This window comes from Oryctolagus cuniculus, chromosome 3, assembly GCF_051225735.1.
Source record: "Oryctolagus cuniculus isolate XC-2025 breed Fujian yellow rabbit chromosome 3, ASM5122573v1, whole genome shotgun sequence".
NCBI classification, from domain to species: Eukaryota; Metazoa; Chordata; class Mammalia; order Lagomorpha; family Leporidae; genus Oryctolagus; species Oryctolagus cuniculus.
In genome coordinates, this window is record NC_142869.1 from 1,233,580 (window position 1) to 1,372,967 (window position 139,388).

A 139,388-nucleotide genomic window follows, 5' to 3' on the forward strand; every position below is an offset into this window, starting at 1 on the left:
CATTTCAGAGAGTTCTGTGAGCACGCAGACGCCCATGCGTTCCCTTGTAGAGGGTCTAAGCTTCTCCTGAGGAAGCATCTGTTACAAAGATTCGCATCAGCCTAGCTTTGGCCATAGCGTCCATTTGGGACTAGGCCAGAGGATGGAAGACCTCTGTCTCTTGCTCTCTTTCTCTCTGTAACTCTGCCTTTCAAATAAATTTTTAAAAAATATATAAAAAGCAAAAACATTCACATATCTAAAGTGAGCCTAGTGTTTTAAGGCTTTTGAAATGTGGTTGGTTGTTTTTTTGTTTGCAAGTTGCTCCATGGTTCCTACAGCTGTGCTGGCCATGTGAGATGGGCTTGTAACACTCCTACTTCTGTTCACAAGATGATGTGGACTTGTGATTCTGCTGGATGTGTTTTCTGGGTCTGTGGGGAGCAACTCAGACTAGACTAAGTTACTGGAATTAAGACTTATTCTATGCATCTGCTCTCCCACAATATGGCGCTGGGAGAGGAGTAAACAGCTTCTACACAGCTGCCTCCAGTTCAACCAATAAACTGTAGGACCTGCTCCTGATTGGAGGAGAGCAGCGTACTTGGTGTGTGGGTAGCAGAGTTGGGATTGGTGGAAGAGGACTATAAAGGAGGAGAGAGACAACATGCACCAGGAACATCTATCTGAAGGAACATCTGAGCAGCCCCTGAGAGAGCCGGCCGGCAGTGTGCCGCTCCCCCGCGGAAGTGGGGAAAGTGGCAGGGGGAACCGCCCTTCCACGGAGGTGGAAGGGATGGCAGCCAACCCAGGAAGAACCAGCAGCAAACCCGGGGAGGGCCGAGCAGACAAAAGAACAGCGCAGGGTTTAGTGTCGTTCCTCCGCGAAGAGGGGGAGCGACATGGGTCTAGAATTTTTCCTTCTGTAACATTTATAATTTCAGATTCAGTGTCTTTACTCTCTGCCTCATCATTCAACTTTCTAACTCCCTTTTGTATTGGCTCTGGTAAGTTGTATCATTTCGCATCTTAGTTTTCAGTTGGCATAAAGTTGTTGCCTTGCTAATACCCGTAGTGTGGTGTCCCCTTTCTGTTTGTAATGTTGATTATTGGTGCATTTCTCCCTTGCTGATCCACGCCACCATGTGCTCATCACTTTTATGAATTTTCACAAGTTAACTTGGTTGACCCTCAATATTAGGTGTTTTTTCCTATTTCATTAATTCCCACTCTTATCATTATTTCTTTCCTTCCAATTTCTGTGTGCTATATTTACTTTTCTAATAAATTCTTGAGAAAACTTTCATTAATTTTATTGAAAACACAGTTGTGATTCTTATAAAAATGTAACATTTTTCTGTGGTTGCCTTTAGCGTTTACATTATAATATACCTATAATGTGCCCAGGTATAATTGTTTTATCTAAATACATATCCTACTCAAGGTTTTATCAATTTTGTAAAACTCTAATCTATTTCCTCCTCAAATATTACTTCAAGCTCTGTCCTTCACTCCTACATTCAAATACTTTATATACACTTTTGTTAAGCTATATAACCATTTCTCCTACTACATTTTAAGATTTTTTATTCTTTCTTCATGCTTAGGTATGGTTATTTCCTTTCTATAAGTATTCCAGTTTACTTATTCTCTCTCCAGCTATATCAAATTTGTTGTTAAAGCCATCTACTGAATTCTTGATTGCAATTACTTTATTTTGATCAATAATCTTAATTACTCGAACATACTTCTAATTGTTTGAACAAACTAATCATACTTATTTTTAAAGTCCATGTCTGATATCTTCTGTGGATCTGTTTCTAATGTCAACTTTTCATCTTTGTTTTTATTGGTTTTATGAATGACTGGTTAGTGTGATGTCATAGAGGTTACTGTACTTTCAAAGGATGGACGATTTGTGGTTCTGGCTAATGAGGATTTATTTTTGCTCATGTCAGCATCCTGACAGAACTTCCTGAAACTGAGGTTTGGATCTGGGAGACAGAGTGAAGCCTTGTGAAACCTGGTCTACTTCTGGGACGCCACCTTTCAGCTTCTCCAAGTGTTAATTTTGTCCCCCAGCCCCATGAGTGTCCATCACTTGTCCACATCTCAGTATCCGCATTCATAGTTGGCACTTACCTCGAGGGAAAAGCCCCACACAGCTTAATCTCATCTGTCTTTGCTTCACATATCCCCATCTTAGTCCCTAAATCCTTGCTGCTCTAGTTGCTGTCTGGTGGTTTCAGTTGTAAAAGTGTTTTTACAATATTTCATATTTCAGAAACATAATTTATTTGGGCCAGCGCTGTGGTGTAGCCAGCATCCCATATAGGCACTGGGTCGTGTCCCAGCTGCTCCACTTCTGATCCAGCTCCCTGCTAATGCTCCTGGGAAAGCAGTGGAAGATGGTCCAAGTGCTTGGGCCCCTGTGCCCACATGGGAGACCTGGGAGAAGCTCCTGGCTCCTGGCTTCAGATCGGCACAGCTCCAGGTGTTGCAGCCATTTCGGGAGTGAACCAGTGGATGGAAGACCGATCTCTCTCTCTCTCTCCCCCTCTCTCTGTCTATAACTCTGCCTTTCAAATAAATAAATCTTTAAAAAAAGAAATTATAAGATCTGTAAGTGTAAACATATCAACAAGCATAACAAAGATAAATATAATAAATTAACTTATTCAGAGAAAATAGCTCTCAGAATGATAAGAAAAAAATTACATTTTAAAAATGCTTTTAACACATGAGACACATTTAAACAAAATGACACAGGAAGCTCATGAAGAAAAGACTGGACAATGATACAACCAGAATTCTGTTTATGGCAAAGGGGGACTATTTTATTTTTTTTAAAGATTTATTTATTTATTTGAAAGTCAAAGTTACAGAGAGAGAATGAAAGGCAGAGAGAGAGAGAGAGAGAGAGAGAGAGGTCTTCAATCTGCTGGTTCATTCCCCAATCAGCCACAACGGCCGGAGCTGCGCCAATCTGAAGCCAGGAGCCGGGAGCCAGGGGCCAGGAGCTTCTTTCCCAGGTCATATAATTTCTAATATTTTACTTTGATCTTTTTAAAACTTTTTCTTACTGAATTTTTATACAAATAATTGAATTTTTCCTCCTCTGTGTACTCTCAGCCCTTGTACATCCACTCCTAGTCTTCCATTAACTCACTTGGTAAACACACGTGTGAAGCTCATATTTTGTATTGGTGTTGAGTCAGTCAGAGTCTCATTTTTCGAGAATTTGAGCGCATTCGCCTGCTCTTCTCATTGGCCCTGTACCCTGCATTCACATTATCCAACATTTTAGAAATAGATTTGATTTGAAATAATAAACTCTGCATTACACTCTGGGTCAACAATCATGGGACTTAAAGTACATTTTTCTGCCTTATTTCACCCTGGTTTATTTTATCATTTGTCTTCCTCTTTTGAGAACCACTAATTTTTAAAACTAGATCCTGCACAGCCATTTTATGATGTATTTGAGAACCGAGATGTACAGAGACTGCCTTCTGCAGTCTGTGGCTACTCACAGGAGGCCAAGTGCTTCTGGCCTCATTTCCTGTGAACCACAGTGAGCCTGAGGGCCATGGTCTCTAATGCACCGTGATAAACTGGACACTCGCTGGTCTGGTTGCTCCCAAAGTGTCTCCCATGTTAACCACATGGCCAGAGCTCCGAGTCCCTTTCTGCTTCTTGCATCTGTCCACGCCGCTGCCCACACCACCTTCCACGGAAGCCGTCGTCTGTTTATCTTGATTGGCACTGTGTGGACAGCATTTGTTGATTGGCACGTGTTCATTACTACACAGGGCTTCTCCTTTCTGAAGAATTCTTTTTTGCTTTTCCAAATTATTGTGAATTTATTACATTTTACAAGCTATTGTTTTTATCATTTTTTTTACAGGCAGAGTTAGACAGTGAGAGAGAGCGAGAGAGAGAGAGAGAAAGTGTGGGGAGCAACTCGGACTAGACTAAGTTACTGGAATTAAGACTTATTCTATGCATCTGCTCTCCCACAATATGGCGCTGGGAGAGGAGTAAACAGCTTCTACACAGCTGCCTCCAGTTCGACCAATAACCTGCAGGAGCTGATCCTGCTCCTGATTGGAGGAGAGCAGCGTACTCGGCGTGTGGGTAGCAGAGTTGGGATTGGTGAAGAGGACTATAAAGGAGGAGAGAGACAACATGCACCAGGAACATCTAAGGGGAACATCCGGATAACATCTGAGCAGCCCCCGAGAGAGCCGGCCGGCAGTGTGCCGCTCCCCCGCGGAAGTGGGGAAAGTGGCAGGGGGAGCCGCCCCTCCACGGAGGTGGAGGGATCGGCAGCCAACCCGGGAAGGACCAGCAGCAAACCCGGGAAGGGCCGAGCAGACAAAAGAACAGCGCAGGGTTTAGTGTCGTTCCTCCACGAAGAGGGGGAGCGACAGAAAGGTCTTCCTTTTTCCGTTGGTTCACTCCCAAAGTAGCCACTACGGCTGGTGCGTTGTGGCTGGCACGCTGCGCCGATCCAGAGCCAGGTGCTTCCTCTTGGTCTCCCATGCGGGTGCAGGGCCCAAGCACCTGGGCCATCCTCCACTGCACTCCCGGGCCACAGCAGAGAGCTGGCCTGGAAGAGGAGCAACCGGGACAGAATCTGGCGCCTCGAGTGGGACTAGAACCCGGGATGCCGGCGCTGCAGGTGGAGGATTAGCCTAGTGATTTAATGGGATCTGGGTTGGGATAGGAAAGATAAAAGTGCCCGAACTTTAATTCGTGTAACAAATGGCACCCATGTCACTCAAGTATTTGGATATTTATTTTGAATGCTCATTAACTTTATAAATCTTATTCAATAAATTCCCTTTATTCAATTCAATAAAGGGAGAGGGAGGGAGGGAGGGAGGGAGAGAGAGAGAGAGAGAGAGAGAGAGAGAGAGAGAGAGAGAGAGAGAGAAAGGTCTTCCATTTGCTGGTTCACTCCCCAAATAGCCGCAATGGTTGGAGCTGCTCTGATCAGGAGCCAGGAGCTTCCTCCGGGTCTCCCATGTGGGTGCAGGGGCCCAAGTGCTTGGGCCATCTTCTACTGCTTTCCAGGCCATAGCAGAGAGCTGGATCAGAGGAGGAGCAGCTGGGACATGAAGCAGTGCCCATATGGGATGCCGGCACTGCAGGCAGAGGCTTTTACCCGCTATGCCACAGCGCGGGCCCCAGTCAAGGCACTGTCTTCAAATTCATATTCCAAAGAAAAAATGATAATTTATTTTCTCTTACACTGTACTGTGTAGCTACTAATGCACTCACTTGTTTACTTAAAGTCATTCTGATGCTGAGACGATGTCCATGTGCAGTGGTCAGGGTCTTGAGAGAGCCCAGTGCTGGCGACTCACGCCCTCGCAGTCTGAATGCGAATCCAGCGCGTCTGCGCCTGGATGGCTCACTGATGAGACACGAGCTCATTTCCCACTCCTGAAGCCGCACAGTCCCCTGGGCCCACCCGCACACTAAGGGCTGCCAACAGGCCCAAGCCACCGGCCTCATTAAGGAGTTTCTAACGAGCTCATCAAGTGTGAATGGGCTTTGGCCAAGGACAGGCCCCTGGAGAATCTGGACTCTGAGGCAGGAGCAGAGGGACGTCAGCCCAGAGCCTGGGGACCCGGGAGCCCTAATGAGCCGGGCCTGGCCTGCGCCCAGCTCCCCATCAGACCGAGGGTAATGAGCTTGGACTGGGGCCCGGCCTCCGGTGAGCCCGCTCGGCAGGCTGCGTCTTCCAAGGCACTCATGCTGCAAACCAGCTGAGCTCCAGGTCCCCACGCCCTTGCCGGCACGAGGGCTCCCGGCTGTCTCAGCCGTGAAACACACGGGGTCCTGCATCGCTCAGCGCCTCGCGAAACACCCGCAGCTTCAGTTACCAAATCCCCACGACCACATGAGGCCCAGGCTGGGATGTGACGGATGGGTACATTCCAGTCAATCAGCAAGGGGAAAGTATGAAAACGACGAACTACGAAAAAGAACAGTGACAGGGTTTCTTTCTTTTTTTTTTTTTACAACCAGAAGTTAGCATTTATTTTAAAAGTAACGGCATCTGGAACTGTCGAGTCCCTGAGGAAATCCTCATTCCCTCTGCAGTCCGGCTGGCGGCACAGCCCCTGTCCGGGGCCTGAGCGGAGCCTGGGTCTCGGCCCTCACTTGGTGCAGTTGCGATGAGCGAGGCCACGGCGGGTCGTCTGGGAAAGTTTCCTGTGTCAGACTCGCTGCTTAGAAAGACCAAGGGTTACCCCAACACCCCTTCCTGTCCACAGTGCGGCCGGGTCGCCGCCGTCGCTGGCCACAAGATCGCCCTCTGCTGGAGGGCCGTGGCCATTGCCGCCATCCGGTTAGGGTCGGCACCAGGGCGTCCCAGAGCCCCGCTCTGCTCCCTTCCTCTAGCCAAGACGTCACCCTCTTGGACCCCAACTTCTGGTTCCACTGAGATGCAACAGAAAGGCAGAAAGAACTAAGTGCCTTCCACGCGCCAGCCCTGCGCCACCTGCTGGGACGTCGTGCACGAATAAGTGCGCTTTTCTCTCTCTTTTTTTTTTTTTTTTTTTTGACAGGCAGAGTGGACAGTGAGAGAGAGAGACAGAGAGAAAGGTCTTCCTTTGCCGTTGGTTCACCCTCCAATGGCCGCCGCAGCCAGCGCGCTGCGGCCGGCGCACCGCGCTGATCCGATGGCAGGAGCCAGGTGCTTCTCCTGGTCTCCCATTAGGTGCAGGGCCCAAGCACCTGGGCCATCCTCCACTGCACTCCCGGGCCACAGCAGAGAGCTGGACTGGAAGAGGGGCAACCGGGACTAGAACCCGGTGCCCATATGGGATGCTGGCGCCGCAGGCGGAGGATTAACCAAGTGAGCCACGGCGCCGGCCCCAAGAATCAGTTTCTTAAAAACAGACCCAATTAACGTGTGGTTTGTATGATGCACATGGTTTGAAAACAAAGGTTTTCATAAAACATATAAACAGAGAGCTGAATTAGCTACAGTAATACCAAACGAAATAAGTTTAAAACCCTTTCAGTAAGACACAGGGCATTGATATTGATAGATAGGCCAGTTCAGCAGGAAGATATAATTATCAACAAATATGTCTCTTACAGTTGAGCCCCAAAATACATGAAGGGGAGCATGACAGCCCGGACGAGAGACAGGAAACCCGCGGGAGGAGTTGGAGTCCTCGCGCTCAGCGACTGCTGGAACGTGCAGGCGAAAGCAGCAAAGCCGGGGGCGCCTGCACTGGCCGTCAGGCAGCTCGTCCTAGCGGCCGGCTACAGAACACCCTCCCGACAGCAGCACAGTGCGGATTATTCTCTCAACACAGTTCCGTTCTCCAGGGCAGACCAAAGGCTGCACGAAAAACAAGTCTCAATAATGCAAAGTAAGTTTTCTCATCACAGTGTAAATAAATTGGAAGTCAGCAATATTTGGATGTTTACAAATACTTGGAAATTCACAGCATGAATAACCATAACCCCTGTGTCAAAAAAGAATCGCAGTGGAAATTCAAAGGTATTTTAACTCAATGAAAATGAAAATGCAGCATAAAGAATGTAAGGGATAAATCAAAGCATTGTTTACATGGGGACTTACAGCCTTTAATACCTATGTTAAAAAGGAAGAAATATTTAGAATAAATAATTTTATGCTTTTACATTGAAAATCTCGGGGAGGAGGAAAAACTGAAACAAAGGTGGGCAGAGGAGGGAGACCGCGTGGAGATCAATGGACCAGCGAGCGCAGCCCCAGAACTCAGTTACCCGAGGTTGGTTCTTGATAAACAGCAGCAGCATTTCCCGACTTTTAGCTCGACCAGCACAAACAGAGAGAAGGAGCAGGCCCTGGCACGAGGCTGTGCTTGAGACGGGCGTTGCCACGAGCCCGGCAGGCACCCCGAGGCCAACGAAACTGACAACCGAGAGAAAACAGAAAACCCTGGAAGGGCACAGCTGCCAAATTAACTCAAGGAAATAGGACAGCCAGACAGATCCCCAGCTGCTGAACACGGGGAATTAGTAACTGAACATATTACAGAGACAAATCCCACAGGACGGCACCGCCAGTCGATTCTAACACTAAGGACAAAGAGGTATGCCAACTTCGGACAAATACGAGGCGGAATCCGAGGCTGGGAGCTTATCCTTTTCAACAGATCGAGGGGCGAATCCAATCTTCACAGGCAAAACAAGCAGCAGTGCATCCCCACAGCAGAGCCCCAGCCCGCACGTAAAGACGTAAAGACGGATCTTGCCACACGGCGGAAACTGTGTTGTTTCTTACAACTCACGTAAGTATCTCAACACAAAAGAATTAGTTTGAGAAACTCTTTAGCGATCTGAATATAAAACAATCCAAATGAACTGAGCTCTAGAAGTGCCACACCTGTCACCATGTTTACACAAAGCCCGGGGCACTATTGAGGAGACGGAACCCCACAGAGGGGAGAGGAGGAGGGGGTGGGGGCTTCAATGGGTGTCCTCCTGGGGGCTCAGCGGGTGTCCTGAGGGCTCCTCTCCCTTTGCGCCCGTCTGCAGTGTGCAGAACAAGGTCTCCGTTGTGCGAGTGGAGCCGGGTCAGCCTGGTCTTCGAGGCGGCCTTAGGCCCGATCATCTGACCAGCGGCCTCAGGCATTTTGAAGGGAGCACCACTCGGCCTCTGCCCCTGGAGGATCTGATCGCCTTTATCCTCAGAGAATGTTCTGGCTTTAGAGTCTGAGCTTCGCTTTGCCACACAGGCCATCGCAAGCGCGGTTGGCTGAGCCACGTGGCCCTGGCCGCTCCGCTCAGTGACCTCCTGACCCCTGCTGCATGGAAGCGGCCATCTCACGCTGGCCCTCTCCTGGGGTTGGCGGTCACGCCCTCAGGCCAGGGCCTGGCACAGGGACTTGGCTTGCGATGCCCCAGGGCTGCTAGATGTGGCAAAGGTCTTCACAGGGGTTTCTTCGGCCAGGCCATAGACTGGAGAAAGGGAGACATCTTTCCCACGACTCCTGAAGGTGACTGGAGCTGCACTAAATCCAGCCGCCAAGACGACATGCTCAGACGCGTACAGGTGCATCTTCCCAAAGCTGAAGCAGGCATGGCGAAGCCCTCAACAGCTGGGCTGGCGTCGGCGCCGTGGGCTAGGCCGGCATGCAGACAGCCGCGTCCCACACTGGGCGCCTGGTGCAAGCCCTGGCTCTGGTGTCCACGCCAGCGTCCTGCTGGTGTGCACGTGGCTGGGTTCCTGCCACCTGTGGGGGCCCACCTTGAGTTCCCGCTCCTGGCGGGGCCTCCTGGCCATGGCGGTCTGCAGAGTGAGGCAGAGGGTGGAGGCTCTGTCTCTCTCTCTCCCCCATCTGTCTCTTTGCCTTTCAAATAAATAAGTAAATAAATAATATTTTTTTAAAAAGACTAATTTGTTAAAAGGAAGTTGCAACACTAGGCATCTACTCAATAAACGGAATTTGTAAACAAAATCTTGCGGAGAAAGTTCCAGACCCATGTGGTTTTGCAGTCAAGAATCGAATGCAGAATAATCCCGATCTTAGAGGAACCTTCCCAGAAAACGGATTTAAAATGAAGACTTTTCCAACTTCAGGGGAGGTCGTGAGACACTTCTAGGGGAATGCAAAGAAGATGCTACAGGAAAAAGGGCCGGCAGGCCAGGCCCGGGGAGCGGCGCCAAGCGCCCCAAGTTCAGCAGATGCAGACCCGTAGAAGCCGGGGTTCAGGTTAGCGCGTATTCGGGCTGAGTCACCGTGACTGTGTTAGGGGAGTAGAACGGTGCGGGTTCGAGTGCCCGCTCCTCCGCCCAGGCCGGGACGGCAGCAGCGATGGCGCCCGCGCGCAGCCCATCCACGCCGGGAGACCGCGTCGCCCGCTCGGCCTGACTGGCCCTGGCGGCTGCGGACATCGGCGGGTGAACCACGGCTGGACGCCCGCTCGCTTCCTCTCTTTCAAACAACATGGAAATACGTTGAAAATAAAAAAGATGCGTGTCGGTAAGCAGAGCAGCCATGCTCACCTCAGCCGCGCCGAGGGCCCTCAGCGCTGCGCGGCGTCCGCCCGAACCCCTCGGCCTGGCGCAGGCCGGGAGGTGACAGGGCTGGGGCGCAGCTGCCCGCCCTGTGGGCATCGGTGGGCGCTGATCCAGGAGCTTCAGTCTGTGCCGGCATCGACGCCGCGGCAGAGGTGAACTCGCGGCTCCCGACAGGCGGGAAACCGGACACGCACACGGCAGGCACCTGCAGGCCGCGTCCCTGACCTCGCTGGGACGGCTGATTCCAGCAGGGAGGGTGCCGGCCCTCCACCCTCAGACCCGGCTGGCGAGGGGGAACAGCGGCCGCCGTCGGCCCGGGTCTGGTGTGGCCATCATTGGCACAGGTCTGGTGTGGCCACCATTGGCACAGGTCTGGTGCCACCGGGAGGATGCTGCTCGCCACGCCCGCGTTCCGCGTCGGCGCAGTGAGGCCCAGGCAGCTCCACGTGGGAGACAGGCGTGGAGCTCCTGGACCCCGGCCTTGGCCTGGCCCAGCTGCTGTGGGCACTGAGGAGTGCACCAGCAGGTGGGAGCCCCCCCCTTCTACCTCTCAAATAAATAAAGATAATTAAATGTTGTTTCTTACATAGCTCAGAATAGATTTTTCTATATCACCCAGAAAATCACACTTCTTTATGTAACATAAATAAATAACTCTCTGTAGGCACAAAGATACATACACAAATATTCCTACTAATTTTTTTTTATCAATAATAGCCAAAACGCACAGCTAGCCTAACAGACAGACAGATATTTGGTGGATACCACCTGCAACAAGGAGGGGCCGATTACGGGCGCACACGTGACACAGATGAATCTCAAAGCCCGGGGGCAGCCATGCCGCGTGGATCTGGGTATGCAGAGCTGAGAGCCGCCCGGAACCCGACGCACATCCGTAGCGTCCCCGGGCAGGGACAGAGGCCGCTTCCTTCCTGGGTGACGGAACATTCCATCCTGATGGCGATCATGCTCCCCAAGTGTGCGCACGTGGCCAAGTCCACGAACCTCCGCACTCCAATAAACTACAGCTCGAATACTTGTCTCAGAAGGAAAATCCCACTCAAAAACCTACAGGAAAAGCAAAACTCGGTTGAAGAGCGAAGTGCCCTCCACACACACAACTTCAGGGGAATCCTCCGTTGTTGAAAAGACCCTCGGGGTCCGGCGCTGTGGTGTAGAGGCTAAGCCTCCACTCGCAGTGCCGGCATCCCATGCGGGCACTGGTTCAAGTCCCGGCTGCTCCACTTCCGACCCAGCTCCCTGCTAATGCTCCTGGGAAAGCGGTGGAGGATGGCCCACGTGCTTGGGGCCCTGCACCCACAGGGGAGACCCGGACGAACCTTCTGGCTCCTGGCTTCTGCCTGGCCCAGCCCAGCCATTGTGACAATTTGGGGAATGAACCAACGGATGGAGCCATGTTCCTCCCTCTCTCTCTCTCTCTCTCTCTCTCTCTCTCTCTCCTCTCTCCCTCCCTCCCTCTCTCTGTTTCTCCTCTGTATCTCTGCCTTTCAAAAAATGGATCTAAAGATAAATGAGAGAGAATAGACCATCTTTCCCCCGTGACCTTGCACTTGTATAAAAACCCAGTGCACCATTTATGTGTGGGTTCCGGGCTCTGTTGAGCTGTGCATCCTTGGACCACGTCTGTCCTTGGGCCGATCTCTCCTCGACGCAACCGCTGTAGCCTGAGAGAAGCCGCGACATCAGCCAGCAGCGCTCGTCCTCAGAGTGTGGGCCCGGGGCCTCTGGCTGATGAGCTCACAAGGGCAGGAAGTGTGCTGCGTGGGAGGCAAGGTTCTCACTGCCACCACCAGGGCCCTGGGCCGATGCGTGGAGCTGGGCAGTGATGCCCGGGACCAGTGGACGGTGATCCCAGGACCAGTGGACGGTGATCCCGGGACCAGTGGACAGTGATCCTGGGACCAGTGGACGGTGACCCCGGGACCAGTGAACGGTGATCCCAGGACCAGTGGATGGTGATCCCAGGACCAGTGGATGGTGACCCTGGGACCAGTGGACGGTGACCCTGGGACCAGTGGACGGTGACCCTGGGACAAGCTTGAAGAAGGAGAAGGGAAGTCAGGCAGCCCCCGTCTTCTCGGCACGATTCTCACTGTAGGCCCCTCCTTCCCGAGCAAACCTGGGAGCAGGCGCTCAGCATCGGGGGCTTGTGTGCGTCTCGTCTTTATTGTGAACGTGCTGAGTCAGCGCATCAGCAGGCGAGCGTTCACATCCTGACAACGCTGAGTAGTTCTACCTGTGCCCACGTCACATGACCCATGCATACGCCACATGACCAGTACACATCACATGATCCGTGCACATACCACACATCCCATGCACACGCCACACGACCTGTGCCATGCCACACGACCCATGCACACACCACACAACCCGTGCCCAGGTCACACATCCATGCCCACGCCACATGACCTGTGCCCATGCCACACGACCTGTGCCCATGTCACACGACCAGTACACATCACACGATCCATGCACATACCACACATCCATGCCCACACCACACGACCCATGCCCGTGCCACATAACCGGTGCCCAGGTCACACATCCATGCCCACGCCACATGACCGGTGCCCACGCCATGTCTCTGTGCCCTACTGTGGGCATTCACCTTCCCTCAGGACCCCGCTGCAGCCCTCCGTCCTCTCGTCAGGACGAGGGCGGACCCGCGCCCGGCATGGGTGACACAGGCCGAGGGTGAGCGGGGACTTCCCCAGGCCGGCCTGATTTGGGAGCAGCGGTGTGGTTCCAAGACTCGTGGGCACACGAGGGCCGCGGCTGGACGGGGAGCCCGTGGTGCTGGGCTGAGGGTGAGGGGCTGGGCGCCTGTAGTGGGGGCTGAAGGGGCTCGGTGTGAAGTGGCCGCCATGCCTTAACCCCAACGTCGCCTCCAGGGGGCCCTTCCCACCTCTGCCACGTTTGATCGCTGTTAACCCGACACGGAACGGAAGCCTGGCGTGGCCTGAGTCTGAGCCCCTGTCCACGGGCAAGGTCACGACCTCGGCAGCAGCTTAGCAGGGGCTGTGCAGCAGTCCACGTGGCCACGTGTGGGCACGGCCGCTGCTGTGGACATGGGCGTGGCTTCTCCGAGCGGGACTCAGGCCTCAGCACGGTTTCAGCGGTGCAGGGGCACAGCAAGCCCAGGCACGTGTCCCTGAGTCACCTCCACTGCACTCACGTGCTCGCTGGTCAGAGCGGTGTAGATGGGCAGGTGCTGAGTGCGAGGAGGTGCAGATTTGCTGTCACAGGAGCAGCAGGACCCGAGGCCCCGGCCCGGCCTAAACGCGCCGCGGTGTGCACAACCGACCGAGGCTACACGGAAGGTCTCAGGCCAGTGAGGGCAGAAGCCCCCAGACGTTCCACAGGCGGCTGTGCACACACTGGCCTCACGGCCCAGCCCGGGACCCCAGGAAGCAGCGCCGAGCCGGGCAGGGCTGTGTGCTGGCTGTGGAGGTGCCGGCCACGTGGGGGTCATCGCTGGCTCCCACCCCAGACAGGGCTGGGTCTGCACGCAGAGAGCAGAAAGCAGCAGCTCCACCTGTGGCCTGGGGCCTGTGTCCACCTCACACGGGCCGGCGGGCGCTCATGACCGAAGCCCAGCAGTGCCCCCCAGTGGCAAACGCTGGAATTGAGACTGGAAATTCCCCAGAGGCCTCAGCCTGGCGCCTGGGATTCCGGTTCCTGGTAGCTACTGCACCTCAAAGCTGCCGCCCACGATTGACAGCACGACAGGAAAACTGCCCATAGCACCTGGGTGTTGTTGGAGAACACTCCCGAAGGTTCCAGAAGGATCCGGAACAAAATGGAAGTGGGTCACGCCAGACCACGCCGCCAGGGCATTTTGGAAATTCCTGTGAAAACAGCATTAACAGACAAATTTATTTTAGTGCAAAAATCTGCGATCCATGCATGATTTTTTTCAAAACTCCTACTTCCCCGTGAACTTTTTGAAGCGACTTCTTTCCCTCTGGGGCTGACTTCCTCCACCTGCGGAGCTGCCCGGTGCGTGGTGTCCGGTGAGTGGCTCCCAGCTGACCAACTCTGAGCAGACCCCAGGTGGACAGCCAGAATCTTGCTTAGAGAACCATAGCCCTGGGACCACCTGATGGGAAAATCCTGGGGGAGATGGTGGGAGCGAGCCAGCTCCGGGGCCGACGTGCCTGTGTCTCCGGGCGGCCACAGGGGAACAGGAGCCCCCACATTCCAGCACTGTTGATTCCTAGGCTCCTTGCACCACCTGTGGCAAATGTTTGCCAGGCAGGCCCACCGGGGCTGGGGCTGACCCCGGTGTCCGTGTCGGCCACCTGTGGACAACCACTCGCAGTCTCACGTCAGCAGCCTGGATTTCCCTGTGTCCGTGCGAGTGACAGCACCCCGGCCCCACTGCCCGGCATGGTCCTGGGAGCCCAGGCCGGAGAGGCAGCTTCCCTGGCCCCAGAGGCAGAGGGCAGCAGGAGTCACGTGGGGCCGGGGACCGAGCACACGGGGAGAGCCTGGACAGGCCTGGGTCTCAGCAGACACCGCCCAGCACGCGGGGCTCCTGCTAATTGGCGGCGGGGGCAGTTATGCCTCCACCACGGTAATTGGGCCCTGGAGGCCTCGAGCGTGTGCGCAGGGGAGGAAGCCCCGGCCCCGCCTGTCCCGGCTTCTTTTAACCGTCACTCACGACTCAGGGCCAGCCAGGCTGCGTGGGACGGGCCGCTCGGTGTGGCCAGTGGCAGAAGCGTGAGCCTCCGGGCTGCAGCAGGTGGAAGACGCAGGCGGAGGGCCGGGGGGCCCACAGAGCCCGCGGTGAGTCTCCTTGGTGCCCGCCCTACAGGGCTGTGTCCCTGTCTGGGTGGCCAGCCCTGGACCTGTTCCCTCATGGAAGGCGATCGGAGCAAGGCCAGGACTGGGACCCCCACCCCGAGGCCCACGCTCCCGCCAGCACCCTCCCCCACTGCAGGTGCGAGGCCCCCATCCCACCTTGTCCACCTCCTGCTTTGCCGGCCCCCATGAGGGAGCCCCTCAATGGCCGCTACAGAGAAACGGGAGAGACCCCGCAGAGCATGGGCTGGTCCAGGCACTCGGCGCCCTCCTTATCCCAGCTGGAGCAGGCAGGACCTGGCGCTGTGCCCCGCACACCTGGACACCGGGCCATGAGGGAGGCCATGGGTCAGAGCCGAGGGGCCCGAGCCCCCTGCCCTGCATGTGTCCCCTTCTCCCCTGCTTCTGTCTCTCATGTAAAGGTCCACTGAGAGAGCAGCCGGAGAAACCCTGAGGATTGCGTCCCTCCACCCGGCGCTGCAGCCCAGGGGCTGAGGGACCCGGCAGATGTCCGCTGGGGAGCAGGGCCGTCCTCCTGGCCCCGGCCTGGCTGGGTGACCCGTTTCTGCGCTGGCTCCTGCAGGGAGAGTTGGACCTGGACTAAAAGGAAACCCAGGTTCTGCTCAGGGACAAAAGCCCAGCTCCAGCCCGCACCGGTCATGGTAGAAACCCCCTCGGGGCCGGACCCCACGTAGGCCTGGGGTTCTCAGGAAGAGACACTGCCCTTGGCCCGCGTGTCCCCCTAGCTGCGGCCCTGGCGCGGGCTGGGCGTGGCTCCGGGCAGCGCCGGGGACCGCCTGCGGGCATCCTGGAGCAGTGGCATCTGTCCCAGATGGAACTGAGGTTCCTCAGCAAACCTGCGCACAGCCTCCGGGTTCTGTGACCTCTGTTTTTGTGGCCACCTCCATCCGTTTGAACAATCCCAAGCCTCCACCCAGCCCCAGTGGGCTCACCTGTTCTGTTGTCACTGCTCCACGGGAGGAGCCACAGCCTTGGCGCTCGAAGACCTGGGTCGGCGTCCCGCTGCTCCAGCACCGCGGGTGCACCCTGGTAGGTCCCTGACGCTGTCTCTGCGGCCTCACGGAGACGGGGGCTTCACTCCCCGGGGCAGTGCAGAGAACTCCCAGAGGTGGCTGTGCTGCGACGCTCGTGAGTGACAGGGCAAGGACACAGTCGCCCACTCGGTCTGGCACTGGGGACGAGCACACAACCTGTGCGTGTGAGCCCTTGTTTCCAGCCGTTCCCTCCCCATCCCTCACGCTTGTCCTGTGCTGCTGGGTGCCCGCCCCGGCCCCAGCTACAGAGCCTCCAGGACAAGGTCACTTCTTCCCTCCTGGCCCCGGCTGCCTTCTCCCTCCTGAGAAGCTCACACCCGAGACTGACCACTGCCCTGGTGCGCTGGGATTTGGTCACATAGCCCTGGTCCCCCAAGATCCCGGATCTCTGCTGGCCGCGCATTCCCATACAAAGCCAACTCTGAAACCAGGCAAAGTGTCAAATCCAAACGAATTGGAAAAAATATGTCAGACACCAGACAGTAAATCCAAATGCCACAGGCAGCCATGACAGTGATGGGTGCGAGTCGGTGCAGAGAGCTGCTGGTTGTCATTAGACTCCTGGGAGAATTCGGTTGTGAAAAATCATCCATAAAGTGGTCTCCACTTCATGAGCACCGCGGGATGCTTGCGCGAGGAGGTGTAGACAGGCTGCTCCAGGGACTCAGTCACAGGGACCCGGACCCACACCCCGGGTTAAATGGCACCGTGGAGATGTGGTGCTGTGCCCCCTGCTCCCAGGAGCGAGGTGTCCGACTGTGGGGCTGGTCCTCTCCTGGGCGTCAGCTCTGTGTCCTCTGCCCCTGCTCTCTCCCAGCCACGGAAGATGAGGGGGGAAGGCAGCCCCCACACCTGCCCCCTGCCATCTCCCATCTCCCAGCCACGGAAGATGAGGGGGGAAGGCAGCCCCCACACCTGCCCCTTGCTCTCTTCCAGCCACGGAAGATGAGGGGGGAGAATGTCACCACGGTCAGCACGTTCATCCTGCTGGGCTTCCCCACCGCCCCCCGGCTGCAGTACGCACTCTTCCTCCTCTTCCTGCTCACCTATCTCTTTGTCCTGGTGGAGAACCTGGCCATCATCTTCACCGTCTGGAGCAGCACCCCCCTCCACAGGCCCATGTACTACTTCCTGGGCTCCCTGTCTTTCCTGGAGGTCTGGTATGTATCCGACATCATCCCCAAGATGCTGGACGGCCTCCTGCTCCAGCGGAGACACATCTCCTTTGTGGGGTGCATGACACAGCTCTACTTCTTCAGCTCCCTGGTGTGCACCGAGTGTGTGCTCCTGGCCTCCATGGCCTATGACCGCTACGTGGCCATCTGCCACCCCTTGCGCTACCAAGTCATCATGACCACGGGGCTGTGCGTCCAGCTGGTGGCCTTCTCCTTTGCCAGCGGCTTCACCATCTCCGTCGTCAAGGTCTACTTCATCTCCAGCGCCACGTTCTGTGGCTCCAACGTCCTGAACCACTTCTTCTGTGACATCTCGCCCATCCTCAAGCTGGCCTGCACAGACTTCTCCAGGGCAGAGCTGGTGGACTTCGTCCTGGCCTTCCTCATCCTGGTGTTCCCGCTCCTGGCCACCGTCCTCTCTTACGGACACATCACCTTGGCTGTCCTGCGCATCCCCTCAGCCACCGGCCGCTGGAGAGCCTTCTCCACCTGCGCCTCCCACCTCACTGTCGTCACCGTCTTCTACGTGGCCATGATCTTCATGTATGTCCGGCCCCAGGCCATTGATACGCGGAGCTCCAACAAGCTCATCTCTGCAGTGTACACGGTGCTCACGCCCATGATGAACCCCTTGATCTACTGCCTGAGGAACAAAGAGTTCAAGGACGCCTTGAGAAAGGCTCTGGGCTTGGGTCAAGGTGCACGGTAGGTGGGGCCTCTGCTTCTGGAAGCCCCGCTGGTGAGACGCAGCCCCTCGGGGAGGCCTCTTGATTTGTCATAAAGGAAATTCTTTCCATTACTGTAGTATGACCTTTGTTGTAAAGCAGTGATGCCCACGTCTGTCCCCTACAGTTCACAGAGGAAGTGTCACGGGTATGTTGCTGGCATTGTAATACGGTCATTCTCTTCATTTTATCTGTGAGCAAAGCAGGATATTTTAAAAGTCTATTAAATTTCCCCACCTCTAAAACCGCCATGCACATTTCATAAAGAGAAAGCCTGAGGTCATCAGACTCGGACGTCGTAAACGTCAGCGTGTTAGCGTGCTGAAATCCCGAGCCGCGTGGTGAAGGGGGCTACAGTGCCCCCGAGGCACCACGTGTCCGGGAAATGGCCAGTGCCCCTGGGTTTCTGTCCTGGACACGGAGGCCCGGGGAGGACAGCAGTCCCACCCCGAGCCAGTCAGCTACTGAGGAACAAAGCCGTGTTCTTGCTGCGTGAGCTGGTTCTGGTTGGGCTGCAGTGTGGGCAGAAGCCCTGGGCGGCAGGACCCACGGCTGTCCTTCTCACTCTGGGATCCTTGAAGCCAGAGTGCTGCCTGGTGCCCCGTGGGCAACCGGGAGACAGACGCTGAGTACTGGACGGGTGGCGGATGGCACTGTGCTAAGTGGAAGGGCACCTGGTGCTCCCTGGAGCAAGAGGAGACACGGCACACCCAGAGGGCAGGGGCCAAGGAGAGCCACCGGGGGGCCAGGGTGCCTGTACCCCACGGCAGCCTGGGACGCAAACCACAGCAGGAGAACTGAACCATCGGCAGCCCCTGGGAGAGCCGAGCCTGCCCACGCACCGACGGTCAGCTTCCCTGAGGGCTGCCTACCTCCTGGAGAAACACGAGTGTGTGTCTCCCGAACTAAGCTTTGCGTGGCAAAGGGGAGGTGGGCGCGGCCTCTGTGCAGCGTGCAAGTCCCCACCCTGAGCAAATGGGGCCGTCGGCTAAACGGCGTTCCTTCAGTGGCTTGTTGGTTGTGTGGGAGGCTTTTTGAGAGAATGGGGGAGGTCTGGGTGGCTACAAAACTCAAGATTTCCCCCGGTTTATGGATCAGCGTCAAATTCCGTACCACCCACGCCCCACTGCTCGTAAGACTGAGCCCCCAAAGCCCACCGGAACCTTTCCTCCTTTTCTGGAACAAGAGAGTCCCGCTTGGCTGCACCCGTTTCGAGGTTTGTGCTAATTCCGGTCTTCGCACGGGCCTCTGGTCATGGCAGCTGCTACCCGGACTCTCTGGAAAGGTAGGAGTAAGCGGGTCAAACAGCAGGACCCGCCCAGAGAGGAGGCAGAACAGGGCACACACATCCTCTGCAGACCCAGTGTGGATCCCTGGGGGCTAGAAAAGAGGGACCCTTCGTGGTGTTTAAGCGGGAGTCAGCTGCCTGGTGGCTGACCAAGGCCCAGTGAGAAGCTCACGTTTTGGGGGTCGTTGGTTAGCATAAGAACACAGCCACACTGATGGGAAAGGACCCTACCGCGCTTAATCTGGTGACATCATCCAGGCAGCGACCTGGACCCACGCGTCCCGAGGTGCATGACGCCAGGAGGCACCACCTGCCTTTTCCAGGCGGCACCCTGCTGGGTTTTCTGTATTTGGTGGTGCCGGGTCATTAACTGGACATCGAGAGCGCCGTTCCTAGGAAGTCCAGGAAAGCACACAGCAGCGATGTCTGCAGTCAGGGCGGCCCACTGGGAGCGAGAGGCACAGGCACCAGCGTCCTGCCCCCTCGCAGTGTGGGCGTCAGCCCGCAAGCCCAGCCTTTGCTCTGACTTCCTAGCGCAGCGTCCGGGAAGCGTTCGGTTTTGCTCGGATGGATTTTCCTGAAGGGGGAGGGAAAGGCCTGGGGCAGAAGGGGGAGGTAAGACCACCGAGGTGGCAGAGGAGTCTTGATCCATGGCTGAGGGGAAGCTGTCCACACCCAGGATGTCCTCTGCGCCCAGGGAAGCTTCCCTGTCACCTTTGCCTGAAGGTCTCCACAGGTGGACAGTCCTGGAGTCTTGGGAGGAACACTTTGGAGCTGTGACATGTGGACTTCAGGTCCAGGGTCTTGACTCTGACTGCCACGTGGGTGGTGAGAACTTGCTAGCGTCCCTTCCAGCCCGGCTCCAGCACAGTCTTTCTCTGACGTCGCTCTCCAGTCTCTGGGTTCCACATCGTGAAAGCATTGCTGTGCTCAGTGGGTGGCCCTGGGAGACGTCCTTCACCTGGTGAGGACACACGTGGCCACAGTGCATTCAAGCCTGGCAAAGGTCCCGTCAACAGACAATATCCACTCTGGACCACCCACGGAGCATCGTGTCAACCAACCACAGAGCATCGTGTCAACCAACCACGGAGCATCGTGTCAACCAACCACGGAGCATCGTGTCAACCAACCACGGAGCATCATGTCAACCAACCACGGAGCATCGTGTCAACCAACCACAGAGCATCATGTCAACCAACCACGGAGCATCGTGTCAATCAACCACAGAGCATCATGTCAATCAACCACAGAGCATCATGTCAACCGACCACAGAGTATCATGTCAACCAACCACAGAGTATCATGTCAACCACCCATGGAGCATCGTGTCAATCAACCACGGAGCATCGTGTCAACCAACCACAGAGCATCATGTCAACCAACCACAGAGCATCATGTCAACCAACCACAGAGCATCGTGTCAATCAACCACAGAGCATCATGTCAATCAACCACAGAGCATCATGTCAACCGACCACAGAGTATCATGTCAACCAACCACAGAGTATCATGTCAACCACCCATGGAGCATCGTGTCAACCAACCACAGAGCATCATGTCAACCAACCACAGAGCATCATGTCAACCAACCACGGAGCATCGTGTCAACCAACCACAGAGTATCATGTCAACCACCCATGGAGCATCATGTCAACCAACCACGGAGCATCGTGTCAACCAACCACAGAGCATCATGTCAACCAACCACGGAGCATCATGTCAATCAACCACGGAGCATCATGTCAACCAACCACGGAGCATCGTGTCAATCAACCACGGAGCATTGTGTCAACCAACCATGGAGCATCATGTCAACCAACCATGGAGCATCGTGTCAACCAACCACGGAGCATCATGTCAACCGACCACAGAGCATCGTGTCAACCAACCACAGAGCATCATGTCAACCAACCACAGAGCATCCTGTCAACCAACCACGGAGCATCGTGTCAACCAACCACGGAGCATCGTGTCATTCATTCATTCAAAGATTTGTTGGCTTATTAAAGAGAGGTTTATGTCCAAGAACATGGCTCTGGGATCCTCTAAAATTGTGCAGGATTCCCCAGTTACTTCATCTTTGCTCACCCACACTTATTTAAGGCATCGCCAGGAACAATTTGCAGTAGGATCCCGTCAGAGACTCTTCCGTGTCGACCATCACCATGGGAGTAAAAACCCCGTGTCTCCCTTAGTGGGTGAACAGTGTGGACCAAAGAAGAGGCAGACTGCTGGACTGACGGAGGGTGGGCGGGCTCATCTCAGCGTCCTGGTTGTCTGTAACCAAGGCCAACAGTCAGGAAAGGCAAAGGCGTGGAACTGCGCCAGACTTCTTGGTTTTCACATTCTGGTGAACAAATAAAACTGCTGATCCCATGTCTGCTCAAACAGATGGATGACGGCTGCTTGTGAATTCCAGAGCCACCGTGAGGAAGCTGGCTGCAGCTGTGGAGTGACCCGGCCCTCCCTGGCCACCATGCCTGGAAATGCAAAGCAGTACCGGTGACTGAGGGCCTAAGCCGGGGCTCCAGGCCCAGTGGACGTCACCCTGACGCATAAAACTCACTGGGTCTCTGAGCACAATGTTCTATTCTGTCAGAGCTCAGCCAAATAATGGGTTGTGCTTCCTAGTTGCACTGAGCATCCAGCAACGTCCTCCTCGTGACAGAGCCCAGCCAGCGAGGAAGCTTCCCAGGGAACGGCTCTGACGTAGTCAGGGCACGTATGAGGCATCCGGCCTCAGCACCTGGCTGGCTCCACAGCCCAGCCTCCTTTGCAGCCTCCTTAAGAGCCCAAGGGGACAGCAGGTCTTAAGATGTCACCGGCCAATCCCTCACCTCTCAGCCGGTTAAACTTCCTCTTCCCCTCACCCTCAGCACCAGGGACAGGGACCGAGGCTTTGGTGCCAGCGAGCACTTCTGGTCTGGGGTGCACACTCTTGCAGGCATTGAGGGTTCTTTCTCCAGAGGCCTCCAAATGTCCAGCCAGGGCCACCGGTCAGTCATGTCTGGACTTCCCTCCTGGGGTGGGGCAGACTTCACTCACCCCGGAGCAGGGAAGACAGCTCAGTCCCTGCAGGAGACGCTCGTGCTGGCACAGACGGTGGTCCTGAACAGGCACAGCAGCCGCAACCTGGCCCTTCCGTTCTGCCCGCAAGAGTGAGTGATGAGCTGATGCATTCTGGGGGACGATCCTGGGAGCACTCCGCTCCTGCTGGCCCCCTTGTGGGGCTCTGAGGAGGGATCCTTCACACCCTCCCATGATTTTCCCATTCCGTGGCTGCCGTCCATTTGAAAGCTTTAACCAGGGCCCACCATTACCAATGAGTTGGCGAAGGTCATAAGAGCCTGGACTGCAGCTGCGGTGGCGATTCTAGGTCCCTGGCCTTTGTTTGGGGGCTTCCCTGCAGCTGGGGAAGTTCTTGGCAACAGCTGGGAGTTCGGTTTTAGATCGGGGGTGAAGGTGGCCGCAGGCCTGGCTGCCCAGAGGGTCCCCCTTTGTCTAACTTCCTTTTTCCACCCTCTTCAGAGTGAATCGGGTAAAGTGGGTATGAGCAGATTCGGAGACAGAGAGGACCACGTTAGGGGTAACTGAGTCAAGCCCTTTTTGTGTTAGCCCTCAGTGTGTTGTTGAAGCTGCCGCCTGCCTCTGGATGGAGTCCTGTAGGGATGAGGATGCGTCCTGTTTCCCTGGGGAGACAATGTTCTCTGTTCCCTTTGTGTCCAGCCAATAAAGACTTTTGTCTAAACTGGGATGCCGATTTGCTGCTATCTTAATTCTGTTGTTTCTCACGAGGTTAACCCATCTTTCCTGTAAACGCACAAGTTCTGGGCCCACACACGAAGTTCGCTGACTTCCCCCTGCGGAGCTGGTGGACTTCACCCTGGCCAAGGAAGGCAGCGCTGGCTGCTGCAGGGGGCCTCCGGCGTCCGACTGGACTCAGTGGGCAGCTAACGTTGCACCCACGGTCCTGCACCCCCTCGAGGCCCCTTCTCCCGCCCCCTGCCTTGCTCTGGCTCATGGAGGTGAGGTTTTCCACAGAAGCCTGGCCCTTCTACCTGCAGCACAGGCCCTCACATCACCTTTGCTGGGCACAGGGCCAAGGATGGCGTGGGGACAGCAGTCTCCACTCGGGAGGCGGCCACTGGGGTGGGCACCAGCTCCACGCTGCCAGGGCCCCTCAGAGGCCAGCCGTGCTAATTGGCAGTGTGGGCAGCTCCAGCAGCCGGCTGGTGTAATAGGGCCCTGGAGTTTCTGTGCTACAGCAGAAAAAGCCACGCCCGTTCCACCTGCCCTAGGCAGCCCACTTCTCCGGAATGTGCTCGGGTCTTGTCTGTTCACTGGGCCAGCCTGGAGTCACTGGGCACCCGCAGGAGCTGCTCATCACGTCCACCGGACACCACAGCTGTCCACTGTGAGGGCTCCAGGCTCCAGGTAGGACCCATGCTCTTGTCTCCTTTGCTGTGATTTGAGAGGTGGGGTATCTGTCATCGTGTACAGTATGGGTACAAGTGCGTGCCTGCTGCACACGGCCCTTCCACCCGCTTTGGGGCAGGGTTACCCGTTTACAGTCTCATCACCAGCACGCAGTACCATGGCTCATGGGTGCGCCACAAAAGGCCCTCGCCTCTATGGGTGCTGTGCCAAGGGTGGTCCCACATTACCCCCAGCCTTAGCCAGCGTCCTCACCATGTCTGACCTCACACTGGCTCCCTTCACAGCTAAGTTCCACCTTAGGGACTCTGCCCGATACCAGGAAAGGCAAGAGAGTCAATGGCTGCAGGCCATGGAAGGGGCAGAGCCACAGGGAAGCTGCTACAGCCCCTGAGCACACCCCAAATCATCCATTCTGGGGCGCAGAGACCTTCGGTCCTCTCGGGCTTCCTTAAGGCACCTGAGCAGGCAGGAGCTTTCCCCTGCAGCCCCTGGGAGAGCTCGCGGGACAACGTGAGTCCTGGGCTACCTCATCAGACAGGAGGGGTGACGGAGTTAAAATGCAAAGTACACGGGGACCTGGGACAAATAAATGCTCCAGAGGGAAACAGGTGCAGTGCGAGTGAGGGCTGGCGTTCACTGCGAGCAATGAGCCCTTGTCAACCCCGCACTCTGGCCAAGTGTCCTAGTTATGAATGCCACTGACCTCAGGGAACCCAAGAACTCTGCACCACCTTTGCAACTTTTCTGTAAGTCTGAAATTCTTCCAAAGTAGCTTCTTTAGGAGGAAATACAGCCGAGGCTGCAGCTCAGGTGGCGGAGAGCACCGTGCGTGTGTTGATGCCTGAATGCTGTATTTACCGCATCCGCTAGTCCGCTCACCAGCCATCAGGTCCCGACACCTTAGCAACCAGCCCAATCTGCATGTTCAGGAGCACAGCACCCAGAGGCCCCGGCAAAACCAGTCGGCAGGCGGGCACTGCCCCACCATGAGCCCCCGGAGCCCTTCCTGTGGGCTTCACAGCTCTCTGTGTGGGGCTGGCGCTATGGTGCCCAGGTTAAGCCACAGCCTGTGTTGCCGGCATCCCGTATAGGAGTGGCTGTTGACATCCTGGCTGCCCTGCTTCCGATCCGGTGCCCTGATACTGTTCCTGGGAAGGCAGTGGAGACGGCCCAAGTCCTTGGACCCCTGCAGCCATATGGGAGACCAGGATGGAGTTCCTGGCACTTGGCTTTGATGGCCATTTGCGAAGTGAACCAGTGGATGGAAGATCAGTGTGTGTGTGTGTGTGTGTGTGTGTCCCTCTCTATCATTCTTTCAAATAAATAAAATAAGCCATAAGAAATAAAGCCCTCCAGGACCACCCACCTGGGGAGAGGTGACAGTTACTCTGGACACCCAGGGGGCAGCGCTCAGCTGGACGTCAAGCCCCTCGGACGGCAGATGCTTCTGCTTTCATTGACGGTGGCCTTGCATGAACCCTGGAGCACCTTGGTCCTCACCCTGGGCATTTTAGGGCAGAGAATGGCAGCATGGCCCCCTGTGTGGCCTTGGGTCGCAGAGTGCTATCCTGGACAGTAGGAGTACTGATGCCTCCAGCTGACCCTGGGCAGTTCTAGAAATTTCTTTTGTCAGTTCTGAACTCTCCCATCAACTCCTGACTTGTCTACCCAACCCCTTCCACACAGCCTGCACCGCCCAGCACTTCCTCCAAGCAGAACTCCGGGTCACTGGACACCCACGGGGCCTCTTCCAGGACTCCCACCTACGGAAGGGGTCCTGAGCCACACACCTGGGCTCACCTGTTTCCTCGCTCTACCTCTCACCTCCCTGTTCCAGTGTCCTAGGCTGCTGCAACCAAGGACTACAAAGGGGCGGAGGGGGCTGAAGACAGTGGGCAGTTGCTCTCCGCTCTGGAACAGGGCTCTCGGAGCCGGAGGACCCTCCCTGACCTCCCGCTCCTGGGAGCTCTGGGTCTTCTCGGCACGGGGCTGCATTGCTCCAGCCTCTGACCTCAACTTCTTGTGTCTGTGTGTGCTCGTTTCTGTCTCGGGTGAGGACACTCTCACTGGGCTGAGGGCCCACCGGCAAGAAGGAGATCGGGAACAGGGTCAGGAAAGTCAGGCTGGCCTGCGAGACAGTCCACAGGGACAGAGCCCAGAAATCCCAGAGCCTGGGGCTCCCACATCTGTGCCTTCCTGGGGGCACCTTCACGTATCAGCAGAGTCTTGACCGGGTCCCTAGACATTCATGTAACACTGTTGTCCTGTGCAATCAGAATGCTAAGTTAAGAAGTCTACTAATGCCCACAGGGAACACTAAAAGACGCCGTAATGAGTGGGGTCCTTCCAGACCAGCACAGGTGTGGGTGGTGCTGGGCCCCTGGTCACGTAACCGCTCAGGTTGTTGGTCCAGAGCCAGCACACAGGTCATGCTCTAAGCACTCTGTAGCCACTTGGTCATCAGCCCGGTGGGCCTGCTCTTGTATCTGGGACAGACACGGTCCCCTGAACTTAAGTGACATCCGGGGACCGTGTAAGACTAGCAGCAGGCCCTGGGGTGGACACTGTGGCTCATGTGATGTTTGTGGGCATGTGGGCCTTAGGATGGAGGGCCAGGAGGTGGGCACAGCACCTCCCCGACCAGAGACCCACAGGCTGGGCACGTCCAGCATGGTGCCACCCCGACACCGGCTCTGTGAGCAGCCCCTGGCACAGCTTACTTTCCATGCCAGTGTTGGTCCTAGGGATTTACAGGAACATGTTCTCTGCTCCTGCCCCGCCCTCCCCTGGCCCCTGCAGCTGCTAGGCTCCTCCCAGGTCCTGCGCCCTCTTCCGGAACAGCAGCCAGCATGGGTGCCCCTCGCAAGCTGCCAGCTGGCCCCTTCTGCAGTCACCCCGGGCTACCCCATGGGAGAGGCCCTGGGTCCTGTCAGCCCTTTTCCTCCCAGAGCCTCCTCTGCACCAGTGTGCCGTCCAGTCCTGGTTGCCTGGTTGCATGGACCTCCCTCACGCTGAAGCCGCCGCCCTGGCTCGCAGGAACCTCCCAGGCCTGGGGCTCACGTGGCCCCTGTGCTCACGCCCCTGAGATCTGCCTTGACCGGCCTTGGACTGATGCCTCCTTGGACTGCCCCATCCCCTCCGTGTGGCCTGGACCCTGATTCTCCTCATGCTCCCTCTTCCTGGAGCGCCCAGGAGGTCACGTGGCTCCCCCTCTTATTTCTCGGCTTCTATGACAACATTTTCCTGGAGGGTGTTTTGAAGTCGGGGTACACACGTCATCCACTAGTTTCAGATTCACTCCTGTTTCCATTTTCAGGACCAGAAGTCAGCAGACTGGGTTCCCACCTTCCTCTCTGGATGGGGAGGATCTGGCGGGGAGGGTCCAAAACCCACGGCACAGGCCCACAGCTACACCTGACCCGTGCCATGGGCAGCTCCGTCCAGAGCTCTACTCACCTCACACAACAGCTCCCACCAGACACTGTGGCCCCCACTGAAACCACAGGGTGGTCTGTGCCCTGCCCCTCCCACCCCGTGCCCAGAACTCCCTATGCACCCCTTGGGCCTGCAGTTGTACCCACTGGGGACTTGTCCTCTGCTCCCCATGGCTCAGGCTCCCCAAGCTTGCCTGGAGTTGGCTTCACAGCCACCTGCATCCTTCCCCAGCCAGGAAAGCAGGTGACGTCTTCATGTGAGAATGACAGTGTGTGTCTGCACGTGTGTAAGCAAGTGTCAGCCTGTGTGAGTGGATGTGTATGCATCTGTACAGGTGAGAGTGTGTGCCTGTGTTAGCGTGTGTGTGAGTGGGTATGCGTGTGATAGTGTGTGCATCTATACAGGTGAGAGTGTGTGTGTGTGAGTGGATATGCGTGTGATAGTGTGTGCATCTGTACAGGTGAGAGTGTGTGTGTGTGTGAGTGATATGCGTGTGATAGTGTGTGCATCTGTACAGGTGAGAGTGTGTGTCTGTGTGTGTGCATGTGTGTGAGTGGATATGCGTGTGATAGTGTGTGCATCTGTACAGGTGGGAGTATGCATGTGTTAGCGTGTGTGTGAGTGGATATGCGTGTGATAGTGTGTGCATCTGTACAGGTGAGTGTGTCTGTGTGTGTGTGTGTGAGTGGATATGCGTGTGATAGTGTGTGCATCTGTACAGGTGGGAGTATGTGTGTGTTAGCGTGTGTGTGAGTGGATATGCGTGTGATAGTGTGTGCATCTGTACAGGTGTATGAGCGTGTGCATGTGTAGGCATGTGTGCATCAGTCAGCTTTCATTACTTTAAAATTCTCAAGAGGAGTCTCTTGGGCAGGCAAATGTTTGGCTCAGAGTTTGGAGGTCACTTCAGGATCTGGTGGCCCACCAGGCTGGTGTCTGATCACGGCTGGCCATGGTGGAGGTGGGAAAACAGTCACACGGTGAGCAGAGAGAGAAGCTAGGCCAAACTGAGCTCAAATAACAACCCAAGAACCACTTCCTGAAGGCAGCCCCCAACGCCCTGAACCTCCCACTGGGCCACCCCCATCGGCCATGATTAGACAGGTTTCCACCCTAACCCGTCAGCCATTAGCACCAATCGATTAACAAGTAATGGGAGACTGAGGTTTTAGCACCTGCATGATTTTGGGATCCAAGTCCTGTTCAGTCCACAGCAATATGTGGTGCACGCATGCATGTGGGTGTATGCACGCGTGTGGGTGTATGCATGCGTGTGGGTGTATGCACGCTTGTTATCTGTGTGTGTGTGTAATATGTGGTGCACACATGCGTGTGGGTGTATGCATGCTTTTCATCTGTGTGTGTGTAATATGTGGTGCACGCATGCGTGTGGGTGTATGCACACTTGTTATCTGTGTGTGTGTAATACGTGGTGCACACATGTGTGTGGGTGTATGCATGCTTGTTATCTGTGTGTGTGTGTAATACATGGTGCACACATGTGTGTGGGTGTATGCACGCTTGTTATCTGTGTGTGTAATACGTGGTGCACACATGCCTGTGGTGTATGCATGCTTGTTATCTGTGTGTGTGTGTAATACGTGGTGCACGCATGTGTGTGGTGTATGCATGCTTGTTATCTGTGTGTGTGTAATATGTGGTGCACACATGCGTGTGGTGTATGCATGCTTGTTATCTGTGTGTGTGTAATACGTGGTGCACGCACGCGTGTGGGTGTATGCACACTTGTTATCTGTGTGTGTAATACGTGGTGCACACATGCGTGTGGGTGTATGCACGCTTGTTATCTGTGTGTGTAATACGTGGTGCACACGTGTGTGTGGTGTATGCACGCTTGTTATCTGTGTGTGTAATACGTGGTGCACACATGTGTGTGGGTGTATGCACACTTGTTATCTGTGTGTGTAATACGTGGTGCACACATGCGTGTGGTGTACGCACGCTTGTTATCTCTGTGTGTAATACGTGGTGCACACATGCGTGTGGTGTACGCACGCTTGTTATCTGTGTGTGTAATACGTGGTGCACACATGCGTGTGGTGTATGCACGCTTGTTATCTGTGTGTGTAATACGTGGTGCACACATGCGTGTGGTTGTATGCATGCTTGTTATCTGTGTGTGTAATACGTGGTGCACACATGCGTGTGGTGTATGCACGCTTGTTATCTCTGTGTGTAATATGTGGTGTATGCACGCTTGTTATCTGTGTGTGTGTGTAATACGTGGTGCACACATGTGTGTGGGTACATGCACACTTGTCATCTGTGTAATACGTGGTGCATGCATGCACGTGGGTGTATACATGGTTTTTATCTGTATGAGTGTGTGTGTGTGTGTGTGTTTGTGTACACATTGGAATGGGGTGAGTGGGAGCAGTGGACCTCACAGACCAGACACTGGCAGGGCTCACGTGTTCACACGCAGCAGCATCGCAGGCCCAGGGGCCCCTCCAGGAAGGCGAGCATGGCGCAGGTCTACAGCCGTGACAGCAGCTCGCCTGCTCCATGGAGAAGGTCTGTGAGCTGACACGGCAGTCACGCCAGCCTCACCATCTCTCAGATACAAGGAGAGGAGCAAGTTACACAACTGGGGCTCCCCATGAGAGAGGTGGTACTGGGAGAGGAGGCTCAGGGCACCCGGAGAACCAAGGTGTTGCCTGATTAGAACACAGGCCCCAACACCCGTGGGGAAATCGATGCTGGTTCCCAGCTGGTCCTCCAACAGCTGGGCAGCTGTCACTGCCTCCTAACCCACCCCTTTCCACTCATTATTGTGGCTATACTGCAGCACACAGCACTTTCTCCACTTGAAAACTTGGCAGGTAAACACAGTTGTCCCCTGCTGCTGCCCCCAGGAGTGAAGTGGCCGACTGTGGGGCTGGTCCCTCTCCTGAGTGTCAGCTTTGTGTCCTCTGGCTCCTGCTCTCTCCCAGCCACGGAAGATGAGGGGGGAGAATGTCACCACGGTCAGCACGTTCATCCTGCTGGGCTTCCCCACCGCCCCCCGGCTGCAGTACGCACTCTTCCTCCTCTTCCTGCTCACCTATCTCTTTGTCCTGGTGGAGAACCTGGCCATCATCTTCACCGTCTGGAGCAGCACCCCCCTCCACAGGCCCATGTACTACTTCCTGGGCATCATGTCCACCTTGGAGATCTGGTATGTGTGTGACATCATCCCCAAGATGCTGGACGGCCTCCTGCTCCAGCGGAGACACATCTCCTTTGTGGGGTGCATGACGCAGCTCTACTTCTTCAGCTCCCTGGTGTGCACCGAGTGTGTGCTCCTGGCCTCCATGGCCTACGACCGCTACGTGGCCATCTGCCACCCCTTGCGCTACCAAGTCATCATGACCACGGGGCTGTGCGTCCAGCTGGTGGCCTTCTCCTTTGCCAGCGGCTTCACCGTCTCCGTCGTCAAGGTCTACTTCATCTCCAGCGCCACGTTCTGTGGCTCCAACGTCCTGAACCACTTCTTCTGTGACATCTCGCCCATCCTCAAGCTGGCCTGCATGGACTTCTCCAGGGCAGAGCTGGTGGACTTCGTCCTGGCCTTCCTCATCCTGGTGTTCCCGCTCCTGGCCACCGTCCTCTCCTACGGACACATCACCTTGGCTGTCCTGCGCATCCCCTCAGCCACCGGCCGCTGGAGAGCCTTCTCCACCTGCGCCTCCCACCTCACTGTCGTCACCATCTTCTATACGGCCTTGCTTTTCATGTATGTCCGGCCCCAGGCCATTGATACGCGGAGCTCCAACAAGCTCATCTCTGTCTTGTACACGGTGCTCACGCCCATCCTGAACCCCTTGATCTACTGCCTGAGGAACAAAGAGTTCAAGGACGCCTTGAGAAAGGCTCTGGGTTGGGCCTAGCACTACAGTAGGATAACTATGTGCTCTAGATTCTAATTGGTGGCAATAAAGTCATAATATATGGCACTTTTTGCTTTGATTTTTGAACTAAATTTAATGGGCCTGCAGAGCTGTGTGCAAGCAATGAACTTTCCTATGGATGTGGTTTCTCAGAAGAACCAGGCTCATGTCCCCTCAGACCCTCCCAGTCATTATTCTTCCTTCCCAGAGAACCATAGTCCTGACTTCTCTGCTAGATAAGATTCTGATTTGGGTGCTTTTTAGGGTCTTATGAATATAGTCATAAAGTATTTGCACTTTTATGTTTAGGTTCTTTCATTTTTTTTTTTTTGACAGGCAGAGTGGATAGTGAGAGAGAGAGAGAGAGAGAGAGAGAGAGGTCTTCCTTTTGCCGTTGGTTCACCCTCCAATGGCCGCCGCGGCCGGCATGCTGCGGCCGGCACGTCACACTGATATGATGGCAGGAGCCAGGTGCTTCTCCTGGTCTCCCATGGGGTGCAGGGCCCAAGCACCTGGGCCATCCTCCACTGTACTCCCTGGCCACAGCAGAGAGCTGGCCTGGAAGAGGGGCAACCGGGACAGAATCCGGCGCCCCGAATGGGACTAGAACCCAGTGTGCCAGCGCCGCAAGGTGGAGGATTAGCCTATTGAGCCGTGGCGCCGGCCTAGGTTCTTTCATTTAACATGACTGAAGAATCCTTGGTGCTTTTGCATTTGGCAGTATTTCAGGCATCCTCATTGTCATACAGCATTTATATGTAACTGTCTATGCATTTATGTTGATGGACTGTTCTGAATGGTGTTTGAGGGATGCTGCTATAAGCACTCTGGTTCATATTTTACTTTATATAAACAGCTACAGGCTATACCTATAATTGCTGCAATATTAAGGCATGTGTGTGGTCAGGCTTAGTAGAAACTGTAAAACTGTTTTCCTGAGTGTGCATACCAATTCTTTTTTAAAGATTTATTTGAAAGTCAGAGTTACACAGAGAAAGGAGAGGCAGAGAGATAGAGAGAGAGGTCTTCCACCTACTGGTTCACTTCCCAATTGGCCGCAATGGCCAAAGCTGCGCCAATCTGAAGCCAGGAGCTTCCTCTGGGCCTTCCCACATCTCCCACGTGGGTGTAGGGGCCCAAGGACTTCGACCTTCTTCTACTGCTTTCCCAGGCCACAGCAGAGCTGGATTGGAAGTGGAGCAGCTGGGACTTGAATCAGTGCCCACACAGGATGACAGCACTGCAGGTGGCAGCCTTACCCACAATGCCACAGCGCCAGCCTCATGCATACCAATTTTGACTTGCACTAGCAGGATATGAGAATTCCAGGAGCTCCATACCTTCACAAACACTTAGGATAAGTAGTTTTCAAGTTAGCTATTCCTTGGAGGTTATTTGTCATTCTCTCAATGACCAACGATGGTGAGCAACTCTTAACATTTAGATTATTGAACATTTTGGTTGCCCATTCTGAGGTTCCTGTTTAAATCTGCCCGTTTTTGTAAAGAGTCTCTTTTGGTTTTTACCTGTAAGAGTTCTTACCTATTCTGGATCCAGCTGGTTTATTTACTGCAAAAACCTTCTCCGAGTTTGAGCTTTCCTTTTCATCATCACAGTGTCTTCTGATGGAGAGCCATTCTGTAATTTTGATGTCCCTTTTCCCCTCCTTATAGCTTTATTTCCCATTTAGAAATGTTTGCCTCTCCCAAGGGCTTGAAGACAATCTATTTTGCTCCAGAAGCTTTACTGTTTTAAGTTTCAGGTTTAAATTTGAAATCCTTCTGAAACTGATTATTTATGAGAAGCAACGTTCATTGTTTGTATGGACAGGAGGCTGACAGCATCCCACCCAGTTAGAGCAGACCACACTACCCCTCTGCCTGTTTATCCACCACACATCTGAAACACACGGGTCATCTGTGTGTGGACTGTCTCCTCCCACTGTGTGTGTACTCCTGCACCACACCCTGCTGCTGTAGTTACTGTAGCTTCCCATACATCTTACTTCTCTGGTAGAACGTCCCCCATCCCTGTTCTTTCACTTCAAGATGGCCTTGGTCATTCTTAGCTCATCCAAAATAGGGGGCTACACATTTTAGAATCAGCTTGTCAATTTCAACTAAAGAAAAATCTTATTAGATCTTCCCTGGGATTATGCTGAATTCATAGATCAATTTAGAGATAAATATCTTCACAATGTTGAGGCTTTCACTTTAAGAACTAGACATATACTCACTTCATTTACAAATTCTTCAATGTCTCTACCCTGCTTCATGATTTTCAGTATAGAGGTCTTTCCCATCTTTCTGGGTATTTCAAGATTATAACAGAAATGAAGTCTTTTTAGATTTTAATTCTCTAACACCTTGTTGCTCGTACATAGGATACAATTTTTAATGCTTTCTTTTTGAAAAAAGAAATCAGATACTTATAGGAAGTAGCAAAAAAAAAAAAAAAAAACCATACAGAAAGGTCCAGAGTTCAGGTTCCCCCAGTGATACCATCGTGCATGACTACAGGACATACCAATCCCAGGAAATTATTTGGTGCAATCTCAGAATTTATTAAAAACTGTCCAGTTAAACATGCACTCACATGTAGCACACATGTAGTTCCATGAAATTTTATCACCCACGTCTGCAGCTTCACAGGCTACACCACACTCAAGACAGAATATTTCCATCACCCTTGCATTTTCTTCACAGCCACACACTTTTCTGGCCTCCAACAGCCATTAATTTGTTCCCCATTCCTATAACTTTGTTATTTCAAGGATTCTAGAAAAGTGGAGTCATACTGTATGTAACCTCTTGAGATAAACTTTTTTTCACTCAGCATACCTCCCTAGAGACCCATGTAAGCTGGTATGTACCCCAGTCATTTGCTATGGATATACCACACTTTGTTGATTCATTCGTGTGTTGAGGGACAGTAAGGTTCCAATTTCCTGTGAGCTAAGCTTTCACTTCCAGGGTAAATGGCAGCGCCACCCTGCTGGGTGGTACGAAGAATCCAGTTCGTTTCAAGGTGACTGTCGACGTCTCAGCAGAGTGGGGCTGTTCATGCCCTCACCAGCAGCATGCAAGGAAATGGCTTCTGTGCACCTGGTGTCTCCATGATTTTCAACTTTGTCTGATTTTTAGAATATTTCATCAGACCTAATCCATGCATCTGTAGTGGTGATGAAGTTGGACATGTGAAATGTCTGTTCATTGTGTCTTTTCCTAATTGGGTTACTTGCCTCCAAACACTCAGCTTGCGAAGTTCTTTACTCTGGAAAAGCCTTTGTCAGATGTGGTTTGCAGAGTTTCTCTCCGTCTGCAGCTTGACTTCTCATCTTCTTAAGAGGGTCTCTCAGAGTAAGCCCTTTTTTTTTTTTAAATTTTTAAGATTTATTTACTTGTAAGGCAGAGGGACATAGAGGGAGAGACAGAGTGAAAGGTCTTCCAACCAGTGTTCACTCCCCAAATGGCTGCAATTGCAGGGCTGGGCCAGAAGCCAGGAGCTCCATCCTGGTCTCCCAAGTGAGTGGCAGGGGCCCAAGCACTTGAGCCATCTTCCTCTGCCTTCCCACGTTCATTATCAGGGAGCTGGGGTGGAAGTAGAGCAGCTGGGACTCAAACTCTGATACGGGATGGCACCATCGCAAGCCCGTTGTGACATTGCAGGCCCACTGCTGGCCCAACATACTGTTTGTTTTCACTTTGGAGAAGTCCAATTTATCAAGTTTTTTTTTTTATGAATTGTGCTTATGATGTCAAGCCTAAGAATTCTTTCTCTAGTCCTAAGTCTGACATTTTCCTATTTTTTCCCCTAAAAGCTTTTAGATTTGTATTTTACATGTATCCATGGTCCATTTTAGGTTCGTTTTTCTGTGTGAAGCTCAGATTTCATTTATCTCCTGGACCTCCAATTGCTGCAGCACCATGCTTACTGAACTGCATCTGCACCACTGTCAAGTCTCAGTTCAGAGTGTCTGTGTTGGTTTAGTGTGGATCCTCTGTTCTGCTTCACCGATGTGCCTGTGACTACCAGTCGTGAGCAGTTCCACGAGGTCCTGATTAATGTCACTATATATAAACCTTAACAACCTGAGAGTGAGTCTTCCCACTGTATCCCGTTTCAAAATTACTGTGTCCATTCTAGGGCTTCTATGTTGTTCCCACACAAAGTTTATAAGCTTGTCCGTATTCACCAAAAACTAAAAAACCTTGCTAAGATTTTTATAGAATTCCATTAAACTTACACATTGGAGAACTGGCACTGTTACTCTGCTGGTTCTCCCAATCTGTGAACACTGAAGTCTCTTCAGTACTGAGGATTTTTGTACTTACCAACGTACAGAGCCTGAGACGCTTTGTCAGGTTTAGACGTAAGTGTCGCATTGTTCTGGAGCAATTGCATTCCACCTTTTATTTCAGTTTCCAGTTGTTAGTGTGGAGAATGCAGCTGACTTTGTTATCTTCTGTGCCATCTTGTGTGTTCGCCTTGCTGAACTTGGCTCTAGGAGCTGAAGATTCTTTTGGGTTTTCTAAGCAACACGCATGTACTCTACAAACAAGACAGTTTCCTTTTCCATTTCAGTCTCCTGCCTTTTGTACCACTTACGTGTGTGTGTGCATGTGCCCGTGTGCCTCCTGTCACTGGCTGACTTACATGTGTGTGTGCATGTGCCCGTGTGCCTCCTGTCACTGGCTGACTTACGTGTGTGTGTGCATGTGCCCGTGTGCCTCCTGTCACTGGTTGACTTATGTGTGTGTGTGCATGTGCCCGTGTGCCTCCTGTCACTGGTTGACTTACATGTGTGTGTGTGCATGTGCCCGTGTGCCTCCTGTCACTGGCTGACTTACGTGTGTGTGCATGTGCCTGTGTGCCTCCTGTCACTGGTTGACTTACATGTGTGTGCATGTGCCCGTTTGCCTCCTGTCACTGGCTGACTTACGTGTGTGTGCATGTGCCCGTGTGCCTCCTGTCACTGGCTGACTTACGTGTGTGTGCATGTGCCCGTGTGCCTCCTGTCACTGGTTGACTTACGTGTGTGTGCATGTGCCTGTGTGCCTCCTGTCACTGGCTGACTTACGTGTGTGTGTGCATGTGCCCGTGTGCCTCCTGTCACTGGCTGACTTACGTGTGTGTGTGCATGTGCCCGTGTGCCTCCTGTCACTGGCTGACTTACGTGTGTGTGTGCATGTGCCTCCTGTCACTGGCTGACTTACGTGTGTGTGTGCATGTGCCCGTGTGCCTCCTGTCACTGGCTGACTTACGTGTGTGTGTGCATGTGCCCGTGTGCCTCCTGTCACTGGCTGACTTACGTGTGTGTGTGCATGTGCCCGTGTGCTTCCTGTCACTGGTTGCAACTGTCAGCGTTCTGTAGGTAAGAGTGATGACAGCAGAAATACTTGCCTCGTTTTCCACTTGGAAGGATCCAGTTTTTCAGTTAACTATGATGTTAGCTGTAGGGATTTTGTAGGTGTGCTTTATCAAGTTAAAGAAGTTCCCTTTAGCTCTTGCTTGCTGACCAGTGATTTCATTTTAGTGTGAGTGTTGGACTTCGCCAAATGCTTTTTCTGTGTCAGGCAACCTGATCAGCAACTTGTCCTCTTTAGCCTGTTGCCGGGTAGATTCCATTGCTTGACTTTCGAACACAAATTTAGCTGTGCAGCCTTTGAACAGATCACTTTGGATGTGCACATTGCTCATTTTATATATTGCTAGAATCAGTTTGCAAACATCTTGTTAAGGATTTTTGTGTCTAAGTTTATGAGCGAGAACAACCTACAGGTTTTATTTTTCATACCGTCTTTGTATGCCTTTGTTATAAAATGGGTTAGGAAGTTCAGTACTCTTCTATATTCTGTAGACTTTTTGTAAAGTTGGTGTTATATTTTTAAATTCTCGGTAAAATTCTCCAATTAAGCCATTTGAGGGAAAGGAGACTTTTAAAATTAAGCATCCAGCTTCTTCAATGAGTCTCTTCAGGTTAATGAGTGACCAATACATAGGGCTTGCATAGGCTCTTCTTTTCTATTTGTTTCCTGTGCTGTTTTTCTTGGTGTGCAATGGATAACTTGCACCTATTTTTTTAGAATTCCATTTCTGATGTACTCAAAACACTGGAGAATATTGTTCCGTAAAGTTGCCCGGGTGCTTCAGCAGGTAGGTGTAACTAACCACGGTCTCACGCACGTGGATGTTTGACTGCTTTAAGCCGCACATTAAAATAAAACGTCACTTTTATTTAGGCTCGTTTACTCTCCCCCTTTCTAACAACAATTGCCTCGAGAATTTCCTGTAAGTATGTTAAGCACCAATTGAATGCCCTGAACATTCTGGCCTCAACCACGAAGTGATTTTAGAACTCAGGAGGTGCAGGCTGACCCATCGTGTTCCCTGCACTCCTCTCCGCGTCCTTCCTGACCTGCTGTCAGCAGGCTGCCTCGTTTTCCTTCCCTGAGGATGTCTGTCTCCCCTTTGTTCCTCAGGAATATTCTGCCGGACGTGAGATGCGCTGCCAGGTGGACTCCTTCTTCCTCTGCATCGCTGGGGTCTGCCAGCAGAGCCATCAGGGAATCGCTCGGGAGTGGCACTGACTACAGCCATGGAAAAGAAGGAGGGGACATATCCCAGAAAGCTGTAACATCAAACCAGGCAAACACAGTCCCCAGGTGAAAACTAGCAGATCATTATCCCCCTGGAATATGGATGACATTTTTAAAAACGTGCAGGGGCTGGCACTGTGGTGCAGCCTGTGGCATGGCGTCCCATACAGGCACTCGTCAGTGTACCAGCTGCTTCACTTCCAATCCAGCTCCCTGCTGATGTGCCTGGGAGAGCAGCGGATGACCCAAGTCCTTGGGCCCCTGCACCCACGTGGGGGGCCCAGAAGAAGCTCCTGGCTCCTGACTTCAGATGAGCTCAGCTCCAGCCGTTATGGCCATTTGGGGAGTGAACCAGTGGAGGGAAGACCTCTCTCTCTGTGTGTCTCTCTCCTTTTCTAACTGTTTCAAATAAAAAAAAAAATCCTTTCAAAATATGCAAACAGAATTCATTGATCCGAATATTTTTAAATGACACACATGATTTAATGGAGATTTAATCCAGGGATGCAAGACTGGTTTAACAGTCGAAAGCTGGCAGGTGTCACCTACCTACCATGTTCCCAGCCAGGGAACAGTGATCACACCGACTGATGCAGTTAAACTATTCAGCAAAAGCCTACAGCTATTTACGTAAAAACCCTCACAGACACAACAAAGGGAACTGATTCAACTTGACACGGGTTTCAGTTTCCGAAGTTCCATGGAAATCTGTAAAAGCATCCACAGCTAACACCCCAACCGCAACGGAATGCAGGAGGCTTGCTCCCGCCATTGCTGTTCCTCACTGCACCGCCAGTTCCAGCCAGAGATACAGGGAGAGGCGAGGGGGGCACGGGATTCCGACGGGGAAGGCAGAGGTAGAATTCTGTCCACAGGACAGGACGCGCACAGACCTCAAGGACTCCACAGGGCCCCCATAACTTACTCAGGGACCATCGAGGTCATGGCATGGAAGCCGACAGACAGACACCAACAGTGGTTTTATTACTGGCAACGAGCCCGAAATACCACCGAGTACAAATCCGAGCCCCCGGGGACAGGCCTTGCACGCTGCGGAGCTCCCAGGAGAGAGCGCAGAGGTCAGTCCGCGGGACACCCGTGCTCCTGGCCCGGGAGAGAGCGCGGAGGTCAGTCCACGGGACACCCGTGCTCCCGGCCCGGGAGAGCGCGGAGGTCAGTCCGCGGGACACCCGTGCTCCTGGCCTGGGAGAGAGCGCGGAGGTCAGTCCACGGGACACCCGTGCTCCTGGCCCGGGAGAGAGCGCAGAGGTCAGTCTGCGGACACCCGTGCTCCTGGCCCGGGAGAGCGCGGAGGTCAGTCCGCGGGACACCCGTGCTCCTGGCCCGGGAGAGAGCGCAGAGGTCAGTCTGCGGACACCCGTGCTCCCGGCCCGGGAGAGGTCAGAGGTCAGTCCGCGGGACACCGGTGCTCCCGGCCCGGGAGAGCGCGGAGGTCAGTCCGCGGGACACCCGTGCTCCCGGCCCGGGAGATAGCGGAGGTCAGTCCGCGGGACACCCGTGCTCCCGGCCCGGGAGAGAGCGGAGGTCAGTCTGCGGGACACCCGTGCTCCCGGCCCCGGCCCGGGAGAGCGCGGAGGTCAGTCCGCGGGACACCTGTGCTCCTGGCCAGGGAGAGGTCGGAGGTCAGTCCGCGGGGACACCCGTGCTCCCGGCCCGGGAGAGAGCGGAGGTCAGTCCGCGGGACACCCGTGCTCCTGGCCCGGGAGAGGTCGGAGGTCAGTCCGCGGGACACCCGTGCTCCCGGCCCGGGAGAGAGCGGAGGTCAGTCCGCGGGACACCCGTGCTCCTGGCCCGGGAGAGGTCGGAGGTCAGTCCGCGGGACACCCGTGCTCCTGTCGCAAGGGGACTCGGGGACAGGGTTCTGGCCGCTGCTGGTCTCTAAACTAAAACTCACCGAGCTAACCTGTCAGTCTCAGGGCAAACCCAGCGCCCGCTCCACGGACGCGGACAGGCGCTTCCAAAACGCCCCGGCGGTGAGGGCCCGCTCCGGCCGCCAGAGCCGGACACTGCCCTTCCCTCAGGTCGGTCACTACCGGACGGGCTCCCCCAGACCGCTCTCCTGAGGGCCGCGAGTCCGCCCAGCGCCAGCCCGAGACGCCCCCGGAAGCGGCCGGAGCCAGACCCGGAGGCCCGCGGGGCCGCCCCTCACCCACCCCCGGAACCCAGAGCCCCGGGGGTCACTAGGGTCCGCGCCCCTCACCTAGCCCCACCCCCGGAACCCAGAGCCCCGGGAGGGGGTCGCTAGGGTCCGCGCCCCTCACCCCACCCCCGGAACCCAGAGGCCCGTGGGTCGCTAGGGTCCGCGCCCCTCACCCACCCACGGAACCCAGAGCCCCGGGGGCCACTAGGGTCCGCGCCCCTCACCCACCCCCGGAGCCCGGGCGACAGGGGTCCCGCCCGGCCCGCGCCCCTCACCCACCCCCGGAGCCCGGGCGACAGGGGTCCCGCCCGGCCCGCGCCCCTCACCCACCCCCGGAACCCAGAGCCCCGGAGGCCCGCGGGGCGCGCCCCTCACCCACCCCGGAGCCCGGGCGACAGGGTTCCCGCCCGGCCCGCGCCCCTCACTCCCCCGCCGGCATCCAGGGTCCACGGCGACCTCCACGAGCGCCCAGCGAGCCCTCCAAGGCGCAGCCGCCGAGCCCCGGCCCCGCCCCCTCTCTGCCAGGCCCCTGCCAGGCGCCGCGGACAACCCGGAAGTGACGTCACTCGGGCGCGCCGGCGGCGGGGAAGGACCCGGTCGCCGTCTCGTCCCCGCAGGTCCTTGAGCCGGAGCCGAGCGCTTAGCCATGGCCTTGAGGCTTCTGAGACTGGCCCCGGCGTCCGCGGCCGCGCGTGGTCTGGCGGCCGGCGCCCAGCGCGTGGTGAGACGGGAGGGGCGGCCGCCGCGGGCGCGTCCGGTCTGGGGCGGCGGTGCCCGGCGCCGCCGTCTGCGGGACCCTGCTGCCCCTGGCTGGTCGTGTGGGTCGCGGCCAGGCCCGAGAGGGCCGCGAGCTCCTCCGGCGCGGCCGCCTCGGTCACTCATTCGTTCATTCATTCGCTCACTCACGCGGTGGCTCCGCCGAGGGTCAGGCCTGGCGGGCGCTGGGCGGCTGCGTTGCGGGGGAGGCGCAGGTCGCCCCCGGCCCAGAGAGCAGAGGGCGGCGCTGGCCTGGCCGCGGGCGTCAGGAGACCGCATTTCCCGCTCCGTGGCTGCGCGAGTGGCGGCGGCGCCGTGGCGGCGTGTTCGGGGGAGCCAGGCTGCGGAGGGGAGGGGCGGGTGGCCGCTCTCCCGTGGGCGGCCCCTGGGTGCCGCCGGTTACCTGGACGTTGTCATACCGGGCCTCCTCCGTTTGCTGCTGCTGTGAGTGTGCGCGTGCTGTTTGCAGACACGGGCCACGCGCGTTCCCGTTCAGGTGCCCTCGGCCTCCCCCCGCGCGCTCCCCCGAGCCCCGTCCGCGACTCCACGCGGCGTCTGGTTGTCCGGCCTCTTGGTCGTGCCAGTGCCCCGGACCCTGCTCGGTTTGGGTGACCTGCGCGGTTTGGAGCGGTGTGCGGCAGGTGTTTCTCCTGATTCGACTCGGTCGCGAGGCCAAGGGCTGGGCCACGGCGGGTCGCGGGCGCACGGGGACGCGGCGCCCCGCAGTTGGCGTGCCCCTCGCCGCCCGGCTGAGAGCGAGCTGGCGTCTCTGCTGTGTGCTCTGGGGCAGTCGGTGGCAGCCCACACGGGGGTGCGGAGCTGTGCCCCTCCGTGCGGGCGGACTGATGAGAAGCCACCGGAAGTCTGTGTTCTCGCACACTCACTCCGTTGCTTGCTTGTGCTATGCTGTGGTTAGAATCCGGCACTGCCTTACTTGGTTGCTCGCGGTTCGCTTGGCCTCCGTGTCCCCGCGCTGTCCCCTGGTTGCGTGCGTGTGAGCGCGTCCCTCGGCGCCCCTGTGAGGTGCAGGCCTACAGTCAGCTCTTTCCCCAGGCAGCCCTGCCCTTTTCCTGGAGGCCGAGCTGTCTGCTGTGTGCTCACTGCGCCTGGCTCTGGCCCTCAGCGGGTGGGCAGGGACACACACCTGTGGGCGCTCCTCCTGGAGCCAGCGGAACCGCGTTAAACTGTGGGGACTCACGCGCCGTCCCCAGCTCTGACGCTCGCCGTCGGGGTCCGTCGGGGTCCTCTGGCCGCGTCTCCTCGCCAGCCTGTGCCGTGTGACTTCCCTCTTAGCGGTGACACTTGGCCCCGTCTGCACACACTTGCTTAGTGTGTGTGTGTGTGTGTGTGTGTGGTGGTGTCAGAGTTGAGCCCGACCCCGTGGGCCGCTTTATCCCCTAGCGTCGGGTGCTCGTGGGGGCAGTGCCTCCTGCCCTCCTCTTACGCTGCGTTTGGTTCTCAGCAGTTTTCCCCTCACTCCCTTCAATTTCTAATACACATTTTTTAAAAAGATTTATTTCTTTATTTGAAAGAGTTACACAGAGAGAGGAGAGGCGCGCGCGGCGGGGGGGGGGTCCTTCCATCCGCTGGTTCACTCCCCAATTGGCCGCAGTGGCCGGAGCTGCGCCGGTCTGAAGCCAGGAGCCAGGAGCTTCTTCCAGGTCTCCCACGTGGGTGCAGGGGCCCAAGGACCTGGGCATCTTCTACTGCTTTCCCAGGCCACAGCAGAGAGCTGGATCGGAAGTGGAGCAGCCGGGACTAGAACCAGCGCCCATGTGGGATGTCAGCGCTTCAGGCCAGGGCGTTAACCCACTGGGCCACAGCACCGACCCCGCCTAATACATATTTTTAAAGAGTTATTTATTTTACTTGTTTGAAAGAGAGATTGAGAGAGAGGTCTGCTGTTTCCTCCCCAAATGCTCACAACAGCCAGGGCTGGGCCAGGCCAAAAGCCAGGAGCCCGGGACTCCATGCAGGTCTCCCACGTTGGTGGCAGGGACGCAAGTATTGGGGTGATCATCTCCCTCCCAGGCATGTTCGTGGGAGCTGGTCAGAAGTGGGGGACCCAGGACAAAGCAGGCACTCCGACACGGGGCAGGAATCGCAGCCTCGCCCTGTCCCCCCCCCCCATTCCTGGTATTTGAACACGCTGGTTATGGGCCCCCCCATTCCTGGTATTTGAACACGGCTGGTTATGCCCCCCCCCCCCATTCCTGGTATTTGAACACGGTGGTTATGGCCCTCCCATTCCTGGTATTTGAACACGGCTGGTTATGCCCCCCCCCATTCCTGGTATTTGAACACGCTGGTTATGGCCCTCCCATTCCTGGTATTTGAACACGGCTGGTTATGGGCCCCCCCATTCCTGGTATTTGAACACGCTGGTTATTTCGTCGCAGTCTGCGTTTGGTTTTGGGAGCCCTCTGCCTGCATGCATCGTTCTCACTGCACTGCTGTGTGTGCTCCGTGCTGGGAGGCTCTGTTGTCTCGGGAATGTGTGACGCGTCCTCAGCGTGGCTTCACGGCCCTCAGTGCCCCTGGGCTTTTCCCAGCATGCCCCGCTCTCCTCCCTGCTCCCTGCCGACTGCTGACCTTGTTCCTGTCCCTGGTGCTGTTCGCTGGGTCTGGTAGTGTGCGTGAGCTGCAGACGCGGCGTTCCCTGAAGCGTCTGGTTAGGGTGCTCTCGTCTGTGGCTGGGTACCTGCTGGGTGCTGTCCCTGGTGCTGTTTGCTGGGTCTGGTAGTGTGCGTGAGCTGCAGACGCGGCGTTCCCTGAAGCGTCCGGTTAGAGTGCTCTCCTCTGTGGCTGGGTACCTGCTGGGTGCTGTCCCTGGTGCTGTTCGCTGGGTCTGGTAGCGTGCGTGAGCTGCAGACGCGGCGTTCCCTGAAGCGTCCGGTTAGGGTGCTCTCGTCTGTGGCTGGGTACCTGCTGGGTGCTGTCCCTGTGCCGTCCCTGCAGACCTGGCGGGGCACCGTGGTTGCTTCCCGTTTTGACAGCCAGGGATAAAACTGTAGTTCCACACACGCCCGTTTCTTCTGGAAACACCTTTTCCTGTCAGTGGGCCTGGGGGCATGATGACAGTCGTAGAGTAAGCTTGTGGTTTGCGAACAGACCGCGAGCCCTCTGCCAGCGTGAGGGTGCCGCGGGGTTCCCGCCAGCAGCCGGGGCGTCCTCGGCGTCCTCACATGCTTCCGGTGCGCTTGCTCAGAGCCTCGGCTTTGCGGGTCCGCTTCCGTGAGCTCCGCGTGGATCGTTTGCCCGTCGCGTTGGGTTGCGTGTCTGCCTTGCGTTTTTTGTAACGTGCCTTCTCCCCACCCTGCTGCGATCCAGGAAGTGAGCATTGCAGTCCTGGGTCTGTGGTCTGTGACACTCGGTGTTCCAGGGCGTGACTGTCGCCTGGTTGTTTTCCCTGCGCTCTGTCATTGGACGTTGTGCCGCAGGCCCTGTTTCACGGAGTGTACAGCGAATCTTCACAAGGATCGTGTGTTCCGCTTGTGGTGGCCCCGATGCCGTAGGCCTGGGGGTCTCGTTAGCAGTGTGAAGGTGGGCACTGCCTTGTCCTCGCACTGCATCATCAGGTATCTCCCAGCTTGGCACGGGAAGGAGCCTCGTGTCCTTGTTGTAGTCTTTGGTTGCTTTGTAGCGCGGGTGGCTTCTGATGGCCCAGACGGCTGCACAGACGAGGCTGGGCTCGCCTGGCGTTCCCTCTGCGCTGTGCACCGCTGCGGCTGCGGCTTCTCGGGTGTGCGGAGCTTCCTTGTTTGCATTAACGTATGTGAATGCAGAACAGGTTGGCAATGTGGGGCCGGCAGTGAGCAGGTCTCCCCCTCCTCGGAGACGGGAGGGAGCCCTCAGCCTCAGTGCAGCAGGGGAAGTGCTGCCGCTTCCAGAGGTGGAGGAGTTAGGATTTTCTGTGCCATTGTGGAGCTGGGGGGCCTCTCCCCTGTGAGCGATGGGGGAGGGGGAGGGGGAGAGCGGGAGGGGGCCTCTCCCCTGTGAATGATGATGGGGGGGGACGGGGACTCTCATCTGTGCGTGGTGATGGAGGGGGAAGGGGAGGGGACTCTCATCTGTGCGTGGTGATGGAGGGGGAAGGGGAGGACTCTCATCTGTGCGTGGTGATGGAGGGGGAGGGGGGACTCTCATCTGTGCGTGGTGATGGAGGGGGGAGGGGGACTCTCATCTGTGCGTGGTGATGGAGGGGGGAGGGGGACTCTCATCTGTGCGTGGTGATGGAGGGGGAAGGGGGGGACTCTCATCTGTGCGTGGTGATGGAGGGGGAAGGGGGGGACTCTCATCTGTGCGTGGTGATGGAGGGGGAAGGGGGGGACTCTCATCTGTGCGTGGTGATGGAGGGGGAAGGGGGGGACTCTCATCTGTGCGTGGTGATGGAGGGGGAAGGGGGGGACTCTCATCTGTGCGTGGTGATGGAGGGGAAGGGGAGGGGGACTCTCCCCTGTGAGTGATGGGGGAGGGGAACTCTCCCCTGTGAGCGATGATGGTGGGGGGACGGGGACTCTCATCTGTGCGTGGTGATGGAGGGGGAAGGGGGGGACTCTCATCTGTGCGTGGTGATGGAGGGGGAAGGGGGGACTCTCATCTGTGCGTGGTGATGGAGGGGGAAGGGGGGAACTCTCATCTGTGCGTGGTGATGGAGGGGGAAGGGGGGGGACTCTCATCTGTGCGTGGTGATGGAGGGGAAGGGGGGGGACTCTCATCTGTGCGTGGTGATGGAGGGGGAAGGGGGGGACTCTCATCTGTGCGTGGTGATGGAGGGGAAGGGGGGACTCTCCCCTGTGAGAGGGGTGTCTGGCCGCGGGGTTGCGGCGCCTGTAAGCAGAATGCTCACACGATGCTGTTCCTTCCAGGGCGGAGTGCACACCCATGCCCCGTGCAGGCTGAAATATGGACCTCTGGCCTTCATACTTGGAGAAAAAACCTCCAAAAAGTGGACAGAATCCAGCAAAGTGATAACGGTAGATGGCAATATATGTTCCGGAAAAGGCAAGCTCGCAGAGCAGATCGCAGAGAAGCTGGGTAGGCATCTGAGTCGGGCAGAATGGCTCCTGCGGGTGCACGAGGGCTTACCAGTGTCCGCTCGGCGGGATTTCATAAAATCCTCAAATGCTTATGGAAAAGCTGTTTTTAGCCTTTCAGATCTGGGGAGAACAGGCGTGCTGGTTGGCAGTTTGATGGAGTTTTGTCTGGCCCGGGGAGCAGAGCCTTGCCTGTGGGCTGTTGGCTAGAGCCAGAGCGAGGCTGCTGTCCGTTGCAGGTGGTGAACTGGCACGGCCAGGGTGTGTGCCCGTGTCCAGGGTCTGTGCCCGTGTCCCGGGTCTGTGCCCGTGTCCAGGGTCCGTGCCCGTGTCCCGGGTCTGTGCCCGTGTCCCGGGTCCATGCCCGTGTCCCGGGTCCGTGCCCGTGTCCCGGGTCTGTGCCCGTGTCCCACATCCTGGTCCACTGTGCCCTCTGGGGGGTTTGCCTGCAGCTGCTGCTGGCGTAGCAGGGACCCGTCCTCTCAGGAGGAGTCGGTACAGAGGCCCAGCGCAGCCCTTTGGCTCACACGTCTGCCTGATACACACGCCTCAGGCTTGCCGCCGGCCGTGTTACCCGCTCCGGTGCATCCTGACTGGCAGGTGGCCGGAGCCGGTGTGGGGGTGGGGGTGGGGTTCAGCTGGCCTTTGTTGGCGTCATCCGCGAGGCGCGCCCCTGGGGGTGACCCACAGCCGGCTTCACCAGGTGCTCTCTCCTCAGGCTTAAAGCACTTCCCGGAGGCGGGGATCCATTACGCCGACAGCACCACAGGAGACGGAAGACCCCTTGATCTCCAGTTTAGTGGCGGCTGTAGCTTGGAGAAATTTTATGATGACCCGAAGAGCAACGACGGCAACAGCTACCGCCTGCAGTCCTGGCTGTACGCCAGCCGCCTGCTGCAGTACGCGGACGCCCTGGAGCACCTGCTGAGCACAGGTGTGCGCCCGCCCAGCCCGCTGCCCGGCTCGCCTGTTTGAATTGCTGTGAACTACAGCCGTTCTTCAAGGGTTTCGGGAGGCGAGCGCCGTCTTCCAGTCAGGTCCCTGCCACTGCTGCTTCCAGATCCACTGGACTGGAGCAGGACTGAGGGATCCTGTGGAGGTTTCAGGCCATGGCCTGAGCGCATCCGTGGGATGTGTGAGAGCGAGGGCGAAGGAGAGCCCTGCAGCCGCAGGGAGGAGGTGGGACCGCACTCCGGAGTGGGCGTGTGTGATAGGCTGAGGGGCAGCGGGGGCTCACCTACAACCACGGGCAGAAAGCACGAGAGGGCCGTGTGCATGGGGGAAGGGGCGCCCAGGGTCCGGGGCCCGCGTGGTGGAGGGCCGTGTGTCCCTGGAGGGGAAAGCCGAACCAGGGCTCTACACTTGGGTAGGGTGCGTCCGAAGTCCGGGAGGTGGGCACGGTAATCAGGAAACAAAGTTAGGAAATGGAGAGGGCAGGCCATGGGCTGTGTGTGCAGATGAGGTCAGAGTTCAGCCGGCCGACCCCCAAAACACCCTGGGAACCGAACAGATGCACTGCGTGCTTGGGCACAGCCTCTGTGCCGTGGCGGCGCTGGGCTCAGAGGCGGAGGCTGATGGTGCCTGCGGGGCAGAAGGCAGCAGAGGCCTGGGCAGAGGCCAGTGAGTGGGCTTTTATAGGGGTGCGTGTGTGGGCAGAGGCCAGTGGGTGGGCTTTTATAGGGGTGCGTGTGTGGGCAGAGGCCAGTGAGTGGGCTTTTATAGGGGTGTGTGTGTGGGCAGAGGCCAGTGGGTGGGCTTTTACAGGGGTGCGTGTGTGGGCAGAGGGCAGTGGGTGGGCTTTTATAGGGGTGCGTGTGTGGGCAGAGGGCAGTGGGTGGGCTTTTACAGGGGTGCGTGTGTGGGCAGAGGGTAGTGGGTGGGCTTTTACAGGGGTGCGTGTGTGGGCAGAGGGCAGTGGGTGGGTTTTTACAGGGGTGCGTGTGGGCAGAGGGAGGCGGGTGGGCTTTGGGGGGCAGAGGGCAGTGGGTGGGCTTTTACAGGGGTGCGTGTGGGCAGAGGGAGGCGGGTGGGCTTTGGGGGGCAGAGGGCAGTGGGTGGGCTTTTATGGGGGTGCGTGTGGGCAGAGGGAGGCGGGTGGGTGTTTTTGTGGGACTGGTGTGCACGTCGGGGCAGGGGACAGTGAGGGGCGTGTGAGGCAGTGGGGGTTACACGGGTTGATGTGAGAGCTCTTGGTCGGCTTTGACATTCTTGGCTGCTACTGGAGTTCACGGTGTCTGAGCTGGGAGGACAAGAAGGTATTTTTTAAAAATTATTAATTGGCTTATTTGAGAAAGTTCTCCTCTGCTGGTCCATTCCCCAAATGCCTGCATTGGCCAGGGCTGGGCTGTGCTAAAGCCGGGAGTTGGGCACTCAGTCCAAGTCTCCCACCCAGCAGACAGTGACGCGGGTACCTGAGCCGTGGCTGCTGCCTCTCCGGGTGCACGCTAGCAGGAGGCTGGAGGCGGAAGGGAGCGGGGACTTGAAGCCCTGCACTTGATCAGGATGTGGTGTCTTAGGGCACACTGCCAGCCCGAGGATGTGTTTTCGAGAAAGCCCTGGGACCCGAGGAGCTGGGTCAGACTTGGGGCTGCCCGTGCTGCCAGGGCCCTGTGCCTGTGGCCCGAGTCCACACACCCAGGGCGCCTTGCTGGTGTCCCGCTTTCACTGTTTCATTACTCAGTGTGAGCCCCTGTCTTGGTTAGTGTTGCTCTGAGAAAAGTGTGGGCCGTGGCCTGCCCTCTGGTGTCCGCCCAGGACAGCGCGTCTGAGCCGTGGCAGGGGTGTGGAGCTGACCCTGGTGCTCTGCTCCCCCCACTTTAGAGTCACCCGTGTCTTCTGCCTGCTCAGTACTTCAGTTCACGCAAACGTGCCTGTTTCCTTTTGTGCTGCATTGATTTAGTCGCTGCGTGTGTAGCAGGTGCGTGCTGTGTGCAGGCCTGCTCCAGGAGCCTGTGGTGTCGCAGGAGTTAGGGGCTGAAGGCTGACTGTGCAGACAGGTGCAGCAGGTAACAAGTGAGTGGCAGGTGCTCTGAGGAGGCGGGCGCAGCTGTCAGATGGCCGGGTTAGGGGTCTGCTCAGTCCCGTTTGTGATCACAGGGCCCACTGCGGAGGGCTTGTGCCTGGGCTGTGTGCGTCGTCCTCGGGGAGTCACTGGCAGGAGCTCAGTGAGCAAGGCTGGGGGAGTAGAAACCAGGCCCCCGCAGGGACAGCATTTCCCTAGAGGCTGGGCCGGAGGGGCACCATCTGGCCTAAGTTGGGAGGTGTCCCTGTGACCCCCGGGGGGCAGCCTTGGGGCAAGAGCGGCCAGAGGTGAGGAGGAGATGGTGACTGGGCCGCGGCGTGGGGAGCAGGGTGCGGTGGGCACAGGGAGTGTGAGTGGACCCTTCAGAACAAGCTCACTTCCTATGTGTCGCTGACTGCCTGGAGGGGGCGCTGTGTTTCCAGGAGCTGGAGGGCCGTCACCGCTTGGGAACGGGTCTGTGGATGAGTGGGCTTCCTGTTTCTGGGTTGGAGTGCTGCTCTGACGGTGATCTCTGCTTGTGCCCAGGACAAGGCGTGGTGTTGGAGCGCTCCATCTACAGTGACTTCGTCTTCGTGGAGGCCATGCACAGCCAGGGCTACATCCGCAAGCAGTGTGAGTCGTGCGGGTGCTCCCCACGTGTCCCGCACACGGAATGCATTCCCACAGCAGGGAGGGGGCTGCCTGCGCTTCCTCCGCCGCGCCCCCTGCACACGCTGTCCCTTGTCCTTCTACCTCCTGTGGAAGCAAGTGGGGTTCCCTGCACACGTTGTCCCTTGTCCTTCTACCTCCTGTGGAAGCAAGTGGGGTTCCCTCCTCAGACAGCCCTCCCAGGAACACCCCAGTCCTTGGTGCAGCCCGCAGCCACTGAACCCTGCAGGTTCTCTGTGGAGTCAGGAGGTCTGGACTTCCCTGCCCCTGCCAGTAGCTGCCATCGCCCCATCTTGCTCCTCTCGGTCTTTTTTTCCCTAAGGATTTATTTCTTTATTCTGAACGTCTGAGTTACAGAGGAGGAGGCAGAGACAGGGAGAGCTCTTCCATCCGCTGGTTCCTTCCCCAGATGGGCTGTGACAGCCAGCACTGGGCCAGGGCGAACTCTGGAGCTTCATCCGGGTCTCATGTGGGTGGCAGGGGCTCAAACACTTGGGCCTTCTTCTGATGTTTTTCTTGGGCCATTAGCAAGGAGCTGGATGGGAAGTGGAGCAGGAGTCCACCTGGCACCCATGGGATGCTGGCATCGCAGGTGGGGGCTTTGCCCCAGCTCTCAGGTTCTTAGGACAGTAGTCAGAGGTGGGGCATTGCTGAGGCTTTGCCTTGTGGTGGGTGGGAAGATGAAGACCCCCGGGGTAGCTGCAGCCAGCCTGGAGGTCTGGGGTCGAGGCGAGGTTGCAGCGTCTGCGGCCAGGAGGCTGTCCCAGGCCTGTGGGCCCGGCCGGAATCTGGGAGGTCACGGTGAGCGTTGTGCTTAGCGGATGGGGAGACCCGGCAGGCAAGGGATGCTCCTGAGTGTGAGCCCTGTGCCCTGGGGCACTCGGGGCCGTCCGCCTGGGCCTTGCTCTGCCAGACCGATCCCACGGCCGTGCCGAGCGCAGACTGGGTGGCCAGCTGCGCTTCTGCAATGCTGCCTTGTGCTCACGACACACGGATGACAGACAGGGCTTGGCAGGGAGGGTGTGAAACCTACCAGCGGCTTCCTTGTGCTTAGGTTCCTGGCTGTGAGGAGTCCACTCAGTGCGAGGAGCCCCGGGCAAGGCGTCTCCGGGGCAGCGGGGGGGGGGGGGGGGCTGCTGGGGCGGGGCTGAGCCTCCTTAGGGCTCAATGGTTGTGTTTTGTCCTGGAAGTGCTAGGGAGCCGCGGGAGACTTGGCAGCGGAGGATGTGGTTGTGTTAGAGGGTGTGTGGTGAGGGCAGATCCCCAGGCAAGCCTGGGCAGTCAGCCCTGCTGGGGAAGGGGGCAGAGGGGCAGTGGGCGTGTCCAGCTGGACGCCACCTGGGAGGAGCTGTGGAGGGCCGCAGGCTGAGAAGTGACTTCGCCTCTGGGCGTCTGGAGTGTGGTTCCCTCGAGATGGGGGGGGGGGGGGGCTGTGGGAGAGGCCTGCCAGTGGGTGAGTGTTGGTGTCCCGAGGACTATGCAGGGCTGGAGACAGTTTGGGGGTCGTCATTGAGCGTGGGCCTGCTTTGTCCTGGGAAAACCCCTGGAGTAGGGTGTGTGCTGGGCCCAGAGGGGACCTCACTCCTGGGGGTGCCCTTGCGGGGGCTGTGGAGCCCCTGAAGTGAAGCTGGGTGGGCAGGTGCACAGGAGAGCAAGAGGGTGGGAGGGGGTGCTCTTCCACGTCACGTGGACGTGACAGGAGCAGAAAAGGCCCGCGCGTGATCCCTGCCTTTAGCAGGAGTCACTTCAGTGTCGGGTGCAGGACAGCTGCTTGCGTGGATGGCCTAGGACAAGGTGGAGGCTCCCGAGACGTGGGCACGTGAGCAGGAGAAAGGGGGAGAATGGAACTGGGGGTGGGGGGACTGGCCTGCTAAAGGTCCAGCAAACAGCGCATCGTGCTGTCCTGTGTGAACAGTCCCACAGTCACAGTCAGCAAACGGAAGCGAGGTGGGTCCGGCAGGTTGTGCTGGGGCAGGTGTGCCGTCCTCCGTGTGGTCCTCTGCAGTTGCTCACGTTGGCAGTGGCGCCTCTCAACATTGCCTCCAAAGTGGGGTTAGGAGCGGCGGTGCTGGAGCCGGGTCGCTGCCTGCCCGCTGCAGCTTCGGTAGAGTACTCCCCGCCTTCGCTGCCTTCGCTTTTGTTCTGTTGCCAGGTCTGAGCCGGTAGGTAGTTCTCTAGCTGGTGACATTTGCTGACACACGCTGCACCCTGGTAAATGGCTCCCACATCACAGCTCGAGTCCTGGTGCTCCTCACCCTGGAAGTTGTCCTCTCGGGTCTGATACTTTCCCTTGTGCGGTGCCGGCCAAGCACTGCTGTCAGTGCCGTGAGCCCCCAGCCGCTGTGGCACTGGAACCGTCACACACCTGCGCGTGCACAGATCGGCAGATGGTGTGTGGCTTGGGGTTTGTTTGCCTTTGTCCATTACTCAAAGAGGAGCACAGGGCGCTAGCCCCGTGGGGATGCGGGGTGACGAGGGCCCCACTGTGTGTGCCCTGTAGGGATGTGGGGTGATGGGGGCCCCTCTGTGTGTGCCCTGTGGGATGCGGGGTGACGAGGACCCCTCTGTGTGTGCCCTTGTGGAGATGTGGAGTGACGAGGGCCCCTCTGTGTTTGCCCTGTGGGATGTGGGGTGATGGGGGCCCCTCTGTGTGTGCCCTGTGGGATGCAGGGTGACAAGGGCTCCTCTGTGTGTGCCCTGTGGGATTTGGGGTGATGGCCCCTCTGTGTGTGTGTCCTGTAGGATGTGGGGTGACGAGGGCCCCTCTGTGTGTGCCCTGTAGGGATGTGGGGTGACGAGTCGCCCTCTGTCTGTGCCCTTGTGGAGATGTGGGGTGACGAGGGCCCCTCTGTGTTTGCCCTGTGGGGATGTGGGGTGACGAGTCGCCCTCTGTGTGTGCCCTGTGGGATGCGGGGTGACGAGGACCCCTCCGTGTGTGTGTCCTGTGGGATGTGGGGTGACGAGGGCCCCTCTGTGTGTGCCCTGTGGGATGCGGGGTGACGGTCGCCCTCTTGTGGCAGGTGTGGAGCACTACAACCAGGTGAAGAAGGTCACCATCTGTGAGTACCTGCCCCCCCACGTGGCCATCTACATCGACGTGCCTGTGCCAGAGATCCAGAGTCGCATTCAGAAGAAAGGAAACGTAAGTCAGGTTTACATCAAAGGCCAAGGTTCTCTTTGTGCGTCCTTGTTATCTTTCATTTTTTTTGAGTTTTATTTTTTATGGAAAAAGAGAGAGGGAGAGGGAAAGCTTCTGTCCACTGGTTCACTCCCCAGCTGGCTGCAGTGGCCAGGAGTGGGCCAGGAGTTTCTTCCAGGCCTCCCACGTGGGTGCAGGGCCCAGGCATTTGGGTCATCTTCTACTGCTTTCCTAGTTGCATTTATAGGGCGCTGGATCAAAAGTGGAGCAGCTGAGACAAGAAGTGACACCCATTTGGGATGCCAGTGTCGCAGGCGACAGCTTTACCTGCCAAGCCACAACACAGGCCCTACCTTGTTGTTTTAATATAAGTCAGCCCTGAAAACGCGTTTGGGGAGTGAAGCAGCAGATGGAAGATCTGTCTGTCTGGCTTTCTCTCTGTCTCTGGCACACAGTTATTTAATTCAAATAAATAAAGTCGTGGCCTCTAGAGTGACACAGCCAGCGGGCGCCCTGGTGGGTGGAGGGAGGCCCGAGCGCGGCCTGGTGCTGTTTCCCGTTGGGGCTGCTGCTCCAGGCCTGGGCCGTCTCAGAGTGGGGGAGGCTCCCGAGAGCACCCCCCCGCCCCCGTCCTCTCCTGCTCTTTTCCCACAACGAGTTGGAAGTGACTAAGAGCCACTAGTTGAACTGGAGTCGAGGCTTTAGGGTGATTGCTGGGAATGTCCAAACTCGGAAGAGCGGCTGGAGTTGCCGACGGTGGAGTGCTGCGTCCCGTGCCTGTGGGTCCGTGTTCCCGTTGTGTGTTAAGTTTATGGACACCAGACCCCTTTGCCGGCCAGCCTGCATTTACCCTTTTGTTACTTGGCGCAGCTCATCAGGGAGCTTTACAGACAGATCACCGATTTTGTGATGCGTGGCCGATGTCACTCACGCCACTCATACCCAGGATCTCCTCTTGGTGGGGCTCGTGTGCCAGGTGCCTAAGAGGACAGGAAGGGTCACAAAGACTGGAACTGTCCTGCTGCCCAGTCCTTACGGAAACCACTCCTGGGGTCTGGCGTTGGTGCACACGTGGCCACTGTGCCGGGTCAGTGCTGGGCCTGCAGGTGGCGGTAGACCGCTGAGCGGTCGGCTCTCCTCTGCCATGTTTCTTCTTAGTAGTGAACGTATGGTGAAGTCCAGTTTGTGACATTGGCCTGGTTTAAGGGTGGATGTGCCAGTGTTGCACGCACCTCCACACTCCCGAGGAGCAGGCCACACCCCTACACCCGTGCTCTCGCATAGCCTGACCTCAGGGAAGACCTGGGATGTGGCTTCCTCAGAGGCCTCCTCCCACCCCGTTCTGAGTGTGTCTCAGCCTGCGGGGGGCTCCACACCTGTGGTCGGGTGGCGGCGGTGCTCTGTGACGTGGGCACCCTGCGTCCCACCCCGCACGTGCGGGCGGGGGAAGGCGAGTGTGGGTGTAGCCTCCTGCTTTCCTCTCTGCTCTGCCTAGCCTCATGAAATGAAGATCACGGCTGCATATCTCCAGGACATCGAGAACGCCTACAAGAAAACCTTCCTCCCCGAGATGAGGTGAGCGGGCGTGCACTCTGGCGTCTGCACGTTTCAGTCGCGTTCCTGGGGGGATGGGTAGGTTTCGGCTTGCTTGTGTTGTCCCTGCTCTCAGGGGTCCTGGAGTAGATGGCAGAGCGGGTTTCATTTCTTCCCTGGCTGGACAGGCAGGACTCTGAACCGTAAGTGTAGACCCGGGAGGAAGGGGAGGAAGTGTGCAGACGTGAAGGGCCCTTGCCTTCCTGTTGAGACCGCTGTGACTCCACGGTGCGGACCAGGGCCTCGGAGTGTGGGCGCTGAGCTGCTGCTGCCCTGTGTGCAGGGTGCCTTTGGCCCAGCAGCTCGGCTGTCGGGTCCCCGTGCTGCGTGGCTGCTCTCTGGCCGCCTCTGCTGGGCCCCTTTCTCCTTCCTCGTGGCTTGTGACAGCTGGGGTTCGGTGGCCTCACGACCTTGGGCCTCGGGGCAGTGTAGCCAGGGATCCGCACCTGCAGGGGCGTGGGACGGCCCCTCCCCGGTCACCGTGGCGCGTCCCGGGGGCCAGCTCAGGGCCCGCTCACAGGGCCGGTGGAGCGTTAGGAGCGGGCGCGTCAGTGGCCTGGGTCCTGGGAGCATCTCCGCGGCTGGGAGGAGCCGATGCTGCAGTTCCTGTTGCTTTTTCTTCCAGTGAGAAATGTGAGGTTTTGCAGTACGATGCGAGGGAAGCCCAGGACGCAGACAAGGTAAGACAATGGTCGAAAACGTGTGGTTTTCCTTAGATTTGACTCACGTAATTATCTTGTAAATCAGGTAACCAGCGACTCCAATGTCGTGAAGAAGCATCAGCGTGTTATCAACAGTCCCCGGCCGTGAGGTTTCGCGTTGTTTGCAATAATTCAGTGTCTGATCTACGGATGTGAACGGGAAAGGAGCCTTGGGCTGTCCACCCGACGTTGCTGGTCAGGTGGTGACGCTGCAGGTGGACTGCTGGGGCGGGCTCAGTCTGGAAATGACGGCTCTCAAATGGCCGCCTGGTGGAGTTCCGGTCAGGCTCGGCTGTGTGCAGGGAGCGTAGCCAGAGGCCTGCCACGGACAAGCGTGCGTCAGGAAGGCTTGGTCTCCAGGTGCAGCGCTGTCCTGCGCAGGGCTGGTGTCAGGGCGGAGCTCGTGCGGGCTTAGGGAGGAGCCGCAGCAGGCAGGTGCAGGCAGGCATGTCCGGTGTGGGGTCTGCACCCAAAGTCCGGTCTCAAGGACAAGGCGGAGTGGAGGACAGTGGGAATTACGGCAAAGAACTCCCATTTGGCATTGTATGTTACAGCTGAGACAGTACTTCAAAAAGTTTGTGAAAAACAGAAATAAAAGATACGTTTATTTAGGAGCAAAAAATTTTTGAAATCCGTGCATAGAGTTTTCCTTGTGTGCATTTTCCGTGCACTTCTTGGAAACCCATGAATTTTAAGCTTTTTTTTTTTTTTTTTTTTTTGGTCATCAAAATAAACTCTTAGTCCCATTGTCCCCAAGTTTTTGGAAGTCCCTTGGTATTAAGCGTAAGTTACCAAACCAGAGCTGAACAACACGTAATTTAAAACTTGTAGGATCAAGTACAGGTTTTGGGCCCTGGGATTGAGGTGCGGGTGGAGGCGTCGGGACAGGAGGCACCCTTCTGAGTGGACCTCTCTGAAATGCACCTCAGCTGCCTCCCGAGGGGACGTGTGTGCCTTTGTCCTGAAGCCCTGGCGCTTGCCCCGCTGTCCTGGCTCGGCTGCCCGCGCACTGAGACCTGGCGGCCTCCCTCCGCAGCCTGTCTCCTTCCTGTCTCCTTTCAGGCGAGCGGTGGGCGAGGCCACCGCTGCCTCGGGGCTGCCTTGTCTGAGTTCATTCTCGAGTGCGCTCCCTGAGCTTGGCCTGTTTCGGGGCTGCCCCTCTGGCCGGTCAGGGCCAGACTGCGCTGACCATGGAACTTCGATTGCTGGGCTCCTTAGAGAGCGTCTCCGTCACACCGTCCCTCTGAGCGCCTTCCAGAGCGCACCAGCCTGGGAAGAAACGGGTGGGCTGCCCCTGGGTGGGCTGTCCCGGGTGGGCTGCCCCTCCCCGGCTTTCGGCCTTGTGTGTCCTTTCTCCGCGCACCTGTGGGGCGGCGCCTGCACCGCTGCTGCCCGAGCGTGCGTGGGGCGGCCCTCGGCTGGCCGGTGAATGGAGGATCGTCCAGCTCAGCTTTTGTGGCTGGTGTGGTTTTTCCTGCCAGATGGCGGCAGCTTGCAGTGCATTAAAACGTGAGCTCACTTGCATTCTGCATCTGCTCCTAGGTGGTGGAGGACATCGAATACCTCAAGTGTGACAAGGGGCCGTGGCTCTCCCAGGACGACCGCACCCTGCACAACCTGCGAATGCTGTGAGTGCGCGCGGCGGGAAGCGCAGCACGCTGGTCTCAGAGTGAGGTTTGCAGGCAGCGTCAGCAGCTGCCAGTGCCTGCCTGCGGCCCCTCCTCCCTCCCACACAGCCCTGGCCTCTGGCCTGCACCTGCCTGCACCGGGGGCCGTGGTTCACTCAGCAGATACGTGGCTCCCACTTTCCAGACGTAAGGGATCTGTGAAACTCCCCCTGTCTTGGGACACGCACTCCAGTAGGGAGAAACAGAAACACAACTTCCGGGTCAGGAGAGCCATGCAGTAGGTGGCCTTGGGTGACAGGACAGTGGGGGGTGGTGACAAAGGGCACTTTGGTCAGGGAGTAGAGCCAGGACTGGGCCTGCAGGTATCTGGGGTATGGGGCCCTGAGCCCACAGTGCAGTGGGGCACACCCAGCACCACGCCAGAGGGGCTGGAGCAGAGGGCAGGAGGCTGCCGTGGGAAGGGGGCACAGGCGTGGCCTTTGTGCTCTGAGAGGCAGGACCTTGTCTCCCTCACCGTGCCCTGGCCGTCCTCCCTCCCCCGTGTCCACACCCTACCCTCCCTCGTTCTCTCACCACTCTGGGGCCAGGGTTCTGTGTTGTTCCTCCCACCTTCCGTGGCCAGAGCCTGGAGCCTGAGCACCCTTGTCGTGTGTCTTCTTTTGTGGTGACTGTGCCTGGCCCCTGGCTGCAGACACCATGGACAGTCAGCCGAGGGCCCACCTGGACCTTTCACCTGCATGGCAGACAAGCTGGCCTCTGGCAGGTCGCGATAGCAGCCTTCTCACAGGGCGCTCTCCTGGGCCAGGCCCCTGTTTGCACAGGCCGTGCACCTGCTCCTGTCCATCCTGACTGCTCCTCACAGCACTGAGGCCCTGGGGTCCACAGCCTATGTGCCAGCCACGTCGAAACGAGTCTTCGGTGGCTGCCCACAGAAAGTGCACACAAGGGACGGCCCCCGCGGGTGGGAGTGCTCTCAGGGCTGGGCCTGTCGCAGGATTCAGAGTGATTTGGTAATGGCAGCGATGTGCCAGCACCCTGGTCATGTGTAAATCAAACTTGAGCATTCGAGGGTCTTTGATGTAAGATAGTGGAGGAAACATGAACAGATAGGTTGGGTTTCTGTCTTTCCAGTCACGTCGGGGGTGCTAGCCTGGCCTGACCCTGTCCTGTCCTGTTCCCTGCTACGGGCCAGGAGGCTATGACAAGGTCTGGGACCCCGGCCTCGGGAGCCCTTGCCTGTCTCAGGCCCGTAAGGCATGAGCTTGCCTGGGCATTCGGCTTTCTCTTTCCTCATTGCCTGGAGGTCAGTGATGGTGTTCAGGAAGGGGCGTCTGTGCAGCTCCTGCCTCTCGGGCGCCGGTGCCCCTGGACTGCCAGTCCTCTACTTCTCTCTGGGTGGGAGAACACTTGACTAAAACTTACCCACGCCAGCCACCCAGAGAGCAGAGACGGCTCACTGCTGTCCTGGGTCCCCACATGGTGTGGGGTGCCTGCTGTACCTGTGTGTCCTGACAGTTTGTTCACAGGCTCTCGGTAGTCGGCGTGGGTGGTCTTCATGGAAGGCAGAGACCCCAGCTTAGCGCTCACTGACGTGTGGCTCTGAAACCCACGCCACCTTCATGGCTTCCGTGTCTCCTTGCCCCCGTCCATGCTGCAGCTGCAGGGTTCCTGGCTGGTGGGGAGAAGCAGGTCTCCACGCCCAGAGTAAGGCTTGTTATGGTGACCCGTAAGGACACAGCGCTGGGTCAGGGAGGAAGCGGGCGGCTCGGGGCCTGGAGGAGCCCGTGCTCGGCTTCTGCGAGGGCCGTCGGGGGCCCAGCCTGCGAGCTGCTCTCGAGCAGTGGAGCGTGCGGGGGCCCAGCTGGGAGGAGCCAGGATTCGTCCAGATCAGCTGCGGCTCCGTCTCTGCAGCAGCTGGGATTCAAACTTCTGATCTTTGACTGGGTACCCACGTGTGCTGTGTGTGTGCCTTGGTTGAGATACACATGGCCTCTGGGCCCATCCAGCCCTTGGCAGTGAGGAGTGGTTCTTGGACTTTAAAGGGTTGGGAGGAGAGAAGAGGATTCTGGGACAGGCGCGGCCTCAGAGCCTGCTCCTAACTGCGGGGTCAGCTGTGCACCCCACAGAGTCCCTCTTTGAGGCTGGGCCTTTGGCCTAGTGGTTGTCTCCCACTTCCCAAATTGCAGAGCCTGGGTTCTGGTCCCAGCTCTGGTCCCAGTGCAGCTTCCTGCTGCTGCGCCCTCTGGAAGGCTCCCTGCACGCATGTGGGAGGCCCACACTGAGTTCCTGGCTTCCATGTGGCTATGGTAGGCATTCGGGCAGTGAATCAGCTCATGGGAGATCTGTCTCCCTCTCTCCTGTCTGTCTGTCTCCTTCTCAAATAAATTAGATACATTCAAATAATTTTAAAATATCATTCATATTTGCAATATGATAATAAGCTTATTGGACACATTTTTGTTCAACTTTAGGTTACTTTTTTTTAAGTGTATTTATTTGAAAGAGTTAGAGAATGCTTCCACCTGCTGCTTCACTCCCCAGATGGTTGCAATGGCCAAGGCTGGGCCAGATCAAAGCCAAGTGCCAGGAGCTTCAACTGGGTCTCCCACGTGGGAGCAGAGGCCTAAGGACTCGGGCCATCTTCTACAGCTTTCCCAGGCCATAGCAGAGAGCTGGATCAGAAGTGGACCAGCTGGGACTTGAACCTGTGCCCATATGGGATGGACATGAGCATTGCAGGCAGCGGCTCTACCTGCTGTACCACACCACCAGCCCTGAGGTTGCTGTCTGGAGTTATGACAGTGGTTACCGAGTCAGGCTGTGTGAACGTGGACTGCTCACTCACCAGTGCTTTGCAGAATTGTTCTCCAGTAGATAGGTGTGAGTTTGCACATCCGTCCCTGTCCTCTGCAGGGTCCTCAGACAGAAAGCAGGTCCTCGGGTTTGGACACCGAAAGGAAGCATTTGCTCCTCTTTGCTGCTAATAAACACTAAACCTCATTTTATGTTTTTATTGCCCATGTATTTGTCCTTTGTGAATTTTCCTGCATTCTCCAAAGAACCGGGTTTCTGTTTTTTGGTTTACTCTACTGCTTCCCTGCTTCCAATTTCTGTGATGTTTACTTTGGTTTTTATTTCATTCCCTGCCTGCTTTGGGCTCTAGTTGTTGCTCTTTCTCTGTGGTTTCTTCTTTCTAATACGTTCATTCAGTGCTTTTTCACAGTAGGAGTCCCTTTTGCTGGATTCCACACATTTTGAAGAGTAAATAAATAAAAATAAAACTTCAGTATATATAAATATAAATTTAGAATATATGTAGTTTTAAATTTTGTTTATTTGTATTTATTTGAAAGTCTGAGAGACAGAGGGAAACAGAGAAAGAGTCCCATTTGCTCGTCCATTCTGCCAGTGCCTGCAGCAGCTGTGGGTGGGCATCCCGGAGCCAGCAGCTGAGAACTCCGTCCAGGTCTCCCCTGTGGGCAGCAGGGACCCAGGTACCTGAGCCGTCACTGCTGCCTCCCGGGGTGGGACGCGGAGCCGACGCCGGAGCCGACGCCGCTGCCGGGCCTTGCAGGGCGGAGGGAGGGGCTCCCGAGCAGCGTCCTCGCTTCTGGAGAGCTCTGTGTTCATTTTCATTTAGTTCAAAACATTTAAAAAGCTCTCGAGAGTTCTTTGACCAACAGGATTTTAGGAGTGTGTTGTTTAATCTCCACGTATTTAGGGATTTTCCAACTTTCTGTTGGTGAGGGCCACTTTAGTTCCGCTGTGGTCTGAGAACATGCATTGCATAGTCATGATGGCTGATGGCTGTTCTGGCGCACACATTGGCCAGGAATGCTGTCTGTCGTGATTGAGGGGCGTGGACTCTGCTCTCGTCCTTGCTGATTCTCTGATGGATCTGTTTCTGGTGGAGGAAGGTCGGTCTCCATCATCAGTACCACATTGTTTGTTTCTCCTCTGAGTACACACGTGGGTGGGGCCCATGTCTGGGAGGGGTGACCCCTTGGTCCCGATGCTCTCCTGTGCCGAAGGCTGCTCTGTGGAGTTCCTGCAGCTGCTCCTGCTTCTCCACCCTTACCTCTAGCGCAGATCTTTACAGTTAAGTGATTTTCTCATACACAGGTAGTTGGGTCTTGGCCATCTCTCTCTCTCTCTTTTTTACAGATCGATTTTGTAAGTAACAGAGAGAAGAGGCAGAGAGAGGTCTTCCATCCGATGTTCACTCCCCAGGTGGCCGCAATGGCCAGAGCTGTGCCCATCTGAAGCCAGGAGCTTCCTCCGGTTCTCCCACGCGGGTGCAGGGGCCCAAGGACTTGGGCCGTCTTCTACTGCTTTCCCAGGCCACAGCAGAGAGCTGGATTGGAAGTGGAGCAGCCGGGACTCAAACCGGTACCCATGTGGGATGCCAGCACTGCAGGTGGCAGCTTTACCCGCTACGCCACAGTGCCGACCCCGGCCATCTCTGTTGTGACAGGTGTATTTGAGCCAAGCACACTTAAAACGAGCCTGGGTGTCTCAGTCCACGTCTCACTGGGTGTCTTCTGTTGGCTGTATTTCTGCTCTGTTTCCCTTATTCTGTCTTCTGCCGTCTCAGGATTAGGTTGGGAGTGTGTGAGCCAGTTTTGCTCCCTTGTCTGTTGGTTATCCCTCACGGTTCTCAGAGTGGCGGCAGGGTTCCCAGTGCACATCGGCAGCTCCCTGAAGGCCCCTTTCAAGTTCACTGTCAAGTGCGGTTTCTCCCCTGTGCAGGTGCCTGAGGCAGAAGCGTCCCCACTTCTCCTTCCCTTGCGGATGCCCTGGCTGGCGTTGGTTCCTCTTTTTGTGAGTTGCAAGTGTTCAGAACATGGTCACTCTTGCTCCAGGGTCGGCCCCCTTATCCACGGGCTCTGTGTCCAGGGATTCAGACAACTGTGGGCCAAAGTATTTGGGAAAAACGTGCTGCTGATGTGTCTGGGAAGGCAGTGGAAGGTGGCCCAAGTGCTCGGGTCTCTGCCTCCCGCGTGGAGACCGGGATGCAGCTCTGGGCTCCTGGCTTTGGCCTGTAACCTGTCAGTTACAGCTATTTAGGGAGGGAACCAGCAGATAGAAAATCTGTCTCTTGCTCTCTCTCTCATTCTACCTTCCAAATAAATAAGTAAATCTTTAAAAAAAAGTGTTCAGGAAAAAGTGCCTGCCGTGAACAGATGCAGACTCTCTCACCGTTCCCTGCGCAGTGTGTTAACTGCTGTCTGCGTGGCACTCAGGTCGTGTGGGTGTGAGGGGTGATCGGGGCAGGAGGAGGGACACGGCGCGGCTGAGCCATGGGGCTGAGAGGGAGCGCGGGCCGATCCCTGCGCGCTCTGGGGCGGTGTGGTGTGGCTTCAGCTTTCTGTCATGGAGATAAGGGCAGCGCCTCCAGTCCTTCACTGAGCTGAGCCTGGAAGTCCCTTCCTCATTTTTCACAACTCTTGCTGAGTTTTTAGTGTAGCTGCCTCTGTGAGTGTGCCCGGGGACTGTAATGTGCTCTGTCGTCCCGAGCCTTGCTTGATAAAGCGCTGTGTGTTGCAGCCACGTGCCGTCTACCTTCACGTCTGCGATCTCGCGGCCGGCTCAGGCGCAGCCCTGGGAGGTGTTTGAGCAGTGTGCTGTGCCTGCACCCGGTGCCCCTTCCCGGCGTCTCCTGCGGTGTGACAGCCGTTGTGTTCTCTCTCATAGCCATAGCCATGATTGCCTGGCACCCTCCAAGGGTGGGACCAGGCCTGTGGGGTGCCCTGATGGCCGCCCAGCCTCCAGGTACGCAGGGCCCTGCCGTGCTTCCCTGCACCGTCTGCCTCATCCGTGTCTCTGGAGGAGACTTCGCCACCTGCAGGCTGTGGGTGGGTGTCAGAAGCACAGTGCTGCAGGCAGCGCGGTGGCCCTGGGATGGGAGAGTCGGCGACGGGAGGTGTCCAGGGACACGGCTGAGTCGGGAGGCAGGGTTTCCCGTTCTCTCTTTCCTGCCTTTCTGCTTCCCTCCTTGGTTTTAAACTGCGTGGTGTGACGCTTTGTGCCGTGAGCCAGACTCTGCCTTGCGTCACCTCTGGACGTCCTGTGGTGTCTCTAGGAAGCCTCCAGTGTTTGGAGTCCACCCAGTGCTCTGGGAACAGAATGTCCTCTCACTGCGTTTGGCTTCCCGAATCATAAATGCTTGCTGGTGTCTTTGTTCCTTGTTTTCCTTCACTCTAGAATGTACGAGTTTGTTCTACAGTTTCCTGGGTAGTCACCCTTAATAGTCGTCATTTAAGCTCATAGTCATGAATTGGGAGACTTTAAATTAGTTGTAGTAGGGCCAGCCCTGTGGCGTACTGGGTAAATCCGCCGCCTGCAGTGCTGGCATCCCATATGGGCACTGTTCTGAGTCCTGGCTGCTCCACTTCCCATCCAGCTCTCTGCTGTGGCCTGGGAGAGCAGTAGGAGATGGCCCAGGTCCTTGGGTCCCTGCACCCGCATGGGAGACCTGGAAGAAGCTCCTGGCTCCTGGCTTCGGATTGGCTCAGCTCCGGCGGTTGCAGCCAATTGGGGAGTGAACCGGCGGATGTAAGACCTCTCTCTCTGTCTTTGTCTCTCCTTCTCTCTGTGTGTGACTCTGACTTACAAAATATATAAATAAATCTTAAAAAAATAATAAGCTGTAGACGAATGGCAACAAAAAGTGCACGGGGCGGGCGTGGCGTCGCCGCTGAGACGCCTGCGTTTGAGCCCCGCTCCTGCTCCAAGCCAGCTGCTGCTGCGGCACGCCCTAGGAGGCAGCAGGTGAGGGCGCAAGGACGCGGGTCCCCGCCGTCCGCCTGGCAGACCCTGATGGAGTTCTGGGCTCCTGGCTTTGGCCTGGCCTGGCCCCAGCTGTCGCAGGCATTTGCAGAATGAACCAGCAATGGAAGTTCTCTGTTTTTGTTTCTTTGTCACTCTTTCAAATTAAAAAAAAAAAAAAAAAAAAAAAAAAAAAAAAACACTTTAAAAAGTGTGATGCATAGTTAATATTTCCATGGCTCTGTGTAAGATGTAATTCTGCCAAATTAAGCATAGGTGGTGCTCTTGCTCTACAGATCCAAGGCACCCCCCACCCCCGCCATGAAGTTCTTCAGATTTTCCAGCGATTTGTTATGCTTTTCAAACTGTAACAGGGTGGGACATGTCCAGCTGTGGGCCGTGTACGGCCCGCAAAATTTGGTCTGGCCCTGCCATAGCAACTGCAGGGGGGACTCAAATTCCAATAAACCTATAGCAGGCTAATTTTTAAAAAAGATTTATGTATTTATTTGAAAGACAGAGTTAGAGAGAAAGGTCTTCCACTGGTTCACTCCCCAGATGGCCACTACAGCTGGAGCTGTGCCGATCTGAAGCCAGGAGCTTCTTCCAGGTCTCCCACGTGGGTGCAGGGCCCAAGGACCTGTCCATCTTCTACTGCTTTCCCAGGCTACAGCAGAGAGCTGGATCGGAATTGGAGCAGCCGGGTCTCGAACTGGTGCCCATGTGGGATGCCAGCACTGCAGGTGGCAGCTTTACCTTCTGTGCCACAGTGCCAGCCCAGGCCCCTGATATTGTAAACGTCCAAATGGCCCTTGGCAGAACAAAGGTTCCCTGCCCCTAAACTCTAGAGAAACCAAGCCAGCCTTCCCACCGTGGTGCTTGTTGGCATTTGAAATACAGACTTCTCTCGAGATTTGTTGCCGTGGCATTGCTGCAGAAATTCTTACGTGACTTTTTACATGCAGAATCACTGGATTTGTGTGGCCAGTAAGCAGATGTGCACACAGGACACAGGACACAGGACACAGGCACAGATTGTACCCACCTCAGCACAAGCCCCTGTGGCCTGGGGAAGGGCTTTGGTGCTGGGGAACTTCACAGCGCTTGTGGTGTAATGGAATTGAAAAACAGGTTTATTTTGGTGGACAAGATGTGAGATCTGTGTGGTTTTCCGTAATACCCATTTTCTGTGGGCTCTGTGAAGAGCCCTCCTGTGGACAGGTGCACTATTTGTGTACAAACTGATTGCATTTCTAACAGCCCAAAACTGCAGTCTCAGAAAATCCCGGAACTTTATGCCTTTAGCTTGCTTCGTTTTTTTTTTTTTTTTTTTTTTTTTTTTTAATATATAGATAGATAGATATAGATGTCTTTTGACAAGTGAAACTAACTTCGTTAAAACTAAACAATAATCTTTTTGTTTGAGCGTGTACATTGTAGGCATTTGCTTAACTGTGTGGAGACGTGTGTAAATACACCTGGGAAAGCAAGCACATGGTTTGCATGGCGAGGTGTAGGCATGGCGAGGCGTGGCACGTGGCGTGGCGAGGCGTGGTGAGGCATCGGGTCCCTGGGTTGCTAGCTGTGTTTGAGGGACACAGCCTGGCTGGGGCTCTCAGCTGCCTGTAGCCCCAGCCCTCGCTGTCTGCTCTCTGGGACTGTGATCTGGGCCGGTGGCTGCGTGTTCTGACTGAGAGGTGCTGTCCGGGGCAGCCTGCAGAGCCGCGGGCCACGCCTGGAGGCCTGGTGGAGGCCAGGATTCTCTTCTGCTCCATGACAGACAAGAAACATCTAAGCCTTATAGCTCGTTAATGCGAAAGTGGCCTTTTAAAATTATTATTGCCTCTGTTTTGAGCCCTTAAGGAAGGAGACTTTATGCTCACGTTCCTAAAAGCTCAAAAAGTGTTTTTCATCTTCTAGTATAGTGGTTACGTTCAACGAAATTTAACTTGAAGTAAGCAGATTATAAAAGTGCAAATAAATATTTTAGCATTTGGCAAGATGGACTGTCCAGTACGGGGAGTGTCCTGTGCTACTTGTCGATGGACCAGAGCTTTCACCCAGAGCCACCCACCATCGGCGTGCCCCGTGCCCTGAGCGCCGGGGTGTCTCACGTCGTGTCTGCAGACAGCCTCGGCCTGGACAGCAGCAGCAGGAGCACGCGGCTCGAGTCGTCCCTGGGAGAGAAGGTTGCTGAGGGCGGGACACGAGGCACTTTGGAGCTTTTCACTGCTGCTCTCTGGGCTCCTTTTCTCCTGATTGCCAAGTCACGTCCAGGCCCAGAGGGTCCGCGCCTGCGGGCACTGAGGCGGGAAGGCTGTTGCAGGTCCTGGGTGTGATTCCGGAAAAGCAGCTCCAGAGAGACTGAATGGTTTGCTCCTGGGCTGCCTGTGGACGAGCCACGTCTGCAAGCGTGAGAGGGTTTTATGCGCACGCCTGAAGCCCACCTGTGAGACCCGAACTGACGGCGCGGCCTCTGTCTGTCTCTTCTCAGGGTTCAGAACAAGCTGGACGTGCTGAATTACACCAGCATCCCCTTGTACCTCCCGGAGGTCACCATCGGGGCTCACCAGAGCAACCGCCTCTTCCAGGCATTCAGAGAGGTGAGACCTCCGGCCCCCGGAAGCCGGCAGGGGTGGGCCTGGAGCCGTGGGGACGCTGGGCCGCTTCTCCCGAGCTTTTCCCCCTCGTTCCTGTGTGTGGGGCTGCTGAGGTCCAGCGGTGGCAGGTGCCAGCAGAGCTGTGCCGCTGGGCGACCTTCCTGGACAGGCACAGGCCTCAGGGCTGGAGCTGTGTTCCCCGTTTCTTGCTTGTCAGGTGGCACTGGCGTCCTGCTCCGACCACGTGGGAGCGGGCAGAGTGGGCAGATGTCGCCTTGATCCTCTCCCCTAACTTCCACACCTCTGTTGTGCGTCATTTGTTCTCCCCATGGCACGGAGAATCGTGTGTGGCCAGCTCTGTTGGGCCGGGGCCATTCCTCAGTGCCACGTGGGCCCCTCCCGGGGGACGGCAGGTGTGCTGCTGAGCGCCGGTGGTCAGCAGCGTAGGGGGACGTCCTCCATGTCCTCGGCTGCGTCCCGTGTGCCGCCGGGCCGTGTGTGACACCTGCTGGCCACTTCCTCACCTTGATTCTCTGAGAGCGGTGTCGCACGGCTGCGTAGGTGTCGTTGCTGCTGGCGTGACATTTTCTCCCGAGCGAGTTCTTGTGGCTGTTTGGAAAGTGATTTTACTCAGCGTAGAAATTTGGTGACACACACGGCCGTGACGCTGCCCTCGGGAGCAGCTGCACTTCCTGTGTGTCCTTTCCTTCTGTGTCCATTGCACGTGTGAGTGCTGGTGTCGAGTCTCTTCCAAGTGGGGTTGCACGTCGGCTTCCTCACTGCTGGGGCCTGAGGCAGCTCTCGCTCCAGCGGGGTCTCCTGTGCTGTACCTGTCGGTTCAGAAAACCCACGTGTGATGGGCCCAGACCGGACCACGTGTGACCGGCCCAGACAGACCCTGCGGGGTCTGTCTCCCCTGTGGCTTCGTTGTCCTTGCGTCGCCACTCCCTGTGTGCCCAGGCTGCCCGGGGCTTCCTGCTGGTCTCCTGGGCCGGCCTCTCTGCAGCCCTGTCTCCCTCCTGCGGAGCCTGCCTGGAGGCCCTTCCTGCAAGGGGAGGTGTGGTGGTGCCTCCTCGTGCTGGGTCTGTGCCTCCCCGGAAGCCTGTCGGAGTTTGTGTGTTTTGGGGCTGTAAGATTAGATGGATTTAAATTAGAATCGCTATCTTGGTAGTATTTCCCTTTGTACATTTCAGAATTTTTCTGTTTATCTTCAGAGGTGATTCTTACCTTAAAGTTTGTTTTATTCAAATTTATGTAGCATTTAGAACTTTCTTCAGCTAGTATTTGCCTGATGGAGGTTTTTCCCCTACATATTTTCATTTTAACCTCTCTGTGTCTTTATATTTCATGTGAGTATCCTATAGCCTGTAAATAGTTGTTTAAATTCTGTGCCACGTTAAGCGTTTATAATAGTTACCTGCTCACATCACAGCAGGCATCAACACGCGCTTCTGTAGCCTGTCATGCCATGTGTATTTTTCCTGCTTCTCCTATGTATTATTTTTCCTTTCTTCCTTTCTTTATTTGGATTTTTAAAAATGATTATTCCGTTCATCCCCCTCTGCTTGCTACTTGTCATTCTTTTAATAGCTTCAAGTGATAAGCCTGTAGTTCAAATACTCTTCTTGGATTTCTGGAAGGCTGGCGTGCATGAGTCGTTTTCCAGTGCAGAACAGAGCCAGACCACGGAATCCCCAACTCCAGCCGCCCAGCTGTGGCACTGCTGCTCCGGGCCTGTGGGGTGGCTCCACGTGGCCGAGCCTGCAGCCACGGCCCTGACCCCTCCCCCAGCCTGTGCAGCTGCAGCTGTTCCACCGTCGTTGGCCTCTGCTGACAGCACGTCCTCACACTGATTGTCCACAGTGGTCTTTACCTGATCTTCATTTTATACCTGTTTGGTGCTTTGAAGTATTTCAAACTTTAAAAATGACAAGGAGCACATGGCTAAGAGACTGAGTTAGCACGCTGTGCCGTTTCCTTCAGGCACGTGGTCGTGTGGCTCTCAGTGCGTGGCCCTGTGAGCTTCTCTGGGTCGCTGACGGGGACACTGGCCCTGGGCTCGGATGCTGAGTGGGTGTGGCAAGCACTCTGTCCGATCCTGACGTCCAGTGAGGTTGGAGAGTCTCCGCACAGCGCTACTTTCCCCAGCCCTGGCCCGAGCTGCCGGTGTTGGGAAACAGGCCCTGAGACGGCACCTCCTGCTCTCAGCCCTGGCTCTGGGGGCTCGGCCAGCCCCGTGTTGTGCCGGATCTGTCTCTGGTCTGAGGCTGGGCCCCTTCCTCTGGGTTTTCTTCGTGTTCAGGGCTTGAGGCTGTGAGGACAGCAAAGTCAGTGCCTTCGCCACCCCTCAGTTTGTCTCCCGGGTGTTGTTCCCCGGGGAGGTCTGGGCTGTGGGTCCTGTGGGAGCGTCAGAGAACGCCTCCCCCGCTGCTCGAATCGCCTGTGTCTGCAGGTGACGCCCGCACGCGGGCTGGCCAGGTGCTTGGAGCCTGCGGGATGGCCTTCGGGTGCTGTTGCACCCCTGGCTCTCTCGGCTGGACTGATGATTACTGTGCTGATGCCAAGCTGGGATTTTTCCCAAATCCGCCGTTCCTGTATCAGCAGCATCCAGTGTACAGAAGCATATTCTTTTCCCCCATTTTCAGTTCTCTTAGTCATTCGTGTCGGGGAGGAGTCCCGGCTTCCTGTGTATGTAGGACGTTTATTTCAGTGTTTCCCTGTACGTGCAGACCGTGGATCCACGCGGTGTCTCCTGCTACAGCGAGCAGGGTCCTCACAGCGTGCTGTGGTCCTGGCTCCTCCTCACGGGGGGAGACCTGGCTCCCTGGACCTCCTTTCTCTTGCTGGATCAGCCACCCTGTGTGTGATCTGCTCCTCCCTCGGCCACTGCTGCTCCCTGGACCGTGTGCTCCACCCAACCTGTGCAGGTGCAGAGCCGTCCGGCCCAGTGGTTCTCATTCCGGAAGAACGTTTTCATCAAGGACAGAACTCCAAATCGCCAGTTTTCTCCTTCAGCACCTCTGAGTTTCCCGCACCCACGCCTCTGGCTTTCTTATCGCTCGTAAGGACACGTATGGTGTTGCTCATGGGAAGATAATGCTCCCTGTTTCTCTGGCAGGGTCTGTGGAAGGACCTTCTGGCTTGTGTGAAGCCTTGTGCTATGTAGACTGTACGTGGTGTGCACCTCTGTCTGTCCCACTTTGCTGGCACTTGGCACATGCTGGCCCATGGCTGACAGTCACGTCCATGCCACTGTTGCTGCGTTTCCCTCTGCTCTCCTTGGGATCCGGTGGGCTCTGCACTGGGCCTTCAAGGACCCCGTGCTGGGCTTCCATGGGCCCCGTGCTGGGCTTCCGTGGGCCCCGTGCTGGGTCTCAGTGGGCCCTGTGCTGGGCTTCTGTGGGCCCTGTGCTGGGCTTCTGTGGGCCCTGTGCTGGGCTTCTGTGGGCTCTGTTCTGGGCCTCTGTGGGCCCCGTGCTGGGCTTCCGTGGGCCCCGTGCTGGGCCTCCGTGGGCCCCGTGCTGGGCCTCCGTGGGCCCCGTGCTGGGTCTCCGTGGGCCCCGTGCTGGGTCTCCGGGGGCCCCGTGCTGGGTCTCCGGGGGCCCCGTGCTGGGCCTCCGTGGGCTCTGTTCTGGGCCTCTGTGGGCCCCGTGCTGGGCCTGTCCACCATGTTCTTATGTCCTTTGCTGTCTTCTCTTGCTTTGCTTGTTGCCTTCTTGGGAGGAATCTACTGGGCGTGCTATTCCAAGTTACTGAACTAGAACCCGGTGTGCCGGCGCCGCTAGGAGGAGGATTAGCCTATTGAGCCACGGCGCCGGCCCTTTTTTTTTTTTAAGTTCTCCAACTCACCCCATAGAGGGCTCAGCATGGTCCCCAGGCAGGGGACCAAGAGATTTGGTGACAGAAGTTGGAAGGACAGGGCTTGTCCTTGTGTGGTTGTCTGATCTGACAGGTGGTCCGGCTACAGTGTCCACCGAGTGTGAGGGTGAAGCAGCCTGCGTCACAGCACACTCTGACAGTGCCACTGTCATGTAAGTGCTGTTTCCTTCCCTCGCAGACAGCCCACTGTCAGCTGTGGAGGCCGCGGCAGGAAGGCAGATTGGTCCTTCTCGCTGGTTTGTGACTGCGTTCTCGTCTCTCCTGCCTGCGTCAGCCACGGTGGGAGGCAGAAGCCAGCCTGGCGCACAGTGGGCAGGGAGAAGGACGATCTGGAGACAGGACCTGAGCCAAGGGTGGTGCGTCCTGTCCAGGCAATCCAGGGACAGCAGTGTGAGGAGTCCCCAGGGGAGACAGGCTGTGGGCTGTGCCCCCCATGCCCCAAGGGCTGTACGTCCTGTCCAGGCAGGTGGGAGGCAGCAGTGTAAGGAGCCCCCGCCCCAGAAAGGCTGTGGACTGTGCTCCCCATCCCTCAAGGGCAGTGTGTCCCGTCCATGCAGGCCAGGGGCAGCAGTATAGGGAGCCCCCTGGCCCAGAGAGACAGGCTGTGTGTGGACTGCGCCCCCCATCCCCCATGGGCTGTAGGTCCTCTCCAGGAAGGGCAGCGGCAGCAGTATGAGGAGCCCCCTCCCTGGGGGAGTCAGGCTGTGGACTGTGCTCCTGTCCTGTCAGAGTTTGAGGCTCTGAGTTTTAGTAAGTCACTGTACAATTTGAATTGCCAAAGACTGCTTTCTGGAACTGCACGTTGTAAGAAGCAGTGAAGGCCGGCGCTGTGGCTCACTTGGCTAATCCTCTGCCTGTGGTGCCGGCGCCCCGGGTTCTAGTCCCGGTTGGGGCGCTAGATTCTGTTCTGGTTGCTCCTCTTCCAGACCAGCTCTCTGCTGTGGCCCAGGAAGGCAGTGGAGGATGGCCCAAGTGCTTGGGCCCTGCACCATGTGGGAGACCAGGAGGAAGCACCTGGCTCCTGGCTTTGGATCGGTGCAGTGTGCTGGCCATAGCGGCCATTTAGAGGGTGAACCAACGGAAGGAAGACCTTTCTCTCTGTCTCTCTCTCTCACTGTCTAACTCTGCCTGTCAAAAGAAAAAAAAAAGAAAAAAGAAGAAGTGAAGATCTGAGAGGAAAGCTTTTTAGACGAGGGTTCAGGCTTTGCTTTATGCACTTTACAAAGATGCAAGACGAAAGAAATTAAAAATCGGGCTTTTGTCAGAGACAAGACTGCTCAGGTAGGACAGACACAAAGCTGGTTGTCAGGAGCTTGTGGCTGTGGAGCCCACCTGCCCTGCCGCGGGCTCCACGGAGAGCGCGGCCCACCTGCCCTGCCGCTGGCTCCACAGAGAGCGCGGTCCACCTGCTCTTCCACGGGTTCCACGGAGAGCGCGGCCCACCTGCCCTGCCGCGGGCTCCACGGGGAGCGCGGCCCACCTGCTCTTCCACGGGTTCCACGGAGAGCGCGGCCCACCTGCCCTGCCGCGGGCTCCACGGAGAGCGCGGCCCACCTGCTCTTCCACGGGTTCCACGGAGAGCGCGGCCCACCTGCCCTGCCGCGGGCTCCACGGAGAGCGCGGCCCACCTGCCCTGCCGCGGGCTCCACGGGAACAGGAAGGGAAGGGGCTGGCACGGGCAGGGTGCTTGTTTCCTGGACGAGGCCCACAGCAGTGTCCGTGGAAGGTCACCACCCTTTCTAGGAGGTTGTTTTGTTTGTTTTTTAGATGTTGAAAATATATTCTGTGTTTTAGCCAAAGTCCACAAACAGGAGAAATCTGTGCAATCCCAGTTAATGTTGTAAAGATAATAAAATTCAAAAAGCATACCTCAGAGCTGCATGGGAAACTCAGGTGTGCTCGTCCGTGCTAGCAGATGCTCACGAGGCACGAGGAGGCGGCCCTGCGCCTGGGGATGCCCGGCTCATAGGTGTTTAAACGTTTGTTTATTTTCTACTTGAAAGAGAAATAAGTCTTCACTCCTCAAGTTGCTGCAACAGCTAGGCCAGGCCGAAGCCAATAGCTGAGATCTCTTCCTGGTCTCCCACGTGGGTGCAGGGGCCAGGCGCTGGGCATCTTCTACTGCCTTCCCAGGCCATAGCAGGAGCCGGAGCAGAAGTGGAGCAGCAGGACTCCAGCCAGCGCCAGGACAAGATGCCGGCACTGCAGGTGGCCCCTGAGCTCTGCACCGCAGCACCAGCCCCGAGGAGCTGTGCTCTGACCTTTGTTTTTAAAGCTGTGGTCTCCTCTTCTCTTTCAGGATCTTTCTGTCTTTGGTGTTTTAGTTCAGCAAGATGGGTCTAGACTTGAAGTTTATATTTATCCCAGTGCTTTCTGCGTGCTGCTGGCTGGTTCGAAATCTGATCCTGTATCTGGCAGTGCCTGGTCTGGGGGTCTCTGATTCTGTTGGCAACGCTGCTTCTTTCCTTGGGGCAGACTTCAGGTCCCAGCCCTGTGTCGGGGGCTTTTATCTGTTGCTTACTGAGTATGGCCGCAGGGGGACAGGCGCCCCGCGGACGGGCCTGACACACACGGTGGTGGTGTGATGGCCGCAGGGGGACAGGCGCCCCGCGGACGGGCCTGACACACACGGTGGTGGTGTGATGGCCGCAGGGGGACAGGCGCCCCGCGGACGGGCCTGACACACACGGTGGTGGTGTGATGGCCGCAGAGGGACAGGCACCCCGCAGATGGGCCTGACACACACGGTGGTGGTGTGACGGCCGCAGAGGGACAGGCGCCCTGCAGACGGGCCTGACACACACGGTGGTGGTGTGACGCGTCCCAGGCCTGTTGCCCGTTGTCCACCTGCTCTGCTGCCCTGCTCAGGGTCCTGAGAAGCAGGGGTGTGTGGTGCTTTGGGTGCTGGGCCCGGGAGGCCGTCAGCCGTTTGAGCAGATTCTTAGCAGAAGTGGGGGAGCAGCTCCCACCGCAGACCCAGCCGGGGCTCCTGCCGCACCTCAGCTGGACACCGGCGTCGCCTCTGCTCCCGCAGCTGGCAGTGTGGTGGGAGCTCAGCCTCCGCGCCCCGCCCTGGCTCCCGCAGTCTCCACCCTCGGCCCCTGTGGGCCCTTGCAGAGCTCGGCAGCGCGGTGAAAGCGTTTCTGGTGGTTTTCTGCCAGGAGGCTTGCAGGCCGTCAGGGCTGCCGCCATGCAGGGGGAGGAAGGCGCCAGAGCTGTCTGTGACCCTGAGGCCTGTGGTGGTGCCGAGTCCCGTGTCCGTCCTACAGAGCGCGTCCGACTGGAAATGCTGCGTTCTGTGTGCTCAGTGTTTGCCTAGCGAACGATCCCCAGCTGGAGAAGTCATTAAATCCCCAGCCCTCGGGCAGAGGAAAGAGTTCTGCCTTTTGTTGTGCTCAGATTCCATCCAGGAGGTAGTGCTGCATCGTGGGGCTAGATAGTGGAGTGCGTGTCCCAAGCACTCGCTGCCACCTGCATCTCGGACACGCGTGCCAGACGCAGCTGTCTCCGCACTGCGCTCAGCAGGTGGTGGTGTGCCAGGTGTGTTCCGAGTGCTGGAGCTGTGGTGTCCCGCCCAGTCGGGGAGCTGAGGGTGGACGGACTCGCCCCAGGACACGTGGTGGCCGCAGGCACATGCGGCCTCCTGTGAGAACAGAGAAGAGCCCAGTGTGCCCAGACTCATGGGGCAGGGCCACAGGGAGCAGGGGCGAGACGGGGCGGGGCCATGGGAGTGTTTTGAGGTGGCAGGCCACTCCGCTTGTCAGATTGGACGTTGGCTTAGGGACAGAGGTGGCAGTCAAGGGGCGGCTCAGATGAGAGGTGGAGAGACCTGTGCTGTGACCGAAAAACTGGCCACCGCCCTCCTCCCAAGCCCCTGTTAACAAGTGCCAGTGTTGCCGTCTCCTGCACAAACCACTGTGGGAGGATCCAAGGCCAGGAATGGGGAAGGGGTGGGAGAGCAAGCCCCCAGCTGGGTGGTGGGGGCCTGGCTGCTGTTCTCACTTCTAGACCAGCATGTGTGATCCTGGGAGGGTGCGGGAGCCATCAGAGGTGTGTGATCACCAGTACAAGGGTTCACGTGTCCCCGTGTACATCGTGGCCCTGGGTTGACCTGGCCTGGGGTAGTGAAGGAGCCGGGCCTCGAGTAGGCCTGGAGAGGCCCGGAGACGCCCGGAGATGCCTGGGACGCGGCCCTGCCCTGCTGGGTGCCGACCGCAGCAGGCTTCCAAGGTGTTCCGTCATGTGCTTTATTGGAGCGCGAGTTCGTTTATAAGCAGAAGTTTTAGGACAGGGTTTTAAGACGTGTGAAAGCCAGTGGGAAGGCAGAACCAGGGCCCGCCCCCAGCGGGTGAGCAGACGGCACCGTAGCACCTCCCCTTGGTACCCGTGCCGGCCGTCTCGATCAGCAGCCTTCCTCTCCAGACAGTTTTCACAAAGCACAATTGAATTCTGTCACGACGGCGATGAGTACAGCTGGTGTGGCCGTTGCACCCCCTCGTGGGAAGCGGCAGAAGCGCCCGGGGCCGACGTCTCCGTGGGGCTGGCGTCTGCGGAACTCGCCTGGGCCGGTCTGTCAGCGTGGTCAGGAAGGGCCATGGGGGCCCTGGCCTGCCAGCCCTCGGAGCCCCCGTCTCAGACGCCCAGGAGGGCAGGAGGGGAGCTGAGCCAGCTGAGCCTGGCCTTGGTGCCCGGCTAGCCAGCGCACCTGCCAGGTTTCGGGAGCATCAAGCTTCTTGGCTGTTCTTAGAGACAAAGGCAGGAGGGTGTTTATAGACGAGGGTGGGAGCTAGGGAGGGGTGGGGGAGGTACGAGGGGCAGGTGGTGGACGGAGTGGGTATCCTGAACAGAGGGGCCTCCATTCACCAGGTGCCAGACCACCCTGCAAGAAGGCAAGGACATTCCCAGGGACCGAGACCAGGCAGATCCCTGCTTGTCTCCCACGACCTCACACCTGGTCTTCAGCGAGGCTGTGGCGATGGGTGGGGTGGCCAGGTGTGAAATGAGACCTGGAGCCTGCCCCCTGGTCAGTGAGTGCGGCTGTGGGCTGACCCCTGCTGGCTCTGGTTGCTGAAGGCTCACCTTCTTGCCAACACCCACTGGGCCCTCCCAGTCCCCGCTTCCCATGGGGCGTCAGCTGCAGGCCTTCTCCCGTGTGGTTGCCTTTGTGCGCTTAGTGTTGTGTGGGGCCAGGTGTCTCGGGCACAGCCCTGCAGCACGGAGCTCTGCTGGCGTCAGACTACACCTCGCCGTGTCTGTCTCGGGTGATCGTGTCGTCTGTGGAGGGAACCTGCTGCTGCTCAAACAGCCCCGAGAGCCAGTGCAGGGCAAGGTCAGAGGGCCTCTCAGGGAGCTTGGAATTTGAGCCAGGACTCAAGATGGGCAGGTTTTAATCATTTATGGGCTTTATTCAGAATAAGTCGTTGACTGAGGTAGATTTTAGAGACTGGAAAACAGAACAAGGCAGGGAAGTTGCTCAGGGTCCCTGCTCGATGGAGGACATGGGGTGGTTGTTAAGAAGGCATTTGATGGTGGTGAGGGGCTTCCGAGGGCACTAGCAGGGGCCACACTCCAGAGGCACCGGGAAGCCCCTCGGTGATGCTGTGGTTGGGAGCCAGGAGGTCACCACCATTCCTCTGGTGCCATGGCCTGCGGGGGAGGGAGGGGTGGAAACAAGCAGAGGTCTTGGAAGGGATGGCGGGTGGGGTCTGGGGGTGTGGGATTCAGAGGAGAGAGGCTGGAGCCAGGCCAGCTAGCACTGTGCCACTGCAGTGACCTGGGCTGTACACTATTGCCGTGGGAGGCACCGTGGTGGCTGTGCCCTGGTGGAGATGAGCAGAGGTTGTATGGTGATGGCTCCTGGCACGGTGTGCTGCTCCAAGCTCCACAGGGGCCCTTCCGTGGTGAGTGCGTACCCCTCCCGGCCGTGTTGCTGACGTGGCACGGATGGTGGGGCTCGTGGCTTTGTGTGGGCCCTTCCGTGGTGGGTGTGTACTCCTCCCCGGCCGTGTTGGTGATGTGGCACAGATGGTGGGGCTCGTGGCTTTGTGTGGGCCCTCCCGTGGTGGGTGTGTACTCCTCCCCGGCCGTGTTGGTGATGTGGCACAGATGGTGGGGCTCGTGGCTTTGTGTGGGCCCTCCCGTGGTGGGTGTGTACTCCTCCCCGGCCGTGTTGGTGATGTGGCACAGATGGTGGGGCTCGTGGCTTTGTGTGGGCCCTCCCGTGGTGGGTGCGTCCCCCTCCCCAGCTGTGTTGGTGACAGGACACGGCAAAGAAAGGCCTTTGTAGAGCGAGAGACCCTAGATGCTCACACGAGAAGGAATTATTTTGTTTTTGTTTTGTTCGTCCTCTGACCTGCACAGTTTTTGAAGATTTTATTTACTTGAAAGAGAGTTATATATATAGAAAGATCTGTCTGGTGGTTCACTCCCCAGTGACCAGCAGTGACCAGCGCTGGTCCAGGCTGAAGCCAGGAACCAGGAGCTTCATCCGGTTCTCCCGGTGGGTGGCCGGGGCCCAAACACTTGGGCCATCTTCTGCTGCTTTTCCCAGGCCATTAGCAGGGAGCTGGAATGGAGCAGCCAGGACTCAAACTGGTGTCATATGGGGTGCCCGTGTTGCAGGCGGTACCTGCACGCCACAGAACCCGCCCCTGACTTGGGCATGTTTGACTGGTTCTATCGCTGGGTCACTGCGTTCTGGTGACTCTCATGTCTGTCCACTCTTCAGGGCCTGCGCAGCGTGGACGCTCAGGCGCCTTGGGAATCCCAGCTTCCACCCAGAGCCGTGTGTTCGGTTAGCGACCACCCACTGTGTGCACCGTCTTAGCACACTGAGGCGCGTGCGACACTGCTGCTCGCCGTGGCACCCAGGCCGCGCGGCAGGCCCTGTGCTCCTGCACAGTCCTCCCTGGGCGCAGCTGATTTGCTTCCTGCTTTGCTGCTGTTGGTCCAGTTCAAGGAGGTCGGATGCCATTAACATCCTGTGCTCCCTCCGTGGAAGTGACCGACCGAGACAGTTGCCAGGACAACAGGATCTTCGACTTTCTCTCCTGCTGTTTTTATTTCTTTACTGTCTCACATTGTTTTCATTTTCATTACCAAGTTCTTTGCCATTTTAAAAAAAGATTTTATTTATTTATTTGAATAAGGCAGAGTCACAGAGAGTAAGAGAGATCTTCATCTGGTTCACTCCCCAAATGGCGCTGGCACAAGGGCGCTGGACCTGGCCAAAGCCAGGAGCTTGGAGCTCCATCCATGTCTCCCACGTGGGTGCAGAGGCCCAAAGAGTTGGGTCATCCTCTGCTGCTTTCCCAAGTGCATTAGCAGGAAGCTGGATCGGAAGTGGAACAGCCGGGACTGAAACTGGTGCCCGTACGGATGCTGGTGTTGCACACGGCAGCTTAACCTGCTGTGCCGCCATATCAGCCCCTTCTCTGCCATTTTTTAAGAATATATATCTATTTGAGAGGCAGAGAGAGATCTTCCATCTGCTTCCAAATGGCCACAATGGCCAGGGCTGGACCAGGCCAAAGTCAGAATTTCGTTTGCGTCTCCCACATAGATGCCAGAGGTCCAAGGACTCGGGCCATCATCTGCTCTCCCGGGTGCATTAGCATTGGAGCAGCTGGAACGCTGACCAGGGTTCTGACAGGGGATGCAGGGCCATCATCTGCTCTCCCGGGTGCATTAGCGAGCAGCTGGAACACTGACCAGGGTTCTGACAGGGGATGCAGGGCCATCATCTGCTCTCCCGGGTGCATTAGCGAGCAGCTGGAACACTGACCAAGCTTCTGACAGGGGATGCAGGGCCATCATCTGCTCTCCCGGGTGCATTAGCGAGCAGCTGGATTGGAAATGGAGCAGCTGGAACACTGACCAGGGTTCTGATACAAGATGCAGTCAGTCACACATCAGTTTAACCCATAGCTGCATCATGCGGGCCCCCATCTTTGCCATTTAAAAATAGAGATGTTTTCAAATCGCTTTAAATATGTTTGGGACTGGGTTGTGGTGCAGTGGGTTGAGCTGCCACCTGTGGTGCCGGAGTCCCACGTCTGAGCGCCTCTTCCAGTCCAGGGAGCTCATCTTCTGACCCAGCTCTGCTCATGCGCCTGGGAAAGCAGTGGAGGGTGGCCAAGTACGTGAGCCCCTGGGGGAGGCACGGATGGAGTTCCAGGCTCCTGTTTTTAGCCTGGTCCAGACCCTGCCACGTGGCCATTTGGGGAGTGAACCAGCTGGTAAAAGATCTCTGTCTCCCCCCACCCCTCTGTCTTTGTTCAGATATATGCGTACATGTGTGTGTACATGTGTGCATACATAGAAGTCGTTAAATATGTTAGCACTGCACGTTCTTGACCTCTATAGAATTCACACCGACAGACAAACTTGGAACGAGCAGCAGAGTGCTGGGGTTAATTTATCTGAACGTGTTGAAGCCAGGCCAGGCCCACCTGTGCTGGAGTCCCTCGTGGCGCCGCCTCCCTCACAGCTCCTGTGTTACACAGATTCACAGTGCAGCGGTGGCTCCCCTGAGCTCCGAGGGCGGTGCTCACGCCTTCCCGAGCCCACCAGGAGGCGGGGCTCCTCAGGGCTACAGAGGAGGGCTCCCCGCCCTGTGTGGCTCCGTGCCGCAGGGCAGCTGTGGGCTGCACGTCCCAGCTCGTGTGTGAGGAGCGTCACAGCACGCGTCCCCGGGAGGGAAAGCGAGCGCGGAGGGTGGACTTCTGTGGGTGCTGATTGCCAGGTGTCCGTGGTGCCGGCTGTGGCACTGTTGAAGTGCCACTTGTGTGTGTTCCACAACTTTTTGAAAGCAGACTGTTTACTGTTTTGAGGGATTTAAACAAATACTTAGGAGCTTTTTTTTAAAATCATTCCCAGCTAATAAGAGTTAATGGGATTGAGACACTTCAGCTGTATGATACTGATGTTCATTGCGATGAATTTATAGTTAAAGATGGATGTGTTTATAATAGGATGTAGTGTTTGTGTGTTAAACATAGGAGACACGGGGCCGGCGCTGTGGCATAATTGGTTAACGCCCTGGCCTGAGGCACTGGCATCCCATGTGGGCACCGGTTCTAGTCCCGGCTGCTCCTCTTCCAATCCAGCTCTCTGCTATGGCCTGGGAAAGCAGTAGAAGATGGCCCAAGTCCTTGGGCCCCTGCACCCATGTGGGAGATCTGGAAGAAGCTCCTGGCTCCTGGCTTTGGATCGGTCCAGCTCTGGCTGTTGAGGCCATCTGGGGAGTGAACCATCGGATGGAAAACCACTCTCCCTCTCTCTGCCTCTCTTCTCTCTGTGTAATTCTGACTTTCAAATGAATGAATATTTTTTATAAAAATAGGAGACACTTTCAAAATAGATTTTTTTAGCATGCTGCTCAAATGATTATTTTACTTATTTGAAAGACAGATTTCCTGTCTGTTGGTTCACTCACCAGACGCCCACAACACCCGGGGCTGGGCTGGGCCAGGCCGAAGCCAGGAAGCAGGAACTCCATCCGGGTCTCCCACATGGTGGCCCCCTGCGCGAGCCGTCACTGCTGCCTCCCAGGGCGTGCACTAGCAGGAAGCCAGAAGTGCAAGCCAAGCTGAGGCTTCAGCCCAGGTTCTCTAGGGGTGCAGCGCCGAGCCCTTCCCAGCTGCACAGACGGGCACCCGCAGGGCGTTTTCTCAATACGGATTCTGATCAAATGGGAAATTGTGACTTCGATTTTATTAGATTCATTTATGCTATACAGTGATGAAAGTTTAGGAAAACTGTACATGAAGAAATGACGACCATAATTTCTACAATGCTCTTCTTTAAAATTAATGAAAAATTCTAAGCAGAACTCATTAACATTTATATTTAATAATGGAAAATGGGAGTTGGAAATTGGAATTCCCAAATCACTGCAGAGCTGTTTAGTGTAAAGTCCTCAGAGTGTTGAGACAGAGGAGTCGATTGTGTTTAATACAGCCCAGGAGGCAGAGGGTTCGGTGCTGGCATCCGGGTCCCCCAGGAAAGCTCTCTAAGCTGAGAAGCTGTGAGTGTCATTGAAGGTCCCCAGGGCGGCTCCCAGGATGGAAATGCGCCCCATGACAGTCCTTGGAGGTTCCATACACCATGACCATACCTGGAGGGACGGCGCCCCATGACAGTACCTGAGGGACTGTGCTCCATGGCAGTACCTGGAGGCACCATGCCCCATGACAGTACCTGAGGGACTGTGCTCCATGGCAGTACCTGGAGGCACCATGCCCCAAGACAGTACCTGAGGGACTGTGCTCCATGGCAGTACCTGGAGGCACGGCGCCCCATGACAGTACCTGAGGGACTGTGCTCCATGGCAGTACCTGGAGGCACCATGCCCCAAGACAGTACCTGAGGGACTGTGCTCCATGGCAGTACCTGGAGCACGGCGCCCCATGACAGTACCTGGAGGCACCATGCCCCAAGACAGTACCTGAGGGACTGTGACCCATGACAGTCCTTGGAGGTTCCACGCACCAGAGACAGTACCTGGAGGCACCACGCCCCATGACAGTGTCTGGAGGCACCATGCCCCATGACAGTGTCTGGAGGTACTGCATCCCATGGCAGTACCTGAGGGACTGTGCCCCAAGGACAGTACCTGGAGACACCATGCCCCAAGGACAATACCTGAGGGACCGTGCCCCAAGGACAGTGCCTGGAGGCACCATACCCCATGGCAGTACCTGGAGGTCCCGCACCCCGTGACAGTACCTGGAGGTCCCGCACCCCATGACAGTACCTGAGGCACCATGCCCCATGACAGTACCTTCAGGCACCATGCCCCGTGACAGTACCTTCAGGCACCATGCCCCATGACGGTACCTAGAGGTCCCGCGCCCTGTGACAGTACCTGAGGCACCGTGCCCCGTGGCAGTACCTGAGGGACTGTGCCCCGTGACAGTACCTGGAGGTCCCACGCCCCGTGACAGTACCTGGAGGCTGCAGAAGCATGGAGGAAAGAGGAGGACCAGGGTGCACCTAGGGGACCGTCCACGTGAACACGTGTGCCCGTGGCATCTGTGGTGTTGGCCGCAGTGACGTCTCCCAGCCCAGAAACTGCTCTTGCTCACCCGACGGCACAGCCCTGTAGCCAGTGAGGTTCGGAGTTGCATTTTCCCCCTTTTCCCGGCTTCTTAGGATTGCTTTCTGTGCCTCCATTTTGTTTTCTTGGTAGGCTTGCTTTATTTCCTTCCTCAGGCTGTCTTCAGCTTGTCACAGTTGGCTTGCAAACTGCAGGAGTTCCACCACTTCACACGCGCAGCCGCCTTCCAGACAGCCCGGCCTCACCCTTCCCCGTGCGCTCGCTCACGGCTTCTGCGTGTGCAGTAGACCTCTCGGTTTAAATGCTTGCTTTCTCTTTTCATTGTGTTTGAAACACAGAGATGGTGAGAGAGAGAGACCTTCTGTCCTCTGGCTCATTCCCCAAATGCCCATAAAAGCCATGTTGGGGCCAGGCTGTCTTGGAGCCCAGCGCTCCATCCAGGTTCCTCCAGCGGATGGCAGACGCGAGTACTTGCCGCCGCCGCCGCCTGCCAGGCTGTGCGCTACCAGGAAGCCGACTGGGAGCAGAGGAGCAGAGACAGGCAAGGCGCACGCTCCGGGGATGTGGCTGCTGCGCCAAATGACCACCCTGAATTTGTTTAATCTTAGGTTTTCCCCCCACAACTACCATTTCTCCTTTTTTTCTTATTTTTTTTAAGATTTATTGTATTTATTTATTTGAAGAGCAGAGTGACAGAGGAAGAGAGAAAGAGAGTGAGCTTCCCTCTGCTGGTTGACTCCCCAGACGGCTCCAACAACCAGGCGTGGGCCAGCCCAAAGCCGGGGCCAGGAGCTCCATCTGGGTCTCCCACAGGGGTGGCAGAGGCCTGAGCACTTGCGCGTCGTTGCCGCTCTCCCAGGTGTGTTAGCAGGCTGCAGCAGTCAGGACTCGAGCCTTCAGTCCAGGATGGAGAGGGGGCGTGGCAGGCAGGGCTTACCTGCGCCACCGCGCCACCCCGTGCCTACCATTGCTGACGGCCTCGCTCCTCCGGGTGGATGTAAGTTTGTACCCAGCATCCTCATCTTCTGCCTGAGTGAGTTCTCAGCAGTGGCTCCTCGCACGGGTCTGGGAGCGATGGCTTCTGTTAGCTGCTGTCTGAGGGTATGTATTTGTCTCAGGTTCACTTTGGCCCGTGATTTCAGTGGATAGAGAAGTCGAGGGTGACAGCCCCTTCCCCATACCTCGTGTTGTGTGGTTGCCTCGTGTCCCGCATGGTGGCGTTTTGCCCAGAGAGGAAGGTGCTTGGACCCCAGACAGGCTGCGTGTGCACTCCAGTGCCCCTCTCTGTGTAGGCTTGCCTGGGAGTGCTCTCTGCCAGCCCCAACACCCCCGAGCAGGCAGCTGACCCATGAGGTGAAGAGCTCCGTCCCCAGGTCACGTGTGGGTTTGTGATTTACTGTGGCTCCGCCCCACTTCAGTAAACTCGGTTTTTTATTTTCAGCGGGAGGGGTGGGAAAACAGCCTCTGAAGGGGGCCGTGAGTCTCCCGAGTCCAAGAGCTGTGGGGAGGAAGTCCCCTCACCTGCGGGGCTCCCTGTGCGCGTGGGGGGCGTCCTCCCTCCTGGAGCCGCCCTGCGTGCACTCAGCAGGTGCTCACACCTGTGCCTGTCAAGTGTGTGTGTGGGCTGCTCCTGGAGTACTGACTGCATACTTGTCCCCCTAACCATTTACACACCCTTCCCGTGTGGGAGGGGCCCGCGTGGTCTCTGGAATTCCACTGCTGTGTGGGAGAGCCCCGGTAGTCATTAGGATCCCGTGGCCAGTGTGGGAAGAGCCTGCATGGTCTTTGAAATCCCACTGACTGTGTGGGAGGGGCCTGTGTGGTCTCTGGGATTCCGTGGCCTGTGCGGGAGGGGCCTGCGTGGTCTCTGGGATTCTGTGGCTGTGTGGGAGGGGCCCGTGTGGTCTCTGGAATTCCACTGCTGTGTGTGAGAGCCCTGGTAGTCATTAGGATCCCGTGGCCAGTGTGGGAGGGGCCTGCGTGGTCTCTGGGATTCCGTGGCCTGTGTGGGAGGGGCCTGCGTGGTCTCTGCGGATCCTGCTGCCCATATGGGAGGGGCCCGCGTGGTCCCTGGGATCCCGCTGCCTGCAGAGAGAGGGCCTGGTGGTCTCTCCCAAGCATCTGAGATGGCTTTCCTAGTGGGGTGAGTGTGCACTGGGTTTTGGCCAGTGCTGGCGTGAAGTGCTCATGCAGAACCAGAAGCTGACTTTGCAGTCTCTCCGTGTGGAGTGTTCTAAATGGGAACCCTCCCGGAGGTGCCAGCTGGCTCAGCAGCACTGGGAAGAGAGCCCCAGGATCTGAGGGCCCCCCGCCAGTTCGATGCCACCCATGGAGTGCAGAGAGCGGATTCCGTGGGGTTAATAGACCCTGGCTGGGCCCAGTGGGTGTGCTGCTGTGCTAGTTTTATTTGCTCCCGTTTAAAATCAGTTTGCAAAGCTGCAAATAGCCCGTCCTCCAAGGGCTGCTGTGGCTGCTCCTGAGCTTGGGGACGAGGTGAAGTGACCGCCCGTGTGCAGGCACGAGGGACCTGTGGGGTGTGCGGCTGGCAGTGTGAACCGTGGCAGCTTTCGGTTCAGCACTCTGGTTGCTCCTGGGGTAAGAGGAACGTGCTTAGTGGTGGGGCCCCTCCGAGACCTGTCGACAGCTGTCCCTGCTCTCATCTGGCCGCTGCCCACTGCCCACAGCTGTGCTGATGCGCAGTGCTGGGCAGGAGTGCCTGGAGGCCTGGCTCTGCCAGCGCCCCCGCTCTGGCCGCTGTCCTGTGCTGTTCTCTCTCCTCTGCTGCACAGACACGGCCGGCGTCCCTGTGAGTGTCGTGTCACTGTGTCCTCTTAGTGCCGGGTTTGGCAGCACTGCGCAGCGGTGTGGGCGGGCTCCCGGCCACAGTCTGTCCTTTCCGCTTCCTGTGTCCATGACCGCCTGCCCTCTGGGGTCCACCCAGTCCCCCAGACAGTGCCTTCGCCACATGAGCTCCTGCAGTGCAGCTTCTAGGGCTGGGGGCACCACATGGACTCCACTCCCAGAGGCCCACACAGAGGACACCTGTGTGTGCACCACCTGTGCGTGCACACGTGCCCTCACCTGGCATTTGAGGTCCACTCTGAGGAGCAGCAGCCCCGGCCTCGTCTCTGTTCCCTTGGTTTCTCCCACCAGTGTGGGCCATAGCCGTGGCCGCTGCCTGGCGCAAGGCCCGGGAGTCGTGTGCTGCCGCTGTCCCTTCCGCAGGTCCTCTGTGTCCTGCCCCACTGCAGAGCTGCAGGCCACGGCCCAGCAACATCTCCCCACATCTCCGCCCAGTCACCCTGGACACGCGATCCCTGTGGTGCCGCGTCCCTCCCACCACCCCTGTCTGCTTAGCTGCTGACCGGTCCCACACTGCCCATTGGTCACCCTCCAGGAAGACCAGCTCCTCCTCCCTGCCACCCAGGCCCGGGGACCTGTCACAGGGGTCAGCCACAGCTCTCCTGTGCCAGAGCTCTCGCTGGAGCCTTGAGGCCTGCACACAGTCAGCGCAGCGGCCTGGGGTCCTCCCGAGCCTGTGGCACCGCCTCCCAGTGTCTGCCCTGCAGCTACACACCCCTGCCCGAGCCAGCAGCTGCCTTGGCGTCACTGGTGAGCGACACAGCCCCGTCTGGTCTCCCTGAGACCACCAACTCCTGAAGGAGCTGGCCAGAGTCCGCCTCCCTGGCGGCTCCCGGGGCCCTGTCCTCTGCCTTGGAGGTGGCTGTGTCATGCGTGCTCGCTGTGGAGAGCTGGAGGGGGCTGACTGGGCGTGCAGTGGCCGGCTGGGCGTGCAGTGGCTGGCTGGGCTGTGCAGTGGCCAGCTGGGCGTGCAGTGGCCGGCTGGGCGTGCAGTGACCGGCGGGGCGTGCAGTGGCTGGCGGGGCCTGCAGTGGCTGGCTGGGCGTGCAGTGGCTGGCGGGGCTGTGCAGCGGCTGGCAGAGCTGTGCAGTGGCCGGCGGGGCTGTGCAGTGGCTGGCGGGGCTGTGCAGCGGCCGGCCGAGCTCGGACGGGCTGTGCAGTGGCCGGCTGCTAATGGCCTTTTGCTGGTTGGAAGCAGTGGCTCTGGTGGTTGGGGAGGACAGGATGTGGGAGACGTGGGTGTGCACGTTGATTCTGTTCCCACGGCTGTCCCTTCTGGGCTACACTGTCCCTGCCACATGCCGCTCTGGGCTGCCTGCCTTCCTGCTGCGGTACCACGCTGAGGCTGCCTTCCCAGGGGAAGGGGCTTCCTTCTCTGACCTTCCTGCCCCTCCTTCACTCACGGTCTTAGCGACCGGGACACTGTTTTGTGGCCACCCCAGCTCCCTCTGTGCTGTGCTCAGAGGCCACCCTCTGTAACTGCCTCTCTGGGGCTCCTTGCCCTGCCTGGGTCCAGCTGGGCGGAGCCAGCAGGAGGCCTGGGCGGCAGGGTGGGAGGGGTCGGTGGGTGGGAGGGGTCGTTTCTTCTCGCTGCTCCCTTCAGCCCTGCTGGGTCCCCATTGCTGTTTCCCACCTGCTCCTCGCCCTGAGCTCAGCGTGGGCCGGGGCCACTCCCACCGTCAGTTCTCTCTGGCCAGACATGGAAAGAGCGCAGTGACGACCCCACAGTGACGACCCCACGGGTGATTTCCCCAGGGAACTTCCCCGTCGTGACGGTCGCAGCCGAAAGAAAGCTCTTGTTCCCCACGGCTCTGCCACCCCCGACCTGCCCCTCACGGTGCCTGCCGCTGCCGACGTATTGAGAACACAGGGGTCGTATGGGTCCTGTGCTGCTCCCCACCTGAGGACGGGAGCCCCTGGCAGGCAGGGCTGCCTCTGTGGGGTCTCCGTCCTCACGCGGAGCACTCACAGACGCTGGTGCTGGGGGGCTGGGCCAACACTGTCGTGCTAAACTCTGTGTGCTGGCTTCCCTCCCACAGCTGCCGGGCCGCAAGTACAGCCCCGGGTACAACGCCGACGTGGGTGACAAGTGGATCTGGCTCAAGTGAGCGCCGCCCTCCGCTCAAGCTGCCACCGTGAGGGAGAAGCTTCCGGTCTGCCTGCCTCTCTCCGACTCCGCAGAGCTTTAAAACTCATGGGAGGAAAATAAGCGATCTGAACATTGTACTGCAGAAGCGGTGTTCTGGCAGACAGCTGTCGCCCTGTGGTTTAGGTCCTGGTGCCGAAGGCACAGCGTGCGAGCTCTTGGAACCCTCGTGGCTGTGTTTGTGCCGGAACAAAACCCTGCCCCACAGGTTTTGTCTGTCTCCCTGCCCTACAGGTTTTGTACACTGTTCAGACTGCAGGAATAAAACCCTTCTGTGTCGCTTCTGCCCCGTGCACCTGCACCCGCGTGCGGGGATCTTTGCACACACAAGTCCTCACCATCTTCCTGTCTCTGGTTGTATGAGATTCCGTTTGGCTTAAACGTGTATGAGCCATCTTTTTTTTTTTTTTTTTTTTTTTGACAGGCAGAGTGGACAGTGAGAGAGAGAGACAGAGAGAAAGGTCTTCCTTTGCCGTTGGTTCACCCTCCAATGGCCGCCGTGGCCGGCGCGCTGTGGCCAGCGCACCGCGCTGATCCGATGGCAGGAGCCAGGAGCCAGGTGCTTTTCCTGGTCTCCCATGGGGTGCAGGGCCCAAGCACCTGGGCCATCCTCCACTGCACTCCCTGGCCACAGCAGAGGGCTGGCCTGGAAGAGGGGCAACCGGGACAGAATCCGGCGCCCCGACCGGGACTAGAACCCGGTGTGCCGGCACCGCTAGGCGGAGGATTAGCCTAGTGAGCTGCGGTGCCGGCCCGTGTATGAGGCATCTCTAAAGAGTTTGTGGAAACTGCGTATTGTGAAAAACTGTGGTTTTCTAAAGTTTTTGAACCAAAGTAAGTTCATCTTCTCATTCCATTTTCCATGGCCTCTGTGGGGTCCCCTTGCTTCACGTCGAAGGGCGTCTCCAGCTGTGTGTTCTGACAGTCTGACCACTGCACGAGACCGAACAGATAAAAAGTAAAGAAGAATTGGGAAAAAGAAGGAAAATGTGAGCACAGGTGTGTTTCAAAGGAGTCGGGGAATGGCTCCTGCGTGGGTGCTGAGACTGGCACTTAGCCTGCTGGTGGGACGAGAGCCCAGCAGAGTGGCGGCCTCCGCCCCCCCCCCCCCCCCCGAGTCAGGCTGCCCTGCAGAAAGGCAGAACGGCACTCTGGGAGCGGGGCGGGTGGAGTTCCCGCAGGCTGGCTGGCTGTCGTCCAGGAAGTCAGCTGTGGGTTGTGGACCTGTCACGTTGCCATTTCCTGCCACAGGCTGCGTTCTGGCCAGCGTGGTCACTCTCAGCCACGTGTGGCTGTTTAAATTCATGGACATCTGGATTGAGCCCCTCAGTTGTTCAGGGGCTCAGTAGCCATGTGGCCTCCTGGCTGGACGGCGCCGAGAGCACTGCCGTGGGCTGAGGGGCGCACGCCTCTCCTGCTGTGACCCCACCTGCTCAGCCGCCGTCCGTCCTCCCTGCTTTTGCTGTGTGAGGAATGGAGAATGAGGTTTCCCGGCTGTGTCTGAGTTGGGGTGCGGATGTCAGCGGCTGAAGTGTTGCGTTTCCCTCTGGGTCCAAGTGCCTCGGCTGCCCGCGGCCGGGGCAGGGTGGAGGCTGCTGATGGAGGGCCGTAGCGGGCTGCTGGGAGGCCGGGGCTCCTGTTACCACAGACAGGCCTTTCAGCCTGGCACGAGCCAGCTGTGGCGGCCATGGCGGGTGCCCTGGTGGTCAGCGTGTTAGTGTCAGCCCGGGGGAAGTGCTGAGGCGGTGCCAGTGTCACATACACGCTGGGAGAAGACACCCACGTCTCCTGTCCAGGTTGACCCCTGAGGACGAGGTGAGCCTACGCCCCAGTTTCCATAGTCAGAGCAGTGCTTTTTTTTTTTTTTTTTTTTTTTTAAGATTTGTTTATTTATTTGAAAGGCAGAGTGACAGAGATCTTCCACCAGCTCGTTCACTCAAATGTCTGCAGCAGCCAGGGCTGGGCCAGGCTGAAGCCAGAAGCCCAAAACTCCATCCGGTCTCCCACGAGGGTGCAGGGGCCCGAGCACTTGGGCTGCCCTCCACTGCCTTCCCAGCCATTAGCAGGGAGCTGGATCGGAAGCAGAACAGCCGAGACTCAGCCGGCACTCAGATGTGGGATACGGGCATCCCAAGTGCGGCTTCACCCTCTGCCACGACACCTACCCTCCGTCCATGGTTCAGTTTCACAAAAATGCTGGTAACCCTTAAAAAAAAAAAAAAAAAAAGGCAGGGTTGAAGGAAAACTGTGCTTGCCAAGACCCACGCCGGCGTCGTCCGGCTCTGGAGACACGCAGGGACGTGTTGCTGCAGTGGTGTCTGGTGTCTGACCCTCCTGGCGCGGGACGTCTGAACTGAACACAGTCCTCGTGTTTATCTTTCTGTCCTGGCAGATTTGGAGCTTAGAAGAGATTACGTGCAGTGACCGTGGGGGTTGCCTGAGTGGGCAGTTGGTGGACTGCCCCAGCCTCCTGTCGGGGCGTTGCTGGCCGCTGTCCACCACGAGCTGGGGAAGGAAGCACTGCCCAGTCCCAACAGCTGCAGGCCCAGGCGTGCCCCCGGGCCCTGCCTCGAGTGTCAGGTTGCTGTGGGCATCTGCCCGCCTTTCCAGAGGTGTGCTGGCCTCTGAGTGCCGTGGGGCGTGTCGCCGACGACGCCGGGACACGGCAGGTGGCTGCCTTCTGGGAAGTACAGCCGCTGCTTGTGCTGGGCTGACCTGCGGGTCTGGGCTCACTCACCGGGGCCGTCCTTGGGGTCAGAGCGCCATGGGGGCTCTGCTTGAGTGGCAGGTGCTGGGAACTTGCAGGCACAGGAGGGACTCAGCGGGCCCTGCCCTCGCCCGGGACTTAGGACGAGCGGTGAGGTTGCCTCCAGGCAGGGGCCTTCGTGGGCTGAGGCTGGGGGGCTCCCGCTCCAGTTGGGCCCCAGAGGAGCAATGTCTCGGGCAGGATGAGCCCCCGGCGAGCTGTGGCCGCCATCGCTGACGGAGCCATGGAAGCAACGTGCCTACCTGTGAGCGTGGACAGGGTGGCACTGTTACACGTACTGGTGACTTCATGGCTTTGAAATTCTTAATGAAAAATCGTTTGGGTAAGAACAGTCAAGTGCTCACGAGTGAGCGCGTTTCAGATGAGTTCTAGCACTGCCTGCCCAGGCCCAGCGGCAGATCCCGCCAGGAGCACTCCATGTGGTTGGCTGGAAGGGGCCGTGCCTGGCGGCCACGCTAGGAGCACAACGGCCTCTGGTGTCTGGGCACCAGCTCCTGGCTTGGGGTCACTTGTGGGTGACGCTGGAACACCTGTAGGGCTCCCTGAACCTGACGGGGACAGGCCCAGACCAGGCTCCCCAACATAGATACTGGCGAGGGTGTGGTTTGGAGAGTGGTTGGGGCCGAGGAGATGGGCCCTGTGGGCCGCGTCAGGTGGGCCAGGGGAGCCCCAAGAGTTACCGTTGACCAGACCATGGCCAAGAGCACCATGGAGAGATTCCAGAGGTGGGCGCTCTGGAGAGCAAAGCGTGGCAGGGGCCCAGTCACGCACCTGTCAGTCTGCAGACCTGTGAGAGCCCAAAGTGTCGGGGCAGGGAGGTGGGGGGCTGTCGCTCCCCCTCTTCGTGGAGGAACGACACAGGACCCTGAGCTGTTCTTTTGTCTGCTCGGCCCTCCCCGGGTTTACTGCTGGTTCTTCCCGGGTTGGCTACCGACCCTTCCACCTCCATGGAAGGGCGGTTCCCCCTGGCCACTTTCCCCACTTCCGCAGGGGAGCGGCACACCGCCGGCCTGCTCTCTCGGGGGCTGCACAGGTGTTCCTTCAGATAGATGTTCCCCTTAGATGTTCCTGGTGCATGTTGTCTCTCTCCTCCTTTATAGTCCTCTTCCACCAATCCCAACTCTGCTACCCACACGCCGAGTACGCTGCTCTCCTCCAATCAGGAGCAAGATCAGTTCCTGCAGCTCAGTCAATCAAATAGGCGAGAGGCAGCTGCGTAGACGTTGTTACTCCCTTCTCAGCGCCATATTGTGGGAGAGCAGATGCATAGAATAAGTCTTAATTCCAGTAACAGTCTAGTCCGAGTTGCTCCCCACAGATCCCCCTTTCTTTTTATTTTTGGCGTTGATACGCGCCTGTCTTCGGTGCCCTGCGGCACACACTCTGCTCTGCTTGCTAGAGTTGCCCACAGGTGCTTACAAGCCCTACCAATCAGGCAAACCGAATCCAGGTCCTCTCTTCACCATGTTGTGAGGAGGTTTTTAGGCGCTGATGCGTGCCTGTGTTCGGTGCCCTGCAGCGCATGCTCTGCTCTGCTAGAATTGCCTGCAGGTGCTTACAAGCCCTAGCAATCAGGCAAACCGAATCCAAGCCTTCTCATTGCCGTACTGTGGGGAGACTTATTGATGTTGATAATGTGCCTGTCTTCGGTGACCTGCAGCAGGTAAGCTACTAGCCACCCACAGGTGCTTATCGTCTTACTAATCAGGCAGACCAAATCCAAGCTCTCTCATTGCCGTGTTGTGGGGAGGCCTTATTTTTTCTCTATTTCTCTATCTCCGGGCATTCCTATTTCTCCTATTTTACTTCTATCTGCCAGCATTCCTATTTCTCTCATTTTACTTCTATACTTCTGTTTCTCTTATCCCCGCGGCTTCATCTTCCCTAACATTTTTCTCTACCCGGTATGTTTCCTAACTTTTCTTCCAACAATATTCCCCTCTCATTTCTCCTGGCCTCTCCCCACAGTCCGTATCCAAGTCTAAGTTTCTCATAGGTTTCACTTTCACTTTCAACCTGCAGTCCGTATCTGAGTCTAAGTTTCTTCTTGCTTTCACTTTAAATCCTAACTTCTTTCCCACAGTCCGTATCCGAGTCTCTGCCTAGGCTTTCAATAGCTTCTTCCAGCACCTTTTCCGTCCGGCTTTTCCCTAGGCTCTTTGCTAGTCTCTCTCTCCGGTATTTTCCCACTTCTTCCGTTTCTTCCCTCCTAGGCTTCCTATCCGAGTCACGGCACCATTATGTCGCTCCCCCTCTTCATGGAGGAACGACACTAAACCCTGCCTAGGCTTCCTATCCGAGTCACGGCACCATTATGTCGCTCCCCCTCTTCATGGAGGAACGACACAGGACCCTGAGCTGTTCTTTCGTCTGCTCGGCCCTCCCCGGGTTTGCTGCTCGTTCTTCCTGGGTTGGCTACCGACCCTTCCACCTCCGTGGAAGGGCGGTTCCCCCTGCCACTTTCCCCACTTCCGCAGGGGAGCGGCACACCGCCGGCCAGCTCTCTCGGGGGCTGCTCAGGTGTTCCTTCAGATAGATGTTCCCCTTAGATGTTCCTGGTGCATGCCGTCTCTCTCCTCCTTTATAGTCCTCTTCCACCAATCCCAACTCTGCTACCCACACGCCGAGTACGCTGCTCTCCTCCAATCAGGAGCAAGATCAGCTCCTGCAGCTCAGTCAATCAAATAGGTGAGAGGCAGCTGCGTAGAAGTTGTTACTCCCTTCTCAGCGCCATATTGTGGGAGAGCAGATGCATAGAATAAGTCTTAATTCCAGTAACTTAGTCTAGTCTGAGTTGCTCCCCACAGTGGGTGAGGACCCCAGCAGGGAGCTGTCGGTCACTGCAGAGCTTGGGACGATCCCTCCCCCAACCACAGGCCAAGCACGTGCGCCGGCTCCTTGTCAGCGAGCCTGCTCGGGGCAGGAGCTCCGGTGAAGGCGGCTGTGGCAGGGCCACGCGCCCTCCTGCTGCTGACAGGAGGCACGGTGGGAGCCCGAGGACAGGCCACTGCCCGGGGTGTGAGCAGTGCCCGCCCTGCTGACCTGAGTGCTGCCTCAGTCTCGCTGTTCAGGACACAGCCAGGGAAGCCGGGCGCCCCGGCGTGTTCTCAGGGGCCGCGTCACTGCGGGCGCAGGAGGGCGCTGGCCTGGTCCTGTTTGTGGTGATTTGCTCACGGGATCTCGTTCCACGGAGATCTCCAGCCCTGTGTGACGAGGATGTCTGCTCGTGTGGATTTTGTGCTTCTTGGGGATGGGGATGCGGGGGCCCGTCCCACCTGCTGGCTCGGTGCTACCGGCTCTGGGGACCAGATAGGCCGTGCACCTGGCAGTGGGCTTTCTCCAGGGAGCGAGGGGTGGGGCCTCCCGCGCTGGCCTGGCCTGCACTTCTGCAGAGGCCTCAGCACACAGAGCTGCCCGTGGTCTCCAGAGCTGCCGCAGCCCCAGCCTTGCTCCCTTAGGTTGCTGTCCAGGCCGCTCCTGATGGGGGCAGTGGCTGCAGGCTGGCCAGCCTTGGTGTCCAACGCCAGCTTGTGGGGCACACTTCCGTTTGCCTGACTACAGCGTCCCCTCCTGCCTGGGCCTGTCTCGCGGGCCAGTGTACCTCCCAGCCCCGTCAGCACACAGCAGTGACCCGGGCATGGCCGCCACTTCCTGTAGATGTCTGGCAGGTGTGTGTCCAGCCTTAGCCTTGTGCACACACCCTACCCCACCCACCTGTCCTGGGTGGGTCTGGACTGGAAGGAGCCGGCCCACTGGTGTCTGCAGGAGCTGAGGACAGGCCTAAATCCAGGGCAGTCCTGAGCGCAGGCCTTGGCCTGAAGACGTGGTTTTCTGGGACTTCTGTAGAAACTGAGCTAAGCCTGGAGGCCGTGCGGGCTCTCAGATGTGGAGCAGTGGCCATGTGGAGGTCCCTGAGTCCTGCCCCCCTCCCCGCACGCGGAGCTAAGGCCTGGAGGCCGTGTGGGCTCTCAGATGTGGCACAGTGGCCACGTGGCGGTCCCTGAGTCCTGCCCCCCCCACACACACGGAGCTAAGGCCTGGAGGCTGTGTGGGCTCTCAGATGTGGCACAGTGGCCACGCGGAGGTCTCTGAGTCCTGGCCCCCTGCATACCGAGCTGCCCAGATGCCCTGCACCCAGGCAGCTTCTCAGTGTTGGTGCTGGCCCTGGTGTTCGCATGGAGCTCTCTGTTGGAAGATACGCGGGTTAAACTTGCTTCTGTTAGAGAATGCAAGAACGTGCCATGCAGCAGCCAGAACTCAAGTTCAAACGGCCTCTGCCCACGTGAGGGGCTGCAGGGTGGACCCCGCTGCCAGGGCAGGCAGGATGGGCTGCTCGGAGGCGGCGGCGGCAGGGGTCCTGGGATGCTGACAGCTGCACCCCGCTGTGCAGGCACTCTGGCTCCCAGGAGTCCTAGTTGCTGTGTGTGCTACAGGAGGGGTTACAGAGGACCCTCGCCGTGGTTGTGGCCGGCAGAAGTCTTGGAAGAAGGCAGACTTGCCGTTAGCAAAAAGTCAGTCACGGCTGCGCACAGGGTGAGGCTGCCTTGCCGTACCTGCAGCTGAGAGCCCGGCCTCGGTGTGGTGCAGGTGCTCGGAGGGGAGTGGGAGGGGCCTGCGGGTCCGTGGTGTCTCGGCCCTGCCCGGGTGGAGCTGATCCTCGGAGCCTGGAGGCAGCAGCCCCCTCCCCCAGTCTCCAGGAGGGAGCCTGTCGCTCCCCGTCTTCGTGGAGGAACGACACTAAACCCTGCGCTGTTCTTTCGTCTGCTCGGCCCTCCCCGGGTTTGCTGCTGGTTCTTCCTGGGTTGGCTACCGACCCTTCCACCTCCGTGGAAGGGCGGTTCCCCCTGGCCACTTTCCCCACTTCCGCGGGGGAGCAGCACACCGCCAGCCGGCTCTCTCGGGGGCTGCACAGGTGTTCCCTTAGATGTTCCTGGTGCATGTTGTCTCTCTCCTCCTTTATAGTCCTCTTCCACCAATCCCAACTCTGCTACCCACACGCGAGTACGCTGCCCTCCTCCAATCAGGAGCAGGTCCTACAGTTTATTGGTTGAACTGGAGGCAGCTGTGTAGAAGCTGTTTCCTCCTCTCCCAGCGCCATATTGTGGGAGAGCAGATGCATAGAATAAGTCTTAATTCCAGTAACTTAGTCTAGTCCGAGTTGCTCCCCACAGGAGCCCCCGTCGGCCACATCTGCTTGGGGCCGGGCTGTTGGGTTCCATGGCCTGAGTCCGGGAGGAAGAGGTTGTGACGGGAGGCTCTGTGGCGGAGGCCTCCGGTGAGAGGCCGAGCAGGGTCTAGAGCCCGGGCAGTGACCCCAGAGCTGCAGGGGCACAGCGTCCGTGTGCGTCCAGAGCCCGGAGCCGGGCCCCGGGAAGAGCCTCCGGCCACGACCAGCCGCCCCAGTGGCTGAGCACTGAGCGGAGCCGGGAGGCCTGACCCCCAGCCGCCGGCAGGGTCCTGGCTCCTGGGGACTGCCCTGCGGGTCAGACAGCTGGACACATTGGCGGGGGCTGCCCTGAGCCCATGGGCCCCAGTATCCATGGCCAGAAGAGGAACCCTGGGTACCTGCAGTGCCCCGCAGCATCACGGCTGCCCCCACCTCTGGGCTCGAGCAGCCCCAGGCCTTGGCCTCAGTGCCGCGGGCCCCCCTGGGCAGGCACAGGGCGTGGGCCAAGGGCGCAGCCCAGCGGGGAGCAGCCAGTGGGTGCCGGCTTTACCGAGGCTTCCCCAGAGGGCCGCTGCAGCCAGGCACGGGAGAGGCCCCGTGACGACGGTGGCGTGGGCCTCGAAGCCCGTGATGCTGGGCCTCTCTCGCCACCGGGGCTGCGTGACCCTTGCGGTGTCTTGCTGGGAGAAGTGCAGCAGCAGCACGGTGCACTGCGCGGGAGAACCGGCAGACTCTGCTGATCCGGCCTGAGCAGGTGCTGAGTCAGCGTCGGGGCTCCGGCCTCAGCTTCTCGCCAGCTGGCCTCGGCAGGGAGGGTGCGGGAGCTGAGGCGGCTCCGCCGGCCGGGCCTCAGGACACCTGGCAGCAGGTCTGGCTTCGCGCTGCGGGGCGCCTGCCCCCTGCCCCCGATCAGGTGCGCACTCCTGGGGGGAAGACGCGCCAGGTGGGCCCGGAGGAGACAGCTAGCACAAGGCCACGCTTCTCACGTGGCACCGTGCACACCCTGGAGCTGCCGGGCGGAGCTGAGCTTGGGGACCTGGCCCAGGCCTCGCCGCCTTCCAGGGTGGACGTGGGGGCGTCGTGACCGGCTGTGGCACACGTGGGGAGATGGCAGGGCTGATCCTCTCCGGGAGCCTTGCCTGTGGGAGAGGCCCACCGGGGCCCGAATGTCTCACCCCACCTCCCGCCACCTGCTGAGGGAAACCCGGGGCCCCTGCTGTCTGTCGGGTGGGCTCAGGCTCAGGCTCAGGCTCAGGTCTCAGCGCAGGAGCCGACTCCCTCCACCATCCGCATCCACAGCTTCCCGGGCGGCTGCCCTGCGGCCCCCTGCCCCCCCACCCAGGACCAGGCCTCTGACACTGGGGCCCACAGCACCAAGCACCCCCAACCCTTCCTCAGGCCACTGCCAGGCTTTGTGGAAGAGGGTGAGTCGCTCACGCGTGTCCAGACGTGTGCAGCGTGATGGGGACGGGGTGGGAGGGATGGCCGCTGGCAGCCAAGCATGGCGATACGTGGACGGGCAGGTGAGAGCAGCTCAGTGCGGGGAGTGATGGAAGAGTGTGGGGGCGGGGCAGGCGGCCAAGGACGGAACGGGGCCTCCTGCCAGCCTTGCCCAGAATGTGAACCCCTCAGACTCCGTGTGTGTGGGGTGAACTACTAAGAACAAGATTGCAGACTTCAGGGCATTGAAGACGAAGAGCTTGTTAAACAGCAGTGAGGAAGCTGCAGAGAACGCGGGACTCAGCTGCCGGCCAGCAGCGGGGCTTCCCGAGTGTCTCTGCACGGGCCCGCAGCGGCGTGGCGGCGTGGCGGCGTGGGCGTCCTCCGGAAGCGGGAGCCCCGCGGCGGGAGCCAGCCAGGGTCCGGGTTTTACGCGTTGTCCCGCGCTCCGTTGCGTGCCACGCCTCAAGCTCTGGCCTGGAGGGGCAGCTGCAGGTGGACACGTGAGAACGAGGTGCAGAAGGAAGCGACCAGGGTCCACCAGGACCATGTGGGCCTAACTTAGGATGCACAAAGGTGGTGCACCTGCGGACGACGGGTGTTCATGGGGTCAAGCGTCCACAGAAGGAACAGGACGGTGCCGCTGTGGGTGTGTGTGTCTGCAGAGCCGACAGGGGTCCTGCTCGAGAGGGTTTCTAAATCAAGCGTACGTGCAGTTAGCGGAGCAGAAATATTCGAGTTTGGAAAGGTCACTCGTGTCCCTTCCATTTCCTGTGGGGCAGCTTTAGCTCAGGGAACGTGGAATTAAGGACGTTTGTTTCGGCAGGACGCGGTGAGGGCAGCCCGGGCAGCAGGGCCCGCAGGGGCATCAGCAGGGGAGCACGGCGAGGCGGGGAGGGGTCTGCAGGGGGCCCTGGAGCTGGGACTGTGCCCTGTGCAGAACAAACCCTGGGGCCGGGAAGGAGAGCGTCAGTAGGCAGGGGCGCTGAGCCCGAGGGCGCTTTGCAGGGTCTGGGCTGGGCGGTCCCTGCTTTGACAGATTGGCTGTGCCCGCTTTCCCCCACTCTCCTGGGGGCCGCCCAAGCTGCCCTTTCCCCTCGGCCACCCCGACAGGCGGCACTGGCTGTGTGTGGCGTTTGTGCCGCTGCATCTGCATGGCGAATCTAGGGTGACATCCCTGGGGCATGGCAGAGAGAGGAGTTGTGCTCTGTCCATCTCAGGAGTCACTGGGGGGAACATTCTAGAAACTTCCAGGAAGACCCTTGGGAAACACCTAAGATGATTGAAAGTCGCAAGGGGAGTCTTGGAAGCTGACGGGTCCAGGGAGGAGAGGATGGGCGTGGCTGTTGGGGGAATTCCGGAATGCACCACCCTCCTTCCCCAGGGCTTCCTGGAGTATTCGTGTCAGTCAGAAGACACCATGGGGGTGTGTGGGTGCCCAGGGGAGGCCCACGAGGGGGAGCAGGCTGAGCACGCCATGGAGCACAGCTCCCAAGGGCCCTGGGGAGCCATTCACAGGCGAGCTCTGCGGAGCCAGGCTCCGGGCCCCGCCCACTGGTGTGGGCGCAGCGTCTCCTGAGCGCCCAGGGAAGGGGCTTCACCGTGACCGCTTCACAGCCGGCCCCTTCTCCGCCATCTTTTATAGCCTTTTCATTCAGGCATGGGTTCCTTCACCCTGCCTGCCCCGTAGGACTGGGCCGCCTCATCTTGACAGGCAAGGCCACACCATGCCACGCATGGCCGAAGGGGTGCTTTCCGATTAGGGGGTCTCAGCACCACTGGGGGTTCTGCCCTGGGTCCTCTCTGAATGGAGAAGGGTTAGGGGACTTAGCCCCAGGAGCAGGTGCATGGGCCAGGCTGCCGCAGCCCGGACTCCATCCAGGACACAAAGGGCAGGTTCCGGGTGGGCGGGGGCCGCGGTGAGGACCGCGTGGCCTCGGCCGAGCTCCTCAGGTCACGCCCTCTGGGCCAGGGAGCAGCCAGGCAGCCGTCAGGAGCTGTGGCAAGCAGGGTTGAGCGCCCACCAAACCTGGGCTCCCGCAGCACCAGGCCACGACTGCCGCCCGTGGTGGGGAGGGCCCTGTCTCTGCCACAGAGGCGGTGTCTGCCCGCGTGCCCAGTGGCTGCCCCAGATCCGCACTGTCCCACACCGTGTGCCAGGCCCCGTCTCCCAGGGGCTGTGGGGAGGGTGGGTGTGGCATCAAATCAGTGGAGACGCGGGCTGCAGTTCAGACTCCCTGGCGCACCACCCTCACCTGCCCGCGCCCAGGCCTGTCTCCTGCCCCTGCGGGGGCTCCGGGGGACATTCCGTGCAGAGCGCACGTGGGCACCTCGGGCAGCAGCTGCCATACGGATCCGTTCGGACTGGGCATAAAGTTGAACAGGGAAGCCCAGGCGCCAGCGCGTCCCAAGGGTCCCTGCTGACCAGCGCCTGTAACTGGGAGCACCGTGCCCCGGGGGAAACAAGGCACGGGCACACACACACACACACCCAAGGGCACCTGTATACACACACACCCGAGGGCACCTGCACACACACACATACCTGAGGGCACCTGCACACACACACACACCCGAGGGCACCTGCACACACACACACACACCCGAGGGCACCTGCACACACACACACACACACCCGAGGGCACTTGCACACACACACACCCGAGGGCACCTGCACACACACACACACACCCGAGGGCACCTGCATACACACACACCCGAGGGCACCTGTATACACACACACACCCGAGGGCACCTGCACACACACCCCCCCGAGGGTACCTGCACACACACACACACCCGAGGGCACCTGCATACACACCCGAGGGCACCTGCACACACACACACCCGAGGGCACCTGCACACACACACACATACACCCGAGGGCACTTGCACACACACACACCCGAGGGCACCTGCACACACACACACACACCCGAGGGCACTTGCACACACACACACCCGAGGGCACCTGCACACACACACACACACCCGAGGGCACCTGCACACACACACACCTGAGGGCACCTGTATACACACACACACCCGAGGGCACCTGCACACACACACCCCCGAGGGTACCTGCACACATACACACACCCGAGGGCACCTGCACACACACACACACACACCCGAGGGCACTTGCACACACACACACCCGAGGGCACCTGCACACACACACACACACACACCCGAGGGCACTTGCACACACACACACCCGAGGGCACCTGCACACACACACACACCCGAGGGCACCTGCACACACACACACCCGAGGGCACCTGCGCACACACACACACACCCGAGGGCACTTGCACACACACACACCCGAGGGCACCTGCACACACACACACACCCGAGGGCACTTGCACACACACACCCCCGAGGGTACCTGCACACATACACACACCCGAGGGCACCTGCACACACACACACACACCAGAGGCCTCCCTCCCTGGGGTCCACCTCCCCTGCCCCTGTTCCGACCCCGCTGACTCTGCCCGTAGCTAACGGACCCCACACAGCCCTGTGTGTTTACTTGCCCCCCCTCAACCCGCAGCAGAACCGGGGGCTGGTGGTGAGGCGGGGGTGTCCCCAGGGCTCCCGCAACAGTGGGGTTAGGGGCCCGAACCCGGGCAGACTGGGGGCCACAGGCTGGAGGCAGATCCTCCTCTTCCTCCTCCTCTCCCTCCCCCCCAGGAAAGGCGGCCTTGGACGATGGGGGAGGCCAGGCCACGTGGCTGCACAGTCCTCACTGGGGGCCCGGGTTCCCTGTTAACCGCATCTGAGAACCTGGAGGGGACCAGCCAGCACAGGTATCCTTGAGTCACGGCAGCAGAGTGGACTCCCTGGGCCAGCTCCTGGCGAGCTAGGACCACAGAGCTGCTGCCCCTTCTGCCCGGTTCCCCCCACCCCACCTTGCAGAGCCCCCGCCTGGCTGAGGGGTAGGCAGGGCCAGCAGGGGGAGGAAGGAGGTCGGTGGGGTGGGGACCGGGGTGGCGCGTCTGAGGGAGTGCCCTCCTGCACTGCTGGGGGACACGGGGACAGCTCACAGCCGGAGCAGCCGGCCGGGAACGAGGCCAGCCCATGGGCACGGCGGGGAGAAGGCCCAGGGGCTGTCGTGCAGGCCCTGCTGAAGAGACCGCAGCGGGCACACGCCAGGGCCGAGCTGGGGCAGGAGGTTCCAAGGAGGGGGGAAGTAGGGGCTCCGGGTGGTCCTGGGAGGCGGGAGCTGTGCAGAGGCCCCCCAGCCCCGAGGAGGAGGGGGCCTTGCTGACAGCCGGCCCGGGCGGGGACGGAGGGGGCCCCAGGATGGGGCTGAGGGCTGGGATCAGGAAAGACGGGCCTGAGGAGGTCCCGGCCGGGGCCAGGGGCCGTGTGGACAGCGGGGGTCAGCGGCCTGGGGCTACCTCGTGCCTGCGGATGCCTGAGCCTCCAGGAAGAGGGAAGCCTCGCCAAGCGCCGGGGAGACTCCCCAAGTGCTCACACAGCCAGGGCGGGGCCAGGCCAAAGCCCGGAGTTGGGGACTCCCTCTGGGTCCCCACGTGGGTGGCAGGCACCCTGGTCCAGGAGCCGTCACCTGCTGACTCCCAGGGTGTGCAGCAGCACAGAGCTGGGTCAGAAGTGGAGCCGACTTGAACCCAGGCCCTCAGGGTCAGGACGCCCACCCTGTTTTCTTTTACCTTTTAATTGGAAGCCGTCACCGATGGGCAGGAGTTGTCGCAAACGCGGTTCCCTGAGGCCCCATGGCCCCCTTCCCCATCCCCCCGGGGACCTCCGGGAGGGGCTGCCCGAGACCTGACCCAGGTTCCAGGCACTGGCTGCAGGCGACGGCATATTCCCGCTGTAGCCCACAGGGTGGCCCTGCCGGGTATGGGGCCCAGGACATGGTTGCCCAGCTGGGCTGGGGGGACATCATGTCCCATGCCAGGGCCAGGCCTGGGCCTGAGTGGCCAGGGGATGAGGCCATCATCAGGACTGGGTGCCAGTGGGGCTTCTGGTCCTGGACTGCTTCTCACAGAGACAGACCCCAGCCCTCCCAGGTCATGTCCCAGACCTTGGGGGCCCTGGGCCTGTGCTCCTGGCTGTGAGTCCTGGGGGCCCCTGCTCTCTGTGCCTGGCTATGGGTCCTGGGGAGGTCCTGGCGGGGGCTGGCTCTGTGCCTGGCTGTGGGTCCTGGGCCCCTGCTCTCTGCGCCTGGCTGTGGGTCCTGGGGCCCCTGCTCTCTGTGCCTGGCTGTGAGTGCTGGGGGCCCCGGGCCTGTGCTCCTGGCTGTGGGTCCGGGGGGGAGGTGCTGGCTCTGTGCTCCCAGTCCTGGGGGGCTCTGCTCTCTGTGCCTGGCTGGGGGTCCTAGGGAGGTCCTGGGGGGGCTGGCTCTGTGCCTGGCTGTGGGTCCTGGGGAGGTCCTGGCGGGGGGCTGGCTCTGTGCCTGGCTGGGGGTCCTGGGGGCCCTGCTCTCTGTGCCTGGCTGTGGGTCCTGGGGAGGTCCTGGGGGTGGGGGCTGGCTCTGTGCCTGGCTGTGGGTCCTGGGGCCCTGCTCTCCGTGCCTGGCTGGGGGTCCTGGGGAGGTCCTGGGGGTGGGGGCTGGCTCTGTGTCTGGCTGTGGGTCCTGGGGCCCTGCTCTCTGTGCCTGGCTGTGGGTCCTGGGGCCCTGCTCTCTGTGCCTGGCTGTGGGTCCTGGGGCCCTGCTCTCTGTGCCTGGCTGTGGGTCCTGGGGCCCTGCTCTCTGTGCCTGGCTGGGGGTCCTGGGGGCCCTGCTCTCCGTGCCTGGCTGGGGGTCCTGGGGAGGTCCTGGGGGTGGGGGCTGGCTCTGTGTCTGGCTGTGGGTCCTGGGGCCCTGCTCTCTGTGCCTGGCTGTGGGTCCTGGGGGCCTGCTCTCTGTGCCTGGCTGTGGGTCCTGGGGCCCTGCTCTCTGTGCCTGGCTGGGGGTCCTGGGGGCCCTGCTCTCTGTGCCTGGCTGTGGGTCCTGGGGAGGTCCTGGGGGGGCTGGCTCTGTGTCTGGCTGTGGGTCCTGGGGCCCTGCTCTCTGTGCCTGGCTGTGGGTCCTGGGGGCCTGCTCTCTGTGCCTGGCTGTGGGTCCTGGGGCCCTGCTCTCTGTGCCTGGCTGGGGGTCCTGGGGGCCCTGCTCTCTGTGCCTGGCTGTGGGTCCTGGGGAGGTCCTGGGGGGGCTGGCTCTGTGTCTGGCTATGGGTCCTGGGGCCCTGCTCTCTGTGTCTGGCTGTGGGTCCTGGGGCCCTGCTCTCCGTGCCTGGCTGTGGGTCCTGGGGCCCTGCTCTCTGTGCCTGGCTGGGGGTCCTGGGGGCCCTGCTCTCTGTGCCTGGCTGTGGGTCCTGGGGCCCTACTCTCCGTGCCTGGCTGTGGGTCCTGGGGCCCTGCTCTCCGTGCCTGGCTGTGGGTCCTGGGGGCCCTGCTCTCCGTGCCTGGCTGTGGGTCCTGGGGGCCCTGCTCTCCGTGCCTGGCTGTGGGTCCTGGGGGCCCTGCTCTCCGTGCCTGGCTGTGGGTCCTGGGGGCCCTGCTCTCCGTGCCTGGCTGTGGGTCCTGGGGGCCTGCTCTCTGTGCCTGGCTGTGGGTCCTGGGGAGGTCCTGGGGGCCTGCTCTCTGTGCCTGGCTGGGGGTCCTGGGGGCCCTGCTCTCCGTGCCTGGCTGTGGGTCCTGGGGAGGTCCTGGGGGGGCTGGCTCTGTGTCTGGCTGTGGGTCCTGGGGCCCTGCTCTCTGTGCCTGGCTGTGGGTCCTGGGGCCCTGCTCTCTGTGCCTGGCTGTGGGTCCTGGGGCCCTGCTCTCTGTGCCTGGCTGTGGGTCCTGGGGGCCCTGCTCTCTGTGCCTGGCTGGGGGTCCTGGGGAGGTCCTGGGGGGGCTGGCTCTGTGCCTGGCTGTGGGTCCTGGGGCCCTGCTCTCCGTGCCTGGCTGTGGGTCCTGGGGCCCTGCTCTCCGTGCCTGGCTGTGGGTCCTGGGGGCCCTGCTCTCCGTGCCTGGCTGTGGGTCCTGGGGCCCTGCTCTCCGTGCCTGGCTGTGGGTCCTGGGGGCCCTGCTCTCCGTGCCTGGCTGGGGGTCCTGGGGGCCTGCTCTCTGTGCCTGGCTGTGGGTCCTGGGGAGGTCCTGGGGGCCTGCTCTCTGTGCCTGGCTGTGGGTCCTGGGGGCCCTGCTCTCCGTGCCTGGCTGGGGGTCCTGGGGGCCTGCTCTCTGTGCCTGGCTGTGGGTCCTGGGGAGGTCCTGGGGGCCTGCTCTCTGTGCCTAGCTGGGGGTCCTGGGGGCCCTGCTCTCCATGCCTGGCTGTGGGTCCTGGGGGCCCTGCTCTCTGTGCCTGGCTGTGGGTCCTGGGGCCCCTACTCTCTGTGCCTGGCTGGGGGTCCTGGGGAGGTCCTGGGGGGGCTGGCTCTGTGCCTGGCTGGGGGTCCTGGGGGCCTGCTCTCTGTGCCTGGCTGTGGGTCCTGGGCCCCTTCTCTCTGTGCCTGGCTGGGGGTCCTGGGCCCCCTGCTCTCTGTGCCTGGCTGTGGGTCCTGGGGCCCCTGCTCTCCGTGCTTGGCTGTGGGTCCTGGGGGCCTGCTCTCTGTGCCTGGCTGTGGGTCCTGGGGAGGTCCTGGGGGCCTGCTCTCTGTGCCTGGCTGTGGGTCCTGGGGGCCCTGCTCTCCGTGCTTGGCTGTGGGTCCTGGGGGCCTGCTCTCTGTGCCTGGCTGTGGGTCCTGGGGAGGTCCTGGGGGCCTGCTCTCTGTGCCTGGCTGGGGGTCCTGGGGGCCCTGCTCTCTGTGCCTGGCTGGGGGTCCTGGGGAGGTCCTGGGGGTGGGGGCTGGCTCTGTGCCTGGCTATGGGTCCTGTGGCCCTGCTCTCTGTGCCTGGCTGTGGGTCCTGGGGCCCTGCTCTCTGTGCCTGGCTGTGGGTCCTGGGCCCTGCTCTCTGTGCCTGGCTGGGGGTCCTGGGGGCCCTGCTCTCTGTGCCTGGCTGGGGGTCCTGGGGAGGTCCTGGGGGGGCTGGCTCTGTGCCTGGCTGTGGGTCCTGGGGCCCTGCTCTCTGTGCCTGGCTGTGGGTCCTGGGGCCCTGCTCTCTGTGCCTGGCTGTGGGTCCTGGGGGCCCTGCTCTCCGTGCCTGGCTGTGGGTCCTGGGGCCCTGCTCTCCGTGCCTGGCTGTGGGTCCTGGGGGCCCTGCTCTCCGTGCTTGGCTGGGGGTCCTGGGGGCCTGCTCTCTGTGCCTGGCTGTGAGTCCTGGGGAGGTCCTGGGGGCCTGCTCTCTGTGCCTGGCTGTGGGTCCTGGGGGCCCTGCTCTCCGTGCCTGGCTGTGGGTCCTGGGGGCCTGCTCTCTGTGCCTGGCTGTGGGTCCTGGGCCCCTGCTCTCTGTGCCTGGCTGTGGGTCCTGGGGGCCCTGCTCTCTGTGCCTGGCTGTGGGTCCTGGGGCCCCTGCTCTCTGTGCCTGGCTGTGGGTCCTGGGGCCCCTGCTCTCCGTGTCTGGCTGTGGGTCCTGGGGCCCCTGCTCTCTGTGCCTGGCTGTGGGCTGAGCAGAGGCCTTCGTGCCAGGGCTGCTCTTTGCTGCCCTCTGCCGCCGACCACGTGGCCTGTACTCTGATGCCCGTTGTCACCAGGGGCCAGCCCCAGTGTCAGAGCTGGAGTCTGATCTCCCCCACCCAAGGCTGTCAGCTTCGGCTTCGGGGCAGGCTGGGAGCGGCAGCTGCGGGACAAAGCGGGTGCCATCTGCGAGGAGGCTGAGCCGCTCGGTGACAATAGGGCAGGAAATTGCAGGAAATGGGAAGAAGCGGCACAGGCGGGGCAGTTTCCCAAGCGTCTAATTTGCGCCCTGTTCCCGTGAGATGCTCCCAGATTTCCTGCTTTCCTTTCCAGACGGGCAGTGGGCAGTGGTGTGGCCAGTTTGTCCACTCACAGCCTCTGACCTCCTGGGGCTGCCCTGCAGGGGGCATGGAGGGCCTGGGGTGTGTGTCGGGGGTAGGGGGAGCTGGGCGGCCACAGGTGCCTGCAGCGTTGGCTGGGGCTGAGGTGCCTCTGGGCAGAGTTCCCGAGTGGCGTCCGAGCTCTGGAGAAGCCGACGAGCTGCCCGGGTGCGTCCAGCTGCCCCAGGGAGGCCTCGGGGCCTCGGGCACCTGCATCAAGCTGGGGGGGGGGGTGACCAGGTTGGAGGGGGGCGTCTGGCCTCCGCGTCCTTGACTATAGCCCCGGTGCGTGGCTGAGTTGAACAAAGCCATCCAGTGCCAGGTGTCCCTCGGTGTGAGGCAAAAATCGAGTCACACCAGCACTAGGGGTACAGAGAGCCCAGAGCCCCTGGGGTTGGGGTCGCCCCACTCCGCCCCCCGCAGGCATCATGTCACCCCGACTGCACCTCCGTCCTCACCTCCGGGTCTGCTGGCCTCGCTCGCCTGGCCGTCTCTGGTTGTTTGTCCACACGTGCACCCCCTGCTCAAGACCTCGCTGGGTCAGGGCCCTGCGACGGAACTGCAGGCCTGGAGCGCATGGCCACCCCGGCTGACATCCTGGCTCCGGGCTCTGAGATGTTCCTGGAACGTCCAGCATGGTTCAAAACAAGGCAGGAGCCGTCTGCCCGCAGCCTGCAGACAGCGTGGCCCTGCCCTCAGGCAGCTTCCGGAGTCTCGGACCCACCAGAGGGAGGCCGTGGGTGCTGGGGACCCAGCTGAGGCCCCACTGGAGTGCACGTCCCCAGCTCTGGATGCCCAGGCCCCCGCCTCTCCCCGCGGGCAGCCCCATGTCGGAGCTCATCTCCCTGCGTCTGCCAGCGACGCTCGGGGGTGGCAGGGTGCGGGTCTGCCATGCGGCGTGGAGCCCTGCCTGTCCTCGGTCATTCCCAGCGGCAGCCTGGGACACGGGGACTTTCCGTGGTCACGTCCGTCCACCTCTGCGAGGGAGAGCTGTGGTGTGTCCTATGCACTGGGGACGTCCCCTGTGAGGAGCGGGGTCACCGTCAGAGACCAGGACTTCGGAATCCACCTGTTTTCTTGAACAGCTTCCTAATTTGTCGCAAAAACAACCATTTGGGGTGACAAACAGAATTGCTCAGAAACTGCAACAAAATGTTTAGACTCGACGAAGCAAGGGGGCGTTTGGCAGGCGGTGCTGTTTGCTGGGGGTGTCACCAGGACAGATGTGGCGTCCTGCAGCCTGCCTGGGTCAGCGGTCACGGGGGCTGCACTCGGAGGGTGCTCTGGAGAGAGGTCCCTAGGGGAACCGAGCTGGTCCCCATGTGATCCTGAAGCCCCCACACCCGGCCCCGGAGCTGCCCTCGCCAGCCGTGAGCTCAGGAGGCCTCAGGTCTGTGCTGTGTGCTGTGGGGAGTGGGCAGGAGCCACAGGACCACGGGCTGGGGCCACCAGGAGCCACGCAGGCCGCGCAGGAGCTGCGGGGGCCGGCGCTAACAGGAGCGGAGAGGGGGAGCGCCCAGAGTGGGGAGCCAAGTCTGGGGCGGACAGGGGTTGGGTCACGAGACACCCCCTCCCCGTGCTGTGTGGGACGCTCAGACTTGGCACAGCGGCACCCCGCCCGTTTCCCTGGGCGACTGCATTCTGCCAGGCCCCAACCCTGAAAGCCAGGCCACAGGACACTCACCCTCCCCAGTGCACACTCACACACACTGCAGTGCACACACACCCAGTGCACACTCACACCCCAGTGTACACACACTACAGTGTGGTGTAGACACATGCCCAGTGCATGCAGTTACACATGCCCAGTGGACATACACTACAGTGTACACACACCCCCAATGCACTCACAGCCCAGTGCACACACACCACAGTGCACACACACCTAGTGCACGCAGTTACACACACACACCCATTGTACACACCCCAGTGCACATACACTCAGTGCACTTACACACCCAGTGCACATGCACAGCCACACAGTGCACACACACCTAGTGCATTCACACTACAGTGCACACACACACTGTGCATGCACAGTTACACACACCCAGTGTACACACACTACAGTGCACACACAGTACAGTACACACAGTGTACACACACGCCCAGTGTACACACACGCCCAGTGCACACACAGTACAGTACACACAGTCAGTGCACTCACACCCCAGTGCACACACACAGTGCACACACAGTGAACACACATGCCCAGTGCACACACACAGTGCACACACAGTCAGTGCACTCACACCCCAGTGCACACACAGTACAGTGCACACAGTGTACACACACACGCCCAGTGCTCACACACCACAGTGCACACCACAGTGCACACACAGTGTACACACACGCCCAGTGCACACACAGTGCACACACAGTGCACACACAGTCAGTGCACTCACACCCCAGTGCACACACAGTACAGTGCACACAGTGTACACACACACGCCCAGTGCTCACACACCCCAGTGCACACCACAGTGCACACACAGTGTACACACGCCCAATGCACACACAGTGCACACACAGTCAGTGCACTCACACCCCAGTGCACACACAGTACAGTGCACACAGTGTACACACACTCGCCCAGTGCACACACACCCCAGTGCACACCACAGTGCACACACAGTACAGTGCACACAGTGTACACACACACGCCCAGTGCACACACAGTGCACACACACAGTGCACTCACACGCCCAGTGCACACACAGTGCACACACAGTCAGTGCACTCACACCCCAGTGCACACACAGTGCACACACACAGTCAGTGCACTCACACCTCCGCCCCGGCACTGAGCTCTGCTCTTCTCCCAGGGCTCTGGGCTCGGGTCTGGTTTGACGCTCGGCCGTCTGCTCTGAACCTTGATGTTCTCGACTCCGAGCTTGTGTCTGGGAGGGCGCGGTGGGGGGCGGAGGCTCACACACTCGGTGTCCGCCGTCCCTGCCTGCACGCACAGGGCAGGGTGGTGACGCCGCCGAGCACGAATTCCGCACGGCCTGGCTGCCTCGCCGGGAGGCTGCGGGCAGAGCGTGTGGGCCCGGCGCCAGCGTCGGAGAGAATGCGGATGGCGGGTTCACGCTGCACGCGCTGGTGGGTGAGGTCGGCGCGCTGCAAGCTGCACGGGCCGGGCCCTGCGACTTCCCCGCGTGCTGCGCATTTGCATTCAAACTGGCAGTGCCCCAAATAGTGACGAACAGTGAAACGCACGCCAAGATGTAAGCTGTGGGTTTCCTTTACTCAGAGTGGCGTTCGGTGGGACGTGAACACCACGTCCACTGGACAGCGGGGAGGGCTCCATGTCCAGAGCGAGGCCGGGGGGGCTCCGTGTCCAGAGCGAGGCTGGGGGGGCTCCGTGTCCAGCACCTCACACAGAAGACGGGGGCTCCACCACCACCAGTTAGGTAGGGGCCGTGGCTCCGGAGCCTGTGAGTGCATCCAGCCCCGCACACGGCTGCACACGCTGCACACAGTCACACGCTACACACGGCTGCACATGCTGCACACACTCACACGCTACACATGCTGTGCACGGCTGCACAGTCACACGCTGCACACACTCACATGCTACACATGCTGTGCACGGCTACACACGCTGCACACACACGCTACACATGCTGCGCACGGCTGCACAGTCACATGCTGCACATGGCTGCACACGCTGCACACACTCACACGCTACACATGCTGCACATGGCTGCACATGCTGCACATACTCACACATGCTGCACACACTGCACACAGCTGCACATACCGCACACGGTGCTGCCATCTCCCCCATCGGGCCTGGCTCCTCCAGGCCAGCAGCACAGAAGGGCCAGGCCTGGCGGGTGCCCCACTGGGTGTCCTGTGTCCAGCACAGCCCGGGCCTGGGATGGCGCCACGGGTCCTGTGAGAGAGAGGGCACGGGGCTGGGCTCCTGGGCCTCCTGGAGGGGGAAAGTGGGTGTGGTGGGCTTGGCAAGAGCCCCCCACAGGGCCCCGACGTCGGTGTGGGCAGGGCGGATGCGGGCGAGGAGAGGAAGGGGCCGTGTGTCTGGCTTTCCTGCTGGGTGCCTGCAGAAGGGGGCAGCGTGAGGCGGGGACCGCACGTCCCCCAGGGGCCTGCTGCAGCCGAGATGCCTCCGCGTCCTCCTGCAGCCGCCTGCACACAGACCGGGGCTCCTCGCTCCCTCCTACACCCCAGAAAAGCTGTGATGTCATCAGAGGAGCCGCTGTGGGACGGGCGGGGGGCTGCCTGGAGGAGGTGAGGACAGTCAGGGGACAAGGCGGCACTGTCACAGGAGCTGGGGCCGGGGCTCCAGGTGGCAGAGAACTGGGAGCCAGCCCAGAAATGGCCCCTGGGCTGGGAAGAGGAGCCGGGTGCTGGTGGCAAAGCGGACGTGGGGGTCTGAGGAGCCGCGAGCCCCGCCCAAGCTCTGTCAGTGGTCTTGGACACCTGGTTCACCTGTGCCGCCTGCAGTCTCCCCTTGGGCTCATGAGGCGGGGCTGAGACAGAGAGGTCTACTCGGGGTGGGAGCCAGGACAAGCCGGTCACAGGCGGGCACAGGAGGCGAGGGAGGGACAGACCACGGCCTGCTGTTTTCCTGGGCCTGTTCCGTCCTGTCTGGGTGCCGCCCCCAGAGTCACTGGGTAACATCACTCTGTGGTCCTAATGGTCTCCCCGCGGCCTCATGGCCTCACTATTGGACACAGACACGGAGCCCCCACACGCTGTAGACTGGCAGAGGAGATGCGGGCCGTGGGCCTCGGCCACCGGGGGACGAATCCTGAAGTCCGGCAGCCGAGGCTCGCACAGAGGAGAGCCAGCCGTCCCGAGCAGGGGACGAGGGGCCCACGTGCCGCCCCGGGGCGACTTCTGGAGGAAGTTGAGGGGCCCTCCCTCTCTCTCCTTACCCTTCCCGCAGGCCCCAGTCCGTCCAGCGCCCGCCTTGCCAGTGAGCGCAGGGGCCATGAAGGGTTGTGAGCTCACGGACTGCCCCAGTGTCCGGCTCAACAGGAAGTCCACATCAGCATCTGCAACGCGCAGCTTGGATGTGAAGGGCACAGAGCAGGCACGCCCGGCACAGAGCAGGTGCACCCGGCACAGAGCAGGAACACCCGGCACAGAGCAGGTACACCCGGCACAGAGCAGGCACGCCCGGCACAGAGCAGGTGCACCCGGCACAGAGCAGATACGCCCGGCACAGAGCAGGCACACCCGGCACAGAGCAGGTGCACCCGGCACAGAGCAGATACGCCCGGCACAGAGCAGGCACACCTGGCACAGGGTAGGCACACCCGGCACAGAGCAGGTATGCCCGGCACAGAGCAGGCGCACCTGGCACAGAGCAGGCGCGCCCCGCACAGAGCAGGCACACCTGGCACAGGGCAGGTACACCCGGCACAGAGCAGGTACGCCCGGCACAGAGCAGGCACGCCCAGCACAGAGCAGGCACACCTGGCACAGAGCAGACACGCCCGGCACAGAGCAGGCGCACCCGGCACAGAGCAGGCGCACCCGGCACAGAGCAGGCGCGCCCCGCACAGAGCAGGCGCGCCCGGCACAGAGCAGACACGCCCGGCACAGAGCAGACACGCCCGGCACAGAGCAGGCACGCCCGGCACAGAGCAGGTACACCCGGCACAGGGCAGGCGCACCCAGCACAGAGCAGGTACACCCGGCACAGAGCAGGTGCACCCGGCACAGAGCAGGTACGCCCGGCACAGAGCAGGCACACCCGGCACAGAGCAGGCGCACCCGGCACAGAGCAGATACGCCCGGCACAGAGCAGGTACGCCCAGCACAGAGCAGGGGCACCCGGCACAGAGCAGGCGCACCCAGCACAGAGCAGGCGCACCCGGCACAGAGTTGGTATGCCCAGCACAGAGCAGGTGCCATGGCTTCACCCTGGCCATGCTGTCCCATGTTTTTAGGTGCACAGGGGCCATCGGCATGGCCAAACCATAACGGAGGCCACGTCTCAGGTGAAGATGGCACTGTGCTGCGTTCTCTCCTAGAACCTGTGGTCGTGGTCATCTGTGTGCTGCTGGGCGGGGCCTGGCTCTCATGCGAAGGCCCTGCTTGGATCAGCGTCTGTCTGTCTGGGCATGTGTTGTTTAGGGCTGGGTTCCCTTTAAGGTATTCAGAGTGTTCGTTTTATCAGCAACCATCAGACACGAGCATGGGGACTTAGCCTGGTCCGGCCACTGTGCTGTGGGCTGGACAGTCACCCAGGGTGACTGCATTGGCTGCGAGGGAGGCCAGGCCTCTGTTGAGGGCACCGCCTGCTGTGGGACATGCCTGGAGTCTGCCGTGGCTCCCTGTGCTGCTTTGTTTGTACACAGAGGCAACCGCCTGACGCCAACCCCTACTGCTCCTCCCGGGGACAGTGGGGACCCCGCCTGCTCCTCCCGGGGACAGTAGGGACCCCGCCTGCTCCTCCCGGGGACAGTGGGGACCCCGCCTGCTCCTCCCGGGGACAGTAGGAATCCCGCCTGCTCCTCCCGGGGACAGTAGGGACCCCGCCTGCTCCTCCCGGGGACAGTGGGGACCCCGCCTGCTCCTCCCGGGGACAGTAGGAATCCCGCCTGCTCCTCCCGGGGACAGTAGGGACCCCGCCTGCTCCTCCCGGGGACAGTGGGGACTCCGCCTGCTCCTCCCGGGGACAGTGGGGACTCCGCCTGCTCCTCCCGGGGACAGTGGGACCCCGCCTGCTCCTCCCGGGGACAGTGGGGACCCCGCCTGCTCCTCCCGGGGACAGTGGGGACTCCGCCTGCTCCTCCCGGGGACAGTGGGACCCCGCCTGCTCCTCCCGGGGACAGTGGGGACCCCGCCTGCTCCTCCCGGGGACAGTGGGGACCCCGCCTGCTCCTCCCGGGGACAGTAGGAATCCCGCCTGCTCCTCCCGGGGACAGTGGGGACTCCGCCTGCTCCTCCCGGGGACAGTGGGGACTCCGCCTGCTCCTCCCGGGGACAGTGGGACCCCGCCTGCTCCTCCCGGGGACAGTAGGGACCCCGCCTGCTCCTCCCGGGGACAGTGGGGACTCCGCCTGCTCCTCCCGGGGACAGTGGGACCCCGCCTGCTCCTCCCGGGGACAGTAGGGACCACACCTGCTCCTCCCGGGGACAGTGGGACCCCGCCTGCTCCTCCCGGGGACAGTAGGGACCACACCTGCTCCTCCCGGGGACAGTGGGACCCCGCCTGCTCCTCCCGGGGACAGTGGGACCCCGCCTGCTCCTCCCTGGGCCAGTGGGAGCCGTGCCCACTCCTCCCGTGGACCGTGGAACCCTGCCCGCACCTCCCTGGGCCAGTGGGACCCCGCCTGCTCCTCCCGTGGACAATGGGGACCCCACCCACTCCTCCCGTGGACAGTGGGAGCCGTGCCTTCTCCTCCCTGGGCCAGTGGGAGCTGCGCCAGCTCTCCCACACCCTTCATTTTAGCTGCTCAGGGTCCTCCCGCTCCGTCCACAGCCCTTTTGTAATTCTCCGTGGATCGGCGTCTTTATGCTACAATCCATCTTCTTATGCAAATTTTCCAACATCTGCTCAGTTCTTCCTTCTAACAGTGACAGTGTTTGTTTAATGCCCGAAGTCATTTCTGGGGACTCGGCTTGCTTTGTTCCCAAACACATCGCGTCGGCCGTGACCCCCAAAAGTGGAGATGCCACAACCTGGGCCCTTTCTGCTCAGACCGTCATGGGCCCCGGGCCACGTGCCGGGCTCCCCTCCGCGGCCGGCCAGACGCCGTGCACCTGGGGCTGCAGCCACCCTGGCCGGAGGAGGCCCTGACCTTGTCACCAAGGGGCTCTTGTGCCTCAGAGCCACGCCCGTACCAGGAGCCGGCTGTGCTCACGTCACGTGTTACTGTGCTTGGCCAGGGACACACATGTCCTTCTGTGTCCACTGTGGGGCATCCATGGCCCAAGCCCCTGTCCTGTGTGACTGCCAATTGCAAGTGAGTATGAGTTGAGTCCCATGAGCCCAGGACAGGTCCCAGGCTGCAGAGCGCGCTAAGTCAGCCAGGCACACCCGAGGGGCATCAGTTAGGCTGGGAAGGGCCAGTGCCCAGGGCTGGTGGCAGGGCTGGTGGGCCAGGCAGCCGCGGCAGGACAGGGGAGCCCTGCCTGCATGGAACGCCCCGGAGCCATCCACTGGAGAGTGCTCAGGTGGACTTCCAGCCCCCGATGGCAGAGCCGCAGCTGAGGTGGGGCCAGGCACTTGGGGTGGTCAGTGGGGCTCCGCCCACTCCATGGGGTGGGCTCTGGGCTCCGCATCAGATCGCTCAGGGAAGGGCCGTGAGAGAGGCAGCCACGTGTCCTCTCGGGCCACCGCGCTGCCGCTCCTTCCTGGTGGAGCCCTGGGGGAGGAGCAGTCCCCGGGACTCCACCACTGACCCTCGCCGGCCCTGGTGCATGCCAGGCTGGTTCCTGCACTTGGTCCACAGCACCGACGCCACCGAGGGGAGAGGCCCCTGACCGCCCCAGCCCTGTCTCTGCTGGAGAAGTGTCCGTCTGTGTTTTGGGAAAGGTGGACTCCCACAAGCCTGGAGGCGGCAGGGGCGGGAGAGTGGCCGCCGGGCGGGGAGCTGGTCTCCCAGGCTGTGCGTGGGCTGCCCCCGGGAGTTCAGCAGAGGCGGGCGCAGCCCCGGCCTGGCCTGTGGGAGCTCAGAGTCTCCGAGGGAGCTGGAGGCACCAGGGGCCTGGAGCCGTGGCCCAGTGGCCTCACCTTCCGCGAGTTCTCCCTGCTTGCGGGGACACGATGGGTTAAGATTGGGGCCCGGTCCTTCTCTTGGCCACAGAAGAAAGCACTGGGTTTTCGCCATGAGCACTGGACGGCCGCTCCCAGCCCAGATGTCCCGAGGCCACTCGGACGCTCACTGCAAACCCCACCCCGGCCCTGGCTGCCCGCTGCTCGCAGGGCGGGAGCCCTGTCCCGCTTCCAGATGACGGCTGTGCAGTCGCTAGCCCCAGCAGCCAAGCCGGGGACGACCTCGCACGAGTTCACGGAGAGACGGGACCCTGTTTCCGGATCAATCCGAGCTGCTCTTTGAATCACAATGGCAAAAGTACTCGGCTTGCAGTCTGGAAATCAAATTAGATGCGACGCCTTCGTAATAAGACCCACACATCTCTGTCATGTACATTTATAAAACTCTACCCTAAAAAAGTCATAATCCTATTAAGTCTCTATCTGAGATATTGTGTAATCACTTATGCGATGGCAATAAAACGAAAAGGGGAAAAATCAAGTTTATCTTAGAAGACAGAGCGCTGGCTGTGTCTCTGGGTTATCTGAGTGAATTTATTAGCAATAGCAAAGATACTGTAATTACGTTACTTATCAATGTGAGCGGCTTCCGGGAGAACTCGGGCGTCGGAGCCGCCGAGCCATCCCTCAAAGCAACGACACCGAGAGGGGGCGACGGACACCATGTGGGTGGGGAGCCCCCAGCGCCTTCTGTGGCTGAAAGCTAGGAGGGGGCTCCCTGGGAAGTGGGTCCCTCAGTGGCCACTCCCACTGCTGCCAGCCGTGTGGACGGTGCTCCGTGTAGACCATGTCTGCTCCTTGGTGCAGGGCAGTCTGGCCCGGGCACCCTTGGGAAGGAGGCCCAGGCAGTCTCCCTTTCTGGTGTCAGAGGGCGCGGGGACCCCCTGCGTCTGACGGGGGCTGGGGGTGGGCACTGTGGTCTGGTGGGAGGGTTGGATCAGGTGCTGAGCCACAGCAGGAGCTCAGGGGCGTGGCTCAGCTCTGCAGTGGCCCCTGCAGTGACGGGGCGAGGGGGGGACCTGGTGGAGGCTGCCGGTCGGGGCCCGATCCTGGGAGGGCGTGCACCTGTCAGCGTCCGGTAACCCTAATGAGATGCCCCAGGGTTTGAGGTCAGAGACGTGGGACACTGTGGGGACCCCTCGGCCACGTCAGGGACGTGGGACACTGTGGGGACCCCTCAGCTACATCAGGGACGTGGGACACTGTGGGGACCCCTCGGCCATGTCAGGGATGTGGGACACTGTGGGGACCCCTCAGCCACGTCAGGCACGTGGGGCCCTGCAGACACCCTCCCTGCCACGTCGGGAGACCCCGCTCCTCCCTCCATCACCGGCTCCAGGGCAGGTGTCCGCCAGCCACAGAGCTCTCAGCTTCCTCGCAGCTCTGCTCCCAGGGTGGGGGCGCCCTCCCTAAATGTGGGTGCCCTCTGTGGGCAGGGGAGGCTGAGACAGGTCCTGACCTCACGCGTGGAAGAGCTCAGCCGTGACGTAGGGGAGCCGTGAGCAGGGTCACACTGTTTCACGAAAGGGCGGCTGTCAGACAGACGGGGACCTCGGCAGGTGGAACCTCAGAGAGAGCGCCAGAGAGAGAGAGAGAGGAGAGAGAGAGAGCACGCCAGAAAGAGAGAGAGAGAGAGAGAGGAGAGAGAGCACCAGAGAGAGAGAGAGAACTAGAGAGAGAGAGAGAGAGAGAGCCAGAGAGAGAGAGAGAACTAGAGAGAGAGAGAGCCAGAGAGAGAGAGAGAACTAGAGAGAGAGAGAGAGAGAGAGAGAAACCAGAGAGAGAGAGAGAGAGCCAGAGAGCGAGCGAGCGAGCACGCGCATACCCGGCTATTCAGACGGGGAAGCCAGGTCACACGGTTCAGTGAGGGATTGCACCTGGCACTCTGGACAGAGCTCAGCCTGGGTCTTGCAAGGGGTGGGGCCCAGGCCTTCCTCCCCTTCCCTCTTCCGCTGGACAGAGGGCGTGCTGGCGTCCTGTAGAGGAAAGTCCCGGCAAGGCGCCATTGCCCGGTGTTGCCAGGCCGGCAGGGAGGGGGCCCCAGGGTGCTGTCCTTGGAGGCAGGCTGCGAAGGTGCTGTTGCCAGTTGATCACAGCAGCCTTGGCACTGGAGCCTGTCCGGGGGGAGCTGGGCCCCTTGTGGTCGCCGCCGTGGGCAGGACTTTGTGAAAGCTAGGGCTGTTCCCCGGGGGCCTTGCTGTCCAGGACACACAGGCTGGTGTCTGCCTCCCTGCCTCACGGCCCTGGTGCTTCTGGGAGGACCTTGGCCGTGTCCAGCCGGAGTGTAGCCTCGGGCATGGGCCCGATATCAGCTCAGGTCTCTCCCAAGTGTCCTCTCTTTTCCCTGATGGAGGTCAGGGGCTGCGATGCCTCCTCCTTCTGACTTTGGCAGAGCGTCCTGGGGCGAGGGGATTTCCCACGTGATTGTCAAGGGCGTGGTTCACCTGGGTCTGTGTCAGTCACACTGACTATGTCCTCCGCGTGGTTGACCTCACACGCACCTGTCCCAAGCTCCCCTGTCCTCCACGGCTGTGCCCCGGACCCGCCCTCCCCTCTCCAGGGTCTCTGGGGGCTCCTTCTGCAGCCGGGGGGTCGGCTCACCCACCTCACTTGCTCGGCGCCTGGAGGCAGCCCAGGCTTCCCCAGAGGCGGGGTTTGCTCCCACAGCCCCTGCCCGGCTTCCGAGGCTGCTCCACGTGCCCCCTGGGAACGCAAGCCTGCCGTGGGCTCTGGGCGTCCCGTCAGAAGTGTCAGCGGCTGGTGCACACGGCTCTGTGTTCGGGAACTGACTTCTCTCCCTTGGGGAAGCGTCCGTTGGCGCCAGAGAGGGGCGGGGCTTCCGGGCTCCGCGTTGGTAGGGTTGGCAGCCTCAGGTCCGCTCTGAAGCTGACCTCTGTAACCTGGCGTCCCTGGGGGCGACGCGTGCCCTGCGGGTTGCTTCCTCCGGAGGGACACACACGTGGCTGGCTTGCCACGTGAGCCAGGCGGGATCTCGGTAAGAAGGAAGCCAAGAGCCACCGCCAACAGAGCCACCCCTTGCCGCGACCAGGAGCCCGAGTCCCCTGCTGGCCGCGTGTCCCTAGGACTGGTGTGACCCAGCACTGCCCGGATGCCACCCACTGCCCAGGTCCAAGGGCACTGCGCATCTCCTCGGGGTCCCAGGACCCTGGTGGCACTGGCAGACCAGGTGGAACCGGCCCCGGGGCAGGTGGGAGGAGCCCCGGCCCTCCTGTCCCTGGGGACCCGGCGACGTCCCTGGCTTGAGATGAGGCTGCCCTGCCACTGCTGGCTGGGGTGTGTGCGTGCACGCTTCTTTGGAACCGTTTGCAGAGGGACCCCGGTAGGCCCCTTGCCCGCCGTCCCGCCTGCCTCCCAGATGCTTCTCTGCGTGTGCCGGCCCCGTCTTCCGATGGTCCCTGCAGGGGGACTGTGGCTGCGGCAGCCCCCGGCCCTGTGCTGCCCCCCCACCCAGCCCCCCGCTGTCCTGGCAGTGGAAACAGAGACAGGAAGTGGTGCCAATGGCCAACCACAGGCCCCACCCCAGAGCTGCAGACCTGGGCGTGGGCATCCACAAAGCTGAGGACGGTGGACGCCTGCGATGGCTGCTGTGACCACCTGAGGGTGTAGGGTGTGTGAATGCATGTGTGTGTGGCATGTGTGGTGTGTAAGCGTGTGAGGTGCATGTATGCATGCGTGTGTGGCATGTGGGACCTGTGTGAGGTGTGTATATGCACATGTGTGTGGCATGTGGGATCCATGTGAGGTGTGTGTATGCACATGTGTGTGGCATGTGGTATCCGTGTGATGTGTGTAAGTGTGTCGGGTGTGGGTGGTGTGTAAGCATGTGAGGTGCATGTATGCGTGTGTGTGGCATGTGGGATCCGTGTGAGGTGCGTGTATGCACATGTGTGGCATGTGGGATCCGTGTGAGGTGTGTATACGCACATGTGTGTGGCATGTGGGATCCGTGTGAGGTGCGTGTATGCACGTGTGTGGCATGTACGATCTGTGTGAGGTGTGTGTATGCACATGTGTGGCATGTGGGATCCGTGTGAGGTGTGTATACGCACATGTGTGTGGCATGTGGGATCCGTGTGAGGTGTGTGCATGTGTGTGTGGCATGTGGGATCCATGTGAGGTGTGTGCATGTGTGTGTGGCATGTGGGATCCATGTGAGGTGTGTGTATGCACGTGTGTGTAGCATGTGGGATCCGTGTGAGGTGCGTGTATGCATGTGTTTGTGGCATGTGGGATCCGTGTGAGGTGTGTAAGTGTCTCGGGTGTAGGTGGTGTGTAAGTGTGTGAGGTGTATGTATGTATGTGTGTGGCATGTGGGATCCGTGTGAGGTGTGTGTATGCACGTGTGTGTGGCATGTGGGATCCGTGTGAGGTGTGTATACGCACATGTGTGTGGCATGTGAGGTGTGTAAGTGTGTCGGGCGTGTAGCTGGAGGCCAGTGCACCCTTTATTTATTACACGAGGAGGGGAGGAAAAGGCAGCGTGGTACCAAGGGTTTCGGGGAAGCCCCCTCCTCCTCGCCTCACCTGAGCGGGGCCGGAGGCCAGCCCGGGAGATGCCGCTGGCGGTGCGCCGCCCCCCATCGCCAGGCTGAAGCCGGAGCCGGGAGCTTCTTCCGGTCTTGTGGCACGAAGTCTCCAGTCACGTCCGTCACCAGCGGTCGTGCCTGGTGGCAGACGTGTTTTGTCAAGGACGAATCCTACACCTGCGGGCAGCAGGGGCCCATGGCCTGACGTGGTTGTACCATGAGTTGACAGAGTTCCCAGGTGGTCTCGGGTCACTCTGTCGCTCAGTAAGGCCGTAGGACCTCGACCCTTTCCGTCTGCTGTGACAGCCTCGCCCCGTCCACACCGGCAGGTGCACGGCGGCCACGGCCGGGCCAGCAGCCATCACAGCTCCACCCCCGGACAGAACAGGGAGAAGCAGAGCACAGGCCCTTTCTCTTGCTTCTGTATCTTTGCGGGGGACATTTCCAGGGTCTCCCTGTCTGGGTCAACCGTCTCTCCTCCGGGTCGTTCTCCTCCCAGAGACGCCCGTCAGTCACCTTCTCCTGGTCAGGACATCCCCACGAGGCTGCAGGACACAGCCTGGCCTGCACGTCCTCGCTCGGGGCCACCTCGAGTGGCCCCAGCAGACTCTCCCACAGGTGTGGGTCCCCGACTGCAGCCAGCAGGGTGCAGCCGGGCCCGGGGGAGCTCCTGGCAGGTGGGGGGGCGGGCAGACAGACACTCCCCTCCCTTCCCTGGGTCAGCCTTAGCACACCGCCTCCTGCGGGTTCCCGGAGGCTGGTTTTGCTGCGGAGACAGAGGGATGGGTTCATCCCTCCCCTCCCGCTTGGCTCCCTCTCAAGGCCAACAAGCACACCCACTGTTTGCCTCCTGCAGCTCTGCCCAGACCTCCACCATCAGACAGGCTCACATGCCCCTTCCCGCTGATCCCTGGGGAGCTGTGATGGAGGAGGGGGCCCAGGCGGTGGGAGCAGAGTACACAGGGCCTGCTGCCTTCCTGCCCATCAGCCTGGCTCCGCACACACCAACCCCCTAGAGGGCGCATCCCTGCCGGCCCTGGGAGGAAGTGCAGAGGACGGAGCCGGGCCCGGCAGCAGCTCATGTGCCATCTGTGTCAGGCAGGACGGCTCCAGGGATGTCCCCTGGTGTTTTTTTGTGATGTATTTTATTATTTATTTGAAAGGCAGAGTTACAACGAGAGAGAGAGAGAGAATCTTTCACCTGCTGGCTCACGCCCTGAATGGCCACAACAGCCAGCGCTAGGCCAGGCCAAAGCCAGGAGCCAGGAGCTTCCTCGGGGTCTCCCACGCAGGTGCAGCGGCCTGAGCGCCTGGGCCACCCTCTGCTGCTTCCTAGGCCACAGCAGGGGGCTGGGTGGGAAGCGGAGCAGCCGGAGCAGCTGCGCCTGCTGTGGCACAGCGCCATCCCCGGTGCCTCTCATGGTTTTGATGTCGCTGTGGGGCCGCTGTCCTCCTGGCGCTGATGGCCCCATCCTGCTCCTCTGTGAACGTTGGCCCCGTGGCAGCTCCTGAGTGACAGGGAGACAGGAGAGCCCAGGGGCCTCGTCAGACAGCAGACGACAGTGACTTCGAGAGCAAGGAAGGAAGGAAGAGAAGGCCGAGTCTGGGCAGAAAGCTCTGGGCCAGCAGGTCCTGCCTCGGCTGGAGACAGCCCGTGGGGCTCGGCAGTGTCCTGCCTGCGGCTGTAAGCCGCTCCCGGCCGCTGAGCGCCTTGGGCAGGGGCCACCCTCCCAGGGCTCCTCCCCGACCCCGAGGTGAGGTTGGGGGGTCTGCAGGGGCTCCCCAAGGAAGCTGGGCTCTGCCGGGCAGTGTGAGAGCTGAGGGGGCTCCAGGACGCCGCCCCCGCCCCCACTGCTGGGAGGACCCTGGCTGCTCAGTGCTGGCCTGGTTTGAACCGAGAAGGCAGGGAGACCGGCTGGACACGGTCCTCCATGCTGCTTGGGGAGTCCCAGGATTGCTTTGACTTGAGCACGAGGACCGACAGCGATGAGATCAGCCAGAGGGCGGCCCTGCCGCAAGAACCCACAGCTTCCCTGGGCACCGGAGGCCCAAGCCACCCTGCCACGCAGCCCACAAAATGGGGATGGTGAGGCCCAAGCCACCCTGCCACGCAGCCCACAAGATGGGGACGGCGAGGCCCAAGCCTCCCTGCCACGCAGCCCAAAAGTTGGGGACGGCGAGGAGGATGACTTCAGCACAGTTTTTCAGGGAAGGCAGTGCCGTGGGCTGACGGGAAGCAGGGGCCCTGCGACCTGGGGAGAAGGGGCCAGAGGCCACCACAGCCCACCCAGGTCCACTCCCAGAGGCAGCTCAAGTCTAAGAACAATCTAGACAAATGACAGACAAGGGACTTTTCATGGAACCCCACAAAAGTCACCTGAAGTGTGCGGGGGGCACGGCCGGGGCGGCCCTGGGGAAGGGCTCGGGGAACACGCCCAGGTGGGGCAGGTGCGTGCACACAGCGGCTGACGAGTGGAGCAAGGAGCGAGCTCGGGAGTTATTCCAACACTGTCGCAGCGTTGTGGCCCTGCCATGACACAGCAGCCTGAGCCCGCTCCTCCGCTCAGAGCTCAGCTCTGCCTCCCCCGCGAGGCCTGCTCTGCTCCGCTCCACATCCCCGCGCAGGGCTCGCGAGGTGTTTGCTGAGTGGCTGAATGACCGGCTCGTGACTTCCTGTGGCTGCACGGATGGGCAGTGGGGCCCAGGTCTGGCCAGGTCTCGCCACAGCTCCCGGGATGTGGGGGGCTTCCTCCCATTCCTCTCGCCCCTCAGGGGTCTCCTGTGGCTCTGGGAGGAGCAGCTCACGCGGGAATGCGAGCGCTCGGGACAGTGCGCAGCCGCAGAGCAGCCGGCTCCGCGCCAGGCACTCGGCGTGTTCGGAAGGACATGGTGATCTCTCGGCGGCAGCAGTGACATGGGACGCGGCTTGGGAAACAGGAGGAGCAGCTCTGGTTTCCTTCAGAATGTGCGGATTCAAACACAGCTGGAATGCGCGGCTGTGCTGGGCCAGACAGGCCGGCCCGGACCCCGCAGGCGGCGGCTCTGACGGGCGGGCGCAGGAAGCGCCCTGGGGGAGCCGGGTCTGCCCCCCAGATGCTGCCCAGGTCCCCACCAGGTCCCGTGCCCGGGAAGCGCCTGCCTCTCCGCCACCCATGCCTGGCGGCCAGGCTCTGGGATTTTTTCCAGGAGACTTCTAGGGGTTTGGGGTAGAAACGGGAGTTTTAGTTGATTTGAAACATGGCCGTTCCCAAGGAGCGGAATCCCTGAATTGAGCCTGTGAGAAGGGGCCCCTCCGGGGCTGAGGGGCACCCCGTGTGCTGCACAAGGGACGCTAGCAGGGACCAAGGGGCGCGGGTGTGTGTCCTGCAGGCCGCTGGGACACACCGAGGGCACAGGGCTGTGGCGGATTCGCCCCCGAGCCCGGCGTCTCCTCTGCCGTAAGCACTCTCGCCTGTCAGGTCTGCACTGGACACACTGTGTGTGCAGGTCCTGTGCACCAGTGACACGCGTCATCCCTGTCTGGGGGCCTGCGGCTGTGGCAGAGTCGGGGCGTGGTCCGCACAGAGGCCCTGTGGCCCCCAAGTCTACAGTAGGAAACACACCCACTCCACCTGGTCACAGAACACACCCACTCCTCCTGGTCACAGAACACACACCCACTCCTCCTGCTCACAGAAAACACACTCACTCCACCTGGTCACAGAACACACACCCACTCCTCCTGCTCACAGAAAACACACCCACTACTCATGGTCACAGAACACACACCCCTCCACCATGTCACAGAACACACACCACTCCTCCTAGTCAAAGAACACACACCCACTCCACCTGGTCACAGAACACACACCCACTCCACCTGGTCACAGAACACACACCCCTTCACCTGGTCACAGACACACCCACTACTCCTGGTCACAGAACACACACTCCTCCACCTGGTCACAGAAAACACACCACTCCTCCTGGTCACAGAACACACACCCACTCGTCCTGGTCACAGAACACACACCCACTCGTCCTGGTCTCAGAACACACACACTCCACCTGGTCACAGAAAACACACCCACTCCTCCTGGTCACAGAACACACACCCACTCCTCCTGGTCACAGAACACACACCCACTCCTCCTGGTCACAGAACACGCACCCACTCCTCCTGGTCACAGAATACACACCCACTCCTCCTGGTCACAGAACACACACCCCTCCACCTGGTCACAGAACACACACCCCTCAACCTGGTCACAGAAAACACACCACTCCTCCTGGTCAGAGAAAACACACCCACTCCTCCTGGTCACAGAACACACACCCACTCCACCTGGTCACAGAACACACACCCACTCCTCCTGCTCACAGAAAACACACCCACTACTCATGGTCACAGAACACACACCACTCCTCCTGGTCACAGAACACACACACACACCTCCTGGTCACAGACACACCCACTACTCCTGGTCACAGAACACACACCCCTTCACCTGGTCACAGACACACCCACTACTCCTGGTCACAGAACACACACTCCTCCACCTGGTCACAGAAAACACACCACTCCTCCTGGTCACAGAACACACACCCACTCGTCCTGGTCACAGAAAACACTCCCACTCCACCTGGTCACAGAAAACACACCCACTCCTCCTGGTCACAGAACACACACCCACTCCTCCTGGTCTCAGAACACACACACTCCACCTGGTCACAGAAAACACACCCACTCCTCCTGGTCACAGAACACATACTCACTCCTCCTGGTCACAGAAAACTACCCACTCCACCTGGTCACAGAACACACACCCACTCCCCCTGGTCACAAAAACACACCCTCTCCACCTGGTCAGAGAAAACACACTCCAACTGGTCACAGAAAACACACCCACTCCTCCTGGTACAGAAAACACACCCACTCACCTGGTAACAGAACACACACCCAGTCACCTGGTCACAGAACACACACCCACTCCTCCTGGTCACAGAACACACACCCACTCCTCCTGGTCACAGAAAACTCACCAACCACTCTGGTCACAGAAAACACACCCACTCCTCCTGGTCACAGAACACACACCCACTCCACCTGGTCACAGAACACACAGCCACTCCTCCTGGTAACAAAACACCCACCCACTCCTCCTGGTCACAGAACACACACCCACTCCTCCTGGTCACAGAACACACACCCACTCCACCTGGTCACAGAAAAATCAACATCAATTTGGAATTTTTAAAAGCATTTATTTGAAAGGCAGAGTCACACACATAAACACACACACGCAGACACCACACAACATACCACACACTTGCACACACCACGCACATACACACACCACAAATGCACACACACCACACACACATGCACACACCACACACACATACACACCACACACACGCAGACACCACACACACGGACACACACACCGCACAACATACCACACACATGCGCACACACGCACATACACACACCACACATGCACACACACCACACCATGCACACCACACATGCACACACCACACACATGCACATACACACACCACATGCACACACCACACACACCACACACACACACACCACACGCACACACCACACACAACACACACACACTGAAAGAGAGGCCAAAGCCAGGAGCCTGGAGCTCCATCCGGGTCTCCCACATGAGTGCAGGGACCAAGCACGTGGCGCCTCCCGCTGCTGTCCCAGGTGCCTTAGCAGGCGCAGCCGTGTTAGTGGAGCAGCCGGGACTGGACACGTCGCTCCTGTGGGAAGCTCGTGTTGCAGGCAGCGGCTTAACCCCGACTCGGGATAACCTCGGCTCCCGGCCCCTCCGCTGGTGGCTGTGGGCCTGGTCTTCTCTCCGAAAGGAATCGCAGGCTCCCGCTCGCCATGGGGACCCAGCGTCCGTGGTGACAACGCTCTGGCTTCACAGCCCGGGAGCTGAGACTCGGAGGGGCTGAGGGATCTATTCTCGGTGGCCTCTGGGGGACCCTGACTGACCCAAGGCCAGGGCATCTGGCTGACCGACACCTTTTGGGTGGCCTTTTGCCGCTGGCACACCTGTGCCCTGTGCCTGAGGTGGCCCCTGCCGGGGCCGAGCTGAGCCACCCCTGGGCGTGCCGTCCCCTGTGGCCTGTGTACGGGGGCTCCTGCTGGGGACTGGTGCCCAACTGGGCTCCCAGCTGGGTTTTAAATTAGTTCTTTAAAAGTTTTTACTATGACGGAAAGTGGAAAACGCTCCACCTCGGAGCAGATCAGCTCGCCGTCCCAGGCACCCTCGTGCCACTGGTTTGTTTGTGTGTTTGGTTGTCATGGCAGTGGGCAGCACTGAGACGCGCGCTGCAGAACCTCGGCACTGGTTTGCCAAATGCTCCCTCGAGCCGGCCGGGGCCACAGCCGCCAGGCCTGGCCGCTGGGATCAGAGGACCCGGCCTCGGTCAGCTCTGGCCTGCGGCCCTCCAGGAAGCACTGCTGGGGCGTGTGAGGACAGGTGCCCTCAGCAAAAGTGTGAAAAATGGCACCACACGCATGTGAGCAGTACACGAATGCAAGCCACACAACACGCGTGCACACGGGTCCAGCGGGCCAGGCCGGAGCCCCTCGGTGCAGGCGGCGGCGGCGGTGACATCAGGGAAGGTGGGCGGCTCTCCCGGGTGCAGCACAGGCTCGGGAGGCGGGTGCCATGGTCTCAGTGGTCAGCAAACCCAGTGGCCCACCTTGCCCTGCTGCCCAGGGTCGGCCAAGGTAGGGGCCACCTCGGGCCCTTGCACAGTGGGGGACACGCCCCGGGTGGGCGAGGTGACCTCGATGCCCAGCGCAGGCCCTGCCCTGACCTGCCCTGACCGTCCTGGGACGACGGCCACCCTGAGCGAGTCTGGCCCCTCACCTTTGGGCCCAGGGAGGTGAGTGCAGATGTAACAGGCCAAGGGGAGGGGCCTCCCATACATGACCAGCGAGGCCGGTGAGGAGGGGGCTTCCCGGCAGAGGGGACAGGGCCCGCCCTGCACCAGCTCTGTAGGTGGGGCCTGCTCTGCAGGCCCCCGGCCAAGGGGAGCCCTCCCTCTCAGCAGGGGAGGCCCGCCCGTGCCCCCCAGTCATGGCAGTGACGTGGTGGCCGGCACCAGTGGCCGGCACGCAGGGCCAGGGCAGGGCCGCCTGGGTCCCAGAATTCAGAGCTCCCCAGGAGCCCGCAGCCGCAGAACCGGGCAGCTCACTTGCCAGCTTGGTGCCTCAGTTTCCCTGACTGCAATGTGCTGGGCTCAGGGCTGGACAAGCACAGGCCAGAGCCGGGTGGGAGCCGGGTCTGTGGAGGGACTGCAAGGGAAGGTGGACTTCCCGCAGGCGTCCACAGCCCGCTGACCCTTGACCTGAGCGGTGCATGGGGTGAGAATCCAGGTCGCTGAGCTCAGACAGGTGGCCGCGGGCCCTCCCACATGTGTGTGCGTGTGCGTGTTCACACACGTGTGTGTACGTATGCATGCGTGTGCAGAATCTGTCCCAGCTTTCGTGATGGAAGGGACCCACGTGGGCGTCTGCAGTGGCTTGGACAAGTGGCCTCGGTGGCAGCAGCAGCTTCACAGGAACCCACGGACGTCACAGAGCAGCACAGGCGCGAGAACCCCAGGCCCCGGTGCTGCCGAGGTCACCATGGCTCGGGCGGCGTCTGCTCCATGTGGGCACGGCCCCTGCCCCTGCTTCTCTGGTCTGTTGGAGGACGACAGGGACACAGGCAGGGGGCAGGGCCTCTCCCGGCGGTGCTGTCGGGGCTGCCTCTGATTACAAGGCAGAGGGCAGGAAGTCGGGCTCAGCAAATCCACGCCCGGCGCCTGCAAGGAGGGCCACACGCGCCTGGGCGCCACCGTGTCTGGGTGGACCCTGGAGTCAGCTCCCTCCTAGGCCAGCCCAGGGGCCCCAGACCCACTCTGCCCTCTTACAAGAAGGCCAAGGTCAGCGAGGACCAAGGCTCACAGCCCAGAGCTGATGCAGGCTTCCCAGCCTGTGACCCCACGTGGGAAACCCGCAGGGGCGGCCACAGCTCGCTGGAAGCCCCAGGCCTCCCAGAGGGAGCTGGGGTGGGGCCGGGGGTGGGGGAGCTCTGGGCGTCAGGACAGCGTCCTGTGTGGGGACCCCCTGGCAAATGGGGGTGGGGTCCTGTGCCAGGGACCCCTGGATGTCTGGGGCGGGGTCTTGTGCGGGGACCCCTGGCATCAGCGGAGTTCTGGGCAGGAGAGCCCCTGGCGTCCTGGGTGGGGTCCTGGGTGGGGTCCCCCGGGTGACCGGGGCGGACATCACTGTCACACATCCCAGCACAGCCCACGCCTTTCCCAGTCCTGAAGCCGCCGGGCCTGGAAAACTGCACTGCACTCAAAGCCCCGGGGGCGCCGACTGGACTTAGCGCTAAGCCTCTGCTGGACGGAGGGGCTCGACGGCTGCTTCTGGCTGCCACTCCTGCTGCGGCTTCCGGCGCCTTCCGGGGGCATCCAGGGGCTTCTCACCGCCCTGCTGTCCCCTCGGCGGCCAGACCCGGCCTGGCGGATGCTGTTCCTCCCGTGCAGCTCCCCTCGAGAACTTGAAGGACCGGGCTGGGGGGTGGGGAGGGGTGTGGCTGCGCCCCTCTGAGACGCCCGCCCTCGCTGACCAGAGAGAAGCCCACGTGGCGCTGAGGCGTCTGCCGGGCGGCCTTGGGCGCTGGCGGGTAAGGGGACGACCCCAGCCGTGCACGGCCCTCGTGGCCAGATGTCAAAAACAGTGACAGATACTGGCGTTTGCCCAAAGCTTACAGTGCGTTCCCGGGTCTGAGGTGGCCTGGGCTGGTAGCCGCTGCTCAGGCCGCACACGCGCCTGGGCCATGGCAGAGACCAGGCTGGACACACGGGACTCCCCGCCCCGGGGGAGGCTCCAGGCGCACAGTGCCCAGTGCAGCGAGGATCGGTCAGCTTTCTGGACAAGCAGGAGCAGGCACAGATGCCGGCAGGCCAGGGACCCCAACCCAGAGGAAGCCTCATCGGGGGACCGGCCTGGGAAGACCACCCAGCAGCGCTGAGACGCACACGCCCGCTGCTGGAGAAGGCGCCGTGCTGGGGGTGGGGGTGGGCAGGGGGTCTGTTTCCTGTTGGGGAGGACGCCGTGCTGGGCGGGGTGGTGGGCAGGGGGTCTGTTTCCTGTTTCGCTGGCTGTTTGCTGAGCTGTGTGATTTCTGCCCACGCAGGGCTGCAGCAATGCTGAAAACCAGAGGAAAACGCACGCAGATAAGCCCGGGCTCTCCCCGGCGCCTGGGAGGCGTCCAGAGCACCGGCCAGCCCCGGGGCGGGGGGCGGGGTGGACTTGGTAGAGCCCTGGACGGCCGTGCTCTGCCGGGCGAGTGCCCTCCACGGCCTTCCATCCCTTATCCCCAGGCCTGTAGAGGCGCCCGGAGCCCAGGGAGGTGATAACACGGCCTCCCTCGCCTGCCCCAGAGAGACCAGCAGTGCCTCTGGGAGGGGGGCTGCCCAGATGGAGGAGGTGCGAGGGCCTGGCACCTCCCAGGTCCCTCCTGGGGCTGCAGCCTGCCCCGGTGCTGGGTCCTTCGGGCCCTTCCTGCCCCGGTCCTGGGTCCCTCAGGCCCTTCCTGCCCTGGTCCTGGGTCCCTCGGGCCCTTCCTGCCCGGTCCTGGGTCAGCAAGAGCGGTGACATGGGGCTCCCTGGCCTCCGCTTCAGGCACCAGGGCGCTCCTGGAACCAGGGAAGCAGGGGCCAGAGGGCAGGAGCCGCTGCGCCTGGAGACTGCACGCGGCAGGCCTGGCTCCCCTGCCTCACGCTCCTGGCCCAGCCCCTCACCCACACATGCTCAGAAGGCTCCGGGTCCTAAACAGGAGCTGTCCCCAAACTCTGGGCACACAGCCGGCCACCCAGCACACCTCGGCTCACCCGGGCTGTCTCCCCGCCCACCCACACCCCCCCCCCCCCGGCACCGAGGCTGAGGCCTGTCGCCTGCCGGCCACGTGTCCTTGGCAGTCTCGGTGTCCACCGGGGATACCAGTGCCTGTGCTGCTGGGAGTATGTGAGCTGCTGGACAGTGGGCTGCCGGCGCGGGCGCACAGGTGGGCCCTGCGGCTTCCGTGGGTCATCCGGGGCTGTAGGTGCAAGGGGAGTCCCTGGGACCTGTCCCGGGCTGGCTCTGGGGGAGGGCAGTGGCCATGTGGCCCGTGTCTGAGCAGGTGCAGGCGCGGGCAGTGACGGCGAGGGCTGGCCTTGGACACACCCACCCGTCACCCCCTCACCGCCCCACAGGCCATCCTGCTGGTCCCGGCGGGGGAGGCAGCACTGGAGCTCGGCCGTGGCTGTCTTTGCCTGTGTCCTCTTGCACACCCAGGCCTTCTGTGTGCCCGTCCACTTGTGCGCCCAGAGCAGCTCGTGTTCCTTCGTCCGCTCAGAAACGCTGGCTGGCGGGGGAGGGGGCAGGGGTGTCACCTGAGAGGCTGAGTCACCGCGACAGCCCCTGAGAGCCCACTCCCCACAGCCTGGACGGTGTCTGGGGGCGGGGCCTTCGGGGGTGACCCCTGCACTGAGGGGGTGACGTGGGGCCCCAGTAGGCTCTCACAACTGCGCAAGAAGAGGCAGGGGCCCTCATCAGGGAGGCCCCCACATGCCTTGTTGAGACACAAGACCCCCCAGTGGCACAAGACCACCCCCCAGTGGCACAAGACACCCAGCGGCATGAGACCCCCGGTGGTACGAGACCCCCTGTGGTATGAGACCCCCGGGGGGGGCGTCCTGCTCCTGGGCTCCTCAGTCTGCAGACCGAGCCGGACACAGCTCTGCCTTGCATAAACGGCCTTATCGGGCACGGCGTCCCTCCCGGGGGCCGGTAGGAGCCTGGGACAGTGGGGGTGGCTGAGGTCGCGACCTGAGCAGCAGGGGCCAGAGGTGGGTGGTGCGGCTGAGTCACGGGCGGTGAGGCTGACATGGTGCGGTGGCCGCAGCCGACATCATCCAGTTACTGCTCGCGAGAGCTTGAGGGCTGCACCCACGTGCAGGGAACCTCGAGTCGGGGGGGCTTCCAGGGGGAGGAGGCTGTGGGGGGGTGAAGGAGCCCGCCAGGCGGCAGCAGCAGGTGAGGGAGCGTCCCCAGGGTGCAGGTGCGGGAGGGCTGGGGCTGCCCCCCCAGGAGCACCCTGAGAACCACAGGCTAAGTCCTCATCAGCCTGGGGGTCGGAGGGGGTGGCGGCAGGGCAGGGTTGGGGCTGGGCGGTGGACCCTGGTCTTCAGTGCCCACGGGTCTACACAGCTGCGATGAACCGCAGCTGACCACCAATGCCCGTGTAGACGCCGGCGTCGGTCAGCGTCCCGGGACCTAAGGGGCTTTTTTGGGGAACTCTGGGCTTCCTCCACCCCTGCCGCCCCCGCCCGGCGGCTCCGTTCCGCCTCCGTCTGTCACTTCTCGTCTGCGCCTCTTTTCCCAGCATCCTGGGCTTTATTGGGAACAGAGAGCAGATGCTTTCTAAAAATTGCATTTGCTCCATATCGGCAGTGACTCGCGGCCTTCCTGTGTATAAACCCGGCGCCCCCCACGTCTCCCGGCTGGAGCCCACGCCTGCCAGCCCCCTGGCGGAACAGCCTCTCCCACCGCCACCTGCGGAAGGGTTCACCTGCCGGTCTGACCCCTGCACTGCGCCCCAGCCCCTGCCCCCAGACCTCGCCCAAGGAGGAGCCGGATCTCCCCACAGGAGCGAGAAGGCACCACCCTCTCCCCACCTCGGCTGGCTGTGTGTGTCCAGCCCGGTCCACATGTCCCTGCCAGCCCTGGGGTGAGACAGGGGGCTGACCAGCCCAGGTGTAGACAGGAGAGTGCTGACTGCCTGGAAGTGGTTCGCACACAGCAGAGGGTGGCTGGAACGAGGCCCAGTCCCATGGTGCCCCTGCAGAGGCTGTGTCTCCCTGTGCGGCTTCACGGCCCATGGTGGCCGTCACACCGTGGTGACAGGGCTGCTCTGAGACCACTCCCCAGGAGCTGGGTCCCCAGGTTTCCCCCCGAGTGTGTCCCTGGGGCGGGCAGCCTCCCCCACGTCCCCTCCCTGGTCATTCCCACAGCATGGGGTGGGCTCCGTGGGGACTTTCACTGGCCCTGGAGGGGCTGTGGGACCCCGGTCCTTCCTCACACGTGCCTGGCTCACGTCGGCAGTGGCACGGCGACGTCACCACCAGAACAGAGAACGTCGGGGATGGCGACGGCCAAGCCTCTCTGAGGTGGCGTTGGTGTTCTCGGGGCCTGAGCCAGATGTGTGCCCTGGGCTTCATGGACACACGATGGCCCTGCCCATCATGTGACACTTCACAGACATGCGACAGCCCTGCCCATCACGTGACACGTCACGGACACATGATGGCCCTGCCCGTCATGTATGTGACACTTCATGGACACACGATGGCCCTGCCCACCATGTGACACATCACAGACACGCGACAGCCCTGCCCATCACATGACACGTCACAGATACGTGACAGCCCTGCCCATCAGGTGACACGTCACGGACACATGATGGCCCTGCCCGTCATGTATGTGACACATCACAGACACGTGACGGCCCTGCCCATCACGTGACACGTCACGGACACGCGACAGCCCTGCCCATCATGTGACACTTCACGGACACGCGACAGCCCTGCCCATCACATGATACTTCACAGACACATGATGGCCCTGCCCGTCATGTATGTGACACTTCATGAACACACGATGGCCCTGCCCACCATGTGACACGTCACAGACACGCAACAGCTCTGCTCATCACGTGACACTTCATGGACATGCGACAGCCCTGCCCGTCGTGTATGTGATGCTTCATGGACACACGATGGCCCTGCCCATCATTATGTGACACTTCATGGACACGCGACAGCCCTGCCCACCATGTGACACTTCACAGACATGCAACAGCTCTGCTCATCACGTGACACTTCATGGACACATGATGGCCCTGCCCGTCATGTATGTGCCACTTCATGGACACACGATGGCCCTGCCCATCACGTGACACTTCACGGACACATGATGGCCCTGCCCACCATGTGACACTTCACGGACACATGATGGCCCTGCCCGCCATGTATATGAAGCTTCAAGGACACGCAGATCTCAGCTCCATGGGAGGATGAAGGCACTGATGAAACCATGGCTTTCCTGGGTCTCACACCTGGGACCTCACACCTGGGACCTCACACCTGGGACCTCACACCTGGACACAGCAGCCGCACGACGGACGGGGCCCTGGGCTGGGCACAGCGGCGGCACGACGGACGGGGCCCTGGGCTGGACACAGCGGCCGCATGATGGACGGGACCCTGGGCTGGGCACAGCGGCGGCACGACGGACGGGGCCCTGGGCTGGACACAGCGGCAGCACGACGGACGGGGCCCTGGGCTGGGCACAGCGGCCGCACGATGGACGGGGCCCTGGGCTGGACACAGCGGCCGCGTGATGGACGGGGCCCTGGGTTGGACACAGCGGCGGCACGACGGACGGGGCCCTCCTGGGCTGGGCACAGCGGTGGCACGATGGACGGGGCCCTGGGCTGGGCACAGCGGCAGCACGACGGACGGGGCCCTGGGCTGGGCACAGCGGCAGCACGACGGACGGGGCCCTGGGCTGGGCACAGCGGCCGCACGATGGACGGGGCCCTGGGCTGGACACAGCGGCCGCGTGATGGACGGGGCCCTGGGTTGGACACAGCGGCGGCACGACGGACGGGGCCCTCCTGGGCTGGGCACAGCGGTGGCACGATGGACGGGGCCCTGGGCTGGGCACAGCGGCAGCACGACGGACGGGGCCCTGGGCTGGGCACAGCGGCAGCACGACGGACGGGGCCCTGGGCTGGGCACAGCGGCCGCACGATGGACGGGGCCCTGGGCTGGACACAGCGGCCGCGTGATGGACGGGGCCCTGGGTTGGACACAGCGGCGGCACGACGGACGGGGCCCTCCTGGGCTGGGCACAGCGGCAGCACGACGGACGGGGCCCTGGGCTGGACACAGCGGCGGCACGACGGACGGGGCCCTCCTGGGCTGGGCACAGCGGCGGCACGACGGACGGGGCCCTGGGCTGGACACAGCGGCGGCACGACGGACGGGGCCCTGGGCTGGGCACAGTGGCCGCACTACGGACGGGGCCCTGGGCTGGGCACAGTGGCGGCAGCCTACTGCTCTCCGTGGGGCCATGGTGCAGAAGCTGTTTTCGGAGAGTCTTCAAAGTGCTGGTTCTTGCATTCTTGGAGGCTTTGATGACGTAGAATTCCAAAGGGTCACAAAAACCCCAAGGATGCACCACGTGGCTTCCCGCACCCGACTCCCCGCCGAGGCCCAGGCCCTGGCCGGTCTCTCCTCCCGAGCCTCACGGTCCCTGCCTCGGTGTGAGGACTCCCTCGGGGCTCACTGCAGCACCTTCCTGGGCCTGCTCAGAGCTGGCACCTTTCCGACGGCTCTTCTGGAAACCAGGGCATTCATCCGCCTGCGGTGTGCAGGGCGTCCCGGAACCGAAGCCGGAGCCACAGGCGAGAATAGAGAAAGCGCAGAGCACACGTCTCGAGTTTCCCTTCTATGCCCCCATTCTGAGAGGAGCCGCAGGAACCCTCACTCACCAGGAGCCCCGAGAGTGACGCTGGCCCCAGCTTCCTCCCCTGCAGGAGCAGGATGGTGGGGAGACAGGTGAGACAGGCCGGCGTTCCTCTCCCAGAGGCCTCACAGGCGGGAAATGAGAGCACAGGGCACACCTGCTTTGCGATGCGTGCGCGTCGCCGTCTGCCTAGTCGGGTTCCAGTTCAAGCAAACAAAATGCAAGGAGAAACTGGCCTGGATGAGACATCCGAGCACTCGAACACCGAACTCGCTGTTTGATGCTGTCGCTGATCTTCCGACATCACCTCAAACCATTGCAGTGGCCCGAAACGGGAGTCCTTGTTTTATAAACATTCACAGAGAGATCATGCAGTCTGGGGGGTGGGGGGTGGGGGCTGCTGAGAGGCAACTGCCCCTGGGAGCCGGCGCACTGCAGGTGGCTGGTGGGGTGACCCCCCTGCTGTGTGCCGTTTGGAGGAAGATGATGCTGACCAGAAACCCGGACTGTGCCTCAGATGGTTCCCGCATGATGTCACGTGTGCAGGCAAAAATCACGTGTGCGTGCGTGAAGTGAGAGGCAGCAGCCGCACCCGAGCTGACTCCCCAGCAGCAAGACCTCACGAACGGGCACAAGACGCCACCTGTCAGGTGCTTCACCAGTGCCAGCGGCAAACGCCCAGGGTGACACCAGGAGAGGACCCCGCCTCCAGAAGTTCACGCCCCCTAGGAATGCAACCCTCGATATTACCACGAGCCTGGGGGTCAAGACACCACCTGTGACGTTCGCTTCCCCCCCGCCCGGGTGCCTGGGTTCAAGTCCCTGCTCCACTCCTGCCTCCCCCCCGTGTGCCTGGGTTCAAGTCCCTGCTCCTCTCCTGCCACCCCCCCCCGGGTGCCTGGGTTCAAGTCCCTGCTCCTCTCCTGCCCCCCCCCGGGTGCCTGGGTTCAAGTCCCTGCTCCTCTCCTGCCCCCCTCCCGGGTGCCTGGGTTCAACCCCTGCTCCTCTTCTCCCCTCTACCCCCCGGGTGCCTGGGTTCAAGTCCCTGCTCCTCTCCTTCCCCCCACCCCCCCAGGTGCCTGGGTTCAAGCCCCTGCTCCTCTCCTGCCTCCAGCTCGCTGCTAATGCACACACGGAGAGGCAGCGGTGATGGCTTAAGGGGTTGGGTTCCTGCCACTGGCTTTGCCTGGGCCCAGCCCTGGCTGTTGTGGGTATTTGGGGAGTGAACCAGAGGCTGGGGGTTCTCTGTGTCTCTGTGTTTTAAATAAATAAAAGCAGCACACTGTGGCCAGGCTGGTGATCTGCAGTGACAGGGCATCGGGGCTCAGCACTGTGGAATCTTCTTGTTCAATTGAGAACCAAAGGGCAGGAAGCTGGAATTGGATGTGGTGCAAATAAAACTCGTAGTTTTGTCAAACAAAGTGCGATAGCCTACCAGCCGACGTGATGGCCGCAGCCATCAAAATTTTTAAATTACACAGACGTCAGAGCTGCACCCAGAAGCAGCACCAACGCCCAGTGAGCCCTGGGAAGAGCTGCTGCGGGTGCACCTGTGAGGGCGGGGGCAGAGTGAGCAGTGGGGGAAGACAGGAGTGCAGCGAGGATTGGCTGGGCGCAGCCAGGATATGGGGAGCCCCAGCAAAGACTCCTCATCAGAGGACCCTCAGAGCACACCCAGGACCACCACACTGGCCCAGCTGGGTGAGGGCAAAGTGGGACTTCAAGAAAACACATCAAGGGTGCATTTTGCAATCTGTGAAAGAAAGCAATGCATATCCAAGTGCCTGATGAAGTGGGAAAGAAAAGTGATGAACAAAAAGGGGAAAACAGGAAACAGAGGGAACACAGACTTGTTGGTAATCACATTAAACGTAAATGGAACAAAATCAACGAGCAGCTGAACAAAGCTTGAGCCATACGTAAATTTAATCTTGGAGCTTTATGGCTTTGCTTGCTGTATTTCAATCTGTGGGGAAATGCTTGAGAGAATACTTATTTTTAATTGGATAAATTTATACTCTGTGCCAGAATGGAATTAAATTGAGAAATTGTATAATTTTTCAGGATCTAAATATGGTAAATGATTCAAAAGAATCATAAAAAGATACATTTATCTGAGGAGTTTTGTCTCATAATATCTTTGCCAGAAAAGGATACACTCTGGAGAGACACTTGAAGATAGTACCTATGGAGACACTTACACATGTGCATATGAAAAATAGAATTCTGATCATCTGCCATTTGCATAAACTATGCTGAGCTCACCGTATTGCTGGCAGCCAAGAGAGAATATTTTCTCCAGCATGTCATGAGAAAATGTCTACAGCTCCAAACTTATTAACAACAAAATGAACATTTGAAGAAGATTGCAATTTTGTTAAAGATTTATTTATCTATTTTAAAAGCAGAGTTACAGAGAAGCAAAGGCAGAGGCAGAGGCAGAGAGAGGGAGAGGGAGAGGGAGAGGGAGAGGGAGAGGGAGAGGGAGAGGGAGAGGGAGAGGGAGAGGGAGAGGGAGAGGGAGAGGGAGAGGGAGAGGGAGAGGGAGAGGGAGAGGGAGAGGGAGAGGGAGAGGGAGAGAGAGGTCTTCCACCCGCTGGTTCACTCCCCAGATGGTCACAATGTCCAGAGCTGTGCCGATTGAAGCCAAGAGCCAGGAGCCTCTTCCGGGTCCCCCACGCAGGTGCAGGGGCCCAAGGACTTGGGCCATCTTCTTCTTCTTTCCCAGGCCACAGCAGAGAGCTGGATCAGAAGTGGAGCAGCTGGGACTCGAACCAGTGGCATTATGGGATGCTGGCACTGCAGGCTGTGGCTTTACCCACGACGCCACAGCTCCAGCCCCAAGACTGCAATTGTATTATGAGATAAAAAGGAGAACTTTGGTGGACAAAGGCAGGGCTGAGTGGCAGATCACAGAATCTGAACACGCGCTGTGTGAGTGCACCTGAAGAGGACGCTCGCAGTTCAAGTTCCCAGTGTGAAGCTGGCACAGAAGTTCCTTTCATTTCGCTCTGATTCGAGAATTCCATCTTTGAAGCTTGGCTTTTAAAGAACTGTTTTAAAGACACATCAGTGTCATCAAATTCTTCGTCAATAAATGAATTTTGCAAAAATTACATATTTTCATCATTAGTGTCCACTTTACTTTCAGAAATGTCCTAGTATAAAAAGTAAATTTTGAGGCCAGCATTGTGGCACAGGGGGTAAAGCTGCCGCCTGCATTGCTGATATCCCATTTGGGTGCAAGTTCTAGTCCTGGCTGCTCCACTTCTGATCCAGCTCTCTGCTGTGGCCTGGGAAAGCAGTGGAAGATGGCCCAAGTGCTTGGGCCTCTGCACCCACATGGAAGACCTGGAAGAAGCTCCTGGCTCCTGGCTTTGGCCTGGCCCAGCTCCAGCCATTGTGGCCATCTAGGGAGTGAGCCAGCAGATGGAAGACCTGTCTCTCTCTCTGCCTCTCTGTAACTCTTCCTGTCAAATAACTATATATATATATATATATATATATATATATATACCTTTTTTAAAAGTAAATTTCATGGCATCCTTGGAAACTTCAGCAGCTGAGGCCTCATGGCAGTGAGGGTGATGGTGGTGAGGAGGAGGAGCAGGTGTGTGTGGTCACCATGGTGACACTGTGGGCAGTGAGGGTGATGGTGGTGGTAGTGAGGAGCAGGTGTGCGTGGTCACCATGGTGACACTGTGGGCAGTGAGGGTGATGGTGGTGGTGAGGAGGAGGGGCAGGTGTGCGTGGTCACCATGGTGATGCTGTGGGCAGTGAGGGTGATGGTGGTGGTGAGGAGGAGGAGCAGGTGTGCGTGGTCACCATGGTGATGCTGTGGGCAGTGAGGGTGATGGTGGTGGTGAGGAGGAGGAGCAGGTGTGCGTGGTCACCATGGTGACGCTGTGGGCAGTGAGGGTGATGGTGGTGGTGAGGAGGGGCAGGTGTGTGTGGTCACCATGGTGACACTGTGGGCAGTGAGGGTGATGGTGGTGGTGAGGAGGAGGGGCAGGTGTGTGTGGTCACCATGGTGACGCTGTGGGCAGTGAGGGTGATGGTGGTGGTGGTGAGGAGGGGCAGGTGTGTGTGGTCACCATGGTGACGCTGTGGGCAGTGAGGGTGGTGGTGGTGGTAAGGAGGAGGGGCAGGTGTGCATGGTCACCATGGTGACGCTGTGGGCAGTGAGGGTGATGGTGGTGAGGAGGAGGAGGAGCAGGTGTGTGTGGTCACCATGGTGACGCTGTGGGCAGTGAGGGTGATGGTGCTGACTGCATGAGCAGGTGAGAGGTGACAGCGGCTGTAATGGCTCTGCCCTGGGTTCCCTGGTGCTGGGCAGCTGCTCGGCCAAGGCTCTCCTGATGCCAGACAGGGACACCCACGGGAGAAGCCACATTGCTGGTGACGTCAAAGGGGCATTTGGTGGCCCCTCCCCCCAGCAGGGGACTGGTCAGGGCAGGAGGGACATGCGTCCACCCCTCCCTCCAGCTGCGGCCTGGTCTGGTCAGGGCCGGGCGCTCTGGGGGCTTGAGTTGATGGGCGCCCGTGGAGAGCGCGGCCTCTCTCCCGGGAGCAGCTCGCGGCTGGGTGGTGCTGAGCGGGGGCCTGCAGGACCTGGAGCCGCCGGATCGCAGGAGGCAGCTCGGGGCCACAGCCTGGGGCTCGAGGGCCCACGACCCGCGGGTGGGAAGGGGGCCCTGCCCGGGGACGCGGGACTGGGGTGTGACTTCCCTTCTGGAGGGGCTGAGGGCTTCGAGCTGGCCCTGCCTGGGGCTGCTGTGTGCAGCTGCAGGGTGCCCGGGGCTGCTGTGTGCAGCTGCAGGGTGCCTGGGGCTGCTGTGTGCAGCTGCAGGGTGCCCGGGCAGCTCCCGGCCACCGCAGGGCAGCAGGAGCATCTGAGCTGGGGCGGCCAGGAAGCCTGTGCCAGGGCCTCGGGTGCTGCTGGGCCTTCTGGCAGCCCCTCTCACTCTGAGCCCCGTCTTCTCGCCAAGCAGAGGGAGCCGAGTGACGAGGACCCCAGGGCACCCTTCCCCCACGCGGCTCCCAGCCCCCCTCCTCCGCAGTGCCCCAGCCCACCCCTCCTGTCGCAGTGATCCTGGGCACTCAGGTCAGCAGCTCCGCCTTCCTCAGAGACCTCCCCCCGGCGCTCCCTGGCCAGAGCCGCTGCCTGGCCGGCCTGGGTGGTCAGCTCAGGGCCCCGCTCTGGAGAGAGCCTGGTGACAGTGGATCTGCTGCCGCTCTGTGTCTGCAGCCCAGGGGACGTGAGGGGCTGCTGCGCTGGTGCCAGCCACGGTCTGGTGAGCCAGGGCTGGTGAGCCACGGTCTGGTGAGCCAGGGCCCCGTGAGCCAGAGCCCCGTGACCCAGGGCCCGGTGAGCCAGGGCAGTTTGCCTTCCTCCCTGCTTGCCAAGCAGGGATCCTGGCTCACAAGTCTGTGATGCGGGGGATGGCAGGTGAGCCACAGCCGCCAGTGACCCACCAGAGACAAATCCCAGCCTCCCCTTCTGTGGCTGCATGGAGACTGGCAGCCTGGGCCGTCCCATTTCTCAGAAGGAAAAGCCAAGGGCAGGAGTTAAGTCCTGGTGAGGGGCCGAGCTTCCTGGCAACCAGCCCCACCCAGCACGCACTTCTTTTCAAAAACATTTCTTTAAAGATTTATTGGGATGGCCGTGTGACACAGCAGGGAGAGCCATCACCATACAGGTGCCAGTTCTAGTCCCGGCTGCTCCACTTCCCATCCAGCTCCCTGGGAAAGCAGTGGAAGACGGCCTAAGTCTTTGGGCCCTCGCCCCCACGTGGGAGACCTGCCAGCCTGGCCATTGTGGCCATTTGGGGAGTGAATCAGCGGATAGAAGATCTGTCTCTCTGTGTCTCTCCTTCTCCCCCTCTGTAAAAACAAAACAACAACAACAAAAAAATAGAAAAAAAAAGTTGTACTTCTTTATTTGAAAGATAAAGTTACAGAGCGAGCGAGGGAGGCTGGTCTTCCCTCTGCTGCTCCGCTCCCCAAATGGCTACAACAGACAGGGCTGGGCCAGAGAGAAGCCAGGAGCCAGGAGCTTCCTCCTGGTCTCCCACGGGGGTGCAGGGGCGTGAGCACTTGGGCCACCTCCCACTGCTTTCCCGGGTGCAGTAGCAGAGCCAGATCGGAAGTGGAGCAGCGGAGACTCGCACAGCGCCCACCTGGGATGCTGGCACTGCAGGGGGCAGCTCAACCCGGTGTTACCATCCTCTGCTGAGACAAAAAGATGCTCCTGTCACCTGAGCAGGAGCCAAAGCTGCCCTCCTGCCGTGACTGCTCCAGCTCCACAAAGGGTGTGTGCTGGGCATTTCTCCGCCGATGCCACCGAGGTGTACACAGTGGGTGTGTTATGCACAATGTACTGAGTGTCACCAAGGTGTACCCGGGTGTGGGCTCTGTGTGTCCTGGGTGTCACCAGGTCACAGGGTGCCCCCCACATGTCCCCCTGCTGTCCCCCAGGTCACAGGGCATCCCCCACGTGTCCCCCTGCTGTCCCCCAGGTCACAGGGCATCCCCCACGTGTCCCCCTGCTGTCCCTCAGGTCATAGGGCATCCCCCACGTGTCCTCCTGCTGTCCCCCAGGTCACAGGGCATCCCCCACGTGTCCTCTTGCTGTCCCCCAGGTCACACGGGTGTCCCCCACGTGTCCTCCTGCTGTCTCTCAGGTGCCCCAGGCTTCCCCCACATGTCCCCCAGGTCACAGGGCATCCCCCATGTGTCCTCCTGCTGTCCCCCAGGTCACACGGGTGTCCCCCACGTGTCCTCCTGCTGTCTCCCAGGTGCCCCAGGCTTCCCCCACATGTCCCCCTGCTGTCCCCCAGGTCACAGGGCATCCCCCACGTGTCCCCCTGCTGTCCCTCAGGTCATAGGGCATCCCCCACGTGTCCTCTTGCTGTCCCCCAGGTCACACGGGTGTCCCCCACGTGTCCTCCTGCTGTCTCCCAGGTGCCCCAGGCTTCCCCCACGTGTCCCCCTGCTGTCCCCCAGGTCACAGGGCATCCCCCACGTGTCCCCCTGCTGTCCCTCAGGTCATAGGGCATCCCCCACGTGTCCTCTTGCTGTCCCCCAGGTCACACGGGTGTCCCCCACGTGTCCTCCTGCTGTCTCCCAGGTGCCCCAGGCTTCCCCCACATGTCCCCCAGGTCACAGGGCGTCCCTCACGTGTCCTCCTCCTGTCCCCCAGGTCACAGGGCATCCCCCACCTGTCCTCCAGGTGTCACCCGGGTGCCCCAGGCTTCCCCCACATGTCCCCCTGCTGTCCCCCAGGTCACAGAGCATCCCCCCACATGTCCTCTTGCTGTCCCCCAGGTCACAGGGTGTACCCCATGTGTCCCCCTGCTGTCCCTCAGGTCACAGAGTGTCCCCCACGTGTCCTCCAGGTGTCACCTGGGTCACACAGGCATGCTCAGTGTGTCTTCCCAGTGTCACCCAGGTGCACACTGTCACTCCCCCTCTTCGTGGAGGAACGACACAGGACCCTGCGCTGTTCTTTTGTCTGCTCGGCCCTCCCCGGGTTTGCTGCTGGTTCTTCCCGGGTTGGCTACCATCCCTTCCGCCTCCGTGGAAGGGCGGTTCCCCCTGGCCACTTTCCCCACTTCCGCGGGGGAGCGGCACACCGCCGGCTGGCTCTCTCGGGGGCTGCACAGGTGTTCCTCTTAGATGTTCCTGGTGCATGTTGTCTCTCTCCTCCTTTATAGTCCTCTTCCACCAATCCCAACTCTGCTACCCACACGCCGAGTACGCTGCTCTCCTCCAATCAGGAGCAGGTCCTACAGTTTATTGGTT

General features: G+C 59.8%; 3 protein-coding genes across 4 annotated transcripts; all 3 read left to right on the forward strand.

Annotated features, from left to right (window-relative positions):
* The first annotated feature begins 16,198 nt into the window (after positions 1 to 16,198).
* Positions 16,199 to 18,025, forward strand: LOC100343441 (olfactory receptor 6B2). The gene has a single exon (XM_089328766.1). The coding sequence runs from the start codon at positions 16,390 to 16,392 to the stop codon at positions 17,779 to 17,781; it is 1,392 nt and encodes a 463-aa protein (XP_089184892.1). The 5' UTR covers positions 16,199 to 16,389; the 3' UTR covers positions 17,782 to 18,025.
* An 11,898-nt stretch (positions 18,026 to 29,923) lies between these two features.
* Positions 29,924 to 32,476, forward strand: LOC100343695 (olfactory receptor 6B2). Its single transcript, XM_002723432.5, has 3 exons — positions 29,924 to 30,839; positions 31,580 to 31,649; positions 32,467 to 32,476. Exons 1-3 carry the CDS (start codon positions 29,924 to 29,926, stop codon positions 32,474 to 32,476), a joined length of 996 nt encoding a protein of 331 aa, XP_002723478.2.
* A 7,741-nt stretch (positions 32,477 to 40,217) lies between these two features.
* Positions 40,218 to 85,731, forward strand: NDUFA10 (NADH:ubiquinone oxidoreductase subunit A10). Of its 2 annotated transcripts, XM_051840752.3 has the most exons (10): positions 40,218 to 40,331; positions 45,235 to 45,403; positions 46,121 to 46,336; positions 48,950 to 49,036; positions 52,093 to 52,214; positions 53,707 to 53,786; positions 54,430 to 54,484; positions 56,048 to 56,133; positions 65,396 to 65,504; positions 85,341 to 85,731. In XM_051840752.3, the coding sequence occupies exons 1-10, from the start codon at positions 40,257 to 40,259 to the stop codon at positions 85,407 to 85,409; spliced, it is 1,068 nt and encodes a 355-aa protein (XP_051696712.1). In that variant the 5' UTR covers positions 40,218 to 40,256; the 3' UTR covers positions 85,410 to 85,731. The 2 variants fall into 2 exon arrangements, with proteins under 2 accessions (XP_051696712.1, XP_051696713.1); XM_051840753.3 differs by lacking the exon at positions 65,396 to 65,504.
* The last annotated feature ends 53,657 nt before the right edge of the window (positions 85,732 to 139,388 follow it).

Coding starts and splice junctions, on each gene's coding strand:
- LOC100343441 (XM_089328766.1), top strand. CDS start 16,390: ATGCCACAGGCAGCCATGACAGTGATGGGTGCGAGTCGGTGCAGAGAG.
- LOC100343695 (XM_002723432.5), top strand. CDS start 29,924: ATGAGGGGGGAGAATGTCACCACGGTCAGCACGTTCATCCTGCTGGGC. Junction 30,840..31,579: donor CGCCTTGAGAAAGGCTCTGG/GTTGGGCCTAGC, acceptor GCAGTATTTCAG/GCATCCTCATTGTCATACAG.
- NDUFA10 (XM_051840752.3), top strand. CDS start 40,257: ATGGCCTTGAGGCTTCTGAGACTGGCCCCGGCGTCCGCGGCCGCGCGT. Junction 45,404..46,120: donor GCAGATCGCAGAGAAGCTGG/GTAGGCATCTGA, acceptor CTCTCTCCTCAG/GCTTAAAGCACTTCCCGGAG. Junction 52,215..53,706: donor GCATTCAGAAGAAAGGAAAC/GTAAGTCAGGTT, acceptor TGCTCTGCCTAG/CCTCATGAAATGAAGATCAC.